A 144,179-nucleotide genomic window follows, 5' to 3' on the forward strand; every position below is an offset into this window, starting at 1 on the left:
AAGTAATGAAATCTGAAGCTATAGTCAAATAAACCTTACTTACTACTTTATGTTATAAGATAGTACTTATTAACTTAATAGATTAGGTAGGTGCTTTTTTACATAATTAAATTACCCCCCCCAAAAATTTTACCCCCGGGGTAAATTAGTTTGGGGGGGGTATTTACCCCCCCCAACAGATTTGGGGGGAGTATTTACCCCCCCCAACAGACTTTAGGGGGGGTAATTACCCCCCCCCAATCAAATTTTACCCCCCCCCCAAACACGAATTACCCCCACCCCTAAAAATTTTTACCCCCCCCCAAAAAAAAAACTTGGACGCCCCTGTCAGCTTATACCAACAACGAAATTAATTATGAAAACTAATCACGAAACCTATACCTACTTTCAGCTGTCGTTGGGAATCAACACATCGTAGAATTGACGACCTTTACATCTGCCCCCCAAATATTACTTTAGATTTATTTCGCTTGTTGGTTATACATAATTCCTTTATTGAAATAGTTAACTATCGCATCATATTACAGGCAGCTTTCCGCGGATGTTAAAATGAGCAATTATAAGATTCAAACCGGTTTTGACAGCCTCGGGGTGACGAAGGCCCAGGATAGCAAAACTGGTATTATTTTTATAGTTTATTTCAATATTCGTGGACAATTGATACGATGTTATACATGATTTTTCAGTATGGCTGAGAACCGGTTCAAATCCAGCGAATATCAATAGATTTATAACACTAGATGGAGAGTGAGACACAATAATCCGTCATTCTTAAAAGAATTTCTTCACACTTGACGAACAATATTGTAGTCGGATTATTCCTACACTTTTGCTATTCTATTATCCAAAATTTTCGTTGCTCTGTTTATGGATTTGTATAATATGTAGCTAAATATAAACAAAAATATTTGACGATTTATTGCGTTCAATTGGCCATGGATCTGAAGGGATAAGACAATGGCCGATGTACATCCCCAATGATGATACACAAAATTACCCCTTCAGTAGATTAAATTGGTTGAAACGTTTGAACACTCAACTTAATAATCCAACCAAACAAAATCCACTAAAGTCCCCAAAGTTGGGGACTAGTGCAATAAACAGCCCATTGTCCCCTCTCTTTTAGCCATATCTATTACAATATTGCAAAAAAAGATTTATTTCTATGAGGTTGCATACAAAGAGATACTTTGTGATTGATGAAGTATGTTCCAGAGATCTGAAGGGATAAGACAATGGCCGATAAATTGATGTACATTCTTTCTACCAAAGATGATAAGTGGCCTCTTCTGTAAATCAATATTATTGGTTGAAACGTTTGGACTGGATTTTAAACTTAAAAGGTCCCCAAAGTTTTTATGCTAAGAAATAAGAGAGCCTGTTATCCATCTATATCAAAATGTATTACAATCTTTTTAAAAGCGAAGCTTTTCTATAATTAGGGTCGGTCCGTCCGTCCGTACGTCCGAACGTTCGTACGTCCGTAACGGATAGCTTTTTTCGTTAAATTAGGCATGTTAGAATTGTCCTATCGATTTCAAATTTTGCATGGTGATTCCTTTAGTAGTTAGGTACAATTTAGAAAGCGTAGCAACTCTATAATCATTACTAAAATGTCCATACGTCCATTTTAAACATGTTGATTTTTTTACTTTTTTAACAACAAATTTTTATGTGATCTTATCATCGGATTGATCTGATTTTTGTATATTGATTCCTGGGACAACAAAGTATTATGTAATAAGCGAAGCAACTCTATAATCAAGTCCTAAAAATGTACGTATGTCCATAAACATTATCCTGTATCAAGCAGTATTTCAACAAATTCACTTACAATATTGCTTTGACTCTTATACATTTATATTCTGATTATTCAGTTCTGACACTATACAAGTGTTAATGTTTGTTTGTCCTACCGTTTCAGTGCTTCGCTTTTATGGATGTTGTCATCCTTGTTTACTAAGGAATTGGTGGTATGTCCTTATGTGCAATTAAATCTTGTAATAGCTGAATTTAAAAAAGAAAAATTAGGTACTTTTATTAAAACAATTGGTTGTGCAATCTAGCAGTGTCCAAACATTTCATCCAATGATTTTAATATACAGATGGAGTATCATTATCAATTTATCGACCATTGTCTTATCCCTTAAGAACCCTACATATACACAGAAAAATTGTCCCATAAATAAATGTTTTGTAAGTCAACATTATACAAAAGGTTATTTACAAAAATGAGGGAAAAATAACAGGTTTTATCCCCAATATCTGCAAAAATAATCTTTTTTTAACTAGGATATGAATATACAGGGGATCTTAAGGGATAAGACAATGGATGATAAATTGGTGTACATTAGGTCGGGTTCATATCGGAATTAGACTAAGAGGGGATATGCAACAGATAAAATTAACCTTTAAAACATTTCTGACCGAAAAAGAATTTTAAAAAATTGAGTTTTAGAACGCGACCACTTAAAAATATATTTGATTTCTTATTAATATGCAAAGACGACATTTATTTTTTTTTTAAATCAGAACTATGGCTTCATGGTGCTCCCTGGAAAGGCCTTGATGAGCTGAATCAGGAACTTTTGTCCGTTTCAAAATATCTCGTTCCTTAGAAATCACTAAAAACCACATTTTTAAAAGGTTTATTGAGAATTGTCCAATTTGTAGAGGTTTTTTAGATTTTCTTAGGCTAGGAACAAGATTTTTTGAAACGGTCAAAAGTTCCTGATTCTACTCCTCAATGCCTTTCCTGGGAGCACCATGAAGCCATAGTTCTGATTCAATAAATTTTGACTCCTATTTACAAATAGCTCTACAATTGATTGTCTGGTCGTTAGCGGTTTTAAGACTTAGGATGAATTTTAAATCATCCAGAGGTGTATTATACTCATACAAAACATTTGCAGAACCCCGCTTTGGCCTCAGAAACAAATGTCCAAAATCAACCCACCCTAGTGTACATCCCCAATGATGATAAACAAAATTTATTCCCCTTGTATAGATTAGAGATTACAATTAGTTTAAATAATCCAATAAGGGTTTGACAAAAGTACCCAATGTTTTTAAGCCAACAAATGAGAAAATTTTAGTATTAAACTTTGGGTACCAGTAAAAATTACAGTTCTACGCCCCCTTCCCCTATATAAATAATCTATTTAATGAAAAAGTCATAATATACAGCAAATCATAGCAAATTCTTGCAAAACATAGCAAATGTATGATTATTGACAATTATATTTAAAATCTTCAACTTAGATCATTAATCCCAATTAAGTTTTGAAGCAGCTGAGAATCGGTTCTAATCCAGTGGAAATTTATCGGTTTTGAAGCCATACCGGAATAGTTATTTCTCGCATCGTATTATAAACGGCTTTCCGCGGATATAGAATATACAATTATAAGATTAAAACTAGTTTTTTTAGCCCCGGGGTGCCGAAGTCACGGGATAAAAAACTGGTTTTAATCTTATGATTGTATATTTCTATATTCGTAGAAAGCTGGATATAATACGATGCTAGACATAGTTTTTTCGTATGGATGAGAACCGGTTCCTATCCACCGGATTCGAATGAATACGAGAAAACAAATTATTATTTCCTAACAATTTGGTAAAATATTCTGTTTTTATTGAATATATTATTTGTACTTCTATAGTAATCAAGGGCGCGTTAACCCCTAACCCCATCCCTCTGGATTTTTTCAAAATCCCATAGTTTTACCATCTCCATTAAAAAAAAACAAGGATGACAACATCCGCAAAAGCGAAGCATAAAAAAAATCAAACGATTTTCAAGGAATCATTGTTCCAAAAAATCCGATGAAAAGGATAATTAAAAAAATTGTACTTTGTTGTCCTAGCAATAAGTATGCCAAAAATCAGATCAATCAAATGATTTTATCACATTAAAATTAGCTGTTAAAAATGTTTAAAATTAACATGTTTTAAATGGACGTATGAACATTCTGGTAACGATTGTAGAGTGGCTACGCTTTTTGAATCCTACCTAACTACTACAGAAATCACCATGCAAAGTTTGAATTCAATGGTACAATTCTAACATTCCTATTTACGAAAAAGCTATCCGTTACGGACGGACGGAACTACCCTAATTTTTAAAAAAGCTTCGCTTTTCAAAAACCTAAGAAAATTGTGGTTTTATATGGACGCCATGCACACGATCTAAGCAATAAATAAGACTCCATTCAAGTAGAAAATGACATAATTAAAATTCTTTATCCACAAGAAGATTATTCATAAAATAAGAAAGGTTGTGTACAAAATATGATTTAAGACATGAAATTTATATTATGATATAAATTCTACTATCTGCTATAAATAAAAAAATCATAAATAAAAATTGGAGATTCCCCCACTAATTTTAAACTTTTCGGGAAAAAAAAAAGAAATGGGGGGGATTTTTTTCAGTTTTTGGGGGGCTGGGGGTAACCCCCCCCCCCCCAAGAAAATAGCCTAAAACCACAACAGGACCAGTAGGTATATTCCCAGAAGAGTAGAATCCGATCGATTCAGTGGTTACCAAGATCTTAAGGGACAGACGGATAGACAGACGGACATACATCATTCTACTTTGTATTATAGACTAGCGGCTTCGCCCCAAGCCTCTAGGGGCTTTGCCCCAACAGGTATAATTACATCTTTTATTACTGGTATATAATACAAAGTAGAATGATGTCTGTCCGGCCGTCTGTCTGTCCGTCTGTCTGTCCGTCTGTCTGTCCGTCTGTCTGTCCGTCTGTCTGTCCGTCTGTCTGTCCGTCTGTCTGTCCGTCTGTCTATCCGTCTATCTGTCCGTCCCTTAAGATCTCGGTAACCACTGAACCGATCGGATTCTACTCTTCAGGGAATATACTTACTGGTCCTGTGGTGGTTTTAGGCTATTTAAGGCCCCTCCAAAAAAAATCCCCCCTCAATTTTTTTTTAATTATTTAAAATTAGTGGTGGAGTGGGGGCTTCTCCTCAGGTACTTAATTTTTAAAAAAAATTTTAAATTTGTGGGGGCATATCCAGAGGTAATTTTTTTTTCTTTAATTACCTCTTGGGGCAAAGCCCCTAGAGGCTAGGGGCGAAGCCGCTAGTTATAGATAAAAAACAGTAAATTTATTGTTTGTTATTTTTTGTCCGAAAAGAATTCGCTAACCAGAAAACCGGTAGAGTTATCCATTAAATGGAAGGTTTACATACGTCTAGTGATGGTTTTAGGCAATTTTATTTTTTTGTTGGGTTCTCATGAGAAGCGCGCCTACAGTATATATAGGATACGAACGCAAGAAAAATAAGGGGTTTTTATTGGTTGGTTTAAAATATATAAAAATATTGTAAAAATTGTAGTTATGAAATCGTGTTATTTATAAGCAGCTTGACTTTAACAAGGTATTTGACTATTTTAAAACCTGTAAGGGCGAAATTCTCTTTCGATTTTCATCTAGAGAATCCAGAGCATCATCCACGTGAAATGGGATGCGATACTCTAACTCCCAAGGATATTAGGTTAAGTAACATCCATCAGACAACCAACCCTTTGATTGCACGACCTTTGTCTGAGAAGTCCTAAATGTGCATGGTAGTGAGTTTCGCCTGTTTTTTGGGCCAAGGCACTCCCGCTACTCTTACTATTGATGTTGCGCACCTGACATAGCAGCAGTAGGAACCATTTCTAACGTCTAAACGATTTTCGAACCAATCACCTCCCCGGCGACGAGCGGATGCGCTACATGTTGAGCCACGATCGCGGTTTTTTTACTGTGATTAACGCAATGATTCTTAGTGCATATTTCTCTACGACTTTGGAAGGTAAAACACCACCAAACTTTTAAAATTCCTCAAAATCATTTAACCTAAGTGGTATAATTTACATGCGCAGGTAATCAGACCCTCGAAATTTAAATTTAAAGTTGTATTATCCCCTTTGGACGTTCTTGTATAATCAAAATGAAAATTTAACACCATGATATGATTTACTCGACTTAACAAGTTAGATTTTTAATACTGTTTGTATATTGTGCGTATATCTATAATACAAAGTAGAATGATGTATGTCTGTCTGTTTGTTTGTAGCGAAGGATCTCGCTAACCACTGAACCGATCGGGTTCTCCTTTACAGGGTAGCTTCTCATAGGTCCAGGGAAGGTTTATAACTATTTATTTAGGGGGTGGGACACCCCCACCCCCCCCCCAAAAAAAGAAAAAATACCCCCCCCCAAAAAAAATTTTTTTTTTTTAAAACTAAAATTAAAATAGTGGGGTCCAATACCCCCCCCCGCCAAAAAAAAAAAAAAAAAAAAAAATCCCCCCTCCCACTAGTTGTACAAACAGTGTGAGGGATCCTAAGCTTTATTTAAGAAGATTTTCGGTTGAAAACTTTAAAAAATGTAATCCTATTGTATAAAGTAGTAAGGTTTTTTTTATCTGAAACTTAACATTCAAATTTAATTCTTGGGACACAGGGTGACGCAAATTTCTGAACTCAGTTTCCGCGATTTTAGAAAAATTCATCTTTATATCATAGCGAATAAGAAAATCTTGCAAGCATTTCTTATAGAGAAAATAAGTAAATCAAATCGCGAAAAGTGATATCTGAAATTTGCGTCATCCTTCAATCATTGCGTATGACCGCGTACGACTTCGTGACACGGCATTTTATCACTGTCCATCTAAAGTACCAGTGTTTAAATTTTACCGCCAAAGCAGTGGCGTGCAAACCGAAGGGGGCATTTGGGGCAATCGCCCCCCCCCCCCTAGCGACCAAAACGCCCCCCCTGCCCCCCCCCCTAAATGTTGAAAAATGCCCCATTTTGCCCCCCCCCCGGGTCAACAAAAAATGCCCCTTTTTGCCCCCTACCCTAAAAAAAGCAAAACTATCCAAGTTTTCAAAAAAAAAGATCAAGAAATACTCCAAAAAAAAATTTTTGGCGCTTCGCGCCAACCAGACAGTTACTATTAATTTAACCTTTCAAAATTTTTTAATAAGTGTAGAAATTAGGTTATAATCTTTTTTCACTGGACATAACAAACCAGGTAATAGGAAGTATGTTATTTTGTTAAATATAAACTTTTTACCAAAGAAATTTTGTACATCCCCAATGATGATACACAAAATTACCCCTTATATAGATTACAATTAGTGGATGAAATGTATGGAAACTCGACTTAATTAACCAACCAATCAAAATTCCATTAAAGTCCCCAAAGTTGTTGAGCCAAGGAATAAGAAAATTTTATATGAAATATTGGGGACTAGTGTAATAAATAGCCCAAAAACCCCTCCCTCCATGCATATTTGAAGAAAAAAATTTGCACTTCGCGCCCTTCCAAATGGTTTCTGCTTTTTATCACATTGTATATTTTGCTTTTATTTCTTTAAAAACATTTGTAAACAACAAATATTTAATCAAAAAGTTATTTTATATAAAAAAGAAACAGCGTTGATATTTATCTAAGCCTTTTTCTCAACACTGTATGTCTGTCTAAATGAATAACTATATATGATGTCATATTATTTTCAGGATAAGTTTATCATTTTTTTTGTGTACATACCCTTACAAAAAGACATGTTTTTTTTTATTGCAATTTTCATTAAAAACCCTTAAAACTAACTACACTCTATATTCCTAACTTGATAAAATACGCCACTCTTGTTGTCTTTAATTGATTTTAGTTCAAAGGGGGAGTAAATTTTTTTAGGTGCGCTTCACGCACCGCCCTTATAAATCCTTGGAAACACCACTTAATGAAAAATTAACAGAGTTTTAAAGTGCCATTTAAAGAGGGTAGGATATGTTGATATAACTTTTTAGCTTCTCTATAATTCACTATGGCTGTCAGTATGTAATGCTAAGGGGGAAATGTGATTTTTTCAACTGCAATTAAAGATAGAAGGCTAAAACTTAATGTTAACATTTTCATCATTATGGAGTATAAATAACTATTAAAAATTCATGGAGGTCAGGCTGCATTTCAGGACGTTTTTGGCTATTTTTGTATCTTTTAAATTTCGGGTATGGTCCCTTTTGTGACATTGCCTCTTAAGGTGCATTTTGTCGTATTTTCACAGTAGCTTTTCCCCTATTTATAGCTCCTGTGGGGCCAATTGCCAAACCCTGCGGGGAAATCACCTGACCTAACTTAACCTGAAATAATCTATTAAAAGCTACTATGAAAATACGACGAAATGCCCCTTAAGAGGCGTTGCCACAAAAGAGACTATACCCCAAAGTTTTCCATATTTCTAAGAGATTTTTATATCTGTAGATGAAAGGACAAGTAATTTTTTTTATTTTTTACATAGTTCTTTATATCTTTGGTTTTTATGGTACGATAAATTTTTTTGTGGATTATAATATTTAAAAAAATAAAATTTCTTGCTGTTTCGAGCATCCAATATGTAATTTACTTTGACTGTCATCACACAACATACAGGAAAAATGATTTGTGACTTTTTCTACCTAAAATATATATTTATTTCAACAGATGCTCTTTAAATCTACTTGTCTGTATTCTTATTAATGACTTTTTGTGCTTTGGTACTTAAAGATGTTGTCATCCTTGTTTTCATACAAAAAAGAAATAATTAAAATCAGTTTTACATATTAGGTTAATTTTTGGTAAATTATTTCCAAAATGAGTGTTTTTATCTCCCCCCCCAAAAAAATTTTTTTTTTTTTTAATAGGGTTATTCATCCTTCCTGCTGAGATTTTATAACATCCCCTTCCACCCATAAAAAATGTTTTGTGGTGAGGGGGGGGGGGAAGGTTAAATTATCTTCTGTACATTTTTTTGAAGATTCTTTCTAGCTCCCTTCCCCTTCGGTCATTGCAAGTGGGGAGAAGGGATGGGGGAGAAGAGATGGGGGAGAAGAGATGGGGGGGGGGAAGAGATGGGGGATATAAATGGGAAATAGGGATGGGGAAGAAGGGATAAGGACTAGAATGCCTATAATCAAATAATCCAACCCCTTAAAACGCCCTTATTTAAAATTAGTATATATAATCAAAATGCAAAATTTTTCAAAATCTTTAAAATGCCCCCCCCTAGACAAAGTGCTTCGCACGCCACTGCGCCAAAGCTACAGCTTATAAACTACAAAATTATTTACGCGCCAAATCTGGTTCAATTTGACCGCCGAATATGCGCTTAATAATTTGACCGCTGGTTGCTAGCGCGCGTTACTCACTTGTATATTAGGTCTAGCATTATATAAACTAATGTATCTGAAATTAGTAATCATATTGAAATTTGTTCATCAAGTAATTCCATTTGGGTCATTAAATATTGATATGATTAAATATACTAGACTATCATAGTTTAATGAGCTTTTTGGATTTTACTAAATTTATCTTCTTATATCGACAAATTCTTTAAATTGTTATCACTGCACTATAATGATTATAAATTATCATATTTCATGGAACATTATTTGGTGATTTGTGTTGGTTTTTAATCACTGGTTAATGTTCTTTGAAGTATGATAATGTGTTTGCTACTTAAACTCTCAGAAATATCCATACTGTTTTATTGTATGTTCTATAAAATTCTATATAACTATAGATAAGGTAGTGTTTCTTTAGTCATGTTTATATAATGTACATGACTAGAGTAGACACTGCTTTATTATCAACCATCTACACTATATAGTCTATATAACTATAGATAAGGTAGTGTCTCTAGAGTTATGGTTATATAATATACATGACTAGAGTAGACACTGCTTTTTTATCAACCATCCACACTATATATTCTATATAACTATAGATAAGGTAGTGTCTCTATAGTCATGGTTATATAATATACATGACTAGAGTAGACACTGCTTTATTATCAACCATCTACACTAGATAATCTACTAGCGGCTTCGCCCCTAGCCTCTAGGGGCTTTGCCCCAAGAGGTGATCAAAAAAAAATAAAGGTGAAATTTTTAAAAGGACCAAGGAAATCTTCTGCAAAAGAAAGGACCAAGGAAATCTTCTGCAAAAAAAAGGACCCAGGAAATATTCTGCAAAAAAAAAAAATGGGGGAAGGATTTTTTGTTTGGGGGGGTTTGGGGGTGTCCCTTCCTTTATCCCTGAAATATTGACCTATTCCTTTATCTCTGATAGTTATAACCCTATTCCTTTATCCCTGAACTATTGACCTCTAATTTTTCCCTGAATTATTAACCTATTCATTTATCCCTGATAATTTTTGACCTATTCCTTTATCCCTGAAATATAAATCTATTCCTTTATTCCTGAAGTATTGACTATTCCTTTATTCCTGAAATATTGACCTATTCCTTTATCCCGGAATTATTAAACTATTCCTTTATCCTTGGAATATTAAAGTATTCCTTTATTCCTGAAATATAAAATCTTATACTTTAACCCTGAAGTATTGATCTTTTCCTTTATCCCTGGAGATATACTACTCTAATATCCCTGAAATATTGACCTAGTCCTGAAATGCTGACCTATTCCTTTAACCCTGATAATTATTAACCTATTCCTTTAACCCAAAAATATTGATCTATTACTTTATCCCTGAATTATTAACCTATTCCTTTATTCCTGAAATACTGATATATTCCTTTATCCCTGATAATCATTACCCTATTCCTTTAACCTATTCCATTATCCTTGGATATTGAAGTATACCTTTATTCTCAAAATATTAATTTTATCCTTTAACCCTGAAGTATTTATTGACCTATCTTTATCCCTGGAACTGTCCTACTCTAATATTTCTGAAATATTGACCTATTCCTTTATTCCTGAAATACTGACCTATTCCTTTATCCCTGAAATATTGATTTATTTCTTTATCCCTGAATTATTGACCTATTGCTTTATTCCTAAAATACTGATCTATTCCTTTATCTCTGATAATTATAAATTTATTCCTTTATCTCTGATAATTATTACCCTATTCCTTTATCCTTAAAATATTGACCTTTTCCTTTATTCCTGAAATATTGACTATTTCCTTTATTCCTGAAATATTGACGATTTCCTTTATCTCTGAAGTATTTACCCATTCCTTTATTCCTGAATTATTAACCTATTCCTGAAGTATTGACCTATTCCTTTATCCCTAAAATATTGATTTATTCCTTTATCCCTGAATTATTGACCTATTGCTTTATTCCTAAAATTCTGATCTATTCCTTTATCTCTGATAATTATTAATTTATTCCTTTATCTCTGATAATTATTACCCTATTCCTTTATCCCTAGAATATTGACCTTTTCCTTTATTCCTGAAATATTGACAATTTCCTTTATCTCTGAAGTATTTACCCATTCCTTTATTCCTGAATTATTAACCTATTTCTGAAGTATTGACTTATTCCTTTAGGCCAGAAATAATAACCTATTCCTTTTTCCCTGGAATATTTAAGTATACCTTTATTCCTGAAATATTGACTTATTCCTTTATTCCTGAAATATTTATGTATCCCTGAAATATAACCATATGCTATTATTCCTGAAAAACTGACCAATCCCTTTATCCCTGAAATTTGACATATTACAGACGTTTATCTTTATCCCTGAGATATATACCTATTCCTTTATTTCCGAAATATTGTCCTATCCCTTTATCCCTGAAATTTTGACCTATTCCTTTAATCCTGAAATACTGACCTATCCCTTTATCCCTGAAATATTGATCTATCCCTTTATTTCTGAAATACTATTTCTTTATCCCTGAAATATAACCATATTCCTTTATTCCTAAAAAACTGACCTATCTATTTATCCCTGAAAGTTGACCTATTTCTTTATCCCTGAAATACTGACCTATTCCTTCATCCCTGAAATATTTACCTATTCCTATATTCCTGAAATAGTGAACTTTATTCCTAAAATACCAACCTATTCCTTTACTCCTGAAATAATGACCTATATCTTTATCTATATCTTTATCTCAGAGATATTAACCGATTCCTTTATTCCTGAAATATTGACCTATTCCTTAATCCCTGAAATACTGACCTTTTCTTTTATCCCTGAAATATTTACCTATTCCTTTATCCCTGAAATACTGACCTATTCCTTTATTCCTGAAATACTGACCTTTTTCTTTACCCTGTATTATTCACCTATTCTTTTTTCCCTGAAATATTAACCTATTCCTTTCTCCCTGAATTATTGACCTATTCCTTTATTCCTGAAATGCTGAACTATTCCTTTATCCCTGAAATATTTACCTATTCCTTTATTCCTGAAATGCTGACCTATTCCTTTATCCCTGAAATATTTACCTATTCCTTTATTCCTGAAATGCTGACCTAATCCTCTATTCCTGAAATATTTACCTATTCCTTTATCCCTGAAATATTTACCTATTCCTTTATTCCTGAAATAGTGACCTTTATTCCTAAAATATTGCCCTATTCCTTTACTCCTGAAATATTGACCTATTCCTTTATCCCTGAAATACTAACCTTTATCCCTGTAATATTTACCTATTCCTTTATCCCTGAAATACTGACTTATTCCTTTATTCCTGAAATACTGAACTTTTTCTTTCCCTGTATTATTCACATATTTTTTTATCCCTGAAATATTAACCTATTCCTTTATCCCTGAATTATTGACCTATTCCTTTATTCCTGAAATACTGAACTATTCCTCTATCCCTGAAATATTCACTTATTCCTTTATCCCTGAAATATTGACCTATTCCTTTATTCCTGAAATACTGACCTTTTCCTTTACCCCGTAATATTTACCTATTCCTCTATCCCTGAAATATTGACCTATTCCTTTATTCCTGAAATGCTGACCTATTCCTCTATCCCTGAAATATTCACCTATTCCTTTATTCCTGAACTATTGACCTATTCCTTTATTCCTGAAATGCTGACCTATCCCTGAAATAATTACCTATTCCTTTATCTTTGAAATACTGAACTATTCCTTTATCCCTGAAATATTGACCTATTCCTTTATTCCTGAAATATTGACCTATTCCTTTATCCCTGAATTATTGACCTATTCCTTTATTCCTGAAATATTGACCTATTCTTTTATTCCTGAAATGCTGACCTATTCCTCTATCCCTGAAATATTCACCCATTCCTTTATCCCTGAAATATATGCCTATTCCTCTATCCTTGAAATATTGACCTATTCCTTTATTCCTGAAATATTGACCTATTTCTTTATTCCTGAAATATTGACCTATTCCTATATCCCTGAAATATTGACCTATTCCTTTATTCCTGATATATTGACCTATTCCTTTATCCCTGAATTATTGACCTATTCCTCTATCCCTGAAATATTCACCCATTCCTTTATCCCTAAAATATATACCTATTCCTCTATCCCTGAAATATTGACCTATTCCTTTATTCCTGATATATTGACCTATTCCTATATCCCTGAAATATTGACCTATTCCTTTTTTCCTGATATATTGACCTATTCCTTTATCCCTGAATTATTGACCTATTCCTCTATCCCTGAAATATTCACCCATTCCTTTATCCCTAAAATATATACCTATTCCTCTATCCCTGAAATATTGACCTATTCCTTTATTCCTGATATATTGACCTATTCCTTTATTCCTGATATATTGACCTATTCCTTTATTCCTGATATATTGACCTATTTCTTTATTCCTGATATATTGACCTATTCCTATATCCCTGAAATATTGACCTATTCCTTTATTCCTGATATATTGACCTATTCCTTTATCCCTGAATTATTGACCTATTCCTCTATCCCTGAAATATTCACTCATTCCTTTATCCCTAAAATATATACCTATTCCTTTATCCCTGAAATATTGACCTATTCCTTTATTCCTGATATATTGACCTATTTCTTTATTCCTGAAATATTGACCTATTCCTACATCCCTGAAATATTGACCTATTCCTTTATTCCTGATATATTGACCTATTCCTTTATCCCTGAATTATTGACCTATTCCTCTATCCCTGAAATATTCACCTATTCCTTTATCCCTGAAATATTGACTTATTTCTTTATTCCTGAAATGCTGACATATTCCTCTATCCCTGAAATTCCCTTTTCCTTTATTCCTGAAATACTGACTTCTTCCTTTATCTCTGGACTTTTCCTATTCATTTATCCCTAAAATACTTATATCCTTTTATACCTATTTCTGATAAATATGTAGTAATTCTTTATAGTTGACCTATTCTTTTATTTTTGATATTAACCTTTATTCTTGATTTTTATTGACCCTTTATCCCTGTTTATTTTTTACCTTTACCCCTAAATTACTAACTATCTTTATCCATATTTAATAATGTTTGTTTACATATTCTTTTATCCATAATATACACTATTATTGATGACCTATTCTTTAATCTATGATAAATATTGTTGTCCTTTTACCTTAAATTTAAAAATTTTAATCCCTTTTTCTGTTTTATCCTTAAATTTTTGAACCTGTCCTAATCCCAAGAAATTCAACTATTTATGAATCATTAAATTTAATAGTAGGCCCAAATTTCCTAACCATAAAAAATAAAACTTTCATTTTAAAATTTATATTTTAAAGAATACAAACTAATATTACAACAGATTAACATGATCAGGCGATCAATAAACAGATCAAAATAATTATTAAACGAGTAATTTTTAAAATTGGAAAATATTATTGCTTTTGATTGAATGAGTGGAAAAATCTGCTATTTTTTTTTATTTTAGAGTAAAAAATGGAAGTTTTTTAGATTGAGATCAGTATAAGGCAGTAAGCATGTATATATATAGAGAGAATGAGTTTTTAAGTCTTGAAGTATAAGAGTATAAAAAATGTACAAAATGTAATAAATTTGGCGTTTTTTTGCTAATTTTTCTTAACTAGGTATAAAAATGAAAAATTAATTATGCTTGAGTTACAAAAAAAAATATTTTATTATCACATAGTAATTAATAGGCGGATTACATACATTTTTCAAGAAAAATACAATTAGTTTTGGTTTTCTTACTTGCTATTGGTCAGAATTTTTAACCTTTTAGCCAATCAGAGCACTTCAATTGCAATTTATTTAGATTGACCAATAAAAAGATTGCTTGATAAATTGTGACCAATAAGAGTTAAGCAAGTATATAGGGAACCAATCACAGGACAGCAGTGATATTCACAGCAATTACAACTGACTTTAATCCAACCTGATTTTTTTCGTGGATTTTATACAAAATTTTTGGAAGACTTTTTCTTCCAATTATTGTTAAAACCGGTTTTCAAGGTAGATTGCGGTCAGTTTAGTGGCACTTTAACATTAGGAAGACTTGGCCATAATTTAATTGAACTATTTACATATATTTTCAAATCACATAGATTAATGATAACTATTCCCGAAAACAGGAAAATATAAAAAATACATTTAATGAATTTACAAAAAAACAGCCTATAAAAACAACTAATAATATTTACACTATACAAAATTTTTATTTGAGATCATTAAAAATGGCTGAAAAGTGATTTGAATTAATTAAGTTTTGTAACTATACATAATTATTAATTAACTCAAATAATTCAAATATTCGGCTAGTTAAATTTATTTTAAATTTCTTACTAATTAGATTTTATTTCACTAATTTAATGAAAAGAAAAATCCTGTTACATAAATAAATTAAAATCATAAAAAATACTTTTAAGTAACTGGATTACTTCTTTTACTGTAATTTTTGTTAAATGAATTTTCTTGTTGGTTTGAAAGACCAAAGTACAAAGTAATTATTTAAGTTTTTTTTACAAACAACCAAAAATGGCATAAATTATGATTGTTCGTGGGAGGAGACATTCGGCAGTTAATAACACTAATCCCCAAAGTCTCATAATAACATTTTCTTATTCGTTGGCTTATTAACTTTGGGGACTTTGAATTTTGATTGGTTAGTTAATTTAGCTGAATGTCCAAACGTTTCAACCAATTATTGTAATCTACAGAAAAGTAATTTTGTGTATCATCATTGGGGATGTACTTAATTTTTCGGTCATTGTCTTATCCCTTTAGATTTCTAGTAAGAACATAACGTTCAACACAATAATCCTGAGTTTTTAATGATTTATCAGACAAATTTGCTATTTTTAAAGTCTGATAAAATAAGGGGGGGGGGAAGTTTTGACACATTTGCGTAAACAGGGAGTATAGGCTTTATCTTTGGACTGAGAGGATAGGTTATTAGGGATAAAATCATTCTTATATGGTGAATTTTCCCAAGTTTTAAGATTTTTTGGATAGGCCTCCAGGTTCCGGAGCTCCAGGCCTCCAGGTCCTCTCTGTACAGGTAAAAATTAAAAAAATAATTTTTTTTTGAAGAGTTAGAAGTCAACCTATGAAACAAAATATGCATATTTTTGAATGTTATTCACATATTTGAAGAAAAAAGCGCATATTTTGTTTCATAAGTTGACTTCTAACTCTTCAACAAATTTTTTTTTTCATTTTTACCTGTACAGAGAGGACCTGGAGGCCTGGAGCTCCGGAACCTGGGGGCCTATCCAAAAAATCTTAAAACTTGGGAAAATTCATTATATAAGAATGATTTTATCCCTAATAACCTATACTCTCAGTCCAAAGATAAAGCCTATACTCCCTGTTTACGCAAATGTGTCAAAACTTCCCCCCCCCCCTTATTATTATTATAATTATTTATATATAACATGAAAATCTGGTGTAAGATCCAAGTAATAGTTTATTAATTTTATGCCAAATTTCAAGTGAACTTGCCAGCAAGGTATTGCTATACATGTGACATATAACAAAATTTGCCGCAATATATAAATTCAAAGTTGCCGAAAATTAGATATTTTGCAAACAATTTATTGTTATACATCGCAATATAACAATTATTGCTGCAATTAAACATGTTTTTGTTTATAGAAATTATGGCGGGAATTTTGAAATCACCGTTGATGTTTGTTCTTTTTTCAACAGGAAACTTTTTTTCCATGCACAAGTTGCGGATGTTAAAAGTTGATGCAAAATGTGGAGAATAAAAATTGTAAGTTTTGCGGCCAAACTTTGAGATTTCGCAATGAAATATTGAATTAAGATTTGATTGTAAAGTTTAGGCAAAAGTTGAGGGGAAAAGATGGCGAATTTCCATTTTCTACTCCATATCAGAGAGGCTGTTGATTACAATATTTCCCAAGGTTTTGTAATAACGTTTTCTTGGCTTAACACCTTCGGGGACTTGGATTTAGATTGGTTGGTTTATAAAGTTAAGTATCCAAACGTTTCAACCACTAATTTATCAAAAATATTACAAAATAGTTTTGAATATCTGAAATAATTTTGTGTGAGTTGGTTTGCAAGAAAAATGATACTTTGTACAGGGTGTCTCAGAAAAAAACATGCATTTTTAAATTTAATGAAACCATATATACATAAAAAACTCGGTAAAAATATGCATCAAATTCATTTCATGTGTTTTTAAAAATGATTTTAAAGATGCAACTGCACTAATAGGTGCACTGTGTTTTTTGTTGTTGGACACACTATACTTTTAACTTAAAAGGTGCAGTTTTTTGTGCGACACCCTGTACTTTATATCTACAAGTTGGATGAGAATGTATAATCTTAATTCTAATTTCAAGATTCAAACACAAATCCCAATACAATTAGTATTAAAGATGCATGGATATACTACATACAAACATCAGGGATCTTAAGGGATAAGACAGTGGACAATAAGTATATACACTACACATCCCCAATTATGATAAACAAAAATACCTCTTTTTGGATAGAAATTTTGGTTGAAATGTCTTAACCAACCAACCAATCAAAATTAATTAAAAGTACCTAAAATCTTCGAATAAGAGAGCATGTTTATAAAAATTGAGGTACCAGTGTAATTGATGGTCCAATGTCCCCTCCCTCCTTGATACAACATACACTATCAATATGATTGCAGAGGTCTTTATTAACATATCAAGATAAAGTATAGAATATGCATGATGTAATAACATTCAGAGAAACAGAGAGGGGACAATGGACTGTTTATTACACTAGTCCCCAAAGCTTTGTAATAACGTATTCTTATTCAATGGCTTAACAACTTTGGGGGCTTTAGTGAATTCTTAATCCACGATAGGGGTAATTTTATTTATCATTATTTGGGATGTATACCAATCTATTGGACATCGTCTTATCCCTTTAGATCCCTGAATAACATTGTAGTTGAGGTTATATCAATGCGGTTCGAAGGATTGTATTATGCGCATGAATATTTCATACAAACAAGATTGATTATATTATTTAAGAAAAATAAAAAAAACAGAATGCATAACATTTTTGTTTTAATTGTTTATGATGCTCATATGATATGGCAACTATGGTGCAAATCAGCTGATTGAATAACACGTGGCGTATTGACAGTACATGTGGTTGTCCCAACACGACTGGGCTAACTAATCTGCTTGTCTAGCTCCACAAACTCGTTCAGCACCTCTGCCACATAGCTCATCCGTTCTCTGATTGGCTGGGAGGCACCGTGCCGCGCCAAATCATTCAGATGGAAGCAGCGGCTCTCTCGCGCGCTGTTGATGTACGTCAAAATGAATGGCTGGTGTGATGCCGGGCCGGGCGGGCAGTTTTGTTGGGGTGATGATGTCACAGCCTCGTCCAGACTACCAATTATCAGCTTGGTGTGGTCTTTGAAGTAGTTTACCTAAAAAAAAAAAAATTTAATGATATGAATCAAAATCATCCCTTCAGATTAGAAGAGACAAACCAAGAAAAGCTTATACAAAAATAATATAAAAGTAACAGGATGTCTGTATGTCTGTCCTGAAAGATCTAACTAACCACTGAACCAATATGGTTTTGCTTTACAATGTAGCTTCTAATAGGTCCTGTGATATTCATTCCCAGGACCTATTGAGGGAGGTCGACAATTACCCTAACCCCCCCCCCCCATCAAATGCCCCAAGAGACCTCTAGGGGCCTAGCCGCTAGTAATAAATAAATCAATACCTGTATGGTTCCGTTTGTGAGGTGCATAATAATGGCCTTGGGGGTGCGAATCCACCTCTTTATTTGAGGTATCGTGGTCGTCAGACTTCTTAATCCTAAAACAGTAAAAATATATTAGAAAAATTCATAAAGAGCTTTACGCAGATATTGAGATGAAAATTGTAAGATTAAAACCAGTTCTGTGAGCCCAGATGGGTAAATTGTCTGTAATAAGGAGCTATACATCATTTTCTATCATGTATTATTCAAAATCTGCTAACTTGAATTTAATTTTTACCTTTTCTGGTTTCTCCTCCCTCCGTCAAATTTTGGTCCATGTATTGAGCAAAATATCTTAGCAGGGTGAACTTCTCATGTAGGTAGGGGGGCACCTGAAAAATATAGACAGATTATAAGACATTGACCTATAAATTGATGTATATCCCCAAAGATAATACACAAAATCAGGGTGTCAGAGCCGTTTAATTTTGATGCGGCTCCGGCTCCGCGGAGCCGTATCTGGAAATACGGCTCCGGCTCCTACCTTAAAATTAATATATCAATTTTTGTTCATTATTGAATTTGATAAAATAAAATAAATAATATAAAATATTTTGCTTTAATTTGATTAAAGCTATATAAATAGTTTTTCAGTTTATTATAAGGAATTAGACCGTTGCCAAATTATAATATTACTTTAAAAATCATTTTTAGCTAATCTGGAGCCGGAGCCGTTTTTAACGAAAAATACGGCTCCGGATCCGGCTCCACCAAAAATGTTGCTGCTCCCGGCTCCGGCTCCGAAACACTGCACAAAATTACCCCTCCTGTATAATATAATTAGTGGTTGAAACGTTTGGACATTAAACTTAATGAAGAAACCAATAAAAAATTAATAAAAGTCCCCCAAAGTAATTATAAAACTTTGGGGACTAGTGTAATAAAGAGCCCAATGTCAACTGTGTAACATGACTAGGTAATTATTTTCAATCTGAATTTACTGGACTACTGTTAAGTGTTCAATTTTAATAACAGTTTTTTTTATCTTGTTATTACTGCGCTACTTATTGGATAAAATTGTCCTTGTCGGTAGTAGGGAAGTATATAAGCCAATGACGTAAAAAATGAGACCATTCAATAAACCCTTGAGGATTATGGGCAATGCTTGGCAGGGAATGGTCAATGACAGTTAAAATAATCTTTAGACATATCTTCCCCCTTTTATATTTGTCAACTCAATTTTTCGTGTAATTCCGTAAAATTCCGTCAAATGTTCTTATAAAGTCAAAGTGTTATTTATTATAACCAAATGTAAATTATATATGGTTCATAATTAAGACCAGTTTGACTTAATAAGAGCATTTGACTACAACCCAACACCCTCTTTTTTGTCTATTGTCCTATCCCAGCATCCCTGCGTAAAGCCATACCATAAATATACATTCAGAGATGGATTCTTAAAAAAAAGTTGCCCCACTAAGTGATTTTTTTTCGTGAAAAATCCTCCAAAATCACATAAAAAATATACAAAAATTAAATAAAATCTTATGTTAATTTCACGAAAACAATTTTGCCCCACTAAGCGATCAGTGGGACAATTTTTTTTTAAGAATCCACCTCAGGTATAAAAGACAGACAGATATAGTATCCAGGGAGGGAGAGGACATTGGGCTATATATTACACTAGTCCCCAAAGTTTTATAATACTGTTTTCATATTCGTTGGTCAAACAACTATAGGGACACTTTATTGGTTGGTTCAAAAAGTTGAGTATTCTAACGTTACAACTACATTCTAAAGGGGTAATTTTGTGTATCATCATTGGATATGTATTTGTACGTAAATTTATCGGCTATTGTCTTATCCCTTTGGATCCCTTCATAGTATCAGAATTAGGAAATAATCAGTCAAACACGGGATAGGTCAATTGATGACAAAAAAAGATTATTTTAGAGATTCAAATGAAACAAATTTACAACCTATTATAACATATTTTTTTGTGTGCGAGAAGCTTAAGATCTCAATAACCACTGAATCGAGTTTTACAATTAAGAGAAGCTTCAAATAAATTCAAAGAAAGTGTTATATTATACTCCATTTTAAGATTTTTGTTTTGGGATGAATTTTAACACTATTTTTCTGCACATATCTATCTCCAAAAAATTCGAAAATACCTTGAACTGCATCTAGCTACATTCTAGCATAACCAGAAAAAATGCGCGAAAAAATACCTGATGTGTTCCCATAGTTGTAACTTCCTGGTTCTCGCCAAATTGGATAAAACTAAAACAAAAAAATAAAATTAATTTTAGTTAAAAAATTATAACTCCTAAAGGTCCACTTTCGGTGTTAAGTAAATTTCCTAATTTTATTATTTTTACAATCGATATATTATTACTTGGATCTTGCACCAGATTTTCATGTACAAAATATCCCCGTTTGTAAATAAAAATTTGTGATTGAAACGTTTGGACACTCAACTCTCCCTCCCTGATAAAATATACATTTATTACTATTAAATAATAAATATATTCATCATGAAACAATAAAATGTATATTTATTATGACAAAAGTTGATTTAACACTTTCCAAAATTATAGGTATTATTTGTTGGTTGCAGTTAATGACATAAAAAACACTAGAGCTGGATCTTTAAATCATTTTAGTGGTGAGCCAGATCGGGGTGAGCCGAATTTTAGCCAATCACAGCGCGACATTTCATAAAATGCTGTGCTCTCATTAGTGGAAAGTTGGCTCACTCCGATCTGGCTCACCACTAAAATGATTTAAAAAGATCCAGCTTAGGTAGGTAATAACCAGGGACATGAAGGGATAAGACAAAAAATTAATGTACATCCCGATTAATGATGAACAAAATAACCATTTTTCTAAAGAATAAAATTATTGGTTGAATAGTTTGTTCACTGATAGTTTGGTACCAAACTATCATAATGCTGAAGTTCTAAAGTACTCAATGCTGGAGTTTTATTAACAAAATACTGAGGTTATAAAACTTTGGGTGCCAGTTTAAAGTCTCCTTCCTGGTAGGTAATAACAGTAAATTGAAAATTTGGGGAAAAGTTAATGGATAACCAGAGTGACTGCATCCATTGACAGATGTATGTACTATGTATGTGTGAAAAAATATAAGATTAAAACGAGTTTTGTTGGACCCGAGGAGCCGAAGGCCAAGGCAAACAATTCTGGTATTGATTTTTATTTAAATATTTATTGAAATTATTCTGAAATACGGTGCTGTACATAAATTTTTCGTATGGCTGAGAACCGGTTCTAATCCACCAGATATTAATCGGTATCGAAGCCATAATGGAAATATTACTACATAATTCAATTAGACAGATTTGTAAAGAGGACTATCCACGAACCAGAGCAAGTGATTCTAAGCATCTTCCAGCATTGACCCATAGTATTTTTTCAGTGAATATACAATGTTTATGTTTGATATTTGCTTTATCGACTAAAAAGTCAGGTTTCACCATGGTTTTCTATGGAAAAAACTTTGAAATGTAAATCAATTTTTAAAGCAATATAATCAAATGCTTTGTTGAGTTCAAAGGACAAAATAAAATAACACTGCAGAAAAGCATCAAATGTTGTAAATTCCTAAAGTACATAAATTAAACTGTTTACAAGTTAATAACCCTTTTTCTAAATATACATTTTTAATCGCAATAATATACTTTTGTGTCAAAGCTTTTAAACAACAGTTCGAACTCATCAAAACATTCGATGATATTGCACCAAACAATGCTTAACATTTCAAAGTTTTTTTTTCATATAAAACCATGGTGAAACCTAACTTTTTATTCGATAAAGCAAATATTAAACATAAACCTAGTATATTTACTAAAAAATACTATGGGTCAATGCTGGAAGATGCTTAGAATCACTTGATCTTGTTCGTGGATAGTCCTCTTTCGATATTTTTTTTGTGTTATCAAAATGAGTTTAACTTGTGGTAAACTGCAGACTAGAGTGAAAAATAGTTTTGTTTATTGATATTTCAAAGTCTATACCTTTAAAGGTAGTGTTCATACAATCCCACCAATTTAAAATAGTACAAAATAAATGATTTTAATAAAATATACTCTTTAATTCTTAAGTTAAGTTTTATGAAACAGTAAGTATTGGTAAAATTCAATTCAAGATAGACAACTGAAAATTTGAATTATTTTTTAGCAGATTTTTTCTGTTTTTAATGGAAGATTTTTATACTTTTGCATAACAGGAAACATAATGTAATGATTCTTTTTTATTCTTTGAAGCCAGACTTTTCTATTATAACATTTTAGTTGATAAACAATACAATTTGCCTCTTTAAATTTAAATAGTTCGGTTAATTCAAAGGGGGAGGTGATATTGTATATTATACTAGTACCCAAAATTAAAATAGTTAGGTTTATTAAAAGAACCAAAGAGGGAGGGGATTGGAATTTATACTGGTACCCCAAAAATAATGAGTACTGGCTCTCATTTTTAAAAAAAAAACTTTGGGTTCTTTGTTAAATCTTGATTGGCTGTTTTAATCAAGAAATGTACAAACTGTTGAACCAATAGTTTAAGCGCAGATACTCTATGATTTATAATTACCTTCTATCAGATGAGTAGCTAATTCTTGTGTTATCATTGAACAGAATTCCAATACTCTTATCCGACAGCTGGAACCCAAACCCGTATTTGTTGGAGTAATCGATCCACTTGGCGATGAATGTCGGCGGGTCCTTGAGTGTGGCGGCCGGCGGGTCGGTCAGCCGACTGGATGGCATGGAAGACAGCGCGGTTTTTACAGCCAGGTGCAGCTCCTCGGTGCGAGTCCGAGCCTATACAAAAATAAATTTATTACATAAAAGAGGATTTTCTTCATAGGAAGGTTTTAATCTTTTATAAAGAGGTATTTCCAACCTCTCTGGTGCCTCTAGAGGCAAAAAGCATACGGTTTATTCATAACTGTATGAGAATTTATAGTTTATTGAGTTATCTTTATCCTAAATAGAGAGTAATATTTATTCAATAAATGAAAAACAAAATTGCGAAGATGAGAGAGGAATAAAATCATGGTTGTTACCGCCACGTTACTCAACACGTGTTGAAACAGGGTTGAAAACTTTATAAATGTATATTTTTGATTTATCTTTTAATGTATTCTTAAAACAGAATGCATATATATGAAATTAAGTAGGTAACTATTTTGGATGTAATAAAAAAATCAATCATTACTTGAAATTTGAAAAATAAATTGCTTTTTAAAAAGTTGGATGCTCTGTCAATAAATGGAGTAACAACGTGCTGATATAGGAAAAATATCAACACGAGATATGATGTGATGATGCAAATCAAATTCTGTTTATATGCAGAGTCAACAATGCTCCATCGAATCATTATATAAAAGTAACAGGATGTTTGCCTGTGTGTTTATAATTGTTTGTAGCAAGGAATCTCACTAACTGCCGGACTTATGTGTCTTCCTTATAGTGAAGCTTATTATAAGTTCAGGATAGGTGTTCCTTCTAGTAAATGATAAATTTATTAAATTGTAGTTTAGTTTTGGCCATAGATACTTTGAAAACCAACTAAAATCAGCCAAATTTTAAAAAGGAATAGAAAAAGAGACCTTTGTTTCAATGGTCCTTAGGTCCATTGGTGACAAAAAAACGTTGTTTTTAGTAGAGAAAGGTACCCAATATATTATAAGAATGGGGTAGTGCCAGAGAGGTGGTGAAAAACGGGATTAATTTGAATAAATTGGGAATTGTTAGGAATATATATTGAATTGACAAGATTGGGATAGGACGGAAGTTCCTACGTTTTATATTTGGAATACAGAACAAGGATGACCATTGATCGAAAACCAGATTTGTTTGGCTCAAGGAGCATAAGGCCCGGGCTAACAAAACTGGTCAGTACTAATTTATGATTTTTATTTTAGATTTGTAAAAAATTGTCTCTAATACGATGCTATACAAGATTTTTCAGTATAGCTGAGAACTGGTTCTAATCAAGCAGTTATTAATCGGTTTCGAAGCAATACTGGAAAATACTCAATTTAACTACTCTAGACAAACCAACACAGTCACTTATAAAGAAGATTCGCTTACAAAAATAATCTTTTTAGTATTATGCGTCTTGGTTATATTTTTCGTCTTATTTATGAGAATATTATTTTTATATTTAGGTCAATAAAAAATAACTTTTATATTATTTGACCTAAAACTATACTATACTGGAAACAATTGCGATTATATTACATGATAAAAAAGCTTCGAAACTTCTTAAAACAGATAAAACAATCCCAAGACTCATAGGCCTACTACTTTTAATAATACAAACTTAACTTAAAACTATAAAAACCTTAAGAATTAAAAAAATAATCTTTCTAGCATTTTATGATTGTAATACATACCAAAAAGATACAAACTAATAAGAAAGGGGTAAATGGGGTAATTTGCGGTTCCGGCGATCTTATGTGATATATTTGCGTTAATGAACCAACACAAAACAGAAAGGATAAGTAAAGTAAGAATTTTTCTGATTGGTGGTTACTATACAAACAAGCAAATTAATCATTATTGAGACAGAATGATTTGATGTTTTGTATTTTACAGCATCTTGATCACTATCTATTTGACTAGCAGAAAAGTTATGGTCAAAATATAATGACAATTCAAAGCTTTTAAGGCATACCATAACATATGGTAGGTCAATGTTATTTTTATGTCAAAATAATTGTTTGTTCTTTGTTTTTGTTAGTAATTTACCAGAGTTTCAGAATGATAATACTATTCTTTTATGTCTACAAACGGCGTATACGAGACAAGAAGTAAAGACCTTAATATTAGAAAAGCTTTGCAGTAATTATAGAAAGTTTGAATACCTTAGGACTATTATTTCTACTTGATAATGTTTGAATGTCGGGCTTGTACAACTTTGAGAATACTGTGTTAGCCACGCTCTCACACATACCAGGAAACATAGAGTCCTAAAAATTAATCAGCTGTTAGCAAGACGACATTTCACAAATAGATTAATCAGCTGATAGCAAAGACGACATTTAGCAAATAGATTAATCAGCTGATAGCAAAGACAACATTTAACAAATGAAATAAATAAATTAGCTAATAGCAAAAACGACATTTAACAAAGAATAAGGGAGAGAGAGAGAAAAGTAAGATAGAAAGAGAGACGGAGGGAACTGGGGTGGGGGGGAGGTAAGGTTGGATTTTTTTAATTGAGAGAACCGAACAGAGAGCAAGCAGCATTACATAAGAAAGAACCAAATGAACGACAGACAGACGGATAGATTATGGAAAAATTTAAGAAAACATTCTCTTTGTCTTATTATCATAATATTTATTGTAAAGATTAAAGGTAGCCTCAACAATTATTGGTAAAATAACACCAGAATTATAGGCTATGTAAGACTGGAATTAAATTGTGATTCTATAAAACCATATAGCAATTGACCTCGTATTAAATTAGAAGTAATTCTTTTTCTAGATTACGAATAGACTCTAGGGATATAAATATATGCCTACAATCATATAACATATCATAAAGTTTTTAAACATAAATAATAATAAATGCTCGAAAAAGTGCAGCAGACAAAATGGATTTGTCTATTTGGAAGTAATGGCGCGCACAGGGTATTACCAGGGGGGGGGGGGGGGGTGAAAACAACTTTTAAATGGGGGGCGGGGGGAGGGCGGTTGCAGTCCAACTAAATTTCAATGGTTAAATGAATCCATGATGGAAAAATAATGGAGCCTAAGAAAATAGAAAAAATTTGGTGAAATATGTAGTACTGTCAAATATATGGACGAAAATTTTAAAAGTAGCTGCGCTACTAAGAATTAATTACCTTTGATGAAATTTTTGGTGACTGCAACCTTTTCGAATCCAGGTTGGTCGTGGAGGCTGAAAGACGGGAGGCCAGCCCGTTATGATGGTGAGGATATCCTCCAGGTATAGGGGAGGAGTCAGTCTTGTATACAGGTGGGGCCAGCAGGGGGGTCACACTACACGCGCTGGGGGGCAGGCTCACGGGACAATATCCGCATGTAAAGAAGGGGTCCTTAAAATAAGTATATATATTAAGTATATTATTAAACATGACATTTATAAAAGTAACTGGATGTCTCTTTTTTGTTACCAAGAGATCTTAATAAGCAATGCACCAAAAGGCTCTCTTTTTCAGTAAAGCTTATTAAAAAAAATACTTTATACTACCTCTCAAGAGAAATCGCTTCTAGAGGCCTTAAGAACAATGTCTCTACCAAGATATCTTAATAACCACTGGACCCAAATGGCTCTCTTTAAAAAGATGAAACACCATCCAAAGAGAAATCTCTTCTAGAGGCCTCTAATGGTTTTGACGTTAGTAAGAATATATTGTATTTTTCTATTTGTCTGTCTATCCTATTACATAAAGTAGTAAGCTCTTTTTGTCTGTAGCGAAGGATTTTGCTAACCACAGAACCGATCAGTTTCTCCTTTCCAGGGTATCTTCTCATAGGTCCTGGGAAGGTTTATAACTCTTTTGCGGAATGGTACCACCAACCTCCCGAGAGAAATCGACCCTAGAAAAAAATATCCTCCCCCATAAAAAAAATCTCAACCCCAAAAAATAGTTTTATTTTTTCTTTTTTAATCTAAAATAAAAATTGGGTTATTGAATTCATCTTCCCCCCTCCTTAATTGCTCCTAGAGATCTATATATACCTGTCTAGCTGTCTATCTATCTACCTTTCTTAGGTTATACTGAATAACCAAATCTAAACTTGAGTCTATCTACCTATTGTATACATATATCTATCTATCAAATAGTCCATCTATTTATCTATTATATCCAATAAATAAATATGCATCTGTTTATTTATATCTTTTGTTTAGGAAAACTGTGTGATTAATCTGGCTAAGAGAGTGTATATGAGACTCTGAGGAGATACAAAATTATTTCAAACCAAGTCATGGATATGACAATGGACAATAAATTGATGTTCATTTTAAAATTATTGGTTGAAAAGTTTAAACACTACTAGTATGAATCTTCCAATCATTATTTATTCAGTATACAAAGTTTTTAAGCCATTGAATGAAAGAGTAACTTTTAACAAAGTACCCTCCCTCCCAAAATAATCATGTTTTAAATATTTTAAATGAGAAGTGCGTATAATACTTTGGATACCCCAGTATTATTTACAGTCTAATGTCCTCTCCCTCTATTTAAAAAAAAAACATAAATAACCTATCATTAAATTAAATAGAAAATGAAACTTTATAAATAAGCTATTTCTTTTAAATAAAATATAAACTTGTATATAACAACTTTGGACGTTTGTCTAAGATTTAGAGTATGTAAGATTTAGTGTGTGTGTGTGTGTGAGTGTGTGTGTGGATGTGTGTGTGTGAGTGGTAAATATTGCAGTAATTAATTACCCTACCTCACCTAACCTAAACCATTGCTAAAATGAACATACAATAAAGCTAATAAAACATATCCACTATTCAAAATAATAATTGATTTATTATTATAGATACTCGATCAGACACAATATCCGTTCAATTTCAGGAAGATGAATTATTATGTTGATAAAAATGAAAAAAAATTAAGATATTTCTGACAAATAATGTGATATGATTGTGTTATCATTGGACCAATTAAGGAATTGTACATCAAGATGTTTTATATGTTTGTCACTATTATAATAGGCAGAAAACTAGGAAGAAACATTAATGTATTTATTATTACTTTGATCTTACTCCAGATTAACATGTACTCTTTAACAAAGTGAGAATTGTAGCTGGCTAAAATAACGATCCTCCCTACCCCTTTCCACCCTACTGGATGAACGAACTGACCAGAATTAACGACAATTTTTCCACTGTCATAATATCCACGTATATGCTATATCCATTGCAAAATTAACCTGCTACAAAGCTGGGACACTTTTTGTTGTTAGCTAAAGCTTAATTCCCATTCTTTCTCCCATCCTGGTAAAAATACTAAAATTGGCAAAATTATGCAGCAATGTCTTTAAGAAACGCAGAAATGAGAGGGGGATGGGGTCTTAGAGATCCTCTAAACAAAGGATTCATTTTGACTTTTAGATGTTAGATTATTAAAAATTATTAAAATTCTAACAAATTACGATAAGAGGATCTAATATTTTTTATTCCAATTAAGCTTCGTTGACATATGTATAGGAAGTTATATGTGAATATTTATGGGGTTAGTTATGTTTTTAATTTAGTTGTTTACCAAAATTATTTACTAGCAACGTTTTTTTTATTTTCGGTGATTTCTCTTGCGAGGGGATGTGGTATACTCCCACAAAATAATTATAAATCTAAATAGGACCTTGAGAAACTAAATTGAAAGCGGGAACCATATCGGTTCAGTGGCTAACGATATCCTTCGTTACAAACGGATCTACAGACATTCTGTTACTTTTATGAAAGGATTGCTTTAAATGAAAAGGCTAGAATTCTAAATAAAAGAAATTGCACTATTAAAAATCCGCGACCTCAAAATTAATTTCCTTGAAAGTCAAAAAGCATATCTCTGCAAAAAAAACGCACACAAGAAAAATTTTGTTCTTAAGTAGCGCAGCAATAACAAGCTAACAAAATGCGTAAGGATAATTTGAATTTCAATCAATAATGCACGCCTTTGCATGACGTATGGACTTACTTATTTATAAGGCAGCTTCGCTACTAAAATATTTTTATAATGAAGGTATACATGTATACAAATATATAAAGTAAATTATATAAAAAGATTTGGCGAAGAAATCTAATTAATTTCATGTGTATATACTAAAGAAAAAAAAGAAGCATTTCCCTAAAAGGTTAAATTAGTACACTAGGACAAGTTAAGTCTTTAAAAAAGGTAGTTAATTATAATCAATAAAGTACCCAAAGTTTTAAAGCCACAGATAAAGTAAAGCATTTTTTATAAAACTTTGGATACCAATCATACCTAATTACAGTCCAATGTCTCTCATCCCTTTCTGGAGTAATGAACAAAAATTGTTAAAGGGAGGAATAAACAATAGATTTTTTTACTCCTTGGGAAATGTTGAAGAAAGTTTTAGAACAAATTTGCACATTAGAGAAAAGCCTAATTTTTCTCCTGTGCTTGTTTCTAATCTACACATTTTTCAAGGGCAGCGTAGCTGCTATACATTTCTTTTTTTTCGTCCTTGTTTTTTTTTTTATATGCAAGTAACAGGATCTGTGTGTGTCTGTATTTAGCGATGGATCTCGATAACATGTTAACCGATATGGTTCTCCCTTACATTTGTCCTAGCACAACTCACTACCATGCACAGCTAGACTTCTAAGACGTCTGTTGGATGTTACTTAACCTAGTATCACAATACAAGTAGATGATGCCTTGTGTTCACTAGATGATCACTTGAAATCAAAGGAGAATCCCGCCCCAGAAGGGATAATTTTGTACATCATTATTGGGAACGGAAAATAATATCCTTGTTCTTTTTCTGTTGTATCTAATTTTCAGAAGTTTTGGTAATTAGGAAAAAGTGTGTTTAATTAAATAAATACTTTCTGTTTGTATGAATTTACTTTTTTTCTCATCAAAATGCAAGTAATTTAAATAAGGATATGCTGTTATGTCAGGCGTTTTCAAATAGTACGAATTTTAGGTCAACTAATGCACATTTTTACCTAAATATTCTTATTCTTACTATCTATATATTTAGGTATCTATCTATCTGGTTTTTCTAGGTGTCTATATCATCTAATCTAGATATCTATCTTTCTCTTCAGGTATATATCTATCTATCCTTTCTGTGTATCTATCTTTCTATTCCAGGTATCTATGAATCTATCTATCTATCTATCTGTCCTTTCTATATAGTTATCTTTTCATCTTTTCTATCCATTTTTTTCTCGGTGAATCTATCGATCAATACTAGGTATGTCTATCCTTCTATCATATCCATCTTTTCTATGTTTCTACTTAACCATATTTTATAGGATAAATCTATCTAGGTATATTTACCTATCTATCTATCTATCTATCTATATATTTAAGTACCTGAGCAATATTTGGTACAAGAGGTCTTTGTTTCGGGTCTGGATGTAACAACTGGCGGATGAGCGAAGCCGCCAGCGGACTCACAGCCTCCGGGATGGAATACACGTTCTCGGCAATGCGGGTGTACGTTTCCTGAAGGTTTTTTTTCACGGTCATGTTTTTGTTTTGGATAGGGGGGGGGGGGATATAGAGACGTAAATATTGTGTGAGATTCTTGCATGCCCTGATAAAATGTTTCTCTCAGCTGGCTAATATAACGAAACCCCCCAACCTCTATTAACACTTTACCCCCATCCCCTCGCGTATTGACTAATATCTAAGGACTACATTTGCAACCTAAATAGACGACGAACATTTTAACTATCAAATTTCCACGTATTCTATTTCCATTTTCAGAATTGAGATAAAAATAAAGGATAGTATCTAAAATCTAAATATTAAAAGTTTAATTTATAGGTATTAAAAAATATTTCAATTTACTTTTAAAATTGAATTAAAGATTATCCTTTTCCCTTTAAATTGAAAATGTTAAAATTAATATAAGAAAAAATTAAAATTGAATTATAAGGAAACCTAAATATTAATTTAACAAGGATGACAACATCCATAAAAGCGAAGCACTGAAACGGTAGGACAAACGGACATTAATACTTGTATAGTGTCTGAACTGAATAATCAGAATATAAAAGTATAAGATTCGAAGCAAAATTGTAAGTAAATTTGTTGAAAAACTGCTTGATACAGGATAATGTTTATGAACATACTTACATCTTTAGGGCTTGATTATAGAGTTGCTTCGCTTAAAATATTGTTCTTTGTTGTCCCAAGAATCAATATACCAAATATCAGATCAAACGGATAATTAGATCATATAAAAATTTGTCGTTAAAAAAGTAGAAAAATCAACATGTTTAAAATGGACGTACGGACATTCTGGTAATGATTATAGAGTTGCTACGCTTTCTAAATCGTACCTATCTATTACAGCTATTACCATGCAAAATTTGAAATCGATAGGACAATTCTAACATGCCTAAATTAACGAAAAAAGCTATTTAAAAAATTAAAGAAATTAACATGTTTAAAATGGACGTACGGACATTTTGGTAATGATTATAGAGTTGCTACGCTTTCTAAATCGTACCTAACTACTACAGAAATCACCATGCAAAGTTTGAAATCGATAGGACAATTCTAACATGCTTAAATTAACGAATAAAAGCTAACTATCTCGGACGGACGGACGGACGTACGGACGGACGGACCGACCCTAATTATAGAAAAGCTTCGCTTTTAACAATAAGAATAATATACTAAAAAAGGGCAGCAATAATAAGTTTTTCTTAAAAAGAGTTATGCATTAAGAGTAAAATCGAAAATATTTGTTTAGACTTCATATAATCAAGAAAGACAAGGTCACAGAGAAGCTTCTAAAAACTAGAACATGACTGTGCCTTGAGCGTAGACGTTTCAAACGGAGGTTGTCCGACCAGCAGCGCGTACATAACACAGCCTAGCGCCCACACGTCGGCCGGGAACCCGTGTCCGTCCTTGTTTAACACCTCCGGCGAGATATAGTTAGGGGTGCCGCATATGGTCCCCTTCTTCTCCCAGCCGACCCGTGTGGCCAGCCCGAAGTCGCCGATCTTCACCGCCATCGTGCCGGTCAGAAATAAATTGCCCAACTTGAGATCTCTATGGATGATGTTCTGCGAGTGGATGTACTGCACCCCATTCACTAGCTGTTGCATGTAGTAGCGGGTCTCGATCTCGGTGACCACGTGGCGGGCCTTGAGCACGTGCACCAGGGACCGTTTGGAGCAGTTCTCCAGCACGATGTAGATGTTGTCCGAGTCCTCAAAGTTCTTGATGAACTGCACCACGTTCTTGTGGATCAGGTTTCTGAAAAATTAAAATATGTTAGAATAGTTATTTATCGCATTATTATTTACATATTTATATTATAGACAGCTTTCCGCAGATATTAAAATGAAAGATTAAAACAAGTTTTTGACCCGAGCGGCCGAAAGCCCGGGCTATCGAAACTGGTTTTAATTCTTTTTATTTTGTGGAAAATTGTCTTTAATACCTAGGTACACCTAAATATAAAAAAAATATTATTAGGACAAAATCATAATATTCATCTGCAGATTGTTTGAATAGCATGCTACACTATTCTTGACAAATATAAGTTGTAAAATTGCTACGCTCCTACTAAATAAGAAAAACCAGATCGCGACCGTAAACATCAAATTATCTAGTTTATATTTTGAATAAAAGAAATTGTGTTTAAATTATATGTTTTTACAATAGAAACTTTTTTTAAAAATAGCCAAAACTAAGGGAGAAAATACGTATAGTATAAAAACGAAAGCAAGTTTTAAAATCCCCAAAAGTAATACCTAAGTCTCTTGGGCTATTTATACTTTTTTTTACATTTGCTATTTTAAATAAGATTATTTTTGTGTTATTTGAGTAACACTTTTTAAATTTTCACCATCATCCAAAAAGGTTAACGCCTTCCCCCCGAAAGACACAAAAAAGGGTGTCCATATAGAGCTTGACAAAAAGTGAATTCGTAATTTTTGGTGTAATAAGTTTTGTACTTCCCTAACAAGTTGGTAATTTGATTGTCTTTTAAGATCTCAATAAATACTGAAGCCATTTCAGAGAAGCTTCAAAAAGTTCTTGAGATGGTTTTAAGCCATTTCACTACCCTAAATACTAAGGGAACAGCCGCTAATCCTTTTATATATAAGCAACAGGATGTTTGTCTGTCTTTACCAAGAGTGATCTCGCTAACTGCTGAACCGATATGGTTTTTCTTTACAATGTAGCTTCTTATAAGGTCCTGAGAAGGTTCATAACTATTTTAGTGGAGGGTACCACCCACCACCCTCCCAGGTGTGCCCCTAGAGGCCTAGATGGCGTAGCCGCTAGTAATAATATATAACAACACATTATATTACAAATACTTCTCAAGATTAAATATGATAATTTCAGTATCAAAATATTTAATTCATGTTTTGATATTAAAATATCGGATTAAAATTGTAAGATTTCTTTAAAGGAACTTTAAATACCTACACAAAAATAAAGCTTCACAAAATTGAGCTATAGAAAATGTACTTAAAAGTTAAAAATAATAACATAAAAAAAAGGCAATTTAATATTCGCTAGGATGGCAAATTGAAGCTAAAATTGCAATGTTTTAAACATAAAAAAGCATATTTTGAACCTTTTTGTAAATAATCCCTGAAACGGGCATCAACCCCCTTTTTTATATAGGCCTTTATTTCCTTTCTCCTTTTCTTACTATATGTCAGGGAGGGATGGGGGGACCATGGACTGTTTATTACACTAGTCCCAAAAGTTTTATAATAACATTTTCTATTCGTTGGCTTACAAATTTGGGGACTTTTTGATTTCAATTGGGTAATTTATCAAGTTCAGTGTCCAAACGTTTCAACCACTAATTGTAATCTATAGATGGGGTATTTTTGTGTCAAATCATTGGAGATTTACATCAATTTATCGGCCATTGACTTATCCCTTTTCACCCCTGACTATATGTAGTTTAAATTTAAGTGTTACTGTAAACAAATAGAATTAAATAGAACGCACTTTTCTAGATTAAACATATTAATGTGATGGTGCTCTTTAAGAATTTAGATACATCAAGACAAATTTTAATGGGTTTTTCGGGATTTTTTTTATATTCATTTATAATGTATTCAAAGACTTTTTTACAATTTTGATTGGACTTATTTATAAAAAGCCTCACTACAGACTTATATGTTGTCAACTTTAATTGAGGTCAAAAGATTAGGCTTTTTTGCTGTCATAACTCTCTTTGTGTCGTTTATTTAATACTACAAAAATTATGAATTCAAAAACAGCAAAAATGTTTCAATAAAGTTATTTTTTTGACACTTTATAACACGTCCAAAATAAGCTATATAGTAATGATAGTCAATTTAGCAAAAGAAATGTATTTTCAGTATGGCATCGAAACCGATTAATATCCGCTGGATTAGAACTGGTTATCAGCCATACTGAAAAATCATCTATAGCATTGTATTACAGACAATTTTTTTACGAGTGATAAAAGAAAAATTATAAAATTAATACCAGTTTTGTTAGACCAGGCCCATGGCCGGCTGGGGCTAACAAATTGTAATTTTATCTGTTTTTAATGGACGTTTGGCATATTTTTCTTCACTTGTCATGTTCGTATTCATCTTGTTTTAACTTTCAAAAGTTTAAAGTCCCCTTAGCCAATTTCCCATATTGATTAATTGGGACAAAATCTCCCCCCCCCCCCCCACTAATTTTTAGAGGGTGATTTTTTTCGATCTTTCGAGGGACGAGACAATAGACAATAAAATGATGAACAACCCTAATAATGAGAAACAAAATAATCCCTAATCTAAGTTAAAACTGGTTAAAAAGTTTGGACACTGATGATGTTTTGTTTCACACGATTAAGATTTAAAAAGTCACCAATGTTTCTTTCCATTTTTATTGAAGACGATCCCTTTTATTTGATCATTCATACATAACATTTTTTTAGAGGGGAGTATAAAGCGGGGCCTTTATAAACTAAATAGGATTTCAAACCCTTTTTAATCTTATCATTATAAGTGAGATAGAATTTACAAATAAAAATACCAACAAATTAAATGAATGTACCATAAAAATGTTTCTTTAATTAAAACAGAAGTAGGTTAAAATTACTGTTATCCCAAGGATCTTAGGGGATAAGAGAATGGACGATAAATTGATGTAAAACATCCACAATGCTTTGAAAAAATATTACCCTCTCTATAACTTAAAATCAGCGTTGTGGAGCCGAAGCTGGGAGCCGCCATATTTTGCTGGAGCCAGAGCCGTAATTTTCGTTAAAAAACAGCTACGGCTCCGGGTTAGCTAAAACCAGAGATTTTTTATTAATTTTAATTTGGTTACTCTGTTGTGTTCGTGTGCAAACGCCCCTTTTAAGTTCATTTTTATCAAAAATTTAACTTTTAAAACCTTCAAAAGTCAAAAATAGACTTGGCCAAAAAAATATGCTGAGTTTTTCTTGATTTTAGGCCGGAGCCAAATTCCGAGCCGGAGCCGCACCAAAATCAAATGGCTCCGCAACGATGCTTAAAATACTTGGTACCTACAGACACACATAAACAAACCAATATAGATTAAATAAGAGTACCGAAAGCTTTAACAAACTGATAAGAAAACGTATTAAATCTTTGGGTTCCGGAGTTATTTACAGTCCAATATATCCTCCCTTCCCTGCTTCAGTAAGAAGTTTGAGTGGTAGAATTGTCCCATTATAAAAAATAAGGCACACAATTTGTGCTGTTATATAAACATATTTTTTGAAAAAATGACACATAAGCAATAAAGAGATGTAATAATATGCTAATGTCCAGGGAAAACGGGGACATGGGGCTGTTTATTACAATAGTCCCCAACATCTTATAATGACGTTTGCTTATTCGTTAACTTAATAACCTTGGGGACTGAAATTGAATTTTGATGGGTTGGTCAAAAACTTTCAACCACTAGGAAAAGTAATCTACAAAAGGGGTAATTTTGTGCATCATCATTGGGGAATGGGATGTAAATAATTTATCGGTCACAATTCGTCGAATTTCATAAAAATGAACATAAAATAATTGCAAGTTGCCATTTGTTTATTGCAAAATGATTTACTGAAAGCAAAAAAACATTTTATAAAAATTTTGCAGTAAAAGCTGTCCGTCCCTTAATCTATCATCTGTGCACAAATTGTACACAATGTACACAAACATTAAAGGACGCCTGCAAGAAATAACACGCTTTAACTGCTGAAAGACTGCCACAAGAAGACCCAATACCCCAAATTTAAAGCCTTTAGCTTCAATAACAAAAAGTTCTAGGCATTTCAAAATAGCATTTTATGTACAACTAGCGGCTTCGCCCCTAGCCTCTAGGGGCTTTGCCCCAAGAGATGACAACAACAAAAAATAAGAAGAACTAAAGAAATCTTCTACAAAAGAAATTTTCTACAAAAGAATTCTTCTACAAAAGAATTCTTCTACAAAAGAATTCTTCTACAAAAAAAAAAAAAAAAAAAAAAAATGGGGGGAATTTTTTTCGTTTTTAGGGGGGGGTTGGGGGTGTCCCACCCCCCAAGAAAATAGCTTAAAACCACCACAGGACCAATAGGTATATACCCTGAAGAGTAGAATCCAATCGGTTCAGCGGTTACCGAGATCTTAAGGGACGGACGGACGGACAGACAGACGGACGGACAGACGGACAGACATCGTTTTACTTTGTATTATAGATGGAATTTTTGAAAGATTTCCAATGCTCATAAAAGAAAAAACAATATAAAATTACGTTGCCTAGACATAAAATTATGACCTTATCTTTGTCAGAAACTTAGATTGCCTGTAACTGATTACATTTTTACAATAAAAACACCACATTTCATAGTCAAAATCTATGAAAAAAATTCGATTTAAATTGCATTTTTAAACGAAAATCATAGCGGAAACAAAGGGGTAAACTAATACAAGCTTAGCTGTGATTGGTTGTTAAGCTGATTCAGCCTTCTGATTGGCTACAGTACATTCGGTACAACGATTTTGACTATAAAAATGGGTATTTTTATTGTAAAAATATAATTAGTTACTGGAAACCTAAATTTATGACAAAAATAAGCCTATAGTTTTGTTTCTAGGCCACGTAGTTTAATTTTAAAGTTTTCAACATGAGCATTGCAATTCTTTCAAAATTTCCATTGTACATAAAATGTCATTTTAAAATGCCTAGAACTTTTTGTTATAGAAGCTGAAGGCTTAAAATTTGGGGTATTTGGTCTACTTGTGGCAGTCTTTCAGCAGTTAAAGCGTGGTATTTCTTGCAGGCTTCCTTTAATGTGTACTTTAAAAATCTGAATATTTAAGGTGTAAGTAAAAATATGTTTCTAAGGGTGTGTACTCACTTACGCACATGTTCATCACATCAACAAATCATTAGAGACCTCTAGGGTCGCTTTAACGGGGGGGGGGGGGGGGTCCCGAGTCGATTTCTGGTATTGGTGATATTAATAAACCTTCCCAGGACCTAGGAGAAGCTACATTGTAAAGAACAGCCATATCGTACCAGAGGTTACAAGACGGACTTCTATACTCTTTTGCTTTAATCTTGTGATTTTTAATAAGCACTATGTTATATACTTGCTATTCTGCCTATACTATTTATGCGAAAAACACTAAGCACATGTGAAGATATGCGGAAATCAAGGAAAACCCCGCGTATATGTGCTAGGGAAATATATTGTTTTACTGAATATACAATTATGCAGCAAAGATGTGGGATTGTTACTGCAAAAGAGTGCAGCAAAGGACAGAATAAAAAAAAATTTTCAATAGGCTATCCTCAAAAAAAACCTAGTATTAATTGACTTACAAACATAACCATTCCAAAGCTTAAAATCATAGGTTGAAAAGTTTGGACACTGCTAATTTTAACCAACAAAGTAACATTAAATCAAACGAGTGGTACTTGATTTTTCTAAAACTACTATTATCTTCAGTCCGATGTCCCTACCCTCCTTGAAAATCGGAGTAGCTTTCTTAAAATATTCAGCTATTATCAACCAACGTTTCAATAAGTTTTCAAGTCACCAGAAAAGAAAGAAAAAAGAATGGAATATTACTTTTTTAATATAGTTTGCCACATTTATTTTCACAGAACCTAAAACTCATGTACACGCAATTTATTCTGCGCAGAGAGAGAGAGAGAGGGAGAGGACAATTGGATGTTATTACACTAGTCCCCCAAGTTTTTATCAAACGTTTCACAACAACTAATTTTAATCTACAGAAGGTAAAATTTTGTGAGGCATCCTTAGGCATGTACATTAAGTTATCGGCCATTGTCTTATCCCTTTAGATCCCTATGTATTAAAGGAACTGGTGACTGAAAAAATACGTGATTAACACAACTATTACACACGAATCATATTAAGTGATTTACTAACAATACCTGTGTAGTTCAATTTCCCGCGTAATCTTCTCCTTGTGATGAGGTTTAGAGATTCTGGATTTGTTGATGATCTTGCCAGCAAACAGGCTGTTGGTCTGCAGGTCTATCAGTTCATGGACCCGGGCGAAGCCTCCCTGAAAAATAAAATAATCATTAACACTCTATTATAATACTAGGGGCTCTGTAATTAAAGGGGATAAAAATAGATTTAAACCATCCCAGAACCTATTGGAACTTTTTTTAGCAATAAATCAAAATTTTAAGATTCAGACAAAAAACCTTACTATTTTAGAAAATGTCTGTCTGTTTTTCACATGATAATATAGGCAAGAGTAAAATCTATAGTTGTCTAGGCCAGGTTTTTGTCTAATTCTATTTTTAGGAAGTAAAGGCCAACTGTACAAAAAATATTTCTTTCAGGTATGGATTCGAAACCGATTAATATCCGTTGAATTATTACCGGTTCTCAGCCATACTGAAAATTATGTATTGTATAGAACGCATTACAGATAAATTTACAGGAATATTAAAAAATTTTAAAAAATGTTTTTTTTTATTTTAGCATCAGCGGAAAGCTGTCTATAATACGATGTGATAAACTATCGAAGCCTTTACATTTTCATATTTCTACATATGAACCGTAGTAATTATCATTTAAATAAATATTTTAGCAATTCTAATTAGCTAATATAAAATCTATCTGTCCAAATAAATGAAGAACGTTATTTGAAAATTGGGGGGAGGAGGGGGAGGGGAAAGGGCAGTGGGATGTAATTATTTGAAAATTCTAAGAATTGTTTTTGTTTCAGAAGTGTGTGTGTGTGTATGTGTAGAATAGATCAAATATAATGAGATATTTAGCTTAGTTATTTCTTCAGGAAAGTATGGATATGCATTATATTGTTCATTAAAAATGTCCAATGATGATACACAAAATTACCCCTTTTGAAGTTTACACATAGTGGTTGAAACTTATGGACACTCAACTTAATGTATCAAACAATCTAAATTCAATAAAAGTCCCCAAAGTTGTTAAGCCAACGAATATGAAAACGTTATCATAAAACGTTGGGGACTAGTGTAATAACCACCCCTATGTTCCCTCCCTTCCTAGTTCAAACAGAACTGTTATTATTTGTTATTTTACATATCTTTTTATCCCTGCAATTTGCAATGTAGGGGGGATTTTTAACGCATTTTATTTTTAAGGGAATTATGAAAATCTATGCATGAGGCAAAAATTATTTATAAATTCTATAAAATATGCTGTTTTCATTTATCTATGAATATTATATTTTTTAGTACCAACGCTACTATATAACTAGGGTTATTTTATAAGGGGGGGGGGGGGGGGGGAAGTTTTGACACATTTGCGTAAACAGGGAGTATAGGCTTTATCTTTGGACTGAGAGGATAGGTTATTAGGGATAAAATCATTCTTATATGATGAATTTTCCCAAGTTTTGAGATTTTTTGGATAGGCCTCCAGGTTCCGGAGCTCCAGGCCTCCAGGTCCTCTCTGTACAGGTAAAAATTAAAAAAAATATTTTTTTTTTGAAGAGTTAGAAGTCAACCTATAAAACAAAATATGCATATTTTTGAATGTTATTCACATATTTAAAGAAAAAAACGCATATTTTGTTTCATAAGTTGACTTCTAACTCTTCAAAAAAAAATTTTTTTTTCATTTTTACCTGTACAGAGAGGACCTGGAGGCCTGGAGCTCCGGAACCTGGAGGCCTATCCAAAAAATCTCAAAACTTGGGAAAATTCATCATATAAGAATGATTTTATCCCTAATAACCTATCCTTTTCCAGCAGTGTCATTTCCAAAACTTTGGAATAACTTGAGAAATGAAATAAGGCTTTCAGACTCTGTAAAGAAATCATTGTCCATGATTAAAAAAGATTATTTTTTAAATTATAAATCATTTCATTGCAACAAAAGAAAATGCTTTTCCTGTAAGAAATAAAATCTGTACCAACTTCTGTAACTGTAAATAGTTATTTAGTCAACCCACTTAATTATTGATCTATTAAATTTGTGTAAATATCTTTATATAATAAATAATTTTTGTAATTCTCGCTATAAATAAAATAATAAATGAAATCAATTAAAGGGGTAAATTTACGGCCTACTCCAAGGCTTAATTACTCCTTGCTATGCAATTTTTTAAAATATGATTTTATATGTATATTTAATAATTTAAATGTATTGCATTAGTTAATAAATTCTATTCTATTCTCTCAGTCCAAAGATAAAGCCTATACTCCCTGTTTACGCAAATGTGTCAAAACTTCCCCCCCCCCCCTTAGTCCATAGCTATGTACGTAAAAATCTAAAAAAGCTTTGAAAATAAGATACCATAGGTAAGAGATAAGACAATGAATGATAAATTGATGTATATTCCCAAATGATAATAAACAAAGTTATTCCTGTAAATCAAAATTATTGGTTGACAAGAATAAAAGACCGTATTCATAAAACTTTGGTTACCAACAAATTATGAGTCCAATGTCTCCTCCCTCACTGTTGTTACCTAATCAAGGTTGTATAACAGTTAGGGAGTTGAATCCATTTTTATAGAAGCAGAAATATAATCTATGATTATGGTTTTGACCCTCTAAAACTGTAATCTACTTTTCCACTTTTCCCTCTCTTGGTGAAGATATCTTCAACGCCTATACGATTTTTGAAATGTAAGATTCTACTTTCCCTTCTCTTGGTGAAGATATCTTCAACGCCGATACGATTTTTGAAATGTAAGATTCCACTTTCCCCTCTCTTGGTGAAGATATCTTCAACGCCGATACGATATTTGAAATTTAAGATTCCACTTTTGCCTCTCTTGGTGAAGATATCTTCACCAAGAGAGGGGAAAGTGGAAGGGTAGATTACAGTTTTAGAGGGTCCAAACCATAATCATAGATTATATTTCTGCTTCTATAAAAATGGATTCAACTCCCTAACTGTATAATAACAAAACTAGTCCCCAATCTATAATAATATAATGTTATTATATCATTATGCAAGAGGGAGGAAAAAATAGGTTATATTTTTTATTATTTACACTACTCCAAAAACATGAGTTTGAAAACTGAAGAAAAACCATGCATTTTTTCCCTGAATTTCAGTCTTAAATTAAAATTTAACCCGCCATAAGTACCTATAAAAATACAAAATTATAAAGGGAATACTAAATTTTTGATACAATGACTTTTTAAAAACAAAAACAAAACACAACTGTGGTTATTACAAAGTTTTCAAAATCGTGTTACAGGGAGGAGTGAATATTGCATATGAAGGGTTGAGAAAATAACCAATATCTAATAAGATGATTAATCCTATGGCGGTTATATAACAAAATCTTATTAGTGTGATAATAATAATATGTGATTATTGTGATTTCTATAAATAAAGCAAGCAAAGGATTATCTTTTTACGTAGGTAATTTCAGTATTTAAATTTTAGAGCATAAAAGATCTTATTTCTAAATGTTTTGTATGTACTGCCAATAAATCACAGTATATGAAAAGCACACAAAAATAATCAACGAGAAGCTCTTATACAATGACCCATTGATGTACTTCTACGATGATAATAAACAAAATTAATATATAATAAGTAACCAAAGTTGGTAAAATTTAAGGCACCATAAAAATTATCCACAATCCATTATCCACTCCATCTCTGCTCTTATAATATTAAAATCTAGCATAAAACATCTTTATATCAAGATGAAAAATTATCTTTTGCTTTTAAATAATCCTATTATATAAAGTAGTAAGCGTTTTTTGTCTGTCCTGAAGGATCTCGCTAACCGCTGAACCGATATTGTTCTCCTTTACAGTGAAGCTTCTTATAGGTCCTGGGAAGGTTTTAAACAATTTTGGGGGAGGGAGTCTTCACCCCCTTCCCCCAAAAAATATTTTTTTACTCTTTTGAAATTCAAATTTAACATGGGATGAGGTCAATTTTTCCCCCTCCTGCCTTAAGTGCCCCTAGAGGCTACTAGGGGCGTAGCCGCTAGTATAAAATAAACAAGGAAATTTTAGAAACAAAAAAGTTATGGTATATTCCCTGAACCGATTGTTGGACCACCAAGTACCCCACACAAACTCCTAATACTGCGGCTATCTTTTTTTAAACCTAAACTAAAATAATTTTTACCCCAGAAAAGTGTATTTTTGTTTTACTATCAGCAATGATGATAAACAAAAATTAAAATAAAAATTATTGGTTGAAAAGTTTTGACACTAATAGTTTGAAACTAACCTATGCAAATTCAAAAATTGACCCAATGTTTTTGAGTCAAATAGTAAGACAACGAGGTTATAAAACTTTGGGTACCAGTGTAATTTACACTCCAATGTCACCTCCCTCTCTGCAAATAATGGCATTGTAAAAGCTACATATATCGCTATTCTTATAATGCCTACTTGAATCAAAGATCTTATTGTAGACAATCTTAATGTAATTTTAGAACAAATGTAATGTTTTAATTAAAATTTAATTTTCAAGGCATTTTCTTTGTTTGCAGTTTAACCTCTGCTTGATATAGCAATTATTATTGTTCTTGTGTCTTTGTGCAAGCGTGTTTTCTTGTTATGTAGAAAATTATTTGAAATAGCAAAAGTCATTTATTTTTATGGATCTTAAGGATACGGCAATGGCCGATAAATTGATGTATATCCTTACAAATAGTGGTTGAAACTTTTGGACACTCAACTAAATGAACCAACCAATCAAACTTAATAAAAAGTCTCAAATTGTTATGACAACGAATAAGAGAACATTATTATTAAACTTTGGGGACTTGTATAATAACTTTAAATGTAACTTTCTCGCCTGCTATGTTAGATAGACGGCTTAATTGTTCTTGTGAAGATTACCTATACAAATGAGCATCAAGTATATAATTAACTTCGTCAGTTGGGTGGCCGTTCGAGCAGTTTTGAAACAAATACTATAAAATAAAATACATTCTGCTCCATAAATGATTAGTTAAAAATTTACCCAAAAATATTTTCTTTATAATATATTTGCTAAAATTAAAATTTTTTTTTAGGTTGTTTTTATAAATATCCACAAAATAAAGAGAAATACCCCCTACATTGGAATTTAAGTAATTCTATATGCTTCTAGTTTATATACATGTATGTTCCTTTAAAATAGATAAAAAGCGTTATTTTTTTTAATTAGTCAAACCTCTCGATAAGGCATAGCATATAAAAACCATATATACAATTAAGAACTATGACGTAAGTCTAGCAATTGGAACTACAAGAGCAAAGTAAAAGTATACATGTAATAAGCAAAATTGTCCTTTTGCTAAAAAGCAATTTTGTATTTATTGTATAAACACCTGTCTATATACATATATGTATATGTGTGTTTGTAAATTATTGCAATTAACAATAAACAGAATGTTTCCCCAATTTTTTTTTTGCTAAAAAAAGTGTGCGTAGTTAAGATTGAATTAGATGCATAATAGTACAAACAGTTAAAATTTTTGGATTGGTAGGTATAGTCTATAAATCTAATTTTCTGACAATTTTTAAGACGATTCCATGAAGGGAGTGAGGGAGGGGACACTGGACTGTTAATTACACTGGTTTAAAACTTAGGGTACTTAATTAAATCTTATTTGAAAGGATCCAAAAATAGTAGTGTCAAAATAATCAATAATCTTATACTAGAGAAGGGGTATTTTTAAAAATCATCATTGGTAATGTATTCATTAATTTTTTATCTTAAGTCTTATCACTTAATTCCCTGATTCCTTGGCATTTATTTTGCATCTTTTACTTGTTTTTTAATGTGTGTAAATTTTAGTTTACTCAGTTTCCCAAGAATCATTCGGGGACAGGAACTTGTATTATGAAGTAGTAGGTAGTGTGTTTGTATGCCCAGTAAGATCTCGTGGATGGCTAGGATAGTTTAATATTGATTCTTTTAAGGTTTCAGGTTATTAGGAGGGGTATGTCATTGTCAACCCTCATAAAAGATAGGACAATGAGTGGGGAAAAATAACACACTAAATTGATATTTATAATATGTTAAAAAAATTGGAGGTGAACTATTTGAATAAAAAAGATAAAATTCAATTATTTTTTTTTCTATTGTCCTATAACTGTATTTATCACAAATCTATGAAACTCTATTACAGTGTTTTGGGGAGGAATAATGATTACTCTTAAATTAATAACTCAATTGTTAAAACATAGCTTGGGGGGAATTTAAAGATGCAATTATCATAAAATCTTTTTTTTTACAAGTCTTAATATTTTTAACAGGATTAATTTTATAACATTAAACAACATATTTTTATACAAAATTATAATTAAAAAAACAATAGGTAAGGTTGATAATTGAGTAAGGATTTGTGAATTAAATTAATACATTTTTAAGTTTAAGAAGACTTTAATCTTCCACAAAAATTGACCCATCCCCTACCCCCTATCACTATACAAGAGGCTATAGTAACTTTTTCTTATTCATTGCATCAACAACTTTGGGGACTTTTCCTCCATTTTCTTCATTAAGTTTTAATAATTTTGAGATTAATTATTGAGGATGTAAATCAATTTATCGACCATTGTCTTATCCCTTTAGACATCTATTCAAGCTTTTCTATTCTAACTATTCCTAAGAAAGAGAAAAAATAGAAAACTTATTTGAAATTTAATTAGAAAGATTTCATTCAAGTTTTCAATTCTTATTGTTGAATAAAAAAGCAATTAATTAAAAGAGCTCTTTTGACAAGATATATAATAGTTCTTAACTATTTTTTATAAATATAAAATATTATAAAATATTAATTAAGAGACTTAAAAGTAAAACTAGGGATGGCAATACGTCAAATTTTTGGACCGGATTCGGATTCCGGATTCTAGCAATATTTTAAAAGGTTTTAAAAAAAAAAACTTAACATATGTCCTAAAAAATAATGTTCCGATAATCGAACTAGATTTTAAAAGATATTATATACAATGATGTAATCTTTGCCTTCAAAAAGGAGGAGTTGAAAGAAAAAATCCGAATCCGCAATAAAAAAAAACGTATTCCGGATTCGAATTCCAAAATTGGCCTAAAATTGGGCGGATTCCGGATTCGGATTGCCAACCCTAAGTAAAAACAATAGATTTAATCTAGATACATATTCTCTCAATAAGCCAAAAGGAAAACAATGGAGTAACAATCAGGCCACATTATTAGTTTGAAACTGTACAGACTTTGTTGCGAATAGGTTTGACAGCTTATAGGGCCAGTTTGTCCATCTATATCTACTATATTTTCAGCTTATGCAACGGCCAACCCAGGTTATGAAAGTACCAAACTATGCATAAAATATGTGAAATAATTTTATTATTATTATTTTGTATGCTTATGTTGGAAATTAAATACATATCTATCTATCTATATCTATTGGGAAATTGTTTGTAAGGGGTGTTTAATAAAGCTTTCTTTATCTGTAGGTTTATTTTGAAAGTGTTAAATTAAGATTACACAATGATAGCTTTATTTTAAATGATAATTAAGCAGGTATCTAAAGGGATAAGACAATGGACGATAAATTTATGAACATCTCCAATAATGATACACAAAAATCACCCTTCTGTAGATTTGTGGTTGAAACGTTTGGCCACTCAACTAAATAAACCAAGTTATCAAAATTCAATATAAGTCATCAAGTTTGTTAAGCCAACGACGAACCCCAAACTGTCCCACTTTGAGAAAGACGATTCCAGTGACGTCATATACGTTTAGGGAAGGGGGTAATAAGAAAACGTTATTTTAGGGACTAGTGTAATAAATAGCCCAATGTCCCCTCCCTCCCTGATAATTAAGACACCTGCAAGTTTTGTCTTACAAAAACAATTAAAGAAGATATTCTAATGTAAAATGAATTTTTTAATACTAGGAACCTCTATTAACATGTTTATGCCTTCAAATTTTGTTTGTTTATGTGTAATTTAACCCTAACAATAATAAGAAGAAATAAGAGTTGTTCTAATGCCAACATTGTAGTAGGGAGGGAGGGGACATTGGACTGCATTATTAACTTTGGGTACTTATATGACATCTTGATTGGTTGGCTCAAACTCTTCAGTCAATAATATTATCTTACATTGTCTTATCCCTTTATATGATTCATGTTCAGCTAGCAATTCACCTCCACCCTATCTACACCCCCTCCGATCTGATTAAAAAAGGGATAAGGGGAAGGGAAAAGCCAAACAAAGATTTATAGGAAGGGGCAAGGTGATAATTAAGACTACTTCAATAACAGAAACTAGATGTTCCATCAATAATGTCAATAAGTTAGAAATATTTGGTGGAAAAGTTTGGACACTGCTGCAAAAGCTTTTATAAAAGCAAATAAACGTTTGAACCCAACAAATGAGAGAATGTGATTAATAACTTTTTTATAAAAAAAATATGCGATACTTAGAATATAAATGTGGTGTTTTGCGTGGACGTTTGACAAGGTAACTAGACCCTTCTGCAAAGTTATCCCTATGTGTGTGTGTGCTTCTGTCTATAAAGTACAGCAATTTACCTACTATAAGATGTACCCTAAATGACCTACAAGGGTTGTAAGACCCCCAGCATATAAGAAAGTAGGTAAAAGAAAAAGAAGGGGGTAGCATTTAATAATTTAAATTATTTTATGACCTTAAAACAAAAGTTTTGTAGTATTGTTTGAATACCATTTCAGACTATTGAGATGGGATAAACAAAAAAAATTGGATACTTCACAAACAACCCCCCCCCCCCCATCCCTCCTCCCCCCTGAACATTTCGCCCTCAAAATGACAATTAATACCCCCCCCCTCCTACATTTTAATGACATCCCTTGACCCCTCTTGTTTAGAGTTAACCCTCTAACTTGTTGTTTCATTTTAAATTGATATTATTTGTTAGGACTTAAACTGTTTTCGTATTACAGTTTTGGACTGAAAATTGGTAACCAACGATTTATCATTTGTTGGATTAAAATTTTGAGAGTAAATCATGATTGGTTAGTACAAACTAACAATTTCCACAAATAAAATTAATTTGGGTGTATAATAGTTTTTCTCGTATTAATTCGAATCCGGTGGATAGGAACCGGTTCTTATCAATACGAAAAAACTATCCAGCTTTCTACGAATATAGAAATGTACAATCATAAGATTAAAACTAGTTTTTTTAGCCGGTGCCTTCGGCACCTCGGGGCTAAAAAAACTAGTTTTAATCTCATAATTGTACTTTCTATATCCGCGGAAAGCCGTTTATAATACGATGCGAGAAATAACTATTCTCGTATTCATTCGAATCCGGTGGATAGGAATCGGTTCTCATCCATACGAAAAAACTATGTCTAGCATCGTATTATATACAGTTTTCTACGAATATAGAAATGTACATTGTACAATCATAAGATTAAAACCAGTTTTTGTAGCCGGTGCCTTAAAAAAAGGATTTTAAGACCATTTTTTCCCTCTTTCAATTTGTATTACATAAACAGACAATGAATTATAGATGAAGGACAAAGCTTAATGAAAAACTTGCATTAAATATTCCTGTATTATTTACATTTAGAAATTGTATCAGTTTTGTTCATATAAAGCGACCAATTTATTTTAAAAATTTACAGCAAAAAATCCATATAATCATCTATTTTATCAGACAATATATCAAATTTTTTCCGTTAAAACGTTTTTATAAGTGGTAGTGAAAACAAATCCTTTCTAATATATGCAGGGAGGAAGGGGACGTTGGACTTAAAACGATACTGGTACCCAAAGTTTTATTAACTTTTCCTTTTATTCGGGGGCTCAAACGACTAAAACAGTAACCAAACCTTTCTTCCAATAATTTTAATCTACATAAGTGGTAATGTTCTTATCATTGGGGGATGTAAATATCAGCCATTGTCTTATCCATTAAGCTTTCGATGATATTGGAAATGTCTAATCCTAGATTGGCCCAATTGGCAAATAATTACACACCAATAATTAATCTTATATACATACATATGCGAGAAAGATTTCAGGGGTTGGACAATGGATAATAAATGGTGTCAAATCGAACTGTTTAATAATTCACATATGAAAGATTTGTCTGCCATTGTTTTTCCCTACCTTCCCAATACTTTAGTTACCAATGGCCGAAAATTTGTTGGGTTATATTTATTAATCATTCTACCCTTCCCTTCTTTAATCTTATGCTAGGGGTGATTTCTCTTGGGAGGGTGGTGGTACCCTCCTCCGAAATAGATTAAAACATTAACAAGACTCATAAGAAGCTACACTGTAAAGTATAACTATATCGGTTCAGCGGTTAGCAAAATACTTCGAAACACACAAACAGACATCCTGTTACTTTTATATAAGGATAAAATAAGAAAATTCTAATAAAGGAAATAGGTATAAAAGTTAATAAATTATCAATATGTAGCATGTAGGGTTTTATATAGGAAAAGGTATTCAAGAAATCATATATAAGAATACAATTAATTAAAACAGAGTAATATTGGAGGGGGGGGGGGGGGATTTTCATATTATTTGTCTTTATTAACATGTATCAAAATGTTACTTTGAACTAAATATCAATTAACATAAAAATATCGTGATTATTTTCTTCAAATTTACATGTCATACGTTTAAAATGAACGATGAGGGTAAGTTAAGTGTAAACCCCCCTTCCCGCCCCCTTTAATCATAGTTTTATTTACATAACCATTTTATATTTAAAATCCTGAAGAAGTGCAACTAATTAAAATAGTATTAAAGGATTTTCTTTAGAATTTTTAATTAGATTTTTTAAATACTGTAATTACAAGTTTTTGACATTTGACATATTTGCATTTTTTAATTGCAAAGCTACTATAAAATTCTATGAGAGCTTCTAGAGGCACTTTCGGAAAGTGGGGGGAGGGGTAGTACCCCTACTTTACTTTACTTTTCAAAAAGAGAGAAAAAGTTTTTGGGTTGGGGGGGGGGGGAGTGGTTTCCCTTCTCCAAAATAGTTAAAAACCATCCCATGACCGAAGAGATGATTTACTGTAATGGGCAACCATATTATTCTAACAGCTACCGAGATCCTTAGGTACACACCCAGACAGACATCCTGTTATTTTAATGAAAGGTAAGAAATTATAATAACCAAAAAGCAGACATAAATAAAAAAACACACAAGCGAAGTAAAAAAAAACACATAAAAAGCTGTAAGTATTAAATTAAGGCCTAAATGACATTGAGTTATGTTTTTGCCTGCAAAATTAATGATGGCCCATCAATAACAATTTTATATTTTCAGGCATCTAATAGATTGCCAATACAAAAATTCTTAAAAGGTTTAATTTATTGAGCTTTTTTGCTTTGTCCCTAGCGTTCAAGGACTAGGTCACAACCCCCTAAAGTATATCCTAAGTTGTAAACGTTTTTTGTCTGTCCCAAAAGATCTTGCTAACCGCTGAACCGATATTGTTCTCCTTTACAGTGAAGCTTCTTATAGGTCCTGGGAAGGTTTTTAACTATCTTTAGGGAGGGTTCTACACCCCCCTCCCCCCAAAAAATATTTTTTTTTAACTGTTTTGAAACTCAAATTTAAAATGGGATAAGGCCAACTTTTCCCCCTCCTACCAGTGCCCCTAGAGGCTTCTAGGGGCGTAAACTCTAGTTTCCTTTTAAAGTAAAGTCCAATCGGTCCAGTAAGTCTTAAGCCTCAGAAGGACACACATACATTGTTCTACTTTTTTTTTATCCTTAGGTATATTCCCGGCTTTCTTGGAAAGCTTAATAAAAATTAAAGTTTTACTAATATGTCAAAATATTATGATTACTAATTTTGTGTTTTTTTTATTTAGAATGGTAATAAAAATAAGGATTTTTTTTCTTAAGTTCTATTAAGTAAATTTTTGTAGCTTAGAAACAAAGACGTTCTCTCATTCGTTGGTTTAATCTGAATTATTTGCTTCAGAATAAGAGTGTCCAAACTTTTCAACCAATAATTAATTTTCCTTTGTCTTATCCCTTAAGATCTATGCCAAGAACGAGATAAATTAATAGCAGCTAAAATAATTTACAAATTTACAAAGTTGTTAACTAAATACTTACTGTATAAATTGTATTATGAAGTTTTTTTTTCATTAATTACATTCATTGTAACTTTTCAGGGAAGTAAGGATAGGCAATTTAAATATTAATTTCTAAAAGTATAGCTTAGTTTTATTAAACTTGTGAAATTTTAAGGAAAATTATTTTTATTTTTCACTAACCTATCCCTTAACAATTTATCATAATAAAATAGAAAGCTTTCGGAGGTAAAATATCCAGAGATTTAAGGATAATACCTGCAAATTTGTGACTTTTTACCAACCAATCAACATATAGAATGGTATAAAAGATTAGCAACTAATCTTTTTTGATATAGATAAAAAATATTTTTATTGTTCCTTTGAAGCCTTGTATATAAAAGGGTTTACTTTTAAATAAACAATAATATCAGTGTGCTATCAATTCTGCACAAATATAACATTATCAATCAATTAAAACCAGTGATGCGGAGCCGTTTGATTTTGTTGCAGCTCCGGCTCCGAATCCTGGCTAAAATCAAGTATATTTTTGACTTTTGAAGGTTTTAAAAGTTCAATTTTTGAAAAAAATTAATTTGAAATTAAGTTTAATCAAGGTATAAAAAATCTTTTTTTTTCCAGATAATATTTTAGCCAACCCCAAACCAAAACCACATATTATTAAAACACACATCTTATTTGATATATTCAATTATGAGAATGTGAATACAGATAAGAAACATTGCGGAGGGGAAAGAACACCAAAAAATAATAAAAGGCCTTGGAATAAATATGAAAAACAGACAGGTTCACACAACATAATCAAAGTTAGAAAAGTTCGAACACTAATGGCTTGGAAATAATCAAGATTTAATCAAAGCCTTTGAGCTAACAAATGAAATCATAAAACTTTGGGTACCAGTTAAAACGGTTCGATGTTCTTTACCGTTTTTTACTTTTAATAAAGGAGTTTAAAAATATTAGAATTAGTTCATTTGACAAAAAAAATTATTATGTATCGTTAAGAATATAAAATAAAAATACTAAACCCTTTTATTTTCGCCAATAATATTAATTGTATGTAATAATCATGCAAAGTTGAAAAGCATAATATATCATTAAATACTTTCTTAGCTTAAATAAATAGTACAACATTATGAAAAGCCAAGCTTTTCAACGTTTAGGTATGTCTGGACTGATCGTTTATTCAGGCATATTTGAATTCAAGTTTGCGGATTCCTTTACAAATATCCTATATTCTAAGAAGCGTAGTAACTCTATAGGTAAAACATCATTCTTTTTAACAAGAGGAGAAACCCAAGTCTAATAGGTACAATTTCAAAGCTGTAATGTCTTAAGCTTCGCTTTTATGGATATTGCCAACCTTGTTGCAAGAAAGTATTATTTAATATTTGTTTTAAAAAAGAACATTTGCTACTTTTTTTCTTTAAATAAACAAAAATCTTGCTATTAAAACTATAAAAAAAACACTTCCAAAAAAATTTAAAACAGCTGCTTTTCGTCATTTAGTTAAACAAAAAATGTTTATTTTATTACAATTTTTTAGTTGATTTTAATTGAAATATTCAAACATTTTTAAAGGTGTGATCTTTCATTAAAAGACATACCCAATATGTTAATAAACAAAATAGCCAAACAGGCGACCGGTCGAACAGTTTCAACCAACCAATCAAAATATAATAAAAGTAACCAAAGCTTTTGAGCCATTAAATATGAATGAACTTGGGGATATAAGTATAATTTAGAGTTCAGTGTACCTTCCCTCCCTGTAATATAAAAATGAATCGCATGAATATTATACATACAGCATGACCCTCAAAAAAGTATTTTTAAGCATCTGCAGCCCTTATTTCTCAATGAATTATTAAAAAATGCATATGTCCTTGTTCTCCATAGTATTCCACGTAAGTAGATATAAAAATATTTTTTTTACCTCCATTAACACCGGAGATTTTTAGAGCTAAAGTTTTGAAAAAGTGACTGAGAAAAAGAATTTTTTTTTGTTTCTCTTATTTTTTGGATGGTTATATTATGTTTTTCTGGCAATTGAATAATGAGACATAAAGAAAAACAAGTTAACTAAATATTTCTTTTTTATTACACCTAAAAATATCAATTTTTAATGGCAAAAAATACTACTGAATGAATTGATTATTTGCAAATTTTAGGTTATTTATTAACCCTTATTTATAGAAAAGGATTAATTATGACAGTTGCTCCGCCTACTTTTCTGACATCTCAATTATTTAATAAGGGGTAAATTAAGCTTTTTAGACTAAAAAATCATTATGTTTTATTTTTATTTTCTTTATAACTTTTTTGTTATTAAAGTTAGGATTGTGAAACAAAAACAATTTTCCTGCTATATTCATAGAGATTTATTTGGTTTTTTAATCTTAAACAATTTTGCCTAATAAGTAAGTTTTTCAAAATATCATTAAACTAAAAAGACTCAAAAAATATGTGTAAAAAAATGCTTTTTACTAAAAAACTAAATTTTTTATTTCATTTTTGTATAAAGTTTCTGCTAGTAACAAAAATAAAAGGATTTCTAGCTTAATTTTGCTAAAAAGTCGTATCATGTTAAAAGTTACTTTTTCCTCAGTCACTTTTTCAAAACTTTAGCACTAAAAATCTCCGGTGTTAATGGAGGTAAAAAAAATATTTTTTTATCTACTTACGTGGAATACTATAGAGAATAGGACATATGCATTTTTTAATAATTCATTGAGAAATAAGGGCTGCAGATGCTTAAAAATACTTTTTTGAGGGTCATGCTGTAGTTTAAAAAGCATGTATAAATAAGATTAATTGGTTAAAATACTTCAACATTGTCGTGTCTACCAACTTTTTTTAACGGAATTTCTTCGAAACACCCAAAAAATAAGGATTTGAAACATTCGATGCCAGATTTTTTAAAAAGGCGAAAAAGTTGAGATTAATTTAATGTCGATTGCCCTATATAATTATCAAGCGGTTACATCTAGAGGATCTGGATACGAAGGGGTAGGGAACGACAGAAAATAGCTTCAAACAATCCATTGAAGCTTCCCTATTAGTAGAACTCGGAAATCTTAGGCTATAGACAAAATGCATAACTACTTTATATTTAAGAGGATAAATATCTTTTAAATGTGTACACATTTTTACATATTCGCTATCTAATAATTTCAGCTGTTAGAAAAAGAACACCGTTTTTTACACCATAGAGAAAATTCTACATTTAAAATGATGATTGCAAGAAATTTTCATATACAAATGAGAAATTAAAGCCAAAGAATCTACTTTGGGAGGGCCTTGTCAATAAATACCTAAATATGACATTTTATTAGTTGTACTGCTGTAGTGTTTTCGTGTAAAGGCCCGGGCTAACAAAACTGGTATTAATATTCATGGAAAATTGTCCGTAATACGACTCTATACATGATTTCTCAGTATTACTAAGAACCAGTCCTAATCCAGCGGATAATAATCGGTTTCAAAGCCATACTGGAAATATTTTTCTATCCATTTCTTTCGTCTATGAATTTGAACCCTAGGTTGTAAAAAAGCCTTCCAATTTTGTATTTGTCGTGTAAAGACCTTTTTAGCCGGAACAATACGGGCAATATTTCATAAGAGCAAAATATGTAAATAATCCTTATATAAAAGTAACAGTATGTTTGTATGTCTCTAACCGCTGAACCAATATGGTTCTGATTTACAGTATTGCATCTCATACATAGGTCCTGGGAAGGTTTATGACTATTTTCGAGAGAATGTCTCTGTAAAAGGGGCCATTATTTTAAGAAAATCAACTTAGTTTTTTATGTTATCTTGAATGCACACTTTTTTATTTTAAAAAAGACCCCGATCACATGACAGGGCGAAAATTCCTGAATAAATTTTTCTTTACACCGCGCCATAATACACCACAATAATCATTAAAGGGGTGACATACAGAAATTTTAGTGTGTAAAAACCCTAATAACTTTTCTTAAATAAAGGCGTTTTACAATAGTTACAACTCTATTAAGACATAAAAATAAAATAAGAAGAAAGTTTTTTTCCTTTAATGCTCATATTCTGCTTATTTCTTTATTGGTTAAAAAGTTTAGACACTACATGTTTTGTAAACAACCTCTCAAAATTAAATAAAATTACTCAATATTTTTTATAAGATAAAACTGATTTCACAATAAAAAAGCAAACTATTTGAAATTAGATTTTAGCTTTTTAATTTATATCTCATTTTAAAATATATTTTATATACTTCCCAAATATACTTAATAAATCTTCAAAAATAAGGGTTCAAACTTCAAAAAAAATCCACTGAATATTTCTAATAAAATATAACATTCCTAATTTTAAATGGTTTTATAAAGTGCTAATTTAAAACCGTTAAAACAACCAATAGCAAAATGTATTTTTACAAACGGGTGGGCCAGAAAAATTGTCTAAAACAACCCAGAGACCTATGTAAACTTTCCAATTGGGAGATCAAACGGATTAATAGTTAGCGAGATCTAAACATACAAAAAACAACCAATTAATTTTTTTATATTTTTTAGCTGTTTTTGATAAAATACTTGTAAGTAAGGCTGGCTATAAATTTAAATAAAATATAAAATTGCCGTCATTTATATTCTCTCACTTAACACACTACATTACATTTATATAGGGGCGTGCACAGGACTTTAGTAGGGGGGTGCAAGAGCCCCTAATTATTTTTGACACCCCCTAAAAAATTGAGTAGGTATAGTTTAAAAATCAACAAGTAGAGATAAAGAGATGCTTTAATTACATATAGTATTTAAGGACATCAAAGTTTTTTTTTTTTTTTTGGGGGGGGGGGAGTAAACACCTCTTTATCCATTCCCCCTGAACGTCTATGTATTAAAAAATTTACATTTTAAAATTCTTATTTTATATTTTGTTTAAAGCTTAAAAACTCAATAAATACTAACCCAATAGGGTTCCCTACTTAAGGTAAGCTTCACATAGATCCTATTTCATTTTCAGAATTTTGTCTTGTGGGTTTTTATGCTTTTTCTATAGCCTCTAGATGCTAGGGGCGTTTCCGCTAGTATTTTATAAACCAATAATAATAAAATTAATCCTTTTAGCAGTCCAGAGGTAAGATTTTTTTTCTATTTTGGGCAAGATTAATTTTACTTCCATTAAAAAAATATCTTTCAGAACTTATTTGGCATTAATAGTATCTACTTATTTCGTTCCCCAATTTTTTCCAATAAATATGTTGCACCTCTACAGGCTGTGGAAAGTATTATAATTTATTTATTAGAATGATAGAATCGTCCTATTGAGGTAATCCCTGCTTTCAGGGTTTCTGATCCGGATCCGCAAGGATCCGCATATTTTCGAGTTTAAGGATCCGGATCCTTGGACTCAAAAAAATGCGGAAAAAATGGAAAAATCTACCTAAATTTATATAAAATCTCAGACATTCTCTTGATGAGAGCCAATCTTTAAGGTTTAGGATCAGACTTGACAATTAAAAGTATTTTTGACTTCGAATTAAAGAATAAATATTTTTTGAAAAGTTTGGTGATTTTATTTTTATTGTCAAGGATCCGGAACCGGATCCGGTAGGATCCGGATCCGGATCCGCACTGACCAAATTTGGAGGATCCGGATCCGCAAAAAAATCAATGCGGATCCGAAACCCTGCCTGCTTTGCTTACATAATCGTTAAGACAATATATTTTTTTGTATAAAGATAATATCTGTATAGATCTTGTCAACCACTGAACCGATATGGTTCACCATTCAGGAGAAACTATACAATATCAATCACATGCTTGTTGTATAATATCATATACAAAACTTGGAACGGTTTCAGGCTATATATTTTAGGCTTAACTCTCTCTCCAACTTCAAACAATTTTTGACACTGGGATTTAAAAGACCTGTACCAAAATACTATCAATCTAAGTAAATGTACTTCTATTAGCTATGAAGCCAAGAAATAGACTTTCTTTCAATATCTACTTATACCTACAATAACAATATAACTTAGAAATGGATTTATTATTTCTTGGATCTTACATCAGATTTTCATGTAACCTAACAAAAAACACTTGCAGCTGGCTAGAATAACGATACACCCCATCCCCCCCTACTGGATGAACGAACTGACCAATTAATTATATTCATGTTATAATCCACGTATATTAAACCAAAATATGAGAAGACTGGAAAAATGGCCATTAGGAAGAGACAAGCAGAAAAACAATACATTTCGTTTCAGTAAGTATAATTATTGAAGAGACAGAAAAGTTTCGGGCTGAATGGTTTTCTAAAAAGTACATTAGAATGTAAAGAATAATTGTACCCGAAGTTTTAAATTTACGTCATTTGCACGCATAAAAACATGGATACTTTTGTTCTATCTTGATTGGTTGATACAAACTATTACTAACCACAAATTTAAAGGGGGTAATTTTGTTCACTGTAAGTGGGTATCAACATTAATTTATTCTTCTTATCCCTTAGAATCTCTGACACTTCATAGATGTAAAAACCTATAACAAAATGAATAATAAAAACTTATAAAACAATCCTTTAATTAAAATAATATAAAAAGTTCCTTAACAATGAAAAATAATTAAATAAATCTTATCTAACTAATTTCTTTTATGCTATGTCGAGCTATTTGAAATTTAATTCTTTTCATTTAGAAGATCCTAATTAGCAGTAAAATCTTTTGTTTTTCTTTACAAGTAGCGCAGCTACTCTAAAATTAGGTTTAGTTTTTACGTCAATGATGAATATATCTTTAACGTAATTTTTTAAGTTTTAGAATTGTCCAAGCGATAATTCCTGTAACAAAAAAGTCTTTAATTTAACATTGGATTTTTTACACCAAAATTTGAAAGATGTCTATATTACCTATGCTTTTGAAATAATATACCTCGAGCAATTAGGCACAATTATTCATTTCTGTTTCTTCATCCTTGTTTAAATGTATAACAAGAGTTTTACAATTATTTGATGGCCCCTCTGTGAATGCTTGTTAAATTCTATGTATATCTAATTAGGATGCATATATGTCTGTTGCTTAAGATCTTTTAACGGCCAAGTTAATAGATTTTTGCTTTTTGTCAGGTGTTTCATTAATCCAGGGATCTTAAGGGGTTATAGTGAACCGTATATTTTTTGCTAGTTAATGGGTTAAACTGTATTTATATGGCATATATTTGGAAGAATTTCAATTTTCTACCACTTAGTCTTGATATTTTAAAAACTACGTGATAGAATATTAAAATTCTTTCAAATATATGCCATATAAATGTAGTTTAACCCATTAACCAGGAAAAAATATGCGGTTCACTAAATCAAGTTCAAATGCCTTTCGTGAAACTACCCCTTTAGGATTATTTGAGAAAAAGTTCAGGCACTGTTGGTTTTTACTTTCCCATCCAGATTTAGTAAAAGCACCAATAATAGATTATGCTTATAAAGGGTGTAAGTTTAATTTACAGTCCAATGTCCCCTCCCTCCCTGCTAATTCTTTCCAAATATTTCTGATTCTAAACCAATACACAAGAATTGGTAGATTAATCAAAACTTACAAGTTTTTTTCAGGGATTTTGAGGTATAAGACAATAAATTGATTAACATACTTCATTGATAATAAACTTAATTAACCCTTCTGTAGTTGAATATTATTGGATAAAATGGTGGGTACTTCTAGTTTGAACCAACCAATTAAGATTCATTGTAAGTAACCAAAGTTTTAAGTCAACCAATAAGGTTAAAAAACTTTGGGTACCAGTATCATTTACAGTTCTATGTCCCCTCCCTCCATGAGTAATGTTACTTTTTTCTTTCACAATGATAATAATTTCCTTTTTTTTTTTTATACAAATAAAAGTTTTTTAGACTTATCGATCTATAAGTTGTTTTATTTCAGAGTTGGTTTGTTTATTACACTAGTCCACAAAGTTTTATAATAACGTTTTCTTATTCGTTGGCTTAACAACTTTGGTGACTTTGAAAAATTTGATTGGTCAGTTCATTAAGTCCTGTGTTTAAATCTACAGAATAATATTGTTTATCATTATTGGGGATGTACATCAATTTATCGGCAATTACCTTATCCCTGGTTTCATTTAAGCAGTAAAAAATCTTTAAAATTCCTAAAAATACAGAAATTCATAACTGGTTTCTATCCAACATATTAAATAAAATAAACATTAATAAATTAATGTCCATACCAATGATTCTGAAAAACCTTCTGCAGATTAAATTAGTGGTTGAAACACCCAATTAGATGAGCCAACCGATCACAATCCACTTAAAAACCTCCAAGGTTAAGCCAAGAATTAGAAAATGTTATTTTATGACTTTGGGGACTTATGTAAAAAAGACAGTCCAATGTCCCCTCCCTCCATGGATATATTGATTTTGCAGCTTAATAACTTTTATTAATAAACTAAAAACTTGTTACAACTTTGGTTTCTAAAGTCCAAACATTCAAAAATATTACAGTAAATTATCAGTGTATTCTGAACTGTAATAATATTGTGTTTTCTTGGATGTTAAAATTGAAGAACCAGCTGTAAAGGTTTCATGATAGCCAATGGTTTCATTGAGAAAATTAAGTTGATTGTGACGTGGATACCAGGGAAAAAGGAAGCTTCAAGTGCTCTTCAAGTGACATTTCTCAGGGATCTTAAGGGATAAGACAATGGAAGATAAATTGATGTATAACCCCATTATTACACAGAGTACCAACAGGTTTATGCCAACAAATGAGATAAAACTTTGGGTACCAGTATGGTTACAATCAATTGTCCCCGAAACCACTGAAAATTTATCTTTTAAATATACCAAAAAAATCTGTAGGTATAATATTTCGTAAAAATCTCTTAAAAATCAGTGATTACTAATTAACAATCTAAACATTTTCCCCTAACTTTCAACTTATTTATGACGTTTTATGTCTAGTTTTTTTCTTTATGAATTGACGTTATTAATATTCGGATATTATATAAAAGTTATGATTTTTGGTTTTGTCTTTTCCTTAAGTACAAATGTTAGTTTTTACAAATACCAACCAATTTTAGTTTAATAATAATAAATTGAGAAATAGGCATTAAATAACTAGATTTTAATCGACAGTATGCCTTTAGTTTCATATTTTCTAACATGTACCTTTAAAATCATATGCAACCTTAAAAGAAGCTTATTTTTAGAAAATCAACAATTTTAGTTAACTCTTGCAACTTAAGCCAAAATCATTTTTCTGAAATGGTAACTTTTGCTATCACAAATTTAGGGTATTTAGTTAAAGCTCAAGTTCATAACTAACATATTTATATTATTTTCTATAGAGATGTTTAAAGGATCATTACTCGTTAAAGGCAAATCGTGATAATATTCCTATTGGGCAATAGTTATTTCTCGCATCGTATTATACACAGCTTTCCGCGGATATAAAAATGTACGACTATATGATAAATACCAGTGTTTTTAACTCCGAGATTTCGTAGGCAAGGGCTAAAAAACTGGTTTTAATCTTATGATAGTACATTTTTATATTTGTAGAAAACTGGCCATTCATAATTTTTCAGTATTACTGAAAACCGGTTCTAATCCACCGAATATTAATCAGTTTGGAAGCGATAGAAAAATGCGCGTAGCTATCCTATAATTCACACTCACCTTTCCCAGAAACCTTCCTCTGACATAGTTAGACATATCAGTGACATCGCTGATGTATTTAGGGATCTCATGCTCGCTCTCCCCGCTGGTGTTCAAACCTTCCTGAAATACAAAAAATAATAATTAGAAAATTTTGGTAAATGAATCTTTTAGTGGTTAAACAAAAAGATATGATTTTTTTTTTGAGATATTATACTTAATAGTAAAATATTTAGTTTCTTAGTCCTTTCAAGATCTCATTAACCACTGAGTCGATTAAGATATATATTTTAGGGAAGATTAACATAGGTCACCGGATGGTTTAAGCTATTTTTCTGCTAATCTAATTTCTGCTAATGTTATTTATCTAAAAAGTGCAAAAATCCGTCAAATTTAATAACACTTTCTTATATTTGTCTATCTAATATCTATTTGAAATTAATAGGAGTATCTATGCACTTAATTTTCAACACCCGCCCTTTTTTTCATAACTTTCTACATTTAATATTATCAGTCATAGCTGTTCTGTAATTTGCTTTGTTAAAAAATATTTTATTAAAACTAAGGATAAGACAATGGACGATAAAAAGATAAAAAGACAGCCCTAATTTCATTATTAAAACTTCATAAAATGAATATGGTTTTCAGAAATATTCAAGCTCCAAACGCAAAAAGGCATCCTTGTCTATTTTCCAATTTGAAATTCTAACGCGTTGATAATATGTTTCTTTTTAATGTTTTGCAATTTTTCTCGTTATTGCATATTAAATTGGCAAGTGAGCAAAAATTGCATTCACGATTAGGGCTACGGCGGTTTTTGCACAACAACAAAAAGTACTAAAATAAAAACCAGCTAAAAAACGAGGATGACAACATCCATAAAAGCAAAGCACTGAAACGGTAGGACAAACGTGTACAGTGTCATAACTGAATAATCAGAATATAAAAGTATAAGAGTAGAAGCAAAATTGTAAGTAAATTTGTTTGTGGACATACATTTTTAGGACTTGATTATAGAGTTGCTTCGCTTATAATATTGTACTTTGTTGTCCCAGGAATCTATCAATTTATCATCTATCACATTATCACATAATTTAAGAGGAGCTTACTTGACGCTTTTTTAGATGTTTAAAATTAGTAGTTTTGTTGTCACAATCTGTTAATTGCATACAATATATTTCAATCCACACCCAATTTAGACAGGAAGGGAGAATTCATCACAAAAAAATTTTTATTTCATCTTTTTTACCCTCTGAGGGAGGGGACTTTAGGCTATTGGTTACCCTGGTCCCCACAGTTTTATATTAACGTTTTCTTATTCGTTGGCTTTACAACTTTGGGGAATTTAATTGAATTTTAATTGGTCGGTTCATAAGTTGAGTGTACAAACGTTTCAACCACCAATTGTAATGTACAGAAGGGGTAAGAGTCTAACAAACATATAGGCACACTAGACTACGCATCAATATAAAAATAAATATTTCACAGATTTCAAAATAGTTCAACTATTTTCCTTTTAAATAAAATTGCAATTTTTTTTCAATATTTAAGTTAAAATAAATATTTCTTCTTATAAATGCACCAAATTAAGATTTCTAAAAAATAATGCACAAAATAATAGTGTTAGCAGGGATTGTTATTCTGAAGAATTTTTTCGTTCTGCGAACTACAGTTTATTATTACATCACAAACTGTAAATAATTCTGGTACCCAAAGTTGTTTAAAACCTTGATTGAGTTGTCAAAAAATATTCAACTTTTTAACTAATAATTCAAACCTACACAAGGTATAATTTAGTTTATCATCATTGGTGATGTATATCAATTTATCGTCTGTTGTCCTATCCCTTCAGAACCTTGACTATTTGGGTCAAACAGCGTAAGGTAACGCTTTATTATGGTGTAGTATAAATTAAACTTAATTTTTTTTTATAATTTTAATCCCTGTTAACTAATTGAAAGATCAAATAGTAAAAGAAATGTCCTTTGCAAACTTTTATCGACAAATAAGTTAACATTTCCTTCAGAAATATAGGAATATAGTTTGAAAGATTTTGGCATTTTATTATTGGTAGCTTTCCGCGGATATGAAAAGAGAAATTGTATGATTTAACCAGTTTTGATAGCTTGAGGGAACGAAGATCCGGTTTAACAAAACTGGTATTAATTTTAATATTTGTGGAAAATTGTATGTAATATAATGCTATACATGATTTTTCAGTATGAATAAGAACCGGTTCTAATTCTGCGGATATTAACCGGTTTCAAAGCTATACTGGAAACTTTTTTTCTGTAATGTTTCAAAGAACCCTTTTATACTTTTATTTATACATAAATTCTCAATTATTACATATACATAAATCTTGACATATTTTAAGTTTTGACAAGAAAGGTACATAATTTTCCATTAAAAAGTTAACCCCCATAGCAACTTTTAATAATGAATAATTATCCTTTTTAAACTACGTCTCTCAGTAGACTATATTAAACCTGGGAGGGATTGGACATTGGACTGTAATTTTAGATAGTTGTCCAAACATTTAAACCAATTATGTACACCGAGAGAAGGGATAATCTTTATTTATCAACATTGGGGATGTACATCAATGTATAATGTATATTCCATTGTCTTATCCCTTAAGATAATAAAACGATATAGCCTTAAAACCCTAAGAGACCCTAAAATGCATACAAATATACTAAAAAGATATCTATAATACAAAGTAGAACGATGTCTGTCTGTCTGTTTGTGTGTTTGTGTGTTTGTCTGTTTGTTTGTAGCGAAGGATCTCGCTAACCGCTGAACCGATCGGGTTCTCCTTTACAGGGTAGCTTCTCATAGTTCCCGGGAAGGTTTTTAACTATTTTGGGGGAGGGTACCACCACCCTCCCAAGAGAAATGACAAAAAAATCGAAATTTTAAAAAACGTTTAGGAGACTTCAACGTCAAATGAAGAGGTATCGTACGTAAATAATTATAGTATAGACTTTATCAAACAAAAACATTTAAAGTGCCACTAGAGGCCTCTAGGGGCGTAGCCGCTAGTATTACAAAATTCCATTTAAAATTACTGCTTATATAACCAAATGTAAGAAAAATTTTAGTAATTTAAAATGTTCTATTCTAATAGGAATGCATTATTGGAAAAAAAAGAAAGAAAATGTTTAAAAACAAGGATGAAATCTTCATAAAAGCGAAGCAAAAACAAATCAATTAACAGCAGAATTAATATTGAAGAAGGCAAAAGCAAAAACACCTCATTAGACCTAAGTAAAAAAAATCGCTGAAAATCCACCAATTGATTAATTTGCAAAACCCCCGCTTAAAACACACCTAAACATGCTGCAATTCTCTGACGCAAAAAATTGCATTATAATACAACGTTGCAATCTTTTAAACAGGCACAACTTTTAAATTTGCTAGATAATTTCTTAAGGTTTGAAAAATTACTTTTTTATATTTTTTAGGGTTGAAGGGGGGGGGGGGGTGTTTAATGCAACCATCTCGTAATCAGCACTTGGCACTTAGAATTCGAATTTTGATCTAAACTTTTGCATGAGTAATCCTTGGTAGGTCTATTTTCCCTAAATTGAACAAAAAGTTGGAAAAGTAACGGCTGGTGGCTCAGCCGTTTAGCCGTTTTTTGCCTATTTTCAGGGTAAATTCATTATCAATTACGTAGGAATCAACTATTTAAAACATATTTTTGGTTTAATTCATGTTAAATAATAGCAATAACCATTTTTGAAACTTCTAGTACCAACAGCTACCGTCTAGAACCGTTTGATAGCATTTTGTATTTTTCCTAGCCTTATGTATTGACTCTTTTTATGCAAGTTAGATTGAAAGGATACGGCAACATTTTTCAAAATTGGTTTTTTGTTTGGTTGGTATGTACAATGTTATGTAATTTTTGACAGGGTTTCTTGCAAACTGGATAAAAGCAAGGACGATTGCTTCCAATTCAATTGTATTTTAGTAATCTCTAATTGTATTTTATGAGAGAGAGAGAGAGAGAGAGAGAGAGAGAGAGAGAGAGAGAGAGAGAGAGAGAGAGAGAGGCGTTGTTTATGAAGGGTTAGAGAAAGGGAAAAAATAGCTTAAAACTATCCCACGACATAAAAAATCCTAAAACCAAAGGCCAATGTGAAGCTTCTCTTAAATGGATAACCTATCTTTTCAGCGGTTAGCGAGATCTTCCGCTACAGACAAAGAAGCTTGCTACTTTATATATTAGGATTGCTCATATTGTAAAAAATATGTAATACAAAACACTGTATAAAAAAAAATAGGATACCTATCTATTCAGTATTTACTAACTTATAAAACATCTTATATAAATAAGAATTTGAATTAGTTCATTTAGAAAAAATGCAGTTTTTCAAGCGATCATCTTTACTAAAAGCAGCGTTGAGGAGCCGGAGCCGTCATATTTTGCTGGAGCTGGAGCCGTTATTTTCGTTGAAAAACGGCTCTGGGTTAGCTAAAATAAGAAAGAAAGGGGTAGGTTTCTGGTAGAAAAATTAGTAGTAGAACGATAATATTCACAAAATATATGTATTTCCTATTGAAAAGAACTATAGACAAATTTACACATAACCTTTACGGATTTTAACAGAAACCTACCCCTTTCTTTTTTATTTATTATAATTTTAAAACTCTTATGTGTCGTGTACAAATGCCCCTTTTAAGTTTTTCAAGTTCATTTTTATCAAAAATTGAACTTTTAAAACCTTCAAGTCAAAAATAAACATGGCAGAAAAAATATGATTGGTTTTTCTTGATTCTAGGTCATCGTACCAAATCCGGAGCTGAAGCCGCACCAAAATCAAACGGCTCCGCAACGCTGAATTTAAAAAGAAAGTAGTTATAAAGGAATGTTCTTATGTTATTTATTACATAAGATATTAGGTGTGTAGTTTATGTATTAAAAATCAGGGATCTAAAGGGATAAGACAATGCCCGATAAATAGATGTACTTCCCCAATGTAAAATTACCCCTTCTGTGGATTACAATTAGTGGTTGAAGCGTTTGGACACTCAATTTAATAAACCAAGTAATCAAAATTCCATCCTGTTGAGCTAATGAATACCTGATAACCTCGGGTGAGGTGGTGATCTTCCTGGGCTGCACAGCCAACTTGATGAGCTAATGAATAAGAAAACGTTATCATAAAACTTTGAGGACTAGTGTAATAAACAACCCTATGTCCTTTCACTCCCTGTTTAAACTTTTTTTTTAAATAGTCATGTTAAAAATATGTGGGTGTTATTTTATGAAAAAAAAATATACCTAATAATCATTAAAATAAAACATATTATTTCAGTGTTTAAAAAATTAAAAACTCAATTTGTAAGAAGATGCGTTAACAAAGACCTTTGTATTTTATTTATTTTTAAACCCATAAAATCTTCTTTATAAGTGCTTATATACGTTTAAGTTAAACTTATAGCGCGTCTAATCTATACTTCTTTATATTCTACTTTATTAGTTTGTTTAATATCTATATTAATACTCGATAACAATTTACTGTCTATTTAATCACTATAATGCATCTTAAGTTTTAAAGCTAAAATAAAGTTAGATGCCTGTTAAAAAATGATTAATTCTAGACTAAAAGAATATGAAAAATTATCCCAACTTGTTGAGTGGATGGAAATTTAAATTTTTCCGTGATTAAACCTTTCTTATATTTTCAAGTACTTCTTATCTTTACACTTCCTCTAACATTATATAAAATTTAGGTAAAAAAGAACATAGATAAAACCTTTTTAAAAGCAAAAGCTTCTCTGTATATATGATACGTTAGTTCGTTTCCTTACATAAAAAAGTAACAGAATGTTAGTTTGTACCGATTGAGATCGCTATATCAATATGGTTCTCCTTTACAATGTAGCTTTTAATTGGTACCACCATTCTCCCAAGAGAAATCATCACTAGAAATATTTGTTTTTTTACTTTTACTTTTAACACTAAAATTGAACATGAAAGGAGCCGATTCACCCACCCCGCCATTGTTTATAAAAGACATTAAAAAATCAAAGCTCTATAAAAAAAATTAAATTAAATTTTGCATAACATATGGGGCAAAAGCCAGAAAAAATGGGGTAATTGTAAGACAGAGAGAAAAAAAGTTTTAAAAGTTACTTTGAGATTAGTCAACTAATGCAAATATTCCAATTATCATGGAGTGATTGATTGCAAAACTTTGGGTACCAGTGTAATCTACAATCCTATATCCCCTACCTCCAAGATTGCTTTTTTAATTGTAACATTAGAGTAAAACTTTAGAGAGAGAAAGGGTTAAATAGCTGTATCTCCCCATCGCAACAACCTTGTGCAACCTTTCTATTGGGTCATTGAAAATCAACCAATGGTGTCGCTTATATTAATACAGCCAAGTAGCAGAAAATAATTTAGAAGCAGACGAAACAGGTCTTTGAAAATGGAAAGGAGGTAGTTGTCTGTATATACATCTATACTATAGATCTGCTATTGTAGCATGTCTAAATCAACGAACAGAAAAAAATCTTCGAAAATCTGTATCCATTTATAAATAAATCCATTATTATTTAAGTTATATAAGATTAGGATAAGAACCACTTGAGCTAATCAGTTAATTTTGCACATATTCTATTAGCATTTTTTTTACATACACAAAGTCAATACATAGTGGAGAAAGTAGTAAGGTTTTTGTTTGTTGTTTGTCCGTTATGATCTTGCTAACCACTGAACTGATAGGGAGTTCTCCATTTAAGGAAAGCTTGGCATAGCTTTTGAGATGGTTTTAGTCTGTTATATTACGAAATTAAAATTCATAGCCAAAATTCTGACTTTCCTTCGGGCTAAATTTAAATCTTAAATTTAAAAAATCCGCCAACAAAGAGGGTACAGAGTAGTTGCGCTAATGTCGGCCTACTTCAATTTTAACGTCATGCTGTTTAATTTGTATAGGTATATTAATAATTACAAAAAGACCCGCAAGAAATTCAGGCCCCCAAAAAGACCATTTCTTCAGGGGTAAGACAATACAAGATAATTTGAAGTTAACCCTTTAGGTAGATGAATTTATACTTTCCTATCAAGATTTTCAAGTCAACGAATGAGAGAAAGTGTCTAAATCAATTTGGGGACCAGTATAATTAATTTATATTCCAATGTCCCCTCCCCTAAACCCCTGCTTTTAACTTATTTCTAAACATACGTAGTTAATTTTATAAGAAGCTAGGTTCATAATTACATCCATATACACAAACAAAATTCAGGTAAAAAGGAATCTGTATTAATCTTACAATGCCTGTTTACTGTCTGGGAGATGTTGGGTTTGAGTCTTAACCACATTAGCTACATCATACTAGAGATGCTATTTCTGAGACGTAACAAAATTAGTTAGAGGGAATACCTTGGCCGTTAAACATATCAAAAAGAAATTAAGTATGGACATCCAGTAATAGGTCATGCAATAAAATATCAGTTCTATTACAAATCTACAAATTCTTTTTTCTCATGTAGAAAAAAAGCATGTAAAAACCCCATGCCATAATATTTAAACTCCAATCAATGAATCAAAGAAGAAGAAAGGGGTTTGTTGGACCAGAGTTGAAGCTGTTCAACAAAAACAGCAAAATTCTTTGATTACTGGTTAGCAAAATTAGACATATCTTAATTTTTTGCCACTTGAAAATGATTATTTTACTATTATTGCAATGACTTTATGGTAAGAGAGAGAAGGGACAATGGGCTGTTTATTACACTAGTCCCAATAGTTTTCTAATAACGTTTTCATATTCGTTGGTTAAACAACTTTGATAAGTGAATTTCGATTTATTAAGTTCAAACATTTCAACCAATTATTTTAATGTACAGAAAGGGTAATTTTGTTTATCATCATGTACATTGATTTATCGGCCAGTGTCTTATCCCTTTGGATACCTGCTTTATATTTTAGCTACATTGCAGAAGCACCTAAGTAGGTAGGAATAGGGTGGTGATTTTGACAAAAAAAAACGTGTATGGGCCTTTTACAGCAAAAAAACGGGCGCCCTGCTGAGAACGTAAGTAGGGGAAAGCGAATTTGAACAATTTTTTTGTTGCCACAAGTATATGATTAAAAACGGGTTTGGGGCATTAATCAATGCATTTTAGGAAGCTGAAAAATTACCCAATTCATCTATAAGAAAAAGCATATTTTTATAAACTTACATTTTAAGCAAAAAATAAGTAATAAAGCTAAACAAAAAAACAAGAGATAAAACTATATAAAGAAGCCTTTTTAGGCTTAAGGCTAATTATCTGATTCTAAAGCAAAGATCCTAGAGGCTAGCGGCAAAGCCTCTAGTTAATACATATATGCCAATAGCCTATAAGGGGCTAACAACATATATACATTCTTTATACTCGTATATGTATGTTTATTTAATGCTACGAAAAAATGTTAATTTTCAAAATGATTTTATTCAGTGAAAATGCAAAAAATGCAATTTTCTTGTAATGTAAGTAACATTATTTTTAATTTTTTTTTCTATTTGAAAATGTAATAAAATATTTGAATTAATGTGAAAACATAGAAAAATTTTCCTTTTTGCCCTTAACTCTTGTATCTTTTTACAACCGTGGTTGGCAAAAACTAGACACTGTAAAAATAGAATCAAGGACTTTCATTCAAAAGGTTTGAAACCTGTTCCCTCATTTGTTTAAACTCTGGAGCCTTAATTCAATCTTATTATTTAGTTTAAACTAATTCTGTTCAAACTTTTAACCAATAATTATCATTTACAGAAAGGGAAATACAGTTAAGCATAATCAAAGATGTATCAATTTATCATCCATTGTCTTTTCCCTTAAGATTCCTGATAATTTGCCTTTGCCGAAATATTTGCAAGACATTACAGTATATAAACTTTAATTTCTCTACCTTTAACTTAAGTCTCCTTGAATTGAGGGATGATATGGCCTAGCAGCCTAGGTAGGCTTCGTTGAAAAGCGTGGCCATTCATCAACTAGACTTGTAAATTAGTAAGTTTGTGGCCGATAAATAGCAGTCAGTTTTGTGAAATTCATATTAATTTTAGGCCCTTGACAAAAGTATGAGGAAAGTATAATCAAGCATCTTGATTCTCAAGGGATAAGATAATGGACGATATATTAATGTACATTCTCAATTATTACAAAATTACCCCATATCTAGATTAAACTATTGATTGAAAAGTTTAAACACTTTAAACCAAATAAAGGGTACCATAATAATCTAGATTCTAATAATAATAATAAATTTAGTGTACAATATTCGATGAAAATGTACTTATAATAACCTTTGAATTATATATCGGTAGGAGTTTGGTTAAAAGAAACATATTTAAAGAGAGATACATACCTAAAAAAGAATAATCATTTTGGAACAAAATTCATTATTTTTGCATGTTTAATATTATGCTGTAATTGTCATCAACAAAGAAAATATGCATTTTTAGAATAGTTTTTCTTCATTTTTCTGATAAAGAAACTGTAATGTCAGGAATCTAAAGGGATAAGACAATGGCCGATAAATTGATGTATATCCCCAATGTTGACATACAAAATTTTCCCTATTCATAAGTATTGGTTAAAACGTTGGAACACTTTACTTTGAACATAATAAACTAACCAATCAAAATACAGTAAAAGTCCCCAAACTTGTTAAGCCAACGAATAAGAAAACGTTGTTATAAAACTTTGGGGACTAGCTTAATTGTTCATTGTTCCCTCTCTCTCGCTCTGCTGTAATGTAGATTGGTTTAGATTAGTTTGGGTTACATATTCAAATTTGTTGAGTTAAGGGGGGGGGAAGTTTTGCCACTTTCGCTTACTCCGTGATTATTGGGCTAGATATTAAAGTTAGACTATAGGTTATTTGGGATAAAAGTTTACTTTTGGGTAGTAGCTCACGTATTTTTAATCATTTTTTGGATAACCCCACCCCCTAGCCCCCCGGGGCTCAAAACCCCCCTAAAAAGGAACCTAACCTTAATTTTCTCAGGAACAATTTGACCAATAGACATGATTTTTTAAACTTAAGCTTTTAGGCTTATAAACTAACTTCTAGTTTAGAAGTCACCCCCCTGCCGCCAACCCCTAGCCCTCTGGGGCTCCAAAAACCCTAAAAATGAACCTAACCTTAATTTTCTCAGGAACCATTTGACCAATAGACATGATTTTTTAAACTTAAGCTTTTATGCTTATAAACTAACTGCTAGTTTAGAAGTCACCCCCCTGCCGCCAACCCCTAGCCCTCCGGGGCTCCAAAAAAACCCTAAATATGAACCTAACCTTAATTTTCTCAGGAACCATTTGACCAATAGACATGATTTTTAAAACTTAAGCTTTTATGCATGTAAACTAACTTCCAGTTTAGAAGTCACCCCCCTGCCGCCAACCCCTAGCCCTCCAGGGCTCCAAAAAACCCTAAAAATGAACCTAACCTTAATTTTCTCAGGAACCATTTGACCAATAGACATGATTTTTTAAACTTAAGCTTTTATGCTTATAAACTAACTTCTAGTTTAGAAGTCACCACCCTGCCGCCAACCCCTAGCCCTCCGGGGCTCCAAAAAACCCTAAATGTGAACCTAACCTTAATTTTCTCAGGAACCACTTGACTAATAGAGATGATTTCTTAAACTTAAGCTTTTATGGTTATAAACTAACTTTAAGTTTAGAAGTCCCTCCTGCCGGCAACGTCTAGCCCCCCAGGGCTCAAAAAAACCCTAAAAATGAACCTAACCTTAATTAAAATTTCTTATTTGAAGAGTTAGAGTTACATTTATTAAACCAAATATGCTTATTTTTAGATGTTATTGACATATCTGCTGAAAAAATGAGAATCGGCCTCCAGGTTCAGGTGCTGCAGGCCTCCAGGTCCACTCTGGAGACAGGTAAAAATTAAAACTTCTTATTTGAAGAGTTAGAGGTACACTTATTAAACCAAATATGCATCTTTTTGGAGGTTATTCACATATCTGCTGAAAAAATTAGAGTCGGCCTTTAGGTTCAGGTGCTGCAGGCCTCCAGGTCCACTCTTGACAGGTGAAAATTAAAATTTCTTATTTGAAGAGTTAGAGGTACACTTATTTAACCAAATATGCTTCTTTTTTAATGTTATTGACATATCTGCTGAAAAAATTAAAATCGGCCTCCAGGTTCGGGTCCTACAGGCCTCCAGGTGGACACTGGATAGGTAAAAATAAAATTTCTTCTTTGGAGAGTTAAAGGTTAACTTATAAAACAAACTATGCATCGTTTTTGATGTTAATAACATACTTGAAGATAAAATTTAAATCGGCCTCCAAGTTCAGGTGCTGCAGGCCTCCAGTTCAACTCTAGACATGAAAAAATTTAAATTCTTAATTTAAGAGTTAGAGGTCAATTCACAAGAAAATAAGCATCTTGTTGGATAATATTACCATATTTAAAGAAAAAAATAAAATCTTTTTGGGGGTATTATCAGATATTTTCGCTGTTTTTTTAGACATGTTAGGTATCATATTCATTGATACTTTTTGATATGGACACTTTTACCTGCGTCTTGGTGACCGCTGATTGCAGCTGGTCAGGTGAATATCTGAACTTGGAGCCAATTTAATATTTTTCTCCAGAAATAGTAATAAGAGCCAAAAGAACCATATTCTGTTTGATAAGTTGACCTCTAACTCTTCAAATAAGAAATTTCAATTTTTACCTGTCCAGAGTGGACCTGGAGGCCGAATTTATTATCTTCTTTAGGTTCGTTGATAGTAACCTAAAAGAGGCATATTTTGTTTCATAAGTTGACCTCTAACTCTTTAAATAAGAAATTTCAATTTTTACCTGTCCAGAATAGACCTGGAGGCCTGCAGCACCTGAAACTGGGGGCCGATTTAAATTTTTTCAGCAGTTTTGTCAATAACATCCAAAAGGATGCATATTTGGTTTTACAAGTGTACCTTTAACTCTTCAAATAAAATTTTTTAATTTTTACCTGTCTCCAGAGTGGACCTGGAGGCCTGCAGCACCTGAACCTGGAGACTGATTCTAATTTTTTCTGCAAATATGTCAATAACATTAAAAAAGAAGCATATTTGGTTTAATAAGTGTACCTCTAACTCTTCAAATAAGAAATTTTAATTTTTACCTGTCTCCAGAGTGTACCTGGAGGCCTGCTGCACCTGAACCTGGAGGCCAATTCTAATTTTTTCAGCGGATATGTCAATAACATCCAAAAAGAAGTATATTTGGTTTAATAAGTGTACCTCTAATTCTTCAAATAAGAAATTTTAATTTTTACCTGTCTCCAGAGTGGACCTGGAGGCCTTCAGCACCTGAACCTGGAGGCTGATTCAAATTTTTTCTGCAAATATGTCAATGACATTCAAAAAGAAGCATATTTGGTTTAATAAGTGTACCTCTAACTCTTCAAATAAGAAATTTTAATTTTTACCTGTCTCCAGAGTACCTGGAGGCCTGCAGTACCTGAACCTGGAGGCCGATTCTCATTTTTTTCAGCAGATATGTCAATAACATCCAAAAAGATGCATATTTGGTTTAATAAGTGTACCTCTAACTCTTTAAATAAGAAATTTTAATTTTACCTGTCTCCAGAGTGGACCTGGAGGCCTGCAGCACCTGAACCTGGAGGCCAATTCTAATTTTTTCAGCAAATATGTCAATAACATCCAAAAGTAAGCATATTTGGTTTAATAAGTGTACATCTAACTCTTCAAATAAGAAATTTTAATTAAGGTTAGGTTCATTTTTAGGTTTTTTTTTTAAGCCCCGGGGGGCTAAGGGTTGGCCCAAGGGGGGTTGACTTCTAAACTTAAAGTTAGTTCATAACCATAAAAGCTTAAGTTTAGGAAATCATCTCTATTGGTCAAATGGTTCCTGAGAAAATTAAGGTTAGGTTCATATTTAGGGTTTTTTGGAGCCCCGGAGGGCTAGGGGTTGGCGGCAGAGGGGTGACTTCTAAACTAGAAGTTAGTTTATAACCATAAAAGCTTAAGTTTAAAAAATCATGTCTATTGGTCAAATGGTTCCTGAGAAAATTAAGGTTAGGTTCATTTTTAGGGTTTTTTGGAGCCCCGGAGGGCTAGGGGTTGGCGGCAGGGGGATGACTTCTAAACTAGAAGTTAGTTTACAAGCATAAAAGCTTAAGTTTAAAAAATCATGTCTATTGGTCAAATGGTTCCTGAGAAAATTAAGGTTAGGTTCATTTTTAGGGGGGTTTTGAGCCCCGGGGGGCTAGGGGGTGGGGTTATCCAAAAAATGATTAAAAATACGTGAGCTACTACCCAAAAGTAAACTTTTATCCCAAATAACCTATAGTCTAACTTTAATACCTAGCCCAATAATCACGGAGTAAGCGAAAGTGGCAAAACTTCCCCCCCCCTTAAGAAAATCTAATTTAAGGCGAGTGTTATATCATTTCCACATTAATAAATCAGCAGAACCGCACATTGTTAAAACAGCACAAACTGTCTCAACCCTTTGCTTCCTGAGAGGGAGTGTCAGGGTTCTAAAGATATAAAACAATGCCCGATAAATTGATGTACATCCCCAATTATGAAACACAAAATTACACATTAGAATTAGTGTTCGAAACATTTTAACATTCAACCTAATGAACCAACAAATTAAATTCAATAAAAGTCAAAAAAGTTGATGTGCCAATGAATAAGAAAACATTTTTATTAAACATTGGAGACTAGTGAAAAAAGCATCCCAATGTCCCAAACCTTCTTGAGGGAGGGTACATACATTGGGTAATAAATCATACTTGTACCCAAAATATTAACACCACGTGCTCTTATTTGTTGCCTTGAATTTGAATGCATCTTGAATGATTGGCTCAAATTTGCAGTGTCCAAACTTTATTTATATACAATAACTAACTTACAAAAGGAAAAATTTTGTTTATTATCATTGAGGAATGTGTCTTTTGGCGACTACGAAACACCATGCATAAGTATTAATACGTGGAAATTAATGCACATTTAAGTCTATGGTAAGGTAATACATATCTAATACTCAATTTTGAAATATGTATAAATTAAAAATCAAGGAGTTGCCATATTTTATTACTATGTACTTTTATAAAACTTCCCTGAAATAGAGAGCTAAATCAGTTTTAAGATATCTTCTAATCCTAGGTATTAAATAAAGTTTATATGTTGTAGTAAGGTTTTGTTTGTTTGAAGCTGTCAAGTTCTGAAGACATCAAGAACTACTTATCCGATTGTGCTCTCCATTGCATTGTGGGAGAGGTTTACATAGGTTCCGGGGTGGTTTTAGGCTATATTTCTCTACCTCTTAGAATACAGGTTCCCTAGATTCTAAGCCGCTAATTACTTTGTAATAAAGCAATGTTTAAACCTTACCATTTTAGCCTTTTTAATGTTTTAAATTTGGAAACTCTTTTTCTATCTACTAACCCCTTTTTAGTTATAGAATGCATGCATGTTGAAAATAACCATAATATGATAATTAGTTAGAGCTATACATAGTATACATGCTAATATGTAGTTTAAAACACCTTTTGGGTTGCTTACAAAATTGGTAGAAAAATATCTTAGCAAAAAGAAACAAGGATAACAACATTTCTGAAAGCAAAGCTCAACAAATAGAAAAGGAATATTAACAATTAAGCGCCATCGCTTTAATATCTACTTTACTTTTTAACAGCAAAGTTTTTCTATAATTAGGGTCGGTCCGTCCGTCTGAAACGAATAGCTATCATCGATAATTCAGGCATGTTAGAACAATCCATTAGCTGTTTCAAACTTTGCATGGTGACTACTGTAGTAGTCTGGTACGATTCAGAAAGCGTAGCAACTATATAATAGTTACCATAATGTCCGTATGTCCATTTAATACATGTTGATTTTTTACTTTTTTAACAAAAAAAATTGTGATATAATTATCCTATTCATTTGATTTTTATGTTACTGTTCGTTTGTCCCACCGTTCTAGAGCTTTACTTTTATATATGTTGTCATCCTTGTTTCTGATTAGCCAAAAACAGAAATTTCACTGCATTCTAAAAACGTTAAAAATTTTCATTAGCCACCCCTCTCTACTTACTTTTCCTCATAATTTTCTCCATAATTTTCTCCCATAATTTAGCTTAACCTATATATATTTGAAAGGGATTTAAAAATTAAAAAACAAACTTTTTACAACTTTTAACGTCTAAAAGAATATCTTGTGCTAATTTAATATTTAATAAGAAGGGTATAAGGTACATAGTAAAAAATCATGGATAGGCCAATTAATGAAAGTCAATATCTTTATTTTTTTTTAGAACAAATTTCTGTTTTAGTGTAAATTAAAACAGTCTAACCAGGGCTCTAAACGGATAAGATAATGGCCGATAAATTGATGTACATGCCCAATGATGATACACAAAATAACCCCTTCTATAGAATACAATAAGTTAGTTAAAACGATTGGACACTCAACTTAATAAACCAACCAATCAAAATTTTATTAAATTCCCCAATGTTGTTAAGCTAACGAATAAGAATAAGCTATCATAAAACTTTGGGTGCTAGTGTCCCCATCCTCCCTGCAAAAAGTGTCCAAAGTTTGTAAATGGCTGTTAATCTCCGTTCATCTCGTGGTTCATTAATTATGCTAAACTTTACATGGAAAAAAATCTTCAAAAAGCAGGGAAAAATCTTCTAAAAAAGCATTTAAACAACTAGAAATCGCAGCTTTAAGTAGTTTAATTAAAGTATTATACAGTAAAAGTTGGGAAATATTAAAGAAAAATGTAAACTCTTATCTACTATAAAAGACATTTTTATTGGAAGGCTTTGAAAATATATATATATTTTTTTAGAATTATTGTCATAATTTCTATAAAATGTACCTAGACCTTTTCCTAAGACAAAATTATTAAATAATATAAAAGTACATAAAATGTTAAAAATCTATACCTAACAAAAAGCGAAAGTTAAAAAAATCTAGGTATCAATTCATTTTTGACCGCGTTTTTTTTTTTGGGTGAACAAAATACATAAATTAGGTACTGAATTAATTTAATAATTTCACCTATCTATCAATGTTTCTTTTTTTTGGTTTCAAGATTTTTTATTGTTATTCTAGACACTTTAATTGGTGTTTTAGTGAATTTATATTAATCGATATATTATTACTTGGATGTTGCACCAGTTTTTAATTTGCTCTGATAAAATTATTCCCACAGCTGGCTAAATAACGATACCCCTAATCTACCTTCTTGACCTAATCCCCCACCAAACCAACTGGGTGAAGAAACTGGCCAATAAATAGGTTCCATATCAACAACCTATATTCACGAAAAATTTTTCAATGTCAATATATTCATCATTATATTTCACTAACATCAACAACAGTTGATAAAATAAAAGTTAGACTAACCGACAGACGGACAGACAAAGTTAGTTATAAAGTAGCAAAAAAAGAGAGAAAATGTTTTAAGTTTTATCACTAACTTTTAATAGACAAAGTTTAGCAAAAGATTAGATACATTTATGTATAGAAAAGTCTTTTAAGGAAAAACTGATAAAAATTGAACTTTTACAGTTTCATAATTTGGCAAAAAATTAAGTACTTTAAGCATTAAATAAAATAATTTAATAAGGTCCTTTATTAGCGACAAAGCTATTATTAAATTAACTTAGTCCGTCTATATGTATTATCTACCAATTAGCATCTAACCTTGTACGTTTTAGAACACTAAATCTATATTTCTTTGTCAGTTCGGCTTTTTTTAATAATCAATCTAATTTTTAATGCTTCGCTATCCACGGATGTTGTCATCCTTGGTTTAATCTATTTAATAGATAAAATTATAAACGCTCTTGAGATAAAATTAAGCACCCTTGCACCCCATTCAATCATTTCTCTAATTTTAGTCTCACTAAGAAACGTTTATACATTACAGATTATATAAAAGTAACAGGACGTCTATCTATCTATGTGTACTCACTCACCGCTGAACCGATATGGTTCTCCTTTACAAAGTTTATAAAACTATTTGGGGGGAGGGTAATACCACTATCAAGAAATCGCTACCTACTAAAAAAATAATTCCCCCGCCAAAAATTTTTTTTGGTAAGTTTTACAGAAAACCTCTAATTTTAGCCTATAGTAAATTGAGCTTAGAATTGAAAATATAAACCTTATTACCCCCCCCCCCCCCCCTTATTTTAACCCTTTTTCTCTTCCTTCCCTTATTTGGTTATACCCATGGGTGTAAAGGATAAGACATTGGAAGATAATTTGATGTACGTATCCATTGAACACCCAATATATAGATTGAAATGGTTGGTTGACAAGTTTGGACACTGCTTTGGGTTCTAGTATAATATACAGTCCAATGTCCCCCCCCACCCCTAGGAATAAATGCATAACAAGTATCTTTAAATACAGGAAAAAATGCATTGCTTATACCTTTTTCCTCGACAGATAACCTTTTTTCCCCATGGCCCTGTTATCTTGTACTATAAATGAGTTCCCTTTAAAGTATCTAATGATGTTTAGACTATAGGCAATAGACATGCTTAGAATAGACTGATCTAAAATAAAAAGGGACTTATTATTACTTCCTTCACCAGATTATCATGTATTCTGATAAAGTTAAACTTGTAGCTGGCTAAAATAACGAACCCCCATCCCCTCCCATCCTACTGAATCACAAACTAACCAATAAGCGTTGTCCATGTTAGTTAGACAGAAAAATATTTAGGGGCCGACGTTTTGGAGGTTTCAAAGAGGTTCCAGGACAAACGCAGGAGTCCCAAACGTCGGAGTGGACAAACGCAAGAGTGTTAAAATATTATATTATTAAGTAGTTCTATACAGATTAGGTTAGGTTAAGATATAAATGAACAAATAAGCCCCCCGCAGGGGTTAGGCATTTAAAAAACCTATAAGATGGTCTAAAATAGGTTAGGTTAAGTGTCCACTCCGACGTTTGTCCATTCCGACGTTTGGGACTCCTGCGTTTGTCGTAGGACCCACAAAGATCATACAAGTAAACTCTAATGGCCAAGAGGGGTGGGAAAAACAGAATTGGGACCGATAAGCTTAATTATGCACCAAAAAGATATGTTATACACTTTTCACACACATATTATGCCTCCACTTTTTCTGTCAGTTTTAAGTTTCATTATTCAGCCCAAAATATACAATTTCAAAATAAAAATAGCTTTATCCAAATCTATTTATAGAGCTATATTATTATTTAACTATGCATGAATAACATTCTTGTTAATATCATGACATCACAAACAGACAAACAATAATATACAAACAACAATAACCCCTTTCACATACATTATTATATCCCCCCCCAAAAAATAAATTTAGAATCTAGGAATTTTAAAATTAGTATGATGTAGTGGTAGTGGTTAAGGAAGGGTTCATACAATAAAACAAAAATCAATGAATGAAAAATTAAGGTACATACCCGATAGATTCACATAATTACCCCTTCTGTAAAGTTGAAGTTTGGACATTTCGATTTTAAACCAGCCAATCAAGATTTGTTAAGAGACCGATTTTTTTAGCAAACTAATTGGAAAACTTTGGGTACCAGTATAATATAAAGCCCAATGTCCACTGAATCAATAGGTTATTATGATTAAGATCTCTTAACCCTTAACGGTCGGGGGGGGGGGGGGCGTTGAACGCCCCCCCATCCGGTTTTTTCTATCTCATTTTCTGTGTGTGAAAGATAAAGAGCCCAAACTGCTTGACTTTTTAAGTTTGGGTATGACACATAAATAAGAGTTGGAATTTTTTGAATATCTCCATCCTGGCGGGCACAGGATGCCAGCAAACCTGGCAGGGTCATCCAGGTAAAGATCAAAAATATTTTTTTGACTTAAACAAAGCATTTTATCTTACCAAAATACTAAAATATCCTCTAATAGTACATCCTCATATTAAATACAGGTGTTCAAGTCAATTTCAGGTTCCAGGTATGATCCTGCAGGTCCTGATCCTCCAGGTCTCCAGAAATCTTTAAAAGGCTCCTGTGGCCGCAATTTTTGACTTAGAGACTTCAAATTTTAAACTTAAGCTTTTCTTACATGTCTACATAATGTATTAAAATTTCATAAAGATCCGCCGCCGTTTTCCCGCCGACCGCCGACTGCGGCGGCTGGCAGCTGCCAAGTACAGCTGCGGCCGCTGAAATTTATGTTTTGATATTTCAAACATAAAATTTACATAAAAATAAACATTTTCTGCAAAAAAAATTTTCTTCTAGCTTCAAAAATAAAAAATTACAGCCGTTTGAAATTTTTAAGTAAAAAAGGACCTAAAAACAAAGGTTGTTAAATAAAAGGGTGAAGGAAGCGAAAATTGACCTTGACTTACTTAAGGACGAAAATTCATCATAACACAGGGGACTTGCACAAAAAATTTTAGCCCTCTAGCTCTAATAGGAACTGAGATAATAGGGGGGGGGCGTTGAACGCCCCCCCCCCCCGACTGATTAAGGTGCGGCAAGGGGCCCGATTGTAAAGGGTTAATAGTATTAAGTACATTTCGAAAAGCTAAAATTGCAGCTATGACCTAAAATTGCTGTTTTATTTCATTATGAAAACAGTTATGTTGTATGGACACCTGTTTTTGGTGGGTTTATAAATGTGATACAGCTATGACTGGCATCATGCTGGTTTCACCATTTGAAAGTAGCGCAGCTACTCTGTAACAAAGAAATGTCTGTACTCCCGCTAATCACCGTTAAGGAAAATAAAGGAAGTTTTCGTACTTTTAGCAAGGTTTTAGGCTGTTTTTCATCCCTTTTCTTTCCCATTGAATAATAAGCCGAGCTATTGATGCTCGGATAGACTCCTAGTGTGACAGGGGAGGCCAGAGGCGCAGAATGAGAAAAAATAAAATAATATTTTCAGAAATTATATATGATATGATTCAATATTGAATTGTATATATAAAAGGGGAAATTACAAGTATCAAATAAATGACAATATTATCAGCTATATTTTACACAAATGCGGGTAAAATTGCATTTAAAGCAGGGATATTAAGGGATAAGACAATGAACGATAAATTGATGTACATCCTTATAGCATTTAACCCCTTCAGTAGATAAAAATTACTGGTTGAAAAGTGTAACCAATCGAGATTAAACTCAAAGTACCCAAAGTTTTAAATCAACCAATTTATTTTATAAAACATTGGGTACTAGTTTAACTAAGTAACAATGACCGAAACACCCTGGATATGAAGTAGCTTCGCTACTAATAATAGGGTGAAATAAATGCTTCCCGATTTTCTAGATCTTTAAAGGGGGATATTTTGACCCACATATTTTCAATTTAATAAATATAAACAAAGAGAAAGGAGTATTTAACTTACAACTTCCCTGAAAAGCCATTATCTTATACCTGGGATTAAACTACTATTAAATTCTAAAAATCTAAAATTCAGAAAATTTGTATAAATTAAAAATTAAATCTAACCCCGAAAAAATAAAATCAGCGTGCGGTCAAAAATTAACAATAGAATAATTGGGGGGAGGGGGGGGGTGTAGTAGGACAAAGTAATAGGCAGAGAGGAGAGAACAATGGTAGAAAAATAAATCTTCCCCCTAATATTGTCCTTTTAGTATTGAAAAATGTTCTTCATAATTGTAAATAGTTTAAGCAGGCAAAATTAAGTTCAAAATTATAATTTATCGTCCATTGTCTTAACCCTCTACCACTACAAGTAAGGACAAAGAATTAAAGTTAGTTGAATTAATGGGCATAACATTATTTGGGAGTAGAAGGGGAGAGAAAAGGGGTGAGGATTAAAGGTATAGTGGTCAATTATCACCCTCCCCCACCCCCGCCCCTTAAAAAAAAGGATTACAGAGGGGTGGTTTTTGTAAAATAAGGGGGGAGGGAAAAAATACAATAGGTTTTTAGCAGGTGGCTTTGCCTGGACCTATCTTTACTTTACAATTTTGATTCAGGGTATTCCAGAGATATGACAATGGACGTTAAACTGATATGCAAACCCAATTATGATACACAAAATTACTCTTATGAAGAATCAAATTTGGATGGAAAAGAGTAATTGGACTTAATAAACGAAAGCCAACGAAAGATCAATAATTTTTTCTCAATTTCTTTATCATATGGGGACGTACATTCAGTTTATCGTCCATTGTCTTATCCCTAATGATACCTGAAAATAACCCCATAAAAATAAAGAATGGGGGTGGGGGGGGAAAGAGAATCTATGTAAAAGTAGCCAATAAGTATCCTCATGTCAAATCTATTCACAAATATTCAAATACAGGAATTTTAAATTGGTACTTAAAGAAAGGTAGCGCGACAATAAAAGGGTAAAGACTTTTACAGGGCGGGGGGAGGGGACATTGGGCTGTTTTTTACACTAGTCCCCAAACTTTTCTTATTCGTTGAATAATTTTGATTGGTTAGCTCATTAAGGTGAGAGTCCAAACGTTTCAATCACTAACCTACACTAGGGGTAATTTTGTGCATCATCATTGGGGATGTACACCGCTAAATATACGGAAATATAAAGCCTAATTTCACTGGACCTTTTGGATTAATATGCAAACAGACAGACATATTTAGATTGTCTTGAATAGTTTATTAAAAAATATGTACAGATAAAGATAATAAATCATTTTTCATAAAAAAAAATATGTTAAAGTGTGATATAAAATTGTAAAAATTGCATTTTAATACGATAATTGGTGTAAATAAAGTCTATTAATCATGTTTTAAGTCCAAACAATTTAAAAATAAACGCTTAACAGTTTATACTTTTATTAACATTTTTCAAAATAAATAAAATTTTTATTAAATTATCCTTCCTTTTTGAAAGCTAAAATGGCTGCGGCTATGCTTCTAAGACTCTGTATTAGTAGATGGCGAGATGAAGCGAAAAATAGCATAAAACCATCCCATAACTTATATTTGAAATTAAAATAGCCTAAAACCATCTAGAACCAGGTTTCCCCCGAAATAGACCATACAAACTTGTCATAAAATTGTTGGCCGTTTTCGAGATCACAATTAACAAGCGAATGTACTAAAAAGTAAATAATTTCTTACATATTTACTTAGATGTACATAGGATATAATTTTCAACGGTAAAAAATGAAAATCAGATTACTGAGTGGCGTGGGCGTTAATTATACGCCTAGCAGATCTTTACAGGAATCCAAGGGGTTAAGACAATAGCCGATAAATTGATGTACATCCCCAGTGTACCCCTTTTGTAGATTTACAATTACTTGTAGGAACGATAGGACACTCACCAATCAACATTCAATAAAAGTCCTCAAAGTTGTTATTATTACTAAACTTTGGGGACAAGTGCATAAAACTGCCCAATGTCTCCACCCTCCCTGAGATGTTTTACAAGAAAAAGAAACGGAGAATTAAAATTCCTTTTATGAAAATAACTTTAAAACACATTAAAGTATTTTGAATTTAGACGACTCAAAAACCTTATTTGTTTTATAAAATATTATAAAGATGTCTGTGTGTCCGTCTGTCTCTAACGAAAACGGCTGTACCTCTTAGAAGCTAGAGGAGCGGCATCTTGACTATAAAGCTCATAAGCTGTTGGTTGACAGACGGACGGACAGTTAGACAAATTCTAATTAAAGAGTAGCTGCGTTTTAATAAATAAACAGTTATTTCAACTTTGACTGATAGAATAATGGATATTGAATGCGTGGATGTTGTGTAATATTTTCGCATACCCTGATAAAATGTTTCTCTCATCTGGATAATGTAACGATACTATGACTTTACCCCATCCCCTCCTCTTAATATACAGGACCTATATATCAGAAGACTATATTAGCAACCAAAATTGATGACAAAATTTCTCCTGTCATAATATCCATGTATTATACATCCGATGATAGAATTAAACCCCCCCAAAAATGGAATAACTAATCAGCAATCATGATTACAGATTCATATGGATTATTCAATTCAAATTGGGAGGGATATATATTCTACAGAAAATTATGTCCATACACTTTACAACTCAGGGTAACTAAGGGGGAGCCAAGTCTCTCCTTTTCTGTCTTAACACCTGGGGTATACGGTAAAGTAACACCCAATAGATAACCAACTCTTTGATTACACGACTTTTATCTTAAAACACAAGTGTGTAACGTGTTAGTAGCATTGTTGGTATTTTTAACGTTTCTAGGATGACTCAGTTTGGCATGGAATCGAACTCAACACTTTAATGTAAGCTAAAAATCGTGGAAAATAAAAAACAATCCTACCTTCAAACCACCAATGCCAGAGTCTCTTGAAAGGTTTTCCTGAAATAAAAGATAAATATTAGAAAAATGCAAAAAAAAATACTAATGAATTGCATTTAATTACAAACAAGATTACACGTTATTTATCGCATCGCATTATAGACAGCTTTCCGCGGATATTAAAATAAAATCACAAAATCTAAACCAGTTTTGTTAGACCAAGTGATATAAGGCCCGGGCTAACAAAACTTGTATTTACCCAATTATTTTAATTTTAATATTCGTTGAAAATTGTCTGTAATACGATGCTTTACGTGATTTTTTTCATTATGGCCGAGAAGCGGTTCTAATCCAGCGAATATTAATCTGTTTCAAATCCATACTGGAAAAGCCTTTCTCTTTTTTCTAAAATTTTACTAGACGAACCACAAAAATCATTAGGCCATAAAAAAATTCGCCGGCGTAGTTTTTTTTAATGATTTTAAAAAGCAATTAGAGCATTCATGTTTTAGTATTTGTTTCCTATTAACAAGAAAGAATTTATTCAAAACGGCAAAGAAAACATAATTGCAATTTCCAAAAGACAAACACTAGGGGGCGAGGCATTTCTTTTTAGACAATTTTAACGTCTCAAGCTTTACGTGGTCACATAGTCTTTGGACCAGCGTTTCGGAGCCGTATCTGAAAATGCGGCTCCGACTCCGGCTCCGACCTTAAATTAATATATCAATTTTTGTTTATTATTGAATTTGATAAAATAAAATAAATAATATAAAATATTTTGCTTTTATTCAATTAAAGCTATATAAAAGTAGAAGGATGTGTGTCTATTTGTTCAGTAACAGTTTCAGTTTATTATATAGAAATAGACCGTTGCCAAATTATAATATTACTTTAAAAAATCATTTTTAGCTAATCTGGAGCCGGAGCCGTTTTTAACGAAAAATACGGCTCCGGCTCCACCAAAAATGTTGCTGCTCCCGGCTCCCGACTCCGGCTCCGGAACGCTGCTTAGGACATCAAAAAAGGATGTAGAATCAACGTGGAAACAGAGGGAAAATTGTCGTCAATTTTTGTTGCTATCATGGACATAATTTATTGGTCAGTTCGTTTATTCAGTGTGAGGTAAGGGGGTGGATGGGGGTATTGTTATTTTAGCCATCTACAAGTTTCACTTTATTAGCGTTCATGATAATCTGGTGTAAGATCCAAGCATTAAATCCATTACAGCAAAGGTTAGTTATAATATAGAGTAGCTCCACTCAGAGGCTACTCCCTAAAAAGTCTAAAACCCAGGTATCTAAAGGGATAATAATAAACTGATGTACATCCCCAATGATAATACACACAGTTAACCGATCTGTAGGTTAAAACTCCTAAACACTCAAATTAAGAACAAACCAATCAAAATCTAAAGTCCCCAAAGTTGATGATGACAAGAAAATGTTGCTATAAAACTTTGGAGACTAGTGTTATTAACAACCCAATGTCCCCTCCCTCTCTGGTTGCTACTCCATAAAAAGCTTAAAACCGATAAATAAACTGAACACGAAATTCTGAATAAAACAAATTATTATTTACATGAAAATCCTTCAATTTTCTTTAAGAAAATCCACAGAATTTAATATTATTGTTTTCAAAAAATTTTAAAAGCCAAAAATTTTCAACATGTTTAAAGAGCGAAGCATCTCTATGGCTAATATTTATAGGTAAGTTCGTCCACTTTAAACATGATATTAAGATCTTAAGGGATGGATAAGAAATAAAGGATAAATTGATGTACATCCCCATTGATTATAATCAAAATCAACCCTTCTATAGATTGCAAAATTTGGAAACTGCTAGTTTGGACCATGCTTTAAAGTATCTAAACTAGCAAGGAAAGAATATGGTTTTAAAACTTAGAACCAATTTTATTTACAATCCGAACCCCCCCCCCCCCCTCCGTAGAATTAATAGGTATATATATCAAATATGTAATGTAATAACTAATATGCTAAACTATACTATAAATCATTAATATTCGACAATGGATGTAGAATACGTGGATATTATGAGAGATTCTTGCATACTCTGATAAAATCTCTATATTCGAGCTGGCTTAAATAACCCTTTTACCACACACCCATCCCCTCCAACTGAAGGAACGAACTGATCAATAAAAAGGACCATCGTAGCAACATAATTTGACGACCAAATTCCGCCTGTCATAATATCCACGTATATTCTATATCCATTAATACACGACCTTGACTGAACTTATTATTAAGTCAATCGCCACTGTACTTCTCCTCTCCCCCTGCAGGGATACAGGGATCAGACAATGGAAGAAAAACTATCTTTATACTACAAGAAACAGGATTATGCAGGGAGGGAGGGAACACTGGACTTTAAAATCATATTGGTATGGTAACTAAAGTTTTAAAATCACTTTCTCTCTCTCACTCACATCAAATCTTCTATTAAAACTACCTAGCAGTAATCTATATATAATATGTATATCGTAATTTGGGTTGAACATCAATTTATCACCCATTTTCTTATCCCATAATTCCTGAGTCCACTCCCTTTCCTCTAATAATATCATATGGGGTTGTTTATACAAATCATCCAAAGTGTTCCTCCCCAAACAGAAAAACAAAAACAAAAATTTCATATACTATACATGCAGCTAACTATCCATAGACTAAAAACAAAATTAGCTTAAAACTATCCCGAGACCTATGTAAAGCTTTCTCAAATAGATAACTCTATCGTTTTAGTGGTTAGCGAGATCTTTAAGGACAAACAAAAACTTAAGGTACTCGTTTTTATAATAGGACACACATAAAAACTATGAAATTAGATACTTTTACTGCAAGCCAAAAAAAAAGGAAGAAAACCGTTCAAGATACCAAAGCAAGTCATCCTACTATTTAATAAACAGACAGAGACAACCATTATAAAACTTCCCTTAATTTAATATTCTTCTGCTTACTATGAACACTAAAATATATCCCCCCCGCCCCCCAAATAATAAATTCCGCCTTTTCCCTGTATCCCTGAGCTCATTAGTACCCCCTCAAAATGATCACTGTATGTGATAAATAATGCAAGAGTGTCCCCCCCATCCAATCATACAGAAATATTTTAGCATCAAAGAGGTTGTTTTTTTTCGTGAAAAAGTATAGTAAAGCTTTTCCAGTATCGCTTCGAAACCGATTAATAATCGGTGGATTAGAATCGGTTCTAGGCCATACTGAAAAATAATATCTAGCATCGGATTATATCCAATTTTCTACTAATCTCGGGGCAAAAAAACTCGTTTTAATCTTATGATTATGCATTTTTTCCGCGGAAAACTGTTTATAATACAACGCAAGAAAAAAACGTTCGATCATTACTATGGTTTTCCTTATTTCTTACTACGTATTTTTTTCTCAAAAATCGAAATATCTTAAGTGGTGGGTTTAAGCTATTTCCATTCCTAAGAAGTAGTAATTTATCTTTCTAGCATCATAAAGAGTATTGCTTTTAAGCGACTAAATTCTTAAAATCCAGTTGGTGAAAATACTTATAATATTTTATTTGAGGAAATAGCAAAATGAATAAAATTGTCTTTATCGTATTAACACTCGAATGCAACAGAAGTACAGTACTAGCTGCCAGGGATAAGACAATGGACAATAAATTGGTATACATCAACGATGATGATTCACAAAATTCCCAGTTCTGTAAATTACAATTATTGGTTGAATCTACCAATCAAAATTCATTAAAAGTCCTCAAAGTTGTTAAGCCAACGAATAAGAAAGCGTGATTAAAAACTTTGGAGACTAGTGTAATTAACACCCCATTGTCCCCTTCCTTCCTGATCAGATGCTTTGTATCTGTAATGATCATTTTGGACAATTCACACTGTAGTCACATCTTGCTAACCACTGAACCGTTATGGTTCTTCTTTACAATGTAGCTTCTTATGGGTCCAAGGAAGGTTTACATCTACTACCCCCCCCCCCCCATCTCAATTACCCCTAGAGGCCTCTAAGGGCAGGGCGTAGCCGCAAGACAACAATGCTAAATATCTATACAAATTCTAATTAAAAATTCAGTTTACCATAAATAAATTACTTCACACCTTTATACTTACATATTAAGTACATTTTTAGATATGTAGATCTATATTTCCAAATATAGGTAATATATTATTAATTAGACGAGTTTTATTATGGCTATGTGTTACCGTTATTGTTCAAAAAAAGGCACTACATACTAGCGGTTGCGCCCCTAGCATCTAGGGGATTTGTATTCGAAGTCAAGAAAGTCTCCAAAGTTTATAAAACTTTGGGTACCAGTCCCCATTAACCCTGATAAGTTGTCTTTATATTACAAGCATAGAAGAAGAGAAAAATATAAAAGAAATTAATACTTGAATGACAAAACAGAGAAGTATATTACATATTAACATTCCGTATTGATATATGCCGAGCCCTAACTAAACATCTAGACTGTTTCCCCCCAATAAAATCAGATAGGGAGGGGACATTGGACCCAACACCCTTTCAAAGGATAAAAAACTATTTCAATTCTTGATTATTTGGTTCAAAATATTGTCAAAGTTGTAGATTAATAGGTATTATAATCTAAAAGGGCTATTTTGAGCATTATCATTGGAAATTGATCGTCCAATTGTAGTCCGTTGTCTTATCCCTAAAGATGCTATTATTTATATATGGTATTATAACAAGGATCTATACATGCATATGACCACAGCTAAGCTACGCTGGATTATGGGGAGATATTTGTAGGAGGTGTTATAGAATAGTTACATTAGGTCAAATAACAAACTACCCCCCCCCCCCCCAAAAAAAAAATCTCAATAGACTAGGTATTCCGGAGAAGATTATATTGGAAGGGAGGGGACATTAAATTGTAATTTATTCTAGTACCCAAAGATTTATTAACACACCAATTATACTAAATCTTGATTGGTTGGCACAAAATAAGCATTATTCATAAACTTTTGTTTATGTCATTTGATATACATTTTAAATGTCCATTGTTTTATCCCCGAAAGAGACAAGTAACCAAAAATCTATAAAATGTAACAGCGCCTATAGTTTTTTTCCCCTTGATACTTGAATGGAGAAAAAGTTATACTATCATAGAATGTAATGCAATAATATTGGACTGATAAAGCTTAGACTAGTCGCAAACGTCTTATGTTGGCAAATGAAAGTAAAAATTCTAACATGAGTTGATCAGTCTCAAAATGAAACTTTATTGTAAATCAACAGACATGATCAGTCTAGACTCCAGAGTAATGATACTCTATTATAAATCAACAATACACAGACATTATCAATCTAGAGTAATAAAAATGTATATCATCAAAAAAACAGACACGATTAGTCTAGATCAATGGTACTCTATTGTAATTTAACAATAAACAGAAATTATCAGTCTAGAGTAATGATACTCTATTGCAAATAAACAGTTAACAAACATGATCAGTCCAGAGTAATGATACTCTATTGTAAATAAACAATAAATAGACATGATTAGTCTAGATCAATGGTACTCTATTGTAAATCAACAATAAACAGGCATGATTAGTCTAGAGTAATGATACTCTATAATAAATCAACAATAAATAAACATGATCAGTCTATATCAATAATACTCTATTGTAAATCAACCATAAAGAAAGTTTTTCATTGATCAAATCAGACCCTATTACAATATAATAAAACAATATTTTAGAATAAATGGCGACTGCAACCATAGTATCTGTCTAGGGGCATTTAAAAACCTAAATATGGCTCTCTTATTCAATCGTTTCATTATCGATTAGGTAGATTTAACGTTTTTGTTTGTCCTTTAATATATCGCTAACCACAGAACCTAATAAGTTAGGAAAATTCAGGTCTTTTTTATAGTTTTAGGCTATTTTTCTGCGCCATTTCTCTTCTGCTAGTGTGTTCTAATATTAATGAATTATAAAGTTTCATATTTGTTATATAAAAGGTTTTGTGTTTTTTACGATAAATAAATAACATTACGAAAAACAAAGCAATTTACAGAATAGCTTTGTTATTAAAATTAAATTTAAATCACATGTTTTGAAATCAAATATTTCAAAACAAAATCAATTACATACATATAAACAAATATCATTTGATAATTGTTTAATATGACATAAAGCATATGTTTTTAATAAAGAAATATAAAAACAAAAATTTAAATTGCAAAAACTTTTTTATTGATTGAAACGACATGTTGTTTTGAGTTAATGTTAATATTTTTTCAGTATGGCTTCGAAACCGATTAATATCCGCTGAATTAGAACCGGTTCTTAGCCATACTGAAAAATCAGGTATAGTATAGTATTAACTACATAAAATGAAAATCATAAAATTAAAAACATTTTTGTTATCCTGGGCCTTCGGTCCCTCGGGGCTAACAAAAATAGTTTTAATCTTATATTTTTTATTCCAATATCCGCGGAAAATTGTCTATAATACGTTGCGATAAATAACTATTATCAAAACATGTCTTTGATTAAAAACAAGAATGTAATCGGCCATAACACGCAAAATTGAAATTAAAAGCACTTTATAGTTGTCAAATTTATATCATCCTATTATATGAATAAGATATTATTGTCTGTAGTTTGATTTAGAAAACTACCGAACCGATTTAAATCTTCATTTGTGGAAAACTTTACATAGGTACCGGGATATCATTATGATAATTATTTTTAGATTTCTATCTTATTGTGGTTTTAGATTTCTTTCTTTGTTTTTTTAAGATCTCTTAAATCATTTAGAAAACTTTAAATAGCCATTCCAGGGATAGTTTTAAGCTATATTTTAATTTCCTATCTACTCTTATGCTTTATCTTTGCAGTATAAAGATTTTTAAAAAGTTGAATAGATGATTCGTGCAGGCGATAGCAGATTTCTTTCCCTATTAACAACCTAGCTCCTAAAATAGGAGGATTACTTGTTTCTACTGTGTCCCTAGCATCTCAGTATTCAAAGGAGGAAAGAAATAAATGGCATAAAACCATCCCAAAACACAACAGAGCTAATCAAATCAAGGGACATAATATAAGCTGTTAGCGAAAGCTGTCAGAATTGCATTATTTTCACATAATTTTACTTATGGATGTAGTCATTCTTGTTATATACAAACCCTCTAAAAACTTGGTCTTCAGAAATGTAGTTGTATTCAACTGTTTAATAATGTAATTTCATGTTTTTTATCTTGCGATTAAGGACAGACATTCATATAAACGGTACAAGTAGCTACCTACATATTATTCTAAGTAGCGCAGCTACTCTACAAAAAAAAACCTTTTAAAACGTGATTTCTAGATGTCCATTATGTATAATCATGCAATTTTATTTTCGATAACTAGTGATCCTCTAAATCGCCTAAACCCTGCCTATGACCAATATTAAGCTTTTCTGAGAGAAAAACTGTAAGTTGTAAAGCCGTTTAAAAGATCTTACTGAAAACACATACATTTCCTAGGGATCTTAAGAGATAAGACAATGGACGTTAAATTAATAGGTATACATCCCCAATTAGAATAAACAAAATTAACTCTGTAGATTTAAATTATTGGTTGAAGAAGTGCCCAAAGTTTGAATTAACAAATAGGAGACCATTGTTATAAAACTTTGGGTACTAGTAACTTAAAGACCCTCCCTCCGTTATAAAACTTTGGGTACTAGTGTAACTTAAAGCTACTCCCTCCCTGTATAATCAAAATTGTCCTTTAGAGATCTCTTAATTTTTTATCCTAACTGTTGATTAATAGAAGCTTTTTATTCTAAGATAAAATGCAAAAAAATAATTGATTTTAATTGCAATTAAGAGATAGAGGGTACACTAAAAGAAAAGTAAAAGTGGAATTGGAATAAAAATAACAAAATGTAAATTATTCTGGTACCCAAAGTCAAATAAACATGCTTTCTATATCTTTACCATAGAAACGTTGGGTACTTCTATCCTGTTAAAATAAGAAAGTCTGGTAATGTGTAAATAACCACTGAACCAATTCTAAATTTTAGGAAAGCTTCCCATAGGTCCATAGGTATTTTATTTTTTAATCAAATTGTTCATTTCCGCTTACAATAAATAATATTTGATTATAAGAGATATTAGACGTAAAGGTGTTTTTTTAAGCGAAGATTTTCTATAATTAGGGTCGGTCCGTCCGTCTGCAACGGATAGCTTTTTCCGTTAATTTTGGCATGTTAGAATTGTCCTATCGATTTCAAACTTTGCAATGTGATTCCTGTAGTAGTTAAGTACGATTTAGAAAGCGTAGCAACTCGATAATCATTACCAGAATGTCCGTACGTCTATTTTAAACATGTTGATTTTTAAAACTTTTTTTTAGAATAACCATATCTATCCCTAATTGGTACCCTGATTTATTTGGCTAAACAGGATTTGTTTTTAGTGTCCTTTATGCTACTTAACTTTTTGTTCGGCTTTTACATCAGATAAAATTAAAATAATTGTATTAGATACCTAAAAAGATAAGATACAAGATCGCGCATTTTTTTTGAGCTACCATCAAAAATTAAAATAGCGCAATCTTACTCTTAATAGCGAAGCTACTCTAAAACTAGCAATGTTTAAGGGATAAGACAATGAACGATATAATGATGCACATCCCTCGTACTGATAAACAAAATTACCCCTTCAGTAGATTGACACTGTAATTGTTAGTTTGAACCAATCAAACAAGATTTTTAATAACAATACCATAGTTATTATTTTGCCTTTGAATGATTAAAAATCTTTGGGTCTAATTAAAAAATCAAAAAAAATATTTTAATTTCTATCCTATTCAATTATCAGTATCTACTTTCTCTTTCTATCTCGCTATCTAACCTATCTATATTATAGCTGGCTACTCAATTATATACCACCACCGTAGTAATTTAGATCAATTTCAATTTGCGTTACAGAGAGAGAGAAGGTTCTGTATAAGTATGTTTATACATTATAGATAATATTTTTTAATAGCAATATTTAATAGGATAGAAGGGGACAATGGGCTGTTTATTACAATAGTCCCCAAAGTTTTATAATAATGTTTTCTGATTGGTTGGCTTAACAAATTTGGGGACTTTTACTGAAGTTAATTGGTTTGTTCATGAAGTTGAGTGTCCAAACATTTCAATAGCTAGGTAATTATAATCTACAGAAGAGATAATTTTGTGTATCATCAATGAATATGTTCTTAAATTTATCGGTCATTGTCTTATTATCCCTTTAGATACCTTTATATTTAATTATTTGTTTAACTGGATAGAACATCATAATAAATGAAAAAAAGGATTTTATTTGCGCATTAAGATCTCGCTAACCACTGAAATTATTAGGTTCTTCATTTTAGGGAAGCTTTACTTAAGTTCTAGGGATTTTTAGGGTGTTTTTTTGTTACTTGAATGTACTTAACAATGCAGATTAGCTAACAGGCCCTTTTTGGCTAGTTTTAGTCCATTTTCACTTGCTTCATTGCAAGGACAGACTTCGGTGTAAGTTTAATCAAATTAATTTGTCTGTATTTGGCTTATAATCTAATGCGCCAATCCCAGGGAGCTAAAGGGATAAGACAATAGATGTACATCCATAATGATGATGAACAAAATCACCCCCATTTGTAGATTGAAGTATTTATTTGGAAAAGTTTAGACACTGCTAGTTTGAACAACCCAATCAAGTGTCCAGAGTTTTAAGCCAGCGAATGAGATTACGTGTTTATTATTAATCTTTGGATACCAAATTATTTTTAGTCAAAACTTATTGAATACCTACAGTAAGGTTTTTGTCTGTCCTTTAAGATCTCATAATAAGTTCACATAGATTCTGGAATGGTTTTAATCTATTTTTCTGACGCCTAAATAATGTTTTGGTCATCATGACAGTACATCTCCAAACTAAATCTGTGTTTTGTAGATTTAATTACGGAATGTTTTTATTTAAATTTTGTATGTAAATAATTAAAAAGTGTAAATACATTAGATACATCTAATTAAATAAATTCGGACATGGGCTATCTAGAAAATTAAAGTATCAGGAAAATTACAAAAAAAATGTTTAACTGAAATTAAACTAATTGAACAGGCATGTTGGTCCTGAAAAATTATTTACCTGTATCCTCCCGGGGCTGCCGCTGACGCTCCCGCTGCCCTGCATCAGCGCCCGCTCCTTGATGCTCTGGTACGCGGTCTGCGCCGTCTCGCGGACAAGATCCTTTTTGCTGGACGACGAAAATTTGCCGGATTTTATGCTGCTCAAACTGCCGGATTTCTCGCGAAACGTGGTGATGGGGTCGGACAGCCGGCCGCGGATGGGAAACATGGCGGCGGTTGTGTGGTGTAGGTGGTGTAACAGAGGCGGTGTGTGAGATATGGGGATGGTGGATATGGGTTCGAACTCTCGTGATTGTGGTCCCATTTATTCTAAACAAATAAAGATTGTTAATAACACAAAATAATGAAAATAGATGGTCTAGATGATCAATCGCTTATTGAAACAACTAGAACAATAAGACCACATTATTGATTAGAAAATGTACACATTTGGAGATTTAGTTGCCCTTCTCCCAAGAAACATATAGCTATTCTCGATTTCACTATTAAGTTGGGGCCAAATCGGTCCAACGGTTGGAAAATTTATTGACAGACGTTTCACCTATTTTATAATATCAAACGACCTATATAACAAAAAAGTTACTTAATCTATTACTTAAATATTATTATTTATTTATTATGTAAACTTTATTAACAAAAACAAAATGCTAGTTTTATAGGTATCATGTGGATATTTGTAAAGAGAAGCTTTGTAAAAAAAATCTATAGGTAGTTAAAAGAAATATACCTATGTAAACTTGTTTATAGAGTGGCTACACGGCTTACAAGGTTAATCTAATTGAACAAAAGACATAAATATAGATTAGTTTTGCCCAACAAATCTTACATTTTAATGGAAATTGGTTATTTATTAGGTTTTAGACCATGAGAAGTTATTTAACCTTTCAGAAAATACGTAATTTTTACGTAAAAAGATTTTTAAAAAATCAGTCATTTTTTTATTTTCTCGCTCTTATTCTAAATTAACCTTCGTTATCTGTTTTTGACGTGTAGTTGTCATAGATAAAAAGGACAAAGCCTTAATTATAATATTAAATGTAGTAAGGTTTTTTTCTGTCACTTTAGATATCGAAAACTACTCAATCGATTGAGTTCTCCATTTTAGAAGATCTTCACATAGGTCCAGGGGTGGTTTAAGGTTTAGCAATTATGTCCTTACCTAACCCTTCAAATACAAAGCCCTTGAATGGCAGGGGCGAAGCCACAAATTAAAAATAAGGCAGAGAGAATTCACCCACAGAAAAACTATTTGCACTAAATGTTTTATCCTGCATTGGTTGCACGAAGCGAACTAAAATTTTTACTGTTACTTATGATAATTGATCCGAATCTTCAATTTGGGTAAGTGGTGTTTTATTTATGAACTTGTGTTTAGGGATTGCGGGGGGGGGGGCATCTTTAAACCCAACTTGAATTATTTTTAATCTTTAGTTTCTTGGAAAATATTTTTGTATGCTTAATACCTTTATTCTTAGCCTAACATAATACATATTCTCTTCAGATGTCAACACTAAGAAATTGTCTAATTTTCATCCAACAAAAAAATAGGTATATTAGATAAAATATGAATCTTTAGGGATAAGACAATGGGCGATAAATTGATGTACTTACGTCCTTAATGAATGTACACAAAATTAACCCTTATTTAGATTAAAATCATAGGTTGGAAAGTTTGGATACTACTATATAGTTAGAACTAAATTATAATTATCATTTAGGCTACCTTTATAATTTACAGTCCAATTTCCCATTCCTTCCTGCTTTTATAAATAGGTGGATATAGATAAGAAAAAGATATTTAATACTGTATAAATATTACATTATTTGTAAAAAGCGAATATTTTCTGGAAAAATTAGTATGTATGTCCGTAATACCGCCCGTAAAACAGCTACTTTTGATCTATAGAAAACTAATTTGTAGCAATAACAACACCTAACTAAACAGAAAATACCTAAAATATTTGGATCATAAAATTTTTCAATATTTGTTCCGTAAGATCTTGGAAACAATGTTGCCGACACGGGTAGGACTCGAGTGATAATTGACAGGTTTAATGCTATTTCTAAGTATAGTAGTTTGATCCTAAAACAGAACTAAGTGCAAAAACAAAGAAAATTCAATTCAAGGGCAAAAATAAACGAACCTTGTTCTTTGAAATGTCAAAATATGTCAATATGATTACAGCAAAAAGTGGCTATTTCTAATATAGTTAAAATTAAACGTATTTGGACTAGATAGGATAAAACTGAATTGATTTGAAAATTAATTTACTAAACAGTTGCGCACTCTAGCACCAAGGGACCCTAAATAAGAAGAGGGAGGGGAGGGGGGATAAAAATAGCCTTGTACCATTTCAAGTTCCAGGATAGCTATGTTATCAAGTTATAGGATGGTTTTAGCCTTTTTCTATCCTACCTCAAGAACCCCGAGATAGATACTAGGAGCTTTGTATTCGAAATATAGCAATGGTTTTAAGCTATTTTACAGTCCTCACTCCCAATCGAATAAAAAGCCTTAATAATCTAGGGCCAAAGATATTGGTAGATTAAACTTACCTTTTAACATTGAATTCCCAAAGTCCACATTTTCAAAGTTCTTTTGGGGGGTTAAAAACTCACAAAAAATGTAATTCAAGCAATTTTTCGGCATAAATATCACTTCATAAATGTGAATATTATAGGTAGATATCTCTCGCTATCTAGGTATCTTTCTATCTTTATTTATAGGAAGTTATAATTTCACATGGTATATAACATATAACTGTGCTATAGTTCTTTCACTTTCTCACGGTATCAAATTAATAAAAAAAATCACAAATTTTAGCAAAATTTTTAACTAAAAATAAACAATTAAATGTAAATCATATGAGCACCAATTGTTTGTATTTAACCTACATTAATAAAAATCAAACTTTACGACAAAGAATGAGCAATTAAAAAGGAGGAAACGCAATGCCTCCTTCTCGTGTAAATTCTGGTTTGGTACTAATTTACTAAATAAAAGCGAATAAAAGGGGATGGGGGTACATAGGGGAGCAATTTCGGGGGATGGGGGAAGGAAAGATTCACCTGAGGTAAATCAGCTGATCAAAACAGCCCAAAGTCATCCCTTTTCTACCTCATTATATCCACCCCTGATTTATCAGCCCTACTTCCCCCTCCATATTACACTCACACACACACACACGCACGCAAGCTAACGCCACTTAATTCCCCGCGTTTCTTCTCTAATTTCGCGCATTTCTCCACCCCTGCTCCCTTCCACAGAGCCACAATACCCCAACTTGCAACATTTTACCCTACCTCCCTCCAACCCTTTGTACATTTCACAGTAAAGTATTAATTCAATTAATGTAATTTTCAATAATATGATAATAACAATATTATTAGATTATTCAATTGATTTTATATTGAGTTTAAAAATTTTAAAGCTTAAGAAAAAATTTAATTAATTTAAACCTCTGATTTTTATTTACTGTGATTTTAACCCATGTCGGAACACGCACCAAACTCACGCACCACGCACACTGCCTTGAGAAACGTGCTTCTATGTTAAAGGAGGTAAAATTTGAGCGCTTCGGAGGGTTCAAGGGTTGATACACAGAGAAATTATAAATGCGCGTGTGTTTGTGTTTGTGTGTGTGTTTGTGTATGTGTGTGTGTGTGCGTGGTGAAGATAGATAGATAAACACATCCCCTAAGTTGCAATAAGATATCTTTTAGGAGTTGGGAAAGGCCTTTTGAGGGCGCGGGGCAGAGGAGATTTAACACATTTAGAGCCCAAAATACGTCTAGGGGGAAAAGGACAGGGAGGGGTGGGGGTAAAGGAAGATTTTAAAGATTCTGCCTTTGTAAAAGGGCTTCTAGGACAGGATGTCATACATTCTCAATAAGAGAGAGAGAGGAAGAGATAGATAGATAGAGAGAAAGAGATTGGGAAACAGTGAGAATGAAAGAAAGAAAAAGAGAGATAGAGAGAGGACTTTAAAACCGGTCGAATAAAGATTTCACTACATTAGGGACACTCTATCGTGGGAAGGGATAAACTCTTTGAAAAAAAGAAACAAAATCGGCTGAAATAAAAGTTCTACAATTTTCAAAGAAGCTTTGATTTCAAGATTTCACAATTATTTTCTACAATTCATTTTGGTCCGTCCGATCTTTCATGGATATTGCATTGATATCGTTAATTTAGGCGTTTTAAAATTGTCCTATCGATTTCAAACAATATAAATTGGTACAATTTAGAAAGCGTAGTAACTTTATAATCTTTACCTTAAAAGTTCATTTTAAACATGTCGATTTTTTTTAGATATTTTAACACATAATTTTTTTCACTTTTATACATAACTTTAACTGTTCTGATTCATAGGACGATAAGGAATAATGTAAATAAAGTATAAAACCGTTAGTACCTCAATTTCAAATGCCCATTAAACGACATTATTTACATCAATATATAATTTTGCTTTTATATAAACCTGTTCTTTAATATTATAGCTTGCAGTCAATTCTTGTTTATTTGTTAAGCTTCGCTCTTATGGATGTTGTCATCCTTGTTAAAATACTTTAAAATCCTTATTCCTTTCCATATTCTATTAGAATAATGAAAAAGAGATAGAGAGAGATAGGGAAAGAGAAAAATAGATAGATAGATAGAGGGATGAGAGAGGGGGGTTGTAAGTTCAGACCATAATTACTAAGTAAATGAGTTCGCAACATATTTTATTTACTACTTTTATACATACACTATAGCAGCTACGCCCCTGCGAGGCCTCCAGGGGCATTTAAAGGGGGGGGGGGGAAGTAAACTCGAAATTTTCAATTTTACTTTCAGGATGCAAAAGTGAAGGATTTTTTCAAGGAGTGATTTCGTTTGGGAGGGTGGAGGTACCCTCTACCCAAAAATAGTTGGCTACCTATATAGAAATCGCAATGCCAATTTTGAAATAGAAAGGACAGTTTTAACATCTATTCGAAGGGACGACAGCCCTTCTTATTAAAAAGAATAGCTCTTAACAAGAATAACAAAATGATAAAATTGAAATTAAGTTTCTAAATCAGTCTATTATTGATCTATCTGTATATGTCCTACTGGTATATTCGTAAAGACCCTAATAAAAGAAGATTCGCTTTTTTTAAGTTGGGGGTTTGAAAATAACAAAGGCTTTATTTTAGGCTTGATAAAAATCCTTATCATATTGTAGAATTAACAAAATATCCCAAATTATGTGTACTTTTGAGAGTAGCAACTCTATATAATTGAATTACAATTGTAGTTGAAAAACTATTTTTGTTTTAAATAGCGGCTACGCCCCTAGTGGCCTCTAGGAGCTATTGAATGAAGGGAGGAGGGTTGGAAGAGTTGTCGACCCTCCACTTTTGATTTCTTTTTCAAAACGAAAAATAAAAAAAATTTGGTGTCATTTTATCTAGGGGTAATATATCTAAAGCGTTTGTTGGTATTCTACATGGCTTATAAGAAGCTTCACTTTAAGAAGAACCATATCATTCCAGCATTAGACACACAGACAGAAAGACATCCTTTTACTTTAATATAAGGATAACATTAAGTTATTTCAGTCACAATTGTAATTTTGACAGATTTAAAGATTTAAAGGGAAAATATGGGTAATTGGTTATAAAACTTTAAATCATTATTCCAAAATTAGATAAGAAGGAAAAATATGTTAATCAAAAAAATGTTGTCAATATGTTAAATAAAATCAGCATGTTTTAAATAGCCGTACGGACTTTCTGGTAACGATTATAGAGTTGCTACGACATCCTAATTGTACCTTACTGGTATAGGAACCATCATGAAAAGTTTGAAATCGATAGGACAATTCCAAAATGTCTAAATTAACAAAAAGTGCTATTCATTACGGATGGACCGAACCTATTTATAGAAATGATTTGCTTTTAAACATTTGAAAGCTATGATGTGTTGGTTTCTCAAATATACAGGAAATTGTCTAAGAATGTTACCATAATTGCCCAGATAGTGTTTATACATCTTAGCCAAGAACCAAAAAAATAAAGCTAAAAAAATTAGAAAGTCGGAATAAAAAACACAACTTTGAAGAAATAATATCTATTAGTATTACTAACGGTTACGACCCTAGCATCTAAGTCCGGGGTTCTGCATTCAAAGAGGTAAGATGAAGTCAGAAAAATAGACTAAAACCATGTAAGAATAAAATATCATGCAACCATCCCGGGACCTGTATCAAGCTTACCTAAGAGGGATAACTCAACCAGTTGAGTCTTTATTAAAATCTTCAGCTTTACAGATATAAAAAAACCTTTGAGATAACTCAAAGTATATTTTACTTGAAAAACAATCTTCCAAATATATCTACAATTTCGTTGGAATATCTAAACACTTATTTTAACATCTCTGGCGTAGCAAAGGTTTTTATTTTGGGGGTCTTTAAAAACATTGATTTAAGAAAAGAGCAGGAATCTAAAGGGATAAGACGATTGCCGATGAAATGATGTACATACCTACTGATAATACACAAAATTACCCCTTCTGTAGATTACAATTAGTGGATGAAACGTTTGGACAATCAACATAGTTGTTAAGCATACGATTAAAGAAAGGTTATTATAAAACTTTAGGGATTAGTAAACAGCCCAATTTTCCCTCCCTATTTTCCCTCCATATTGCAACAGTGTAAAGGCAGATCGTACCAATGAAGTAAGTTGTAGAGTAGATGATCTTATTGTTCAAGGAAATCTTCACGAAAAATAAAATTGGACTTTATTCCGGCTTTAGAAACATCAAATTAATAATTATCAAAGTTCCCAGAGAACTACCCTGAAGGACGCCATTATTTCGTATACTGCTTGGGGCTACTTTCTGGGTCAGATAGCCATTTTCTGTCCAGGGACTAGGGACTGAAATTCTGAAAAATAATAATCTTTCCTTATATAAAAGTAACAGGATGTGTGTCTGTCTTTCTGTGTGTATCATAGGATCTCTCTAACCGCTGAACTAATATGGTTCTTCTTTACAAAATAGCTTGTAAGGGTTAAAACTATTTTTTGGGAGGGTACCACAATTTGGTCCTACGAGACATAGTTCCTAAAAAAATTACGTTTAAATGAGGGAGGGTCGACTCCCCCCCCCCCCTCCAAGTATGTTAAACATTATTTTTGTTTCTATGGAATGATGTTTTTTCTCTTTTTAGAATCAAAATGTCTTTACCAGATTCTATGGCTTTCATTTAATCAATAGACAAATGAATATTAGACTGACAGTATTCACTTAAATCATATAAAATTCTCAGGATTAATGAGAAGCTACATTGTAAGAAAGATCCATATCGGTTTAGCTGTTAACTAGATTATTCTTTAAAAGGCTTCACTACTTTTCATAATAAAAAGTTAATGAAATAACCTGTGTTTATATATATAATAATACTTCACATAATAGGATATGAGCTACCTAAATGAATTGATTAGTCTAGTAATATTAAACTCAATTATTCTGACACGATTCTAGATTTTAGAAATAAGAGACATAGGAGATGGAAGTATATCATAGGAATAAGCAAAGCCTTTCTACAAATAAGGTTCTTAAGGGATAGGACAATGTAAGATTAATTGATGTACCACCCCATGCACCCATGATGATAAACATAATTTACCCTTCAATAGGTTAGAATTTAAAGTTTGAACACTGCATATTTTTGTACCATCCAATCAAGATTTACTTACTATACCTGAAGTTTATAAACCAACAAATGAGAAAACGTGTAAATAAAACTTGGTTCACATGAAGGAGACTAGCACCCAGACAATATCAATTCCAATATTTTTTGTCTTTTTAATGGCTTTGCAGTTTGATCTATTCAATTATTGATTTATTAATATACGATTTTATCTAGTTTAATCAGTGAACAAATATTTGATAGAACTCAGTAATAGTGTCTGACTGATTATGACGTAACAAAAAAAAATAGCCAATGAGAGGCCACTATAAATTTACCATTGGTCAATAGCGGCCTCTCATTGGCTAATTTTTTTTTGTTACGTCATAATCAGTCAGACACTATTACTGTGTTCTATTTGATATGTTCATTATTATATTTATTCAGATTAGATAGATCATAGAATTTCCGGAGGCTAGGTTTCTTCACTTTAAGACATTTTAGGCTAGCTTCCTTCATTAAAAGATTTAGGTGCTAGTCTCCTTCATGTGAGCCTAAAACTTTAATTACATCCTTGCTTTGAATCAATTTAAAATGTTCTATTTAAGGTATGAGGCAACTTAAATTTTTTATAAGGTTTTGCATTTATGGATGTTGTCATCCTTGTTAGAAATATCTTTGAGTGTATAATTTTTCTTGTATGCATACTTCCATACTTTCAGAAAGGGAGGAGACATTGGACTGGAAATTATACTGGTACCCACCTACAAAAAAAATTATTTATCGGCTCGTACCATAGACAGCTTTCCGTGGATATCAAAACAAAAATCATAAGATTAAAACTAGTTTTGTTTAAATGATTTATATTAATTTTATGATTTTTTATTTAATATTCGTTAAAAATTGTCTGTAATTCGATGATATACTATATAATTATGGCTTACAACTGGTTCTAATACATAGGATTTCAATCGGCTTTGAAGTCATACTGGAAAACATGTTTTCTCATTCGAGTGTCCAAATTATATCCAAGTTTAAAGTTTAAACAGAAACACCCCGTGAAACAGAACAGCCAATGGGGATGTCTAGCTAAAAAAGTCACTTACCTCCCTTAAATTCATGGGGGGATTGTAAAAAATAGTAATCTGTTGATTATGTATATATTTATATATGGGATGGACACCTCTAGGGGAGTGTATCACCATCCCTGACAATAAAATTATACCCCACTTGTTGTCCGTAATACACACACCCCTAAAACTAAAAACTCCCTACACCTCCCTCAATTTTTATTTGCGGGTGGTGTCAAAGTTTTCGGTTGTGCTTCGCGCACCCCTCTGGAAGAACCTTTAAAATTTAATTATTTATAAAAAAATCCCTTTGTCTGAAAAAAAAATCCTTTATATATAAACCACATATTGTATTATGGCTAAAACAGTTTAAGATATTCTAGTGTTTTCACAAAAAAGCTGAAAAATAAGGATGACCGCATTAATATAAGCGAAGCTTAATAAATCAAACAGTAATTCGGACAAGCGCCAGTTTGAAACGCTTTTTACATTCTGTCTGATAGCCCTGGGAATCGCCATTTTAAAAAATTGGTAATATTTCAACATATTTAATTTACATGTTGGCATAATATATAATGAACAAGTTTTATAGTATGGCTTCGAAACCGATTAGAACCTATTCTCAGCCGTACTGAAAAATCATGTGTAACATCGTAATGAAGACAACTTTGCACAAAAACTAACATAAAAATCATAAAATTAATACCAGCTTTGTTAACCCGGCTCCTTGGGGCTTACAAAACTTGTTTTAATCTTATAATTTTTCATTTCAATATCCGCGGAAAGTTATCGTTGATACGATGCGATAAACAACTATTCTTAGCTTTCTACAGGAACACCATAAAAATATCTTAAAACACATTACCAATAAACCAATAGTTTTTGTAACATTATTTGACCAGTTAGAAAATTTGGGAGGGGACACACACAATACAATGGATTTATTATAACCTGGAATATCATGTACTCTAATAAAGTGAAACTTGTAGCTGGCTAAAATAACTACCCCCTCTCTCTCTATTCACTCCTTACCCCATACCCTCCCCTTCTTTATTCAATCCTCTCACCTCCTACTGGATAAAAGAACTTACAAATAAACGATGTTAATGTTAGCAACCTAAATTGAAGGCAATCCCCCCTCTGTCATAATATGCATTTATATTCTACATACATATAATATAGATAGGTTAATAGAAGATTATTTAATCTTTCCAAGCTATAAATTAAATTTAAATGAGTATTCAATGCTTTCTTCACATTAAAAATACCTTCCTTTTAATCCAGGTATAGGTCTTAACTATTACAGACAACCAACCCTTTGATTGCACGATCTTTCTTTGGAAGTGCTAACAGTGCATGTTAATGAGTTTTGAGCCAGGGCATTCCCCCCTACCCTTACAATTTTAATGTCGCTTTTAATCTTAAATGGAGTCTTAATGTTATCCTTGTATAAAAGAAACAGAACCATTGTCTGTCTGTCTGTCTTTACCGAAGTATCGCTAACCACCGAACCGATATGGTTCGACCTTGCAGGGTAGCTTCTCATAGGTCCTTGGAAGGTTTTGGGGGAGGGTGCCACAACCATACCAAGACAAATTGTCCCTAGAATAAAAATTACCCAACCACCAATTTTTTTGTTTTCTTTTTAAAATTAAAATGTAGGGGGGGGGGGGGCCGGGGGGGGGTGGGTAGGAGCAAAGCCGCTATTTTATAAGATAAAAACTTTGCAAGAGGATTTCTTTAACAATAAGGTATAAAATGTATATTGAATCGTTGAGCTTTGCTTTTATGCATGTTATCAACCTTACTTTACCTATTTTTATGTATGAATACATAAACTTAGGTTTTTTTCCTTCAATAAAATTGAAATAATAAACTGTTTTTGACATATTGATTTATTCTGTAATTAAAGTTTCATAAACACAGATAATAAATAATTATTTACTCTTTAAAAATATTCATATATATCTTTATTTAACTAATCATCTATGTATCTATGTATCTATCTATCTATCTATTTATCTATCTATCTATCTATCTATCTATCTATCTATCTATCTATCTATCTATCTATCTATCTATCTATCTATCTATCTATCTATCTATCTATCTATCTATCTATCTATCTATCTATCTATCTATCTATCTATCTATCTATCTATCTATCTATCTATCTATCTATCTATCTATCTATCTATCTATCTATCTATCTATCTATCTATCTATCTATCTATCTATCTATCTATCTATCTATCTATCTATCTATCTATCTATCTATCTATCTATCTATCTATCTATCTATCTATCTATAGTATTTAAATAGCTTAATTAAAAGCTATTGACACAGAAAGCTTTATATTTAAATAGAATGCCCTAAGGGTAAAACAAAAAAAACCAGAGAGTGGGTGGACATTGGGCTATTTATTACACGAGTCCCCAAATTTTTTTTACAAAATTTCCTTATTCGTTGTCTTAACAACTTTGGGGACTTTAATTGGTTGATTTATTAAGCTATTTTTCCAAACGTTTGAACCACTAAATATAATCTACAGAAGGAGTAATTTTGAGTATCAATATTTGGGATGTATATCTATTTATTGGCCAGTGTCTTATCCCTTTAGATTCCTGAAGAAAACCAGACAGACATACTTACAAGACGGACGTTAGAAAAGGAATAAGCATGTACATGGATGTAGAATAAGTGGATGTATTGACAGGGAAATAATGTGTTGCCAATATGGACCTCATTTATTGGTCAGTATGTCTAGTAGGAGTAGAGGGGATGGAGGCCAGCCAGGAGTATTACTTTATTAGAGTACATGAAAATCTGGTGAAACATCCAAGTAATTAAATACCGATTATTCTGAAGAAAAAAAAGTCTAACAGACAATTCAAATTATGTTTAGCAGTGCAGCAACTCAATATTTATGGTATGTCCGTTCATATATACGTTTCACTTTTAAGTAGTGTAGCTACTCTATATATTTGTATGTTTGTAAGTTTGCTAATGGAAACATCTTCCTTCCTTACCTATTTATAATTCACTTTGTCTGTCAGTCCATCCGTAATGCTATTGTAGCATTGTAATTTTCTTGGGTGCTATTAAAGATACAGATCTGAAAATTTCAGTGAATTTTCCTATGATATATGCGCATCTAGTTTATGCATTGTTTTGTCCGTCTGTCTGTCAGTCATGCTTCAAAAGATATAAACCTTATTTTCTTATGATAACTAAGCACTATAACTCACTTTGTAATTTTGTCCATCTCATGATTTGTTGTCATACTCGCAAAATATATGCCGTATGTCATTTAGTTATTTGTTTCCAAGAAAATCATTCCCTATTTCTTGTCATGGTCGGACATAAAATCAGTTTTTAAGCAATACTGCAGCTAATTTTGAAATTTAGCTATATTTGACAAAAAGATTTTTATTAATTTTACTCAGCTGTTTTACCTTACCTAACTAACTCATCAAAGGTGAGCTGTTTACCTATTTTTTGATAAAAAATTTGTTTTTTTGTATGTATTTTTAATAAATCTACATTGAGACAGTTTAACCACTTCTTTAAAATTTTTGATAAAACATAGTTTTGAACTCCTGTTCGGCCATAGGTACTATTTTTGGGGGGGCTCTTTAAGTTTTAACCTTTATGTGACCTAACCTAACAGTAACCATGAATCTATATTGAGATCATTAAGCCCACCCTTCCTTCCTTTCTTTTTGATTCGCTATAAGGCATATTTTTTAACCCTGTGGGGCCATATCCTTATAGGGTACCCCCAATAAAAGGCTCTTCAAGTTCTAACCTTTACTTAACCTAACCTAAACAAAAATAATAAAAAAATTCCTTTCTTAATAGTTAATGGTCATTTTCAAGTGCCCTATAATGCTAGTTTTTAATTTTCTCTTCGTCTGTTCTATGGGAACACTATTAAAGAAATGTTTAAAAAGAAAGAGCTATAAAAGTTGTTTAGAATTCAATGAGATGGAATTTCCTCCTCAAAAATAAAGATTTGGCGCAGTTTTTAAGGTCTATCATGTACAATGATATAACACAACAAAATATTATAAGAGTCTAAATTGTATCTAACTGTTATAGGAATGAACAAGCAAAGTTTGAAACCTTATGGTCAATTTTAACGATAAGAGCTATCCGTTACAGACGTACAGACAGACTCACACCCTAAGAACCGGTTTTTATCCGGCGGAAATTTTATAAAAATAATAAATCTTCTGTAACACTATGAAATTTATTATCTATAGAAATAACATTTTTAACTTTTAAGTCGGGTTATCTTAAATCCATAGAAAGGCAGAGATAGAATGGTTATTGGGTTTTAGGACTATAGGCAAGCTTCCATGATTTCAATTAGAAACGTAACAACTAAATGCCTGGAGGGGGGGAAGGGATTTACATACATATAACACAGGGTGGGAAGGAACATTGGACTATAAATCATACTGGTTCTAAATGTTTTATAATAATTGGATTGACAACTTTGAGAGCTTCCATCAAATTTGGATCTGAAGTTCAAACTAGCAGTCTCCAAACGTTATAACCGATAATTTAATTTTACATAAAGAGTATTTTTGTTTATAATGATTGGGGATGTATATTAAATAATGGTCCATTGTCTTATGCCTGTATGATACATCGGAAGATGAGTGCCACAACCCGCAACCCTAAGAACACCACAAAAATGCAGTGTTTGATTGTATTAAGAATAGACATATACTTCAGATAACATATTTTTATTGTACAATGTTTTTTTCAAGAAAAGCTTGATAATATCGAATTTTTTTGTTATATATCTAATTAATTTTATATTTTAGGATTTTTTTCTAAAAAGCACACCATGTAAAAATCTTCTTGAGTGCCAATAAATTGGAATTAGGAAGTCAGTGCATTTTGGAATAAAGAACTCTTTTCCCATATATTTCATAAATGTATTGCATTAATTGTTCTAATTTTACAAGTGCTCTATATAACAATGAACATTTACACAGACACAGAATACTTCTAGAGCAGCTTCACTCCAAAAAAATAAGTATGTCAGTGTTCTTTCTAATTTTTCTGTTCTGTGTTATCTTTTGGAAAATTGTGAACTTCCGTTCCCAGAGGTTATTACTCTGACTACTTTTTAGGAACGGGGGGGGGGGGGGAGGGGGTAAACTAAATGTCCCAAATTTTAACATTTTTAGGCATTTGTTTATCCTATTTGTGGGCCCCTTACCATGTGGAGGAGGGGGGAGGGGGGGCATTGGATTTTAAATTATACTGGTACCTAAAGTTGTATTAACACATACTCTTTTTCGTTAGCTTTGGGTACTTTTATTAGATCTTGATTGGATGGTTCCAACTTGCAGTGCAGTGTCCAAAATCAGCAATGGGGGTGATTTTGTTTATTATCATTGGGGGATGTACATCAATTTATAGTCCATATAGATCCCTAATTATGATTTACAAAAATACCTCTGTTGATTAAATTTAAACCAATAAAGATTGAATAAAAGTTCCCAAAGTTTTAGAACAAACAAATACTATTGTGTGTGGTTATAAAACCTTGGGTACTAATATAATTTACAGCCCAATTTCCGAAGAAATGCACAATATAATAAATCTTGTGACAGTTTTAATAATGCAAAACTGAAATCTTAATAAAAATTCTAGCTAGATCATTTCCTCTCTACTGTAAGCGTTTTTACAAAATGGTAAGTCTTTTATCATTAAGTATTTAGAACAGCACATAAACTTAAAGACTTTCAGTAATCTTAAGGGATAAGACAATGGGCGATAAATCAATATTCACTCCTAAATATGATACACAAAACTACCCTTGAAAAGCATAATGCAAATTAGAGTACTGAGGTGGATTCTTTAAAAATAATTAGGCTCGCTACTCACTGGTGAGGCAAAATCATTTTTATAAAAAATCCTCAAAAATAACATTAAAAATCTACAAAAACTAAACAATCTTATGTTAATAATCCTTTTATGATTTTATTTAATTTTTGTAGATTTTTATGCAGTTTTGGAGGATTTTTCATAAAATAATTTGCGTCACCAGCGAGTCTAATTCTTTTTTAAGAATCCACCTCTAGTAAATAGCTGTCAAAATACATAGTCACAAAGTGAGGGAGGCTACACTTATATAATTATACACTTATAATATTCTGTATTTCATCATTTTTTGTAGTATTATTTGAATTCTTATTAAACATACATAAAACTCAAAATTCATAACAATTGCTGTTAAAAAAAACTGGCGGTTTTCGACCCTTTTTCCCACGGTTTTGCACTATGATACAAAAATTCGCGGAATTAGCAAAATTTATAAGTGTGTCCAGTTCGGTTCTGGACCAAACCACGTCATACTGGAGACGTTTAATTGACTAATACCATACACAGTTAGGACTTTCAGACAAAGGTTGTACCATAAAGGAGTTGGTTGACAGTTTTGTGTTACTTTAACTTATACAGAAATGTATGTAGTTATGCTTGGTTGTTTACTGATAATCTTAGCTGGATCTTTAAATCACTTTAGTGGTGAGCCAGATCGGGGTGAGCCAACTTTCCACCAATGAAAGCACAGCATTCTATGAAACGCCGCGCTGTGATTGGCTGAAATTCGGCTCACCCCGATCTGGCTCACCACTAAAATGATTTAAAGATCCAGCTCTTATGAAGTAAAAATTAATCCTTTTATTTCCATTCCTTCCCCCAAATAATCATAAGCTACAAAAGGCATGATTGCAGCACTATGAAGCCATCCTCTAAGTTGTTGGACAGATAAAAATTAATTTTTGCACCTAAAATAAAGCATCTAGATCATTGTGAATGAAATGTAAGCTCAAAAAGGCACCTGCAACTTTTGAGTTTATCATCATGCAATTATTTGCTTCGAAAAAAGGAAAAATCCCCCAAAATTTTTAGATTCAACGAAAAAAGGAAATGGCCGTAAATCCGGTAAAAGAAATTTCACATCTTTTTTAAAATCTGGATATTATCAAAATAATTAAATTGCTAACTTTTGGTCTGTAGTTTGCTTTTGCATTAATATCTTTTTTTTGTGTAGTCCTTTTTATGGCAACGTCTCTTAAGGGGCGAGCCGTCGTATTTTCAAAATGGCCTTTAAAATGTGATTTTAGGTTAGTTTAGGTTATATTGGGTTAGGTCATTTCCCCGCAAGGTTAGGCAATTGTCCTCGCAGGGTTAGATCCCACAGCAGGGGCAAGAAATAGGATAAAATCTACTGTGAAAATACGAAGAAACGCCCCTTAAAAGGCGTTGCCACGAAATTGACTTAGTGGTTAGAATTCCTTTGGCACATAAAGTTTTATAACATAGTTATCTAATTCGTTGGCTCATTAACTTTCATTAAATTCAAATTGGTTGGTCACGAACATGTAGTATCCAAGATTTACATCCAATAAATTAAACCTACAGAAGAGTAGTTTTGTTTATCATCATTGGGGAAGTTTGTCTTATGTAAGAGATGTAACAATTTTACATAAAAGTATGATATCTAAAACTTTTAGTTTACATTCTATGAAACTAAAGCACATTGTAGGCAACGTGACGTTTACTGGATGTAAGATATCTACACATACAATAGGGTTGAGACACCTAAAGGTGCACAGGTTTTTTATTAAGGAGGGTTAAGTATTTTTACACCATCCGTAAAAAAAGCTATTGCTGGTATAATACAGAACTTTCTTCGATTTTTCTTTTTCGTACATACAAATAGATATAAAAAGCCTTGATGATCAATCGACTAATTAGACCGAAGGAACATAGTTTAGGAACAATTCGACTACATTATTGCTAAAAACTGTACATCTTTTGGTATAAGAGACAAGTTTTTTCCTTGTAGTTGAACATCTTAATATAAAGTTTGGATATTGGGAAATAAATCGTCAAAAATTTAATTGCTATTATTTTGTAATTAAATCATATGTGAATATGCATAAATAAATCTCCGATTGATCATTTAGGGTAGTAAATCTATTTCTAGAGCTGGATCTTTAAATGTGTAGCCGTTGCCGTAGCCGTGGCCAGAGGTACAGCCACTAACCTAATAACTAATCTTTAAATCAAATTGGCTACGCATCTTTAAATCACAATCACTTTTTGAATTTTTGGTAAAAATATGAAGGAAAAAATATTAAGAATACGTAAAAACTTCAAACATTTAAAAATCCATGTTTTATTGGCAGTACTTGCAGTGGCGACGGATACAGCTACGGCTACGACTACGGCTACGACTACGGCTACGACTACGGCTACGACTACGGCTACGACTACGGCTACGACAACGGCTACGACAACGGCTACACATTTAAAGATCCAGCTCAGCATGGCCGCGAAACAGATTAATATCCGCTGAAATATCAAGTATAATATCGCATTACAGACAATTTACCACGAATATCAAAATAAAAATAATAAAATTAAAACCAGTTATGTTAGTCCGGGTCTTTAGTCTTTAAGATCTAACAAAACTGGTTTAAATCTTATAATTTTGTTTATTTTAATATCCGCGGAAAGCTGTCTATAATACGATGCGATAAATAACTTTTACATTCTTTGTTATACCTGAATTTTTCCTTACTCAAATATTAGAGCTGGTTAGAGATTTAGATCATTTTTTATCAGGTACTTGCTTTTATATGTCATAAAAACCTAATTTTGGAATTTAAAATCTCAAAGCATTTTTAGTAGCGAAGCTACTCTATAATTCACAATGGCTGTCCGTCCGTCCGTTTTATATTTTTTAATTTTTCTCCATATCTTTGGTGTTTATGGTCCGATTTTCGAAATTTTTTCAGTTAAAGATATCAAAATTAAATTTCCTGTCGTTTGAAGAAAACAACAGATTGCCTTTTAACAGGTTTTTGGCTATTTTTATATGTTTGACATATTTCCCCATATCTTTGGTATTTTTGGTCCAATTTTAAAACTTTTTTGCATTTACAGTTTCAAATATTTTTCCCATTATTGTTATGTGCATCTAGTATGTATTTTACTTTAACCGTCTTCATCATACAAAATAAAACAAGGTTTTGTATTTATTTTCTCCAATAAATCTATTCTTGATTTAATAAATACACTTTAAATCTACTTGTACGTATTCCTATCCACAATTTTTTGTGCTTCGCTACTTATGGATGTTGTCATCCTTTTTTATATTTCTAAAGGATATTAAGTTTCTTCAGTACAATTAAAGTACCTCTCCCTGAAAGTATTAACATCCTTATTTAAAAGTAAGAGGGTGTGTCTGTCTGTACAGAGGGATCTCTGTAACCGCTGAGAAGCTTCGCAAAGGTAATGGGAAATTTTAAAATATTTTTAGAGGAGGGTTCCATCGCCCTCCCGAGTGAAATAGTTCCTGGAAAATAAAAATTATTTCACATCTTCCCCCCCCAAATTTTTTTTTTTACACTTCTTTTTAAAATCAAAATGGGGATTTAATTCAACCCCTCCCTCCACCACCTGAAGTGCCCCTAGAGGCCCCTTGGAGGGGGGGGGGGGAGAGAAGATAGTCATACATAAGGTAATAATCCAGATAGTGAAAGACGGGCATATGGATAGACATCTATAATACAAAGTAGAAATATGTCTGTCTGTCTGTTTGTTTGTTTGTAACGAACGATCTCGCTAATTGCTGAACCGATCAGGTTCTCCTTAACAGGGTAAATTCTCATAGGTCCCGAAAAGGTTTATGACTATTTTGGTGGAGGGTACCACCACCTTCCCAAGAGAAATCGCCCCTAGAAAAAAATACCCCCCCCCCCAAAATTTTTTTTTTACTTTTTCTTTTAAAATCTAAATTAAGAAATTTGGTTATCAAATTCAACTCCCTCCTCCTCAAGTGCCCCTAGAGGCCTCTAGGGGGCGTAGCTGCTAGTAAACATTATAGTAGCTGTACCACAGTTAAAAGCTTGACAGATAGTCTAAAATATCTCTAAAATATAATTTAAGTTGATAAATTGTATTTAAAGCTCCCAAAACAAAGTTTGGCTAATACCTTTACTATCTATCATAACCAGGGAGGGAGGGCACATTGGGCTGATTATTACACTAGTACCCAAAGTTTTAGAATAACATGTTCTTCATTGTTGGCTCAACAACTTAGAGAACTTTTATTAAATTTTGATTTGTTGGCTAATTAAGTTGATTTTCCATTCGTCTGTAATCGACAGAATAAGTAATATTGTGCATCACTATTGGGGATTGACATCAATTTCTTGATCATTGTCATATCCCTTTAGATTCCTGAAGAATATGGATCAATATTCTTAGGAATATACAAGGATGCCATCATCCATTTAAAAGCTTGGCTAATAAGTATAAAAAACACTTATTCCATTGTTACCCATCGTTCTTGGAATCATAATTTTTAATTCAATCATAACTAATACTATCAATAAAAAACCCAGAAAAAATCAACAATTGAAATTTGAGATTAAAAAAAAAGGTTTTGAAGAAATAAACTGGAATTGTGCTTGTAAATTCTCATTTTACTTTACATGGAAAACTGTCTATAATACGTTGCGATAAACAACCATTCTGCCTTAATCGTAATTTTATAACTTGTATCCCGATCCGAGTTCAAAGCCCCCAGAAGTTTACCTTCTACCAGAAACGATTTTACAGGAAAACAAGTATTTTATGTACGATACATGTCAAAAAGATAAAAGCTATGTTTTTAAATGATGAAGCTACTCTATAATTCCTCTATTCCCACTTAAACGTTCTGAAAAAAGTTAACAGCAATTAGAGTAAAACTATAGAGGGAGAAAGGGTTAAATAACTTAATTTTCTAGTGTTCTTGTGCAGACTGTCAATTGGTTATTGAAAATCAACCAATGGTGTCGTTTATATTAACACAGCCAAGTAGCAGAAAACAATTTTGTAGCAGACGAGAAAGGTTATTGAAAAAGGGAGGGAGGTAGTTATCTCTCTATACATCTATACTATAGATCTGTTTTTTTAGCAGCTATTTGAGATATACGTCTGATTTTGTAAAGATCCTCTAGTCTATAATATAAATGTCCTTCGCTATGTCAGTAATCTTACAGAGAAAATTCAAATTCTGATGGAGAAATATTAACGATTAACTGATATTTACGATTTTTCTCAACTCAACTGCAGTTTGAAAACGGTTCAAAAATATTATTCTGAACTGGATCTTTAAATCATTTAGTGGTGAGCCAGATCGGGGTGAGCCAACTTTCCACCAATGAGAGCACAGAATTTTATGAAATGCCGCGCTGTGATTGGCTAAAATTCGGCTCACCCCGATCTGGCTCACCACTAAAATGATTTAAAGATCCAGCTCTGTATAAGAAATTCTACCCTATAACAAGCTTTGTTGTCAGTTTGTTTTATATATCTGTGTTTTGTTACTTATGAATGATGTAATCCTTGTGTGAGCATTAAATTTAAAGTTTATGGTTTTTCCTCTTTATTAATTAACCCTTATATAAAAGTAACAGGATGTGTGTCTGTGCCGAAGAATCTCGCTAACCGCTGGATTCATATGATTCTCCTTTCCATTACAGCTTCTCATCGGTCCTGGGAAGGGTTATAACTATTTTGTTATACTCCAAAATTTTACTTTTTCTTTTTAAGAATAGGATTGAAATTGGGGGGTGGGGGGAATCCCCCCATGCACTTTATGAGCCTCAGAGCCCTCTGGGGGCCTAGCCGTTGGTATTAGATAAAGAAAGATATTCTGAATATTTTCATTTTGAAAATTAAAAAAAAAATCAAAGATTAAGTTATAATGATAACCAAAAGATTAAATTCTACAGAAAGAGAAAGTGGAAAGTTTTAGGGAAAAAAAGCAGATTAAAACATAAAGAAGAGTTGGGGGAGGGAGAAAATATTGAAATAAATCATAATTCTCTCTATTATTGTTGCAAATGGGTTGTTTGTTGACCGCCTACTTAATCTTTGCTTGCTGCTAGCCAGGTCAGGTGTAGGGGGGGGGGGGGGGGCAGGGGTAATGAGGAGTTAAGGGGAATGGAATTAGGGTAAGGGTATTATGGGAGAGGTAGAATAAGAATTAGTAGTGGATAATTAAATGGGGTGGTAAAAAAGAAAGATTTTTATAAATAAGAATTGATTTTTCTAAAAACTGAAGAAATATTTTTATTTTAGAGTAGCAAAGATAATATTTTAGAAATAACAGAATTCCGTAGTTCTCTACTGATAGTCTGTTTGATTGTCGACAAACTTCTTGTTTAAGAGCGGCTTTTAATAATTCGCTTAAAATTGCCCAAAATTCTATAGGCAATAAAAACAAAAATTCTAAACTCTGTGATTTAATCCCAATACCTGCCAAAATCTCAAATGTTTTTTGTTTCTGTGGAATTAATGGGCGTAATTGCAGGTATCTAAGGGTTAAGACAATGGCTAATAAATCGATGCACATCCCCAATGGTGTTATTATCCCTTCTGTATATTAAAATTTGTGGTTGAAACGTTTGGACACTCAACCAATAAAGATATAATAAAAGTTGTTTAAACAACGAATCAAAAAACGTTATTATAAAACTTTGGCGACTAGGGTAACATACAGTCCATTGTCCCCTCCCTCGCATTATTCTCATTGCTTAGACATCCTTACTTATTATTTACAAGGAAGACAACATCCATAAGTAGCGAAGCACAAAAATTATGGATGGATATCCGGCGAAAATGAACTTTGTTGCAGTTTCATAAAAAAAACATTAAACTAAAAATCACAAAACCTTGTAAGATTTATAAATTGAAAATCTAAAAATCGATCCAGCACCTCAACCAATGAGCAAATCTTAATGAAACTTTGTGGGGATATGTACATTGTTAAATTATATAATCCCTATAAATATCAGCCGTCTATCTTGAATAGGAGCAAAGAAAATCATGAAAACTTCAAAATCTAGGAATCGAACTAGGACCCCAACCAATTAGCAAATCTTAATAAAACTTAATGAAGATATGCAGAATATAATAGTATTCAATCCCTGAAAATTTCAGCCGTCTATCTTGCATAGGAGTTGAGAAAATCATGAAAACTTAAAAATGTAGGATTCGATCTAGCACCTCAACCAATTGACGAATCTCAATGAAACTTGGTGAAAATACGAAGAATGTTAACAAAATTAATCCCTGAAAATTTCAGCTTTTTATCTAATATAGGAGCCCCCCCTTATTGTCTCAGACGGACGGACGGACATTTCGAATTATAGAGTAGCTTCGCTACTAATAATGTGGTGTGGGGAGGGGGGTTGTAATAAAATCAAATCAGGATATTAGCAATAAATATGGATTAAAAATAACATTCATTTAAGATTTTTATTAATTTACAGATTTATACTTTTATTACTTTACTAATTAAATGTATTATAAACAAACTATGGAAATTAAGGAAGTACATTTTCGTTGATTTTTATTTTTTTTTTTAATTCTACTTATTTCAGTATTTTCAAGAAATATACCCCCATAAATTTTTTTTTTAAATGTTCAATGTAGGGCTAAGTCACTACATATTCTAAATCATCCATAAAGTTGCATGATGTATGTAAGTATGTGTGTTCAATTGGATCTCTAAAACAGCTAAATAGGTCAACCTTAAGTCCTATAGAAAGGTTTTGTGCTATTTAAGTAGCTAGAATTTATACACCTTAGTTTGAAATATGAAACAATAATTAATGATTTTAGTTGAAACTGGCATACCAAGGAATAAGACAATGAACGATAAATTGATAAACATCTTTAATTATTACATACAAAATTACCCTTTATGTAGATTAAATTTATTTTTGGAAAAGTTGAAGCACTGAAAGACAATCAATATCTAATAAAGATTTAAGACCTTAGAAAAAATATTATTTATAAAACTTAAGGGAACAGTAACATTTTCAATCCAATGCCACCTCCCTCCCAAGTTATTATATATTTAGTTTAAAATTTCAACAATAATTAATGATAGATAGATAACCTTTCAGTTGACGGTTGGACAAAAATATAAACGAATTATAAGTTAGGGTAGAGATAAGAACTCAAAGATTTCAAATAATGAAATAGAACAGGGATCTTAAGGGATAAGACAATGTCATATATATTAATTTTCATCCCCAATGATTATAAACAAAATTAACCCTTCTGTAGATTATAATTAGTGGTTTAAACGTTTTGACAATCAACTTAATGAACCAACTAATCATAATTCATTAAAAGTACCCAAAGTTGTTAAGCCAATGAATAAGAAATCTTTATTAAAAAACTTTGGGGCGTGTGTTATAAACAGCCTAATGTCCACTCCTTCCCTGAATAGAACACAGAAATAATAGGTACTTTCCTTCGAAGTACATAGCGAGCACAGAAATATCTTGTATATCAAAAATTAAAATAAGAGTTGGAGGGGGGGGGGGGTATTTAAAAAAATCGTGGGGAGGGGGTTCTGTTCTTAAGTAGGCACTTTAAGGGAAACTACCAAACAATGAAGCCAAAAGAAGTAAAACTTAAAAAAAAATTGCTACATAATTGTTCATAATGATATTATTTGTTTAAAAAACTAGATCAACAACTGGTTAAATTACGTCGTATTTTAGCTTATTCTTGCTCCGCTATTACTAAACAAATTCATCCTTGTTTATGAACAATTTTTGAGAACAAATTTTTTTTTCATTTTTTCAGATTAGTTATCCCTGATTATTAGGTGATGTCATTTAAGTCAAAGCTAGCTTACCTCTGGGATCTAAAGGGATAAGACAATGTACGATAAATTCATTTACATCCCCAATGATGATAAATTAAATTATTCCTGCTGAAGATTTAAATTATTGGTTTGATCCAACTAGTTTATAGAGGTACCAACAGTTCTCAAAAAAGTGGTTAAAGTGTAATTCATAGTCGAGTGTCCCCACTTCCCAGAGTTTAACCCTATCCTAATACATCTTTTTTAATCCCACCTATCACCCCCCCCCCCCCCTCCCCCATTTGGACGTTGAAAGATGTTTAAATACAACGAATACACAAAAATTATGCTGATAATGAGGGAATTTAATTTTTTCATTTTAGAATTGTCCTCACAATCTTAAAACTTGTAAAAAGATTCCTACAACGACTTTATTTTCCACAATTAAGGATAAAACAGACAGATTAGTTAATTATTTACCTCTAACAGCTGTTTTCTATTTTGTAACATTGTTAAAACGTCATTATCCCCTTTAGCTTAGTTAATTTTGACCTTTAACCGCCCCCCTCACCCCACCCCCTTAATTTGAATTTTATCCTTAACTCTTCTTTCAATGATTGTTTGGTTAATTCTTTTTGACCATTTTGCCCCTTGATACAGGTTTAAAGGGAGAAGTATATATGTATACAAATTCTTAAGGGATAAGACAATGGGTGATAAATTGATGCAGTTTCCTGATCTAGATTAATAATCATCAAAATTCCAAAAAATTCCCGTAATACTTTTGTACGTTGCTAGTTTTGAAAAAAAAACCGAGAAAGCATGATTATAAAACCTTGTTTACCAGTGTAACTTTCAGCTCTTAGTCCCCTGCATTCCTGGTGATGCTGTGAGTATTGGTGCAAAAAATATGACGTAACAAAAAAAATTAGCCAATGAGAGGCCACTATAAATTTTACTATTGGTCAATAACGGCCTCTTATTAGCTAATTTTTTTTGTTACGTCATATTTTTTGCACCAATACTCACAGCATCTTCCTGGTTATTTTGTAGATATTCATCGGTTATAAAAATCTTCATCATAAATTGAGCTTTATATTTCTATCAGCCTTGAATATTTCATAAAAATTTAAAAATCTAGTTATTACCGACTAACGGACCAAAATTTTAACTTTATATCTGTAATACCAATATATATAGTAGATTCGCCATTAGCAAAAACTAAAAAATTCTGACCAATTTTCCTCTTCCTTTATCCCTTTAATTTTGAATACAACCACTCAATAACAACCTAACAACAGGTTAACGACCCCCTTTTTAAAAGCGAAGCTTTTCTATAATTAGGGTCGGTCCGTCCGTCCGTACGTCCGTCCGTCCGTCCGTCCGTACGTCCGTCCGAGATAGATAGCTTTTATTCGTTAATTTAGGCATGTTAGAATTGTCCTATCGATTTCAAACTTTGCATGATGATTCCTGTAGTAGTTGGGTACGATTTAAAAAGCGTAGCAACTCTATAATCATTACCAGAATGTCCGTACGTCCATTTTAAACATGTTGATTTTTCTACTTTTTTAACAACAAATTTTCAAGTGTTCTAATTATCCGTTTGATCTGATTTTTAGTATATTGATTCCTGGGACAACAAAGAACAATATTATAAGCGAAGCATCTCTATAATCAAGTCCAAAAATGTAAGTATGTCCATAAACATTATCCTGCTTCAAGCAGTTTTTCAACTAATTTATTTGCAATTTTGCTTCGACTCTTAAACTTTAAAATTCTGATAATTCAGTTCAGATACTATACAAGTGTTAATGTCCGTTTGTCCTACCGTTTCAGTGCTTCGCTTTTATGGATGTTTTCATCCTTGTTTATTTAATATTTGTGTATAATATACAATACATAGGTAATGGTAGATTTGATTTTAACAATCCTTATATAAAAGTAACAGGATCTAAGTGTGTCTGTGTATCTGTGTGTGTGTGTACCGAAGAATATGGCTAACCACTGAACCGATATGGTTATCCTTTACAGCGCAGCTACTTATAGGTTCTGGGAAGGTTTATAAATATTTTAGGGGAGGGTACAACCAAACTCCTAGAAAAAAATGATCTCCTCCCAATTTTAAAAAAAAAACTCTCTTCTTTTTAAAACTACAATTGAAAGTGGATCGACACCCCCCTTAAGGGCTCCAAAATGTCTCTAGTAGGCACTAGTAAAAGCAATAAAGTAAGATTTGAATATATATTACCAAAATCAATTTGTTTAGAATTCAACAACAACAAAGGAAGAAAGAATCAATATTACAACAGGTTATTTTTTTCTAAATGTTATGTTTTTCTGAATTAAAAATCATGACACCTTTTTTTTATTGTATTAGTGTTTTTAAAGAATGATTTCCAGACCGACAGGCTAAGAAAATTCTATACTGAAGGCTCATTGGTAAAAAGAGTCTTCACTAAAGATTTCAGCCAATAACGTTACAGCACACTGATGAACGGACAAAGTTAATTAGAGAGTATCTTCGCTACTAAAAATGAATTGATTAATTTTATTCTTAAAAAAATAGTGAAAAAAATTTGCTACATAAAGAAAATGTAAAATAACAATAGCAAAGCTTAATAAAACACTTTATATTATTTTTTATTTTATTTACTAATACAAGTTTAGGATACTAAACTATCAAAGCCAAAAATCAACCACGAAACAGGATCTGGTGAAAATGCTGATAAAAATTCAGGTAGTCATAATAAAGAACAGTAAACTGTTATTCACTAATGATACAAAATTACCAATTAAACCAGAAAAATATATAGCGAATATTTAAAAATTAATTTCAATTTACACACTTTTCTATTTTAACTAACATATCATTTTGAGCTTCCGTGAATTGTTGTTAATTTTTAAAAGCGAAGATTTTCTATAATTAGGGTCGGTCCGTCCGTACGTCCGTCCGAGATAGATAGCTTTTTTTCGTAAATTTAGGCATGTTAGAATTGTCCTATCGATTTCAAACTTTGCATGGTCATTCCTGTAATAGTTTGGTACGATTTAGAAAGCAAAGCAACTCTATAATCATTACCAGAATGTCCGTACGTCCATTTTAAACATGTTGATTTTTCTACTTTTTTAACAACAAATTTTTATGTGATCTAATCACCCGATTGATCTGATTTTTGGTATATTGATCCCTGGGACAACAAAGTATAATGTTATAAGCGAAGCAACTCTATAATCAAGTCCTAAAAATGTAAGTATGTCCATAAACATTATTCTGTATCAAGCAGTTTTTCAACAAATTTACTTACAATTTTTCTTTGACTCTTATACATTTATATTCTGAATATTCAGTTCTGACACGTGTTAATGTCCGTTTGTCCTACCGTTTCAGTGCTTCGCTTTTATGGATGTTTTCATCCTTGTTTTAGTAGCGAAGCTACTCTATAATTTCCTTTGTCTGTCCGTCAGTCCGGAACGCTATGGAAGAAATGTGATCTTCTCGGCTAATATTGATGACAGACAGCTATAATTTTCTCTTTCTTTATTTACTTTGTAATGAATATTTAACAATTGTCCATTCCATGAAATTTTAATGCCTCGCTTATTACAATTTTCACCATAAAAGTAGAAACAGATTTTGGCCATGCCATTACCATTTCTCTTACTGTTTATCTGATATAGCAGCAATAGGTACTGTTTTTAACGTCTTTAATTATGACGCAGTTTTGGGCCGGGATTTGAACCCACAGCGTTAGGCTAAAGTCATCCCATCGTATTGCAGACAGCGGATGTTAAAATGAAAAATTTCAGAATTAAACCAGTTTTGTTAGACCTGTGGGGCCGCCTGCAAAGCGTAACAAAACAGGTATCAATTTATAACTTTTTATTTAAATATTTATTGAAAATTGTCTGTAATACGATACTATACATGATTTTTTAGTATGGTCAAGAATCTGTTATAATATGGTTGGAATTAATACTGGTACTAGGAATACCCCCCCCCCCCACCCTGGCAATTCCATTACACAATTTGTAAAATCCACAATATTAATAATTTTAGGAAATTGGAATCTGTCAGGGGAGGTGTGCCGCAATTTCCGCATGTGTATTACATTAACAAATCATCATCACCGAATATTATTACACCAGTTTAGCCTATCTTTCTCAGGGATAAGACAATGGATAATTGATTTATGTAGACCCACAATTATGATAAACAAAATCACCTCTTCTGTAGATTAATATTAGCGATGGATTAGTTTGGACACTGAGAGTTTATAAACTCTTTAAGGATTTAATAAAACTATCCAAACGTTCTAAGCATTTCCTTTAAAATAATCATTTCGTAAATAATCCTTCCTTTAATATCCTTTTGCGAATATAGAATATTATATGAATGTAATCATCCACGGAAGTATATGCACACTATTAGGCGAATGTTATTAATCTAAGCTTAAGTTTGTTTCGTTATAAATTTTGATTTGTTGAAACATGTATTATTTGCGGTTGCTCCCCTAGCATCTAGGGTTTCGGTATTCGAGGGACATACAATAGCATAAAACCATCTAGGAACATATATTAAAATTTTCTAGAATAAATCAATCAATCAGTTTAGTAGTTATCTAAATCTTTAGCTACAGACAATAAACTCACTATATAATACTAGGTGTTGCTCGGTGTTTAAAAGAGTAAGGATAGTGGGAAAATAGCCTAAAACCATCCAGGGACTATAAGTAACGAAATCTTAAGCTACAGACAAAAATACTTACTACATTATATAATAGTATGCATTTGTATAAGGACAAGTATGTCCAAAAATAGCAAAGGTTTTTAAAAACCTTTTTCTCTCTATTTATCCTCCAATATTTTTTGCACATTGTTCTCTTCTTTATGATTATCTGTCTGTCTGTCTGTCTCTCTCTCTCTCTTTATCTCTCTTTCTATTTTTGTTTTTCTCTCCAACAATCATTTTCTATCATTTTTAGACTTTCTCATTCTGTCTATTTTTCTGTCTTTATTTTTTCTTACACTCTCTTTCTATTCTCTTACTACAGAACATAAAAAATCGCTTATTAATAGACAAGCCACAAAAAAAAATGACCACGGGGACATAATAATTTAATAAAAAGATCAAGGCTAAATCAGAAACCAAGAACATCAGCATTCAAAAGTAGCGAAGCACTAGAAAATATCAAGGGATAAGACAATGGACGATAAATTGAGATACATCATCTCCTATCAACCTCTTTATTTGAACTAGCGGCTACGCCCCTAGAGGCCTCTAGGGGTACTTGATGAGGGGGGAGTCGAATTTGATAACCCAATTTCTTATTTTAGATTTTCATTTTTGGGGGGGTTGGGGGTATCCCATCCCCCAAGAAAATAGTTATAAACCTTCCCGGGACCTATAAAAAGCTACCCTGTTAAGGAGAACCCGATCGGTTCAGCGGTTAGCGAGATCCTTCGGTACAGACACACAGACGAACAGACAAACATCCTGTTACTTTAGTATAAGGATTTATTGCTTCAAAAGATTAATGGAAAAAGCCACCTAGATTTAATATAAGTATTCAATGTTTCTAAGTCAACAAATGGTCCTACGACAAACGCATGAGTCCCAATCGTCGGAGTTGACAAACGTCGTAGTGGACACTTAACCTAACCTAACCTATTTTAGACCATCTTATAGGTTTTTAAATGCCTAACCCCTGCGGGGGGCTTATTTGTTCACTCATAGCTTAACCTAACCTAATCTGTATAGAAATATTAAATAAAATTAATATTTTAACACTCCTGCGTTTGTCCACTGACGTTTGGGACTCCTGCGTTTGTCCTTGAACCCAACAAATGAGAGAACGTGTGAATAAGAATCTAATCTACTACTCAGCTTGGCTCTTGCTCTCAGGGATCTTAAGGGATAATGCAATCATGAAATGAAAAGAAAGGTTTATAGACAGACAGACGAACTAAACAAGGTTTAGACGAGATACTCATATATGTCATAGGAATCTTCCCTTAAATTTCACCTGTCTATTACGGACTGACAGTACTGACGGACAGTCAAAGTGAATAAAATAATAGCTTCGCTGCTGTATATAAACTATTTGTTATATCTAGTTTTATTATTTTATTACCTATAAAATAAAACATTTATTTGACACAAACAATGACAATATAATCCACATAAGCGAAGCTTTATTCACAAAAAATGACAGATATCCAGTAGTTAGCAAATGTACTCAAGTTTAAATAGAACAATGGCTAATACATACTGCTTCTAAAAGTTGAATTGATATTTGGGTTTTTGTTAAGAGTACTTTATTAATCAAACTTTCTAAGAATTATTTGTAAAAGTTAAAAAAAATAATACGTAAAGTATATGAACTGTACAAAATTGGCCTCTGAATTTGCCTGTTATCAAAACAATATTTTGTCTTCATTTTATTAATGTTATGGTTAAATGTTTGCTTGTACTATTAGGCTATTTGTATTTTAATTTTGACACCCCCCTGTTAACAAAATCGAGGAGGGTGGATACACCTCTAAACCACTTTTCACGAACACTTAAGCAAGTCCCCAAGGTACCCGAAATATGTGAAACCTAAAATATTGAATATTCGTTCCATTGTCCCCTCCCTTCCTCCCTGTTTAAACCTACCCTCTGCAAGCTTCTGGTCAAAACAAGATAGTTTATAGAGTAGCTACGTTCCTAATAAATGTTACAGATTTTTTCATTTGTTTATTGGTTATTTTTATGACAAACAAATTGTGTATGAAGCAATTAATAAAAATCTAACAAATAACAACATTTTGTCTAATACGGATATGGATAAGGAATCTATTAAAAAATAACTGAAAAAAATATTTATTAATTCAATTTTTTTTCTCTCAAATTTTAAAGATTTAAACAATCGAATGCACCAGCAATTTTCACAACATCGCAAATCCCTACATAAAATTAAGAGTTGTGAACCGAAGAATCTCATTAATAGACCAATATAAGTAATTCTTCTTTTTAGTGAAGCTCCTCATAGATCCTATTTTGGAGGAGGAAACCTCCACCCTCCAAATTATTTAACTTTATCTTTTTAAAATTATAAAACCTCTTCCCGCAAGTGCCCCTTGAGGCCTCTAGTTTTTGTTTATTTTATGTTAGGTTAGGTTAAGTAAAGGTCAAAGAAGCCTCTCAGGTATAGGGCCCTCGAACTAGCTAGAAATATATATTTTTTTTCAATCATGGAGAGAGGGGTATAAAATTAAGAAACCCAATCGATTCAGTTATTAGCGCGATCTTAACGTTCAGACAAACACATTATAGGAAATATATTATGATTATAATTTGGGGAAAGATTAATTTATCTTCCATTGACCTTCCTCTGTGTTATATATTTGGATCAACTGCAGTTCACGGTGAAATATTGCTGGTAACGAATATTGCCAAAAATCTATGAATTTTAAAGGCTGCTAGCTGCCAAACGGCTGAACGTACAGATCATGCCCGCACACTGTTTTAAGCGGCATAAGAAGGCCTACAAATAATCTGGAATAGCCATAAATCAATAATGCATAATTATCTCGCAGTGCAGAGAAATTTTTCTTCAGTGAAGCTTTCCCTGTGCATCATTGGATCTTGGCTATTCCAGATTATTTGTAGGCCTTCTTATACCGCTTAAAATGGTGTACGGGTATGATCTGTATGTTTAGCCGTTTGGCAGCTAGCAGCCTTTAAAATTTATAGATTTTTAGCAATATTCGTTACCAGCAATATTTTACCGTGAACTGCAGTAGATCCATATATTTGAAAAAGCTTATCTAATAAGCCACACCCCCTGTAGTAGACAATACATGTTGGAAATGATTGATTTTCACCATTTAGGACATTTCAGGTACGTTAGGATTTCTAAAACGGCTAAAGCAACTTATGTGCAATGTTTATTTGATTTTTTAAAACTTATTTGTTTTGGTAAGGTAAACGATTTATTTTAGCCATTGCAGGCAACCAAGGAGTGCCCCATAAGTCAGATTATCATTAGGGATCTAAAGGGATAAGACAATGGCTGATAAATTTATGTACATCCCCAATGATGATACACAAAATTACCCCTTCTGTAAATTAAAATATTGGTGAACCGTGTGAGCACTCAACTTAATTAAAAAACCAATCACAATTCACTGAAGTCCCCAAAGTTGTTTAGCCAACGAATAAGAAAACATTATTATAAAACTTTGGGGACTAGGGTAATAAACAGCCCATTGTCCCCTCTCTCTCTCTGGGTTATTATTCTCTTTAGTTATGTCAAAGTTATTTGGGACCTAGATTCGAACTTATTACATACCTGATAATGTTTTTAAGTAGGTATTTTTTATTAGCTTAAAAACTTTGGGAACTTTTATTGAATCTAGATTTAAATTAAAACATAGTTTAGTCCAAACTTTTCTCCAATAATTCTATCTACACAATAATTAATTAGGGATGTACATCAATTTATTGTTCATTGTCTTATCCTTTAAGTCCCCTGGATTTAGGAAATTTATTGAAACTTGATTAAGTATTCCAAACCTTTTAACCACTAATTTTAATCTACAGAACGGGGTGATTTTATGTATCATTATTCGAGGTTATATTGTCACAATGTCCTAAAGTTGCTGAATTTTCCGTTTTTCTTAGAATTAATCCTTTAGGGTAGGCGTGATCTCTAGACGAGATAGGGTTAATGTGTTTAAAGGCAAGTTCTAGGGATAAATTTATATTGGCTATTACAGTACAATTTCGTTGTCTTTTAATCTCTAACCTTACTGTTTTTTATCTGTAACAATGTGACCCTTGAACCAGGTACATGTTTAGATCTTCATACTTGAGTCACTCAATTTCCTTATGTGTGATTAGAAAGAGTAATTATATTAAGAATGGATCTACTTCTACAATGATGATAAATAAAGTTACCAAGAGTGACGAAAGTTTTTAGACTCTCGCATACACTGATACACGTTCATTGCAGCTGGCTACTGGAATACTGATTCCTATTACCCCAAGGTACAATATTTTAAGTGAACCTATATTTAAGTCCTAAAAATATAAGTATGTCTTTCAACAGTATCCTGTATTTAAGAAGTTTTGCAACAAATGCATTAATATTCTAATTATTTAATTCTGACACTCAAGTGTTGATGTTCGTTTGTCCTACTGTTTCAGAGCTTTGCTTTTATGGATGTTGTCATCCTTGTTTTCCTTGCAACTTAAAATAATAAAGATAACAAAATGATTTATTTTTTATTAATTGCCTTCGGTTTAACAAAATTGGTATTAATGTTATGAATTATATTTTAATGAACGTGGAAAATTTTCTGTAATACGATGCTTTCCATGATTTTTTAGTATGGCTGAGAACTGGTTCCAATCCAGCGGATATTAATCGGTTTTGAAGCCATACTGGAAAGTCAATTGTTCGCTCAATTACTCTATGAATTATCAACCACTGGCTACTATACCACTAAGAACTATGGGTTAATAATTATACGTATAAAGTAAACCATAGAATAGCCATACAAAACGGTCTAAAGAAAAATGAATAGCATAATAGAAAAGGCATTACTTAATGTAATAATCATTGTATGAAGTAGTAAGTATTTTTTTGTAATTAGCCTAAGATATTAGTTAATTTAAAGTAATTAAAAATTTTTTGAAATCGTCTAATATCCAAGGAATTTAGAGTAAATTTGTAAGAGCTTTGACAAAGACAGTTGTATTAATCTACAACTCTTTCCTCCTTCCAATGCCACACACCTAAACGCAATAAAAGATTATTTTTTTTATTGCTGTTTTGTTTGAATACTCGGCGTATTGTAATCCAGGTTAATCATTTACCATGAAATTTCACTGGTGTGCATTCATATCCGCATGTTATCACATTTGCATGTGAGCGTTAATATCCAAACAAGTAGGACAAAATAGATAAGGTGCGAAGCACAAACAAAAATATTGTTGGACAAACAAACAAAGTGGTTTATAAAGCAAGTGGACCAAGTGAGAAGTGTTTGAGTTTCTTCAACAGATGAGTAAATCACATTTCCCCTAGAGCGTTGCGGATTGAAGAAAAGTAAGTTATGAGTTATGCGGAAGCTAATACTCACCTAAATATTAATTTCAATACATATTATTTTGACGTCATGGCCAATATTCATGTGTGAAATTTAAATATTAATATTGTGTACTTAGGATTAGAAATATCGTGATTTGTTGATAATATCATCTAAAAAGCATCTCTGGTTTTGCAATCTTTAGTTGGTATCAATGAAATACTACAACATTTAAAACTAGCGGCTACGCCCCTAGAGTCCTCTAGCAGAACTTTAAAATGTTATCTTTTAAAATATCTACGTTGAAAAATGATAATATTTTCATTAATATTACGACAAAATCCACAGAACCAAAAATTATTACGTCATAATTATGTATGTATAAAAACAGCATTGCATATTACAGCTTAGAAATTATTTATTAGATGCAGATAATAATAATAATAAGCTTTCTCGTATTCATTCGAATCCGGTGGATAGGAACCGGTTCTCATCCATACGAAAAAACTATGTCTAGCATCGTATTATATCCAGTTTTCTACGAATATAGAAATGTACAATCATAAGATTAAAACCAGTTTTTTTAGCCGGTGCCTCCGGCACCTTGGGGCTAAAAAAACTAGTTTTAATCTTATAATTGTACATTCTATATCCGCGGAAAGCCGTTTATGATACGATGCGAGAAATAACTATTACAGGAGATACACATACAATCAAGAGATCTTAAGGGATAAGACAATGCAAGATTAATTAATGATTTCCCACAATTAGGATAAATAAAATTGCCCTTTCTGCAGATTATAGTTCTTGGTCGAAATTTTGCACATTGATTTTTTTTATCATTTTGTTTTTTTTTGTTAGCACGGGTAAACAAATTCTTGAATGAATCTAGTAATAGTGTCTAAATTTTTATCTTTGTGACGTAATAAAAATCGGAGGATAAGAGAGAAGGTGGGAAAGGAAACCCCTAAAAAAATGGATTTTTGTTACGTCACAAAGATAAAACGTTAGACACTATTACTAGGTTCTTCTTGAATTATTATTATAGTTTTTCATTTTTATATATGTCTATAATACGATGCGATAAATAATCATTATATAATCATATTTATTAGCATGCTCTGCAATAATATGAAATATGGGGAAGATCATTATTTTAGCCCGCTACAGAGTTCACTTCATTATAGAACATGAAAATTTTTTGTATGATCCAAGTTATATTATATCCATTTCTCAATGATGATAAACAAGATTAACCCTTCTGTAGATTAAATTTTTGGTTGAAACTTTTTATTAACTGACCAATCAAAATTCAGTAAAAATAACGAAAGCCAAGTAATAAGATAACGTTGATATAAAACTTTGGGTACCCGTGTAATTTACATCCCAATGTTCCCTCCCTCCCTGACACATAGCAGATATGCATAAAAACATAATATTCTGTCCTTGCAGTGATAAATGTATAGGAATGATTATAATATACGTGGATATTGTGAGAGATTCTCGCATACCCTGAAAAAATGTTTCTCTCTGCTGGCTAATATAACAATACCTCCCACTCCACCCTCATGACTTTACCCCCATCCCCTCTCCTGGCCATGGAGGAACGTATTGATTAATATCTGAGGGCTATACCAACAATTTAAATAGACGAAAAATATTCGCGAATTCTAAATCCATTAAGACAGAAAAATATGTAAAATTATAACCCCCTTATAGATATCCTTATATTAGAGAAGAAAAAAAGGATGTTTATGTGATGCAAAGGATCTCATCATCTATAGAACCCCCCCCCCCAAAAAAAAAAAAAATACTTAAAAATTTCATTCTTCCCTCTCCCTCAAGTGTCTATAAGGGGGTAGCCGCGGGAATAGTCCCTTTCGTAACATCGCCCCATAATTGGCGATTCGTCGTATTTTTAAAATGGCTCTTTATAGGTTATTTTAGGTTAGGTTAGGTTATATTGGGTTAGGTGATTGCTCCACAGGGTTAGAGCTCCCGCAGGGGCTAGAAATAGGAGAAAAGCTACTGTGAAAAACACGAAGAATAACCCCATATGGTGCGATGTTACGAAAGGGACTATACCCGTAGCCGCTAGTACATATAATAGGTATGAAATTAATTTTGTGAATCTTAAGCCAAACTACATATAATCTCATACAGAAAACTGTAGAAAATTATGTCAGCTAACGCAATAACAGAATAAGATATGCAAGGACAGAAAATATAATGATAATAATAACGAGAAAAATAATACTGAGAGAGAAGGAAAAATCTGATTATTGGTATTCATACAAAAATACTTACTATTTAACTACACTAGCGGCTACGCCCCTAGAAGCCTCTAGGTGCACTTAAGGTAGGAGGGGAAAGTCGACCTCATCCAATTTTAAATTTGAGTTTCAAAAGTGTAGAAAAACATTTTTTTTTGGGGGGGGGAGGGGGGTGAAGACACCCTCCCCAAAAATAGTTTAAAACCTTCCCAGGACCTATAAGAAGCTTCACTGTAAAGGAGAACAACATCGGTTTAGCGGTTAGCGAGATACTTCGGGACAGACAAAAAACGCTTACTAATTTATATAATAGGATACAGGATACATAATAACCAGAGATAGAGGGGACAATGGGCTGTTTATTACACTAGTCCCCAAAGTTTTATAATAACATTTTCTTATTCGTAGGCTCAACAACTTTGGGGACTTTAGTGAATTTTGATTGGTTGATTCATTAAGTTGAGCGTTTAAACGTTTCAACCACTAATTTTAATTTAAAGAAAGGGTAATTTTGTGTATCATCATTGGGGATGTACGTCAAGTTATCGACCATTGTCATATCCCTTTAGATCCATGCATATTAACAATTAATATCTATAGACGTCCAAAGGTGGGGGGGGGGGGGTAGATGGATGTTAACCCCCCTTAGACATTTGAAACCACTAATTTTGCCTCCCTTAAAATAATTAGCTTGGACGGCCCTGTGTATCTACCAATTTTCAATTGCAAAAATGACAATTTTACCATGCTTATTTTAAGTTGGGTCATGTAGGGTTCGAAGAGCCTCAAGAGGATCTAGAGATTAAATTACATTTTAGAAATGAAACCAGGTTAGTTTGGGCTAATGAGAGCAAAGCAAGGCATTGTACAGGGTGTCCCTCGTAAACTGTTTTTTTTGAAACGCTTATTACTCCATTACTATTTGAGCTATCTTAGTAAAATAAAAAGTATTTGACAGCCTACTACTGACCATTTAATGATATAGTGATGAAAAATCCGCAAAGTTAACAGAAAAAAATCTACAAGGTAATACATAACAGGCTGATTTTAGTGAATATAAGACTAATCCACAAGAAAAATATGCCTTAGTTAACTTTTAAAGCAGCTGGTGGTCAAACGGTGGATCACAAAGACTTACTCCAGACATTATTAGAACTGGCATTTTAGTATAATTAAAAAGTCTGGTATATTTCAGGTTCTTGTGTGCATTTGAAGCGAGCTCACATGAAAAATTAACAAAAAAGATCAATATTATGCCTATTTTTACGTATTGTTCACTTATATTACACTTCAGATTCTTGAATATTGAGAATTTCTGGTATGCCATGTCAAGCCTATTCCATTTTTGTGCTTAGAAAGTCTGAGCGACCAGCTGTTTGAACCCTAGCTAATCTTAAAGTTCACAAAGCAAATATTTTCTTGTGGGTTAGTCTAAATTCAATAAAATTAGCCTTTTATGTAATACCTCGTAGATTTTTTCCAGTTTATTTTGTGGATTTTTCATCATTACCCCATAAAATGGTCAGTAGCAGGCTGTCAAATACTTTTTATTTTACGAAGATAGCTCAAATATTAAGGGAGTAATAAGCGTTTCAAAAAACCAGTTTACGAGGGACACCCTGTATATCCAACAGCAGGGACGTCCAAGCTTTTTTTGAGAGGCGTAAACTGAGGATGTTTCAAAGGTTTGTGGGGGAGGGGGCAAGGCCCCAGGGGGTATCTAATGAATTATTTAATTTTGAGAAGAATAAATGAGGTATTTCAAAGTTTTAGAGGGTTAAACACCTCTTTATCCCCCCCCCCCAAAAGACGCCTATGCCCCACAGGAATAGTGGATTACAAGTTTTAGGATCAAAATGGCTTAGAAACAAAAATCTAAAAATAAAAATTTGAATTCTTATTTTGATATCTTAACTGAAACTGATAATCGTACTTGGTTTTCTGTTCGTTTTTTTCATTTACATCCTCAATGAAGATAGACAAATTTACCCCTTCTCTGGTTTTATATTATTTGCAGAAAAGTTTTGGCAATGCAAGTTTGATCCAACATTTAATAATATAATGAAAGTACCCAAAGTTGGTAAGCAAACGAGTGAGAGAACATATTTATAAAACTTTGGATACCAATATAATTTTCAGTCCAATTTCCTATCTCTTCCTTCCTGCAAAAACCTTGTTTTCTTCTATCATTTTTACATTTGTTATGTAAACAAGGATAATTACACCCATAGAAAGCCATAAAAAGCAGCCAATGAGCAGTCAGACAGCTTATGTATGCTCAAGCAAATTAGTTATTTATTACATCGTACCAAAGACAATTTTTTAGCATAAAGTAAAATGAAGAATTATTATGAAGTTTTGTTGGCCCCGAGGGACTGAATGCCTCGGCCAACAAATTAGGGAATGATCCTATAAAGTTAATTTTAGTTAGTGAATAATACGATATATGATTTTTCAGTATGGCTCAAACAGGTTACAATCCATTGGATATTGATTGGTTTTGAAGCCTTATTATCTAAAATAAATATAATGGTATTTGTTATGTTATATTATTTTTCAGTATGGCTCAGAACCGGTTTTAATCCGGCAGATATGAATTTGAGCAATACTGGTAAACAGAAATTAGTTGTTTATCATTCATCAACCATATCGGTGAAGCGGTTAGTAAGATTCTTCGTTACAAACATACAAACAGACAGAAATACAGACAGACAGACAACTAGACAGATAGACATCCTATTGTTTTATTATAATAATACAGAAGAAATTTTATTTTTGTTTATTATCTGACACTTTAACCAAAGAAAAATGTAGACTTCAGCATGAATTATTGGCAGGGAGGGAGGGGACATTGGACTGTTATCTATACTGGGACCCAATATTTTTATTTACACAATCTCTTATTCGTTGGTTTAGAAACTTTGGAACCTTCATTAAATCTTGATTGGTTGGTTTAAACTAACAATGTATAACTTTCAACCTACTCTGTGAGCAATTTTGTTTGTCATCATTGGAGAAGTATAACAGTTTATAGTACATTGTCTTATCCCTTAAGATCTCTGAAAGGTATTTGCCAATATATTGGATTTATACTCACTCACTCAATAATGAATATAGAATTACTGGATATTGTGTCAGGGGAAATTTTGTTTATCAATTTAGGTTGATAATATAGTCCTCAGATTATTGGTCAATACGTTCATAATAGGGGGAAGAGGGGAGGGGGAGGTTTTCGTTATATTAGCCAGCAAGGAAAAACATTTTATCAGAGCTGGATCTTTAAATCACTTTAGTGGTGAGCCAGATCGGGGTGAGCCGAATTTCAGCCAATCACAGCGCGGCATTTCATAAAATGCTGTGCTCTCATTAGTGGAAAGTTGGCTCACCCCGATCTGGCTCACCACTAAAATGATTTAAAGATCCAGCTCAGGGTATATGAAAATCTCTTACAATATCCACATATATTATGTCCACTCTCTGAATACTTACTTATTCTTATATTCCCTTATATACATTCTTTTATAAAAGTGAAGCTTTTCTATGATGATGATACAAGAATCTTTGGGAATAGTCCCTTTCGTAACATCGCCCCATAAGGGGTGATTCGTCGTATTTTTAAAATGGCTTTTTATAGGTTAGGTTAAGTTATATTGGGTTAGGTGATTGCCCCACAGTGCAGGGTTAGGTAATTGGCCCTGCAGGGTTATAACCCCCCGCAGGGGCTAAAATAGGAGAAAAGCTACTGTGAAAAATACGAAGAATCGCCCCATAAGGTGCGATGTTACGAAAGGGACTATACACGAATCTTTTCTATAATCTGGGTCTGTTTGTCGTAGCGATTTTAATTTTAATTATTTATGTAACAGTTAGGTGTGAATTAGAAAGCAAAACAACCTTATAATTGTTGTCAGAAAGTCCGTACGTCTATTTAAAACATGCTGATTTTGTTATATGATATAATTTTTCTGCACATCTAATTTTTTTTTCTCAACAAATTTACATATAATTTTGTTAATAATTATAAATTGATATTCTATTTATTAAGTTCTGACACTAAACTAAATTATTAATTTTATTTGTAAACCATTTTAGAGCTTCGTTTTTATGGATATTGTTATCCTTGTCTAAGTTATACCTAGACTCAATTATAATGAAAAAAAAATCAACAAAAAAGTCGAATGTTTAAAGATTTAATAAATCTATTAGGGCTAATTTTGGGAGGACTATTTTAAAATTGGTTTCTAGCTATCTAATTTCAGGGTTGTACGATGATTTAAATTTTCTAAAAAAATGAAACAGGAAATATTTGTTATAAATATCAAATACCCAAGTGGCAAGGACCCTTTTCGTCTTCTAGCAAATTGCTTTTTGTTGGGATGTCAATGATGATACACAAAATAACCCTTTCTGAAAATTACATTTATATTAGTGGTTGAGACGTTTGGACAATCAACCAAACGAACCAACCAATCTAAATTTAATAAAAGTCGCCATGTTAAGACAATAAATAAGAAAAATTTTTTTTTATAAAACTTTGGGGACTAGTGTAATAAACAGCCTATTGTCCCCTCCCTCTCTGTCTATCCCCCTATTCCTGCTGGTTTTGACATGTAAATTACAGGTTCAACAGGAAATGATGATTTCTACTTTTATTCTCTCCAGGGATCCTAAGGGATAAGACAATATGGATGATGTATTTATGTAAGTCCCTTGTGATGATAAACAAAATCACCCCTTTTTTAGGCTTGTACAAACCAATTAAGATCTAATAAACATTTCTATAGTTTGTAAGCCAAGCAATCAAAGAACATTGATTGAAAAACTTTGGGTACCAGAATGATTTACAGTCAAATGTCCCCTCCTTCCCTGACTTCTATATTCTCCCTCTTATTGATGTAGCTAAAACAAGAATTCAGGGATAAGTAAACAGACGTTAAATCATTCTGCCCACCCCCAAAAATTTGCAAATATTACAGAAAACTAAAACCAGACAGTTGACCATTGACGTTCACAGAGCTTTGACAGAGGTGTAATTGACTGTAACTTTTATGGACCCAAAAGTTTAAAAACTTGTTTTGCTATTCGTTAGGTGAAAAATTTCGGTGGTAATATTAAATTTTCATTGGGTTGTTTGAAGTATCTGTGCCAAAACTTGTCTACCAATAATTTTTTCACGTATCGGGCCATTTTATTAATCCTAATTGGAGGGTACATTAATAAATCGTCCATTGTCCCATCCTTCAAGGCCATTTGATTTTTTAGAAATTGTTTTAATTGAACTATAAAGTTTCCTTCATTCTGGAACCTATCCCAACAACGATATGCGTTTTTGAAATATTGTAGAATGTTAAATAAGAAAAAATGAGGTAAAAATAGATTGAATATTTCTTAAAATAATTAAGAATAATTTCTTATAAATTTTTTTGATAAACCCTTTGAAGTCTTGGTTAAAAAGCACCCTTTTTTCCATTCCTACTGATGCTCGGTTACAGCAAAATGTATATATGTGTATTTGGTACGCCTGAAATATGCAGCACGACAATTAAGATACTAACTTATCAGGGATCTAAAAAGATAAATTGATATTTATTCCCATGATGGTACACAAAATTACCTCTTCTGTAGATTACAATTGATGGTTGAAACGTTAGGACAACTTAATGAACCCACCAATCATATTCCAATAAAAGTCCCAAAATTTGTTAAGCTACGAATAAGAAAACGTTATTAATATTATAAAACTTTGGGGATTTGCCATTGCCCCCTCCCTTCCTGCGAACTAATAGACAGGCCGCACAATAATAGTATGGCTGTATGAATTATTTAGAGACACTTTAGAAACACCCCAATAATTTATAATAGCCCAATTTTATATAAAAATTTTCATAGTTCCCTATTAGATTCAATCCTAGTATCTTTGAATTACGTTGCATGGTTGTTTTTGTCATATCAGGGTTATGTTAGTCTATTGAGTTTTCTTTAAAATTTTGAAATAATAATTATTAAGTTTTTTTAAAAGTTAACATGTAGGACAACATCCATAAGTAACAATGCATATAATGATAATGGACGAATAAAATAGTTAAAGAGTAGATACTTGGTGATCTTTAAAACATCGGCCATGTCTTCTGAAGACTTTTTAGAATCGGCCGAAAATTCACAAAAATTCAGCAGTCTTTTTCTAATAGTAGGTTATTAAATCACACCCCCCCCCCCTTATTTTTCAGATTGACGGACGTACAAAGTAAGTAATATAGAGTGGCTATTATACTAAAAACAGGTAAACTGTTAGAAATCTTGTAGGGTGGGTGGCTGTACAATTCACATATGTCTTTACAACTAAATGGGAAATTAAGCAACAACCTAAAAACTGGCTTTCCCATCAAATATCTCAAATTATAATGATAAGTGAAACTTAAGCAACATTGGTTTCTATTTAATCAGGGTTCTGCAGCCGCGAATAGGTTTTCAATTCAAACCCGTTTGGATGCTTTGAAAATGTTTTAAAAAGAAGGATTGTCATATTTGGGTCAGTTTTAGTATCCAGAGATGGGTTTTTAAAAGATGCTGCGTTTTTTCTCGACATTTTTTACGCTATGAATAACAAGCGCGGCATTCACGAAATCTAAACAGAGTATACAACTATTTATTTAATTATTTTGCTTTTGTTGGTAGAGCCTTTTTAAAAGAAAAACAAATTATCTTAAATCCATTTTTGCTGCATATTAATTAATATATCTTTTAAGAGCTATATTAGACATTATACAAATGGCTAAAATAATAATTTTTAAATTTTGAATTCTTAAGTTGTATACTCTGTTTAGATTTCGCGAATGCCGCGCTTGTTATTCATAGCGTAAAAAATGTCGAGAAAAAACGCGGCATCTTTTAAAAACCAATCTCAGATGGTTTTTATAATTGTAAAAGGTTGATTTATCTGAGGCTTACAGGCGGCTGATGCACGGCTGCCGAGCCCTGCTATTTTATGAGGATTTTGACAAAAAAAACTTACATTGGATAAAAACTATATTTTATATTGAAGTAAAGTATGTATTTTATTACGAAAATTCTAACAAAGCAACATGTTAACAGGTATGTACTGTACAATAATATACATCCCAAATGATTTCTATATAAGATTTCCTCTTTTGTAGATTAAAATTATAAGTTGAAATGTTTGGAATCTATCAATCAGAATCCAATAAAACTAAACAAAGTTTTTCTCGTATTCATTCGAATCCGGTGGATAGGAACCGGTTCTCATCCATACGAAAAAACTATGTCTAGCATCGCATTATATCCTACGAATATAAAAATATACAATCATAAGATTAAAACCAGTTCTTTTAGCCGGTGCCTTCGGCATCTCGGGGCTAAAAAAAACTGGTATTAATCTTATATTTGTACACTCTATATCCGCGGAAAGCTGTTTATAATACGATGCGAGAAATAACGATTGAGACCTAATACTTTTAAAAATCTTGAAACTAATAGAATTCTAAACATGAAAAAAGTAAAGGTTTACCTGTTAATTTCGATATAAATTTTTGTACTTTTGTTAAAGCTAGAGAACACCATACTTATTTTTTACCAACAAATATCAATATTAAATCATACGTGACAACTATGGTTTAATACTTCTATACCTGAACCAACCCACCTTGTCCTGCTTGGGCCACCACCTAGCCACCACTTCTGACAACAACATCACCATTTTACTATGAATATTAATTACTGTTTTCCGGAACCAGCTTTACAGGCAAGCTTTCCTTGTAACAGTGGATAGCTTACATGCCTTCCGGGAATGTCTAATGCCCTCTTCTTCCCTATTGAATTGAACCAATAAAAAGCTATTAAATAAATGCTAATTTAAATTCAAACAAATTATAATTGAATCAGTTTCAATAGAGTTCTTACAATAAAGACAATTTATATTTTAGTTCTTGAAAATTGAAAAAAAAGATAATATAACAAGAAAGTATTACACAGTAACATTCGAAAAAATTTAGATTGATTAGCGACTACGACCCTTTTCATTAATACCCCAAACCCTTTATTATTACCAGGGAGGGAGAGACATTAAGCTGTTTATTACACTAGTCCCCAAAGTTGTTAAGCCAACGAATAGGAAAACTTTGGGGACTAGTGTAATAAACAGCTTAATGTCTCTCCCTCCCTGGTAATAATAAAGGGTTTGGGGTATTAATGAAATTAACAAACAAAGTAATTGCCAGGGATAAGACAATGAACGGTAAATTCATGTACATCCCCAATGAATATAAACATAATTATCCCTTTTGTATATTTAGATAGAGAAGTATGAGTACTACTAGTTAAATCAATAAATAAGAGATAATGTTTTTAAAACTTTGGGTACCATTATAATTTATAGTCCAATGTCCCTTACCTCCATGGTAATTGGTGAATGGAGGTATGTTGATTTAAATTAGTTTTAATTATATAGGTATAGGTTTATCTAGATTATCATAACATGAAATAGTTAGTATGTATGTTTGTGTGTTTTATCAAGGATCTAAAGGGATAAGACAATTGCCGATAAATTAATGTACATCCCCAATGATTGTACAACAAATAACCACTTCTTTTTATTACAATAACTCCCTGATTACAATTAGCGGTTGAAACGTTTGGAAACTCAACTTAGTGAACGAAACAATCAAAATTGTTAAGCAACGAATAAGAAAACGTCATAATAAAACTTTGGGAACAAGTGTAATAGACAGCCCATTGTCCCCTATCTCTCTGGTTATTTCTATGCAAATCGATTTGATTATCTTTTACAGAAAATATTTTTTATAAGTCATAGGCAAAAAATGTTGTGATTTTTTTTTTTAAATCAGCATGTTTTAAATGGAAGTACAGACTTTCTAGTAACGATTATAGAGTCGCTAGGCATTCTAATTTGTACCTAACTGTTACAGAAATCATGATGCAAAGTTTGGAATCGATTGGACAATTCTAACATGTCTAAATTAACGAAAAGAGCTAACCGTTGCCGACGGACGGACCGACACAAATTATAAAAAAGCTTCGCTTTTAAAAATAAGATAATCATACCTACTCATTATAATTTTTATTCTTTAACAAAAATCTATAACTCTGATATTACAACGGAAAGTTAAAAGAAATCTCTTCAAATGCTTAGGAACTGTACATGATAAGTTTTGAAATCTTATTCTTTAATTCGTTGGACTAAAAACTTTGAGTACGTTAATTATATAGTGATTGGTTTCACACTGGCCATGTTCAAAGTTTTCCACCATAAGGGTAAATTTGTTTGTAATAATTGGGAGTTATCTATTAATTTATCGTCCATTGTCTTATCCCTTAATATTCCTGTATATGCTTTAATAGTTTGATGATTAATATATCTAAAACGGCTGAACAACAAGTGAATATAAGCATTTATTTTCCTCATAGAAAACTAAAGATGACAACAGCCAAAAAAATGAATCTTGTTAAAAAGAATAAATATATAGTTTACAGCTTTGGATGGGATAGAGGAGACATTGGACTGTATATCATTGGTTCATTCGTTATACTAAAATCTTTGGGGACTACTTAGTAATACAAACTAGCAGTTAAAACTTTTCTACCAGTAATTTTAATTTCTAAGGGGCGATTTCTCTTGGCAGGGTGGTGGTATCCTCCCCCAAAATAGTTATAAACCATCCCAGGACCTATGAGAAGCGACCCTGTAAAGGAGAATCATATCGGTTGAGCGGTTAACAAGATCCTTCGGTACAGAGAGACATACAAAGATCCTGTTACTTTAGTATAAGGATTGCTTTTATAGTCACATACTGTCATATCGTACAAGGCATAACTATAGAAATGCTATGGTTGTTATAAGTGTTGATTTTGAATTAATTTGTAATCATATATCTGTTTGTTTAAGTTATTAAGTGGTATATGTTCCAGGGAGGGAGGGTACATTGGGCTGTTTATTACACTAGTGCCCAAAGTTTTATATTAACGTTTTCTTATTAGTTGGTTCAACAACTTTGGGGACTTTATTGATTTTTGATTATAAAGTAAAGTGTCCAAACGATTCAACCTCTAATTGTAATTTTGTGCATCATTATTTAGGATGTACATGAACTTTTCGGCCATTGTCTTATGTCACTGGTTGTATGTCCAGAAGTTGGTTTCACGATTCCTTGAATTAATGGCGTTACATTTGACCGTACATACAAAGGTCCTGGCTAACAAAACTGGTATTAATTCAATCATTTTAAGTTTTCATGAAAATTATCTCTAATATGATACTATACATAGTTTTTCAGTATGGATGAGAACTGGTTTTAATCTAGCAAATATTAATAAATTTTGGAGCCATACTGGAAAAATTGAAAATCATTAGAACCGCAATAAGCTCAACTTTTTAGAAATATACAAACCATTTTTGTGCTATTTGTAGATGGTTTCATATTTCTATGAATTAATGGATTTACATTTGCACAGGGGGTGGGGGGGGGGGGGGAGGGGACATTGGACTGCAAATATCACTGGTGCACAAATTTTTTTAACCATATTATTTTATTCGTTGGCTCCAAAACTTTAGGCACTTTTTAGGGAATCTTGATTGGTTGGTTCCAAACTATCCAAACCAATGTCTTTTCCCTTAAGATCCCTGAAATACAGGCCCAAAATTTCAAACACTCTACTGTATAATATGAAATTAGTATTAATAGAATTAAATTTTGATTAAATTTAAATTTCCTCATATTTTGATGAATTATTAATACTTAGTTTTTTTGACAGCAAAGCTATTCATTAATTAAGATCAGTCTATATGTCCATCTAGATATTCGTATGTCCAAGAAATTAAATAATTTAGGCCTGCTCTAGGTTAATTAAAAAATTGTCATGGTGATTTCTGAAACAGTGAGGTATAACATAGAAGGAAGCATTGCATCCCTATAATCATTACCAGAGAGTCCGTGGGTATCATACCTATAATTAAAATGTAAGTATGTTCAAACTGTATTAAATTAATTCAGTACTAGCGGCTACGCCCCCTAGAGGCCTCTAGTGGCACTTCAAATGTTGTTGTTTGTTAAAGTTAATTTTTTATGTACGATACCACCTTATTGACGTTGAAGTCTCCCCTAAATTAAATTTTTTTTTGATTTTTTTGTCATTTCTCTTGGGAGGGTGGTGGTACCCTCCCCCAAAATAGTTATAAACCTTCCCGGGACTTATGAGAAGCTACCCTGTTAAGGAGAACCCGATCGGTTCAGCGGTTAGCGAGATCCTTCGGTACAGACACACAGACAGACACAGAGACAGACAAACATCCTGTTACTTAGTATAAGGATAGATTTAAATGTTATTATAGACTGTGTTGAATATTCAACGCGTTGTTCCTTTACATTTGTTATCACCCTTGTTTAAATTTTAAATTTAAAAAAAATTAAGCATAGTTGGTATCCCCTAGCAAAAAACAAGCAATTCTAAATAGTACACCTATCCTAATAGGTATCTCCGTTCGTAAAAGGGGTAATTTTGTTTATCATTATTAGGGATGAACATAAATTTATCGCCCATTGTCTAATCCCTTAAGATCCATAGATAATTTTAAATAAACCTTATTTGTTAGCGGCTTGCTTTAGCTTTAGAAAAAGATAATTATCACTTTTTTGTTTATTGAAATTGAATTACAATTAGTGTATGAATCAGTTAAATATCCTAGCTATTTGTTTGTTCTGCTATAAACTAGAGTGATATTTCTTCACCAGTCAAAAAGTAATGCTTCCCTGGAAGAAAGGGACATTATGCGAGGAAGCCCATTTTGTTCCGAATTTGTATCACTTTTGAAAAGTGCGACTCCAGTTACGTCATATTTTTCTTTCCCGAAAAAGGGAAGGGGGAAAGAAAAAAAAGGGAAGGGGGGAAGAAAAAAGAGATGAGAGAAAAGGGGGTTTTCCCCATCTCTTTGGAGAGATTTTCTTCCCCCCTTCCCTTTTTCGGGAAAGAAAAATATGACGTAACTGGAGTCGCACTTTTCAAAAGTGATACAAATTCGGAACAAAATGGGCTTCGTCACATTATGCTGGTATCCACAAATTATTCAATCGTTTTCTCCTTCCATTTGGATACTTCATCATTTTGTTCAACTAGCAGTATTCAAACTTTTAAACAAAAAACTTAAGCTAAGGTTAAATTTTATTCATCTTAATACTAATCCATCATCCATTGAACCCTCCCCCCCCCCCCCACGTTAAGAGATCCCTAATAGTTAATACAAAAATTATAAAGTTTTGAAAATACATATGATTATATAAATGTTTAAAAAGTGCAATTGACATAATAATTCCGCTTGTTAAAAAAAAAGTAAAACTCCCACATGTTAATTAAATTTACTTTAATCGTGTAACGCAGCTTTTATATATTTAGGACTAGAGTTGGCTCAATATAATATATCGCTATTGGCTAGTTTTCTATAAGTACATATCTATTTATCTATTTCTCAATAAATCAATTTTCCTCCCCCGCCATTACTATCTAAAAGAAAGAAGTAAATATTTATTAATTTAAATGATTTTAAAAATATTTTTTCAATTATATTTTTTTTACATTACCATCACCAAAGGGTTAATATGATTAACATTTTAGTTTTAATATTTTAACACAAAGGAAGTGTCGCCACAATCGAATTCTTTTAAAATACAGTTTTCTTAAATTTACTCTATTATGAACGTATATTTTTTATTTATGAAAAAAGGATTATATACTTCAATGTAATTCAAATATCTACATGAAGTGAAAAACTTAATTCATTCCATAAACAAATAGAATAAAGGTCTTATCGCTTTGGTCAATGAGAATTTAATGAGGATTATTGGAGCACTATGAGTATTAAACACTCTATCATTGGAAGACTCGAGCTCATTTATAGACGTTTATTTCCTATATAGATCTGTCATGGATCTTGATGCAATAAAGCAGGCTGTTTTGTAAATGTAAAAAATTGGAAGATTTCATTAAATAAAAGTAATCGCAAATATACTTAGTAAATAATGCGCAAATTTTATTTGTATGTTAGAAGAACATTATCATAAATTTAATAGTCAAAGTAGATCTAGATAGAGGTCAAACTGGTCCGATGATGAACTTAAAAAGAGGGTCATGGAAAGAAAACGAAGTTGCGGGTTTCATCGTATTTTCACAGTAGCTTTTGAAAGGTTATTTTAGGTTAAGTAAATGTTAATGATTGCCCCGCAGTGTTAAAAAATATGCCTAGCAGAGCTAGAGCCCCCCGCAGGGGCTAGAAATAGAAAAAAAGCAACTGTGAAAATACGACGAAACCCGCAACTTCGTTTTCTTTCCATAATCCTAAAAAGAAACATACAAGCTGACGAACCCATATTTTCATATGATTCATTTCAATAATTTAAACGAGCGACGATACTTTTACACGATTAATTTACCAAAGGAAAGCTTTATCCTCAGAAATGCGACTATTTATAGCTGACTCAATTTCTGGATGAAACAAAAAAAATAACAGTCATTTTTTACAAAAATTTGTACACTTTCTAGCCTATGACATGGCAGGATTGACATCCAATGTTTTCCTATTGGCTAATTAGAAAGTGTATATCTACAATGTGTATCTTTTGGTCCAATTAATGGATTGTTAATCTAGACTTTCTATATTTATTACTTTAACAATAAGGTATCATCTACGAACTCCACAATAATTATGAGAACCCTTATTAAAAACTGAATAGAATAATTTTAAAAATTTAAAAATCAGCATGTTTTAATGGAAGTACGGATTTTGTGTTAGAGTTGTAATGATTTATAAATCATACCTAATTGCTACACAAATCCTCATCTAATGCTTGGAATCGACAATGGACAATTCTAACATGCCTAAATTATAGAAAAGATATAAACGTTTTGAACGTACGGCCGGACGCACAGACCCTAACTATGTACAAACTTCGGGTTTAAAAGGTCTTAAGACAGATAAGATATTAGATGTTGTCATGCTTGTTTAAAATATATTTATATAACTGACCAAAAACCCACTTTTTTTTTTGCAAAAATCTGCAAAAAATTGAAAGGTCAATGAAAATTCTGAACTATAAATTCATTTAAAAGGTTTTATAGTAATACTGTTAAAATTTTATTTAGCTAATTAT

General features: G+C 32.0%; 1 protein-coding gene across 2 annotated transcripts; it reads right to left on the reverse strand.

Moving 5' to 3' along the window:
• Window positions 1-14,516: 14,516 nt before the first annotated feature.
• Window positions 14,517-97,237, reverse strand: LOC145305193 (serine/threonine-protein kinase PLK1-like). 2 transcript variants are annotated; one of them, XR_013874525.1, is made up of 15 exons: window positions 96,794-97,237; window positions 94,236-94,546; window positions 84,099-84,137; window positions 60,829-60,930; window positions 39,074-39,207; window positions 32,491-32,932; window positions 31,031-31,168; window positions 26,828-27,040; window positions 25,844-25,948; window positions 23,563-23,792; window positions 21,183-21,234; window positions 19,250-19,343; window positions 18,973-19,067; window positions 18,239-18,667; window positions 14,517-15,459 (listed from the first exon to the last, which is right to left on the reverse strand). XR_013874525.1 is itself a non-coding variant. In XM_080146740.1 (14 exons), exons 2-14 carry the CDS (start codon window positions 94,539-94,541, stop codon window positions 18,404-18,406), a joined length of 2,214 nt encoding a protein of 737 aa, XP_080002866.1. In that variant the 5' UTR covers window positions 94,542-94,546; window positions 96,794-97,237; the 3' UTR covers window positions 16,670-18,403. The 2 variants fall into 2 exon arrangements, 1 of the variants encoding a protein (XP_080002866.1); XM_080146740.1 differs by lacking the exon at window positions 14,517-15,459 and having other exon boundaries at window positions 16,670-18,667.
• Between the last annotated feature and the right edge of the window lie 46,942 nt (window positions 97,238-144,179).

Source organism: Acartia tonsa, chromosome 14 (assembly GCF_053477335.1).
Source record: "Acartia tonsa isolate MP-2025a chromosome 14, ASM5347733v1, whole genome shotgun sequence".
In the NCBI taxonomy this organism is placed as follows: Eukaryota; Metazoa; Arthropoda; class Copepoda; order Calanoida; family Acartiidae; genus Acartia; species Acartia tonsa.

What these genes read in the sequence shown, in the direction of transcription:
- LOC145305193 (XM_080146740.1), bottom strand. Translation starts at nt 94,541, where the DNA reads ATGGGACCACAATCACGAGAGTTCGAACCCATATCCACCATCCCCATA. An exon ending in GAGGAAGGTTTCTGGGAAAG is followed by an intron (nt 39,208 to 60,828) that starts GTGAGTGTGAAT and finishes TTTATTTTTCAG; the next exon opens with GGAGGCTTCGCCCGGGTCCA. An exon ending in TCACAAACGGAACCATACAG is followed by an intron (nt 18,668 to 18,972) that starts GTATTGATTTAT and finishes TTTTTTTTTTAG; the next exon opens with GTAAACTACTTCAAAGACCA.